The sequence below is a fragment of the Neodiprion virginianus genome, chromosome 4 (assembly GCF_021901495.1).
Source record: "Neodiprion virginianus isolate iyNeoVirg1 chromosome 4, iyNeoVirg1.1, whole genome shotgun sequence".
In the NCBI taxonomy this organism is placed as follows: Eukaryota; Metazoa; Arthropoda; class Insecta; order Hymenoptera; family Diprionidae; genus Neodiprion; species Neodiprion virginianus.
This window is the reverse complement of record NC_060880.1, coordinates 20840155-20980519: the sequence shown is the minus strand read 5'-3', so window position 1 is coordinate 20980519 and position 140365 is coordinate 20840155. Positions and strand designations below refer to the sequence as shown.

Here is a 140365-nt window from a genome sequence, read left to right as displayed (position 1 = left end):
CAGGGGAAGCCATTAACCGGGAGAGCGGTAACCTTTGTGCTAACTTGATAATTCGCCACCTGCTAACCGCGGGTCTCAGATGTGTCGAGGGACTCTGATTCGTTCGTATAGAATATCGCACGGAATCATCGGGGGGTATCGAGTTCAGTAAATGTCGGTATCCAACTTCGGGGATGGAGAAAAAAGAACAATCTAATTCGCTGAAACGCCTATGAATTACATTTGCATACGTGGACCGCATTCGATCGGGTATAAAATGCTCATAGAACACAGGAACGGCGCAACGATTTAGCGTCTACAGGGTGGCCGAGCGCAAACCGATCGCCAACTTGCCCAGCAGCTTGCCCGAGAAATTTCGAAGCGAAACTTATTGAGCGTGAACTTCGAGCGACGCATGATTGCCGAGTTACGTGCGATTCAAGTTTGGCCAATCAGACGGCCGTCACGTGACGCTGAGGGGGTGAGGCCGCGTCGCTGATTGGCGAAACACGATGCTCCGCAACTCGGAAACCAGACGTCGCTCAAATTTCTGGTCAAATAAACATCGCCCTAAATTTTCGCGCAGACTTCGATTCCGAATCGAGTCACCCTCTATACGCGAATGGTATTGTATAGAGTCCCGCCGGTTTCCCAGCTCTCGTGCCGCCTCTCGTTGTCGATTGAGACGTTCGCCTGTGTGTGTTCGTGCGCTGTTTGGGGAGGGCAGGAAGCTCACGCATACCTAGTCGAGCCGAATAAACCGGGCCGCCGAGCCGCGCGGTTCAATCGGAACTCCACAATGATATCAGCGCATAGCCAAACAAAACGAAATATATTTCGTGCCCGCTCGGGCATACAACTTGGCCTCACCGCCGACGATACATTACATTAAATCAACCAATCGCCCGAAGTGCAGTTGGTACTTTCCAGCCCAAAGTTACCCCGGAATGACGGCATAATCAACCCACCCGCAAATCCCCGAATCACACTTGTTTCCACGCGCGGCAATTCTCAGATTTGATTCTTGGTTCTTCGCACAGGTCCTCGTTCTTTGTCCGTTTGCACTCCGGAGTGCTAATTTACTTCAACCCTATTGGATTCGTGATACATCTCCTCTTTTCTCTTCTCCTTTTCTTTCGTTGAGAAAACATTAAAAGGTTCACGTCGAATTGGTCGGAAGAAAAAAAAAAAGGATAAAATCATCGCACTTACAAGTGTTGCAGATTCGCACAAAGAAGAAGGAAAATGAATACAATTTTCGACGTGTGATTGGAATATCAACTTGAACACGTGCGAGGGAAGGGGGAGAAGGAGGTTGATTTTGTTGGTCAAAAGGAAAGCTGGCTAGGAGGTACCAACATCCGCTGGTTATGCTCGAAAGTTTGAATCATGGTACAGACGCCATTAACGAAATTAGAATCCCCTCGCCCCCCGGGCCTCACGAGTTTTGAGCGTAAATTTTCTTATTATCCACCGCGGGTATTCTCGATTTGAGCGTGTATTACATCCCTGTTTACACCGCATCTGGTATACATATATGTGTATGTACAATGTGTAGCCTCGTCTTACAGCTGCCTTTCCGTCCGTGAAAGGAAAGGGCCCTGCGGCACGTTTCAGGCTAATTGACACGCGGATTTCTGACGTGCATATACTTTGTGAAACTCACCCTGACTTGCAGAAAATATACCGACTTAAAAGTATATAATACAACTTTGTGGATGTATAATGTGAATTTTGTATTTATTTATATAGGTACGTATGCGTATAACGTTATAGGAACGTCTCAATATTGGTGAAAAATAAATTAGCATTCGGAAACTTTTTACCGCCGACGACTTACCTCTGAATGCACACAGGCACATACATTTACATATGTGTATATATATATATATATATATATATATATATACAAAATACACACACACACAGACACATATATATATACATACGTAGAGGTGTATATAGACTACTCGGAGATATCTGAGTTACATTTCTCAATTTATTCCTTCTCGAGAAGAAAATTAAGAGTGTACAAGAAATTATCGGAGTTATACTTTTATCTGATATTTCTCTCTTCAACTTTTCGCCGCTCTGTATTCAGAGAAGTTGAAGAAGAAGGGAAGTTATTAAACTTGACAGCGCAGTTCTGAAATTAAGACACGATACATTTGTAACTAATGCTTCTGGTTAATTTTTTAATAACTAGTTTCCGCACCGAGAGTCGACGAGAGCCTGTTGTTTCTCCCTTCTAGGTGCCGACCCTCGTCTAAAGCTTCCTTCCTTTTCCCCCCTAAAGCGAAGCATTAAAAACCGCGTACCAGGGGTGGATTAAACAGTATTTCGTCACACTCTCTGGCGAGTTATTGTGGACTTAGTCCGAATCCTTTCCGTCGCGGAGGGGGTGAGGTAACAAGCAGCCTGGCCCGTCAATGAGCTGGGGGAGGGATGAGAGGAGGGGGAGGGTCGTTAGCGAGGAGCTCGTCAAGTGCCCGGCGTCAGAGTCGCGAGGTATTTAGCAAATCTGGGCTGCAGATCTCCTCTCGTCTCCATCTGCCGCCTCTTCGTCTTCTTCATCCCCATCTACTTCTTCTTCTTCGGCTTCTTCCTGGTATAACCTCGTGAGGAATTCAGCTCTGACCCCGAGAAGCTTGCAGTTCGAATTCCGGGCGCCGGGGGTGGCTCATCCAGTTTTTATACTCGAGTCGACATCTCTCCAGAGGGAAAGTGGGAGGGTAGGAAGAGGGAGGCGACGACGTTCCCCGGTATTATGCCAGGAGACGTCGTTCTTCTCCCCAGCTCTGCGAAGCAGCCGCGGCGCTTCAGCCTACTGCCAGGGACTTAGTAGCTCTCGGCGTGCATTAACCTTAACGACCTTTTAGCCAGTTTTTTTCCACCGATTTTTTTCCCCACGGTTTCCTGAGATTGCCGTGTCGCAAGCTCAGCGCCTCTTAATGTTCGTTTTCGCCCCCTTCCGTCGCTTTTCACGTGTGGCGGAGAGCCAGTCGTCGCCCCAACAGTTTTCGGTGCATCGGGCCCCGTTCGATTCCCTCCCTCAATTCCCGATTTTACGTATTTCTTTTCATTTTTTATCGCCCAATTCTCTGAGAACGGGAATGGCGGCAAATAAGACAGGAAGCCCGAGAATCGTTGGCTGAAACGCGTCGCTTTAAAAATCCACCCCAAACCCTCCGCCGCGTGGCAAGAAGAAGAGAGGATGAAGCGGAGGTGAAGGAAAGAAGAAAACTTTACCGTAGTTGGATTACTTGGCTCAGTTCGCTGGGCTCATTTTCTCTGTTAAAACCTGGGCGAAAGAATTCGCGATTTTCAAAATACGAACGTCATGTTTTTCCGAAAATTAAAAGAAAAAAACAGAAATATTACATTCAAGCCTGAAACGCATCTTACCTTATGAACGAAGAGCAATATGAATAAAAGTGTGGGAAGGGTAGATTCAGATTTCGCAATTAGCAAGTCTCTTGCAGCGGAAATATGCAGAGAAGTGTGAAGAGACGAAGCTGACGGTGTCTTTTATTTCACCGCAGCCGTTCTCCAGCGACGTTTTGAATGCAGATTAGGGCTCTGCGCGTCTTCTTGGATGGGTGAAAATTTAAAAAAGTATGGCCGATTTCTACGCATGTGAACTTTCCTTATACATACGAACCGCAGGTTGGTACGTGCCCAACGGCTGTTTCCCCGTCCCTACCTCAGTTGCAAAGTTTAATAACATTTCTTCGAGTTCCTCGTCTCGTTTCATTCCGCTCTCTTTCTATTCCTCGACCTCTCGCTCCGCGATTTCTCACCTCTTGTTATGCATGGTATAGAGTCCTGCAAGAAGAAAAAGGTAAAAAGAGTAAAATAAAATCGAGAATTTCGCTTATCGCACTTGTGCGAAAATATTGCGCAACGATCAATGCCGCTGTATCTTATGGCTGATTTCTCTTTCGTTGTTTCGCGGGGAAAAAAAAGTGAAAAATAAAAATTCACGATCACCGATCGAGTTTGGCGCGTGCGGATTTACCGTCTCGAGGCGATAAGACACCGAGCAATGAGTAATGGGCTACTTTTTCCCGTGGAATAAGTTCTCATTCTTGGCGAGAAGAAGCAGAAGAAGAAGAAGAAGGAGATGGAGAAGAGTCGAAGGGTGGGTCGAGAGGAGATAATGCGATTAATTTACTTCCAAGAATCGTAAAATTACGATGAAACTTTAAATTGGATATTTTATCCGGCCGAGATCTTTCGGATTATGCAGTAGTGTGTGTGTTTAACGGACAGGCGACCGTGCACAGAGATCATTGATCAAAACTTGAAGATAGGGTTCGATTCCGAGTTGAAATTAACACCGGGAAACGAGTTACGGTAATGCTCAATTTCCTGAAATCGAGAAATGCGGACGATTTGCGATTATTCGACGATTCGTTGAAGTTTTCGAATCACCTTCCAACAGCGTTTTCGTGCAACGTAAACAATTTAATAACACGTTGGCCTACGTAGAAAAACAAATAAACAAATAAATAATTGAAAAGAAAGAAGGAAGCGATAATGACGGGGAAATCCCATCACTTGCAGCGCGAACATATCGCGGGATAGGTTAATTAATCCACGTCTCCTCGGTGGAACCGCGAAAGGGTGGCGCCAAGGCGGCAATAAGGGTGTCAAAGGCGTAAGCTATGGGAGCCTCGAATCCGAGGACGCGGTCAGTGAAGAGGTCCGAGGGTCGAGTGCCAGCCACTTCCGTTTGTAACCGGATCAGCTTCCGCCCCGGCCGATCCCGATCCTGCAGGATCGAGTGTTTCTGCTGCTCGAGGTCCTCGAAATGCCTTTGGCGAAAAGATTCTCTTCAGAACCGCGTTTAATTAGGTATTAATACCTTTCGATTACCCCGTTCGACTTTGTCGATCGCATATATACGTATTGCAAGTGCAGAATTTGCGGATTGCGAAAGTTTTCAATTGATGGATCTCGATTTTTTTGTATTTATTTGATGCGGGGAAGAGACGGGCTTAGGGTTGAATTTAGGAAGAGAAAAAGACGGTTCAACGAATATTCAGCTGCGTTATTGGCGTCAATTGTGGTGGACATTAATGAAACAACATTCGTGGGATCTGATAGAAACGAGTCTGAGGAAATTTGAACGACGAAAGCTGTATAAGATGTCAACAATTTGAAAAAGGTTTCGTAGTTTAAACGTTGAAAATGATTCGACTCTGGTATTTTTTATCCGACTTCAATGTTTAGAAACTTATTTTACTCACTGACGAGTGCTTCGCAAAGTGTCTTTTAAAAAAATTGGAAAAAACAGGATTTTAGTTTAGTCACAGCGTACAAATGTAATTACTAACGAATATATTCTGTCGTACGGTACTAGTAAGAGTCTATTGTTGAAACAGATAACAAAGAGATAACATTGCTGGATATTTTTCAAAACGATTCTTCATTTCCTTTCAAATTTTGATTCATACGAATTATTCGTGCAATGAAATTTAGAACAATGAGCAGCCAGCTGAGTTTCGCAATATTTATTACATTTCGACTGTACTTCTTATTCATCGGACCATTTTTTCCGTTGTACTGTTATAAACGAACCTCCGTGATTAAGTGATTTTAAAATTTGGAAAAACGAGTCGCCCAGCGTTCAGGGAGAAACGAGGTATACTGCTGTGGGTAGAAACGCATGGATGGATTTGAAACTAGGTTGATCCGTGGTCTCTTTTGCGGGTTCGGGTCGTTTGCGTCGTGTCGTACCGTCGTCGACGGCTTTTGTTAGCGCGGCACTTTTTTCGCACGAAGTGGCGAAAGCGGGGCCATCATCATCCCCGCAAAGCGGTGGCGAACCGTCGGAGAAAAAGTGGACCCGTCTCTGTCTCTCTCACTCACTCTCACTCTTTCTCTCTTTCTCTCCTTTTCCCTCTCTAGCGGCGATAATGTGCAGCAGTCAGCCAGGCTCTCCTCTCTTCCTCTCTCCCCCCCAACGATGAATATTATTATAAATTTTACATCTCGTTGAACTCGCGAAACCGTCGCCTGTATATCGCTGGGAATAAATGTATATTCTGTAAGCATCGCGAAAATCGACCGTTATATGCTGAATACAGTATATAATGTATACATGTATATTATAATAGCGCAGACTGCAGCGGTAGGTATAATAATTTTGAATCGGTTCAAAGAGGGAGCGACTCGGGGAAGGGGAGAAGCGAAATTGGCACGGGTCATCGCTTCCGAACCGTTAATAATACAATTATTGTTATTCGATAAGAAATTTTAATTAAAATTCGATTCAAATGAAGGACCCATTATATATCCTATAACGTGGGTCCGGACATATATAAAATAATGTAATTATATATCTGTAATCCGTTTTATTGAATAAATTTTTCGAATAGTAAAAGGAATAATAAGTGTACAATAATTCATATCATGTACCACGTATATTAAAAGTAGCTACATACGTACAATCATGTAGCAATTATTGCTCAGCCATTATTACACGATCCGTTAAAATCTGCTGTGGGGAAATTTTGATCCTCGAAAAATTGCGATATCATATGACGTAATTGCTTTACTTGCATTTGTGTACATGTACAGATAAATTTTGCAGCGTAATTCAAAATTTCAAACACTCTCCAACGTAAAACATTGGTTACGGTATTTTTATCACTGTCATTGTCATGAAAATAAAAATAATAATAATAATAATAATTATTGTTGTTGTTCTTTTTCAACGGAAATGTACTTTGGATGAAAAGAAAAATTTTACTCAGATTCCGCAACTTTTCTAGACTGTAAACTTGAAGATTATAACAAGAACAAAGTTGAGCATCTCGTTTTGATTTTCACCTTCCTTTGGTTATTCTAGTTAATTGTTAATTTAAAAAATTCGAACACCGTCATGGAATTAAATGGGATCGGAATTATTTTTAGCGGTCGAGGTCCTTTGGAATTTCGTTAGACCTCCGAGATGCCAGTAGAATTACTTTCAGATAACCGCAAGAAAATGCGGGTCCTCCACGAATGGCTATCTCTCTCTCTCTCTCTCTCTCTCTCTCTCGCTCGATAGTTTGGTTTCGGGGGATAATTACACCTGGGTATTTGCCCGCTGCATATGGTTATTAGTCAGACCTATTACCTCGGGCTGTGCAAAGTCGAGTCGAGTAGAACAGATGCGGAATCCGAAACCCTCGATCCGAAATCAGAATCGCACGTCCCATACACCCCGATTCGCGAGCCGATATAACTGCCGCCTGCGGCTGAGTGGAAGAAAAAGATGAAGATAATAGGTGAATCATGACAAACATCGTATCCAAGAATTAATCAATATTCCATAACCCCCTTATTTGCGAAAACAAGAATTTTCGACGAGAAGATTTCCGTTTGCGCAAAAAAATAAAAAGATGCGGTTTCGAAATTTATTTTCGATAACCAAAGACGTCGAGATGAAGCGAAAACTATACAAACGTTCAGTTTTCCGGGATATTGTGAAACAACTTTCTTTCTGTCCGAAAATGCAGAGAAACGCGGGAGGTGAGAAAGGGGGTAATAGAGAGAGAAAGAGAAAGAGAGAGAGGGAAGGGAGAAAAACGAAACTGACTGCAGGCCGCGCTGTAATATTCAGTTATTTCGCTCTCTAAATTCCCTCTGGGAATTTGCGCGACCCTTGAGTCGGGCGACCCGGACTACTAGCAACTCCACCTTTGGACTCTCCGATCTTTTGGTGTTGCTGTTGCTGTTGCTACACTCTCTGTGCGGCAAGGCTCCGGACGAGATTAGATTAGAGATTAGAGATCAGGCTAGATTAGAGTAGATTAGGTCAGGTCTGGCCGAGTTATCCCGGGCCATTCGCCTCCCTCTTTTTCTTGCGCGGTTTCCTCTTATTGAAAGCGTCGAAAAAAATCCTCCACACCTCGGCATTGATTAGTCGACAATGCGTCTTCTGCTCTTCTAATCTTATTTCATCGCCGTACTTGCTTATCGCAATTACACCTCGATTCTTCACCGGAATTTCGCTTCGAGCCTTCCGCTTACACTTCTTCAACCTTGTGGGATAGAAAAATGTGTTTGGGGGAAATCGCTTATAGAGTATGCAAGCGTAATTCCAGGGACTTATAGCCCTCTTCAGGGGTTGCGCGAATTATGTATGGCGGTAGTAAGTCCGTGTCTGTGTGTGTAATACATATGTGCATCGTTTTAGGGATAAATCTAAAAACCTTACCCTCCATCACGTGTGAATTCGCATGCAGAGGTGTACATAAAATATGGCGAACCACTGCAGGTGTGTCTGTGTGTAAGCCTGAGCAAACGTCAAACCCTGCACGACCTGGGGGGTGGGGGATTTGATGCGGGTATCGCGGGTAATCGGTTAAAAGTTTTTTTTCCCGTAGGTCACGGCAATTCGAGCAACGCGAGAGTAAACGATACGAAGTAGAAGATACGATAGTGCCAAAAAGACTGGAAAATTTCGGGCGTGCTTACGTGATTGAAAATTTTTAGTTCGATAGACGCTGTTCCCGCATTTCATTGTCACGTAACAGAAATTGCCGATATTTTGCAAGCGGGAAATTATTTAGCAGTTTTTGCCGATGAAAGAAAACGTCCTCTTTTTTTAAATCGGCTTTTAAAAACAGAAGCTCGAGACGAGAAAGAAAGAGGGCGAAATAAATAGGGGGGAAAAAAAAACTAAGAACGGCTGGAAGCTCGCACGAGTTGCCGAAAAATAAATAAGGGAAATAGAAAAGCGTCGAGTCGAGTCGAGTCGAGAGCTAAGGAAAGAAGAGGCGACCCGCCGGAATAAGAATGAGAAAACGGATAAAAATTACAAATCTCGGCCATTTATTTTACCTCGAGTTTGTCTGCCCCTGACTTCTAGCTACCACTCTCGTTATAAGTAGCCACATACGTCACACAGCCCCCGACCGCCTCTCTGCAACCCTACCCAAAATCCCTCGCAGTGTTATACCATCACCGGAAACCTCGACGCGACCCCGATACGCCAATGACTCGACAGTATTTTCGTCTTCTTTGTTTTTACAACTTGTCCCGGCCCTTTTTTCCTCCTTCTCCTTCTTTTTTTTCGAGCGCACGCGAGTGTTTAATTAATATTCCAGACATCGTTCGCAGTGACGATCAAAAATCGTCGATTCATCGAGAAAATACAAAAAAAAAAATTAAATTAAACTCCGCAAGCCTTCACGCTTCGAAAAATATTCCTATGTAATGGCTCTTGCTTTTTCTTTTTGTCGGTCTATGTTATAAACATATTATGCTAATGGAAAAAATGGGGGAAAATTCTTCATTTCAGTATACCAGATAAAAATGTAATAACTAATTTGGAATTATAATTTCATGTTTCCATGTCGACAAGTTGTGTTAATTAATACTAAAGATATCCACACAATGAGTTATATCCCTGAAAATGATGTATTCAAAAGCTGTGATGATTTTTATTTATTTGTTTTATAAATGCACGAGAACAAAAAAACAAGTAATGAAATTACAAGCAAAAGCCAAAGAGGGGCGAGGAAGGGCGAATTGGCGCTGTGTACGGGGGTGAATTTTTCATAAGGGTAAACGCCGAGAAGAGGGAAAAAATCTCTTCCTGCACCCGAAGGCCGGTTAAGTCTGAGACTTATTCTAGGGGTAAAGGATACTATCTCCTGAAGGACTCGAGAATCCGTTCGCGAATTACTGAATGGTTTGGTTCTAGTCCCGTCTCGATTACCTGATTGCAGACGCGCCTCTCGCGTAGAAGTTTATGCGGATTCCTAGGGACCCGGTGGCCTCAGTTTAGCGCCTAAAAACCAGCCCCTAAATATCTAACGAGGGTTGATTTAACCCCGAAGGCAAGGCTCCCCGTTATCTCCAGCGACCTGCAATCCCCTCCCTTGTTTTTCCCGCACACTCGAGAGCCTCGGCTACATCTTTCATGGATCCAGAGATTTTATAACAGATCGACGATGTATCGGGATTAGCTTGATTTTTATATTTCAAGCGTTTATTCAATCAGGAGAATAAGACGTTTTCCAAGATTTCTTTATTTTCTTTTTCGTCTATTTTCTATATCTCACGTTTGTTCGGAACACAAACACGCGAATATGCGATACAAAACAGCCGTCCCTCGGTTGCGAATCAGACACGAGATATTCCGGCGCTGGGGGAGTCTGGATGGCGCCTGCAGGACCCCGACGTCCCAGTCTGGATGGCGCCGGGTGAAACAGGATGCAGACATCACGACGCCCAGACTCGTAACCGTGGCGCCAGAAACTCTCTCGCCTCCCTCGCCATCAGTATACAGTCTTCACCGCATCCCCTTAGCCTCGCCGACGAGGGTCGAACAGATATTTAGAGAGAGAGAGAGAGAGAGAGAGAGAGAGAGGGAGAGAAGGAGCGAAGGATCTCAATCCAACCTCGAGTCACGTCGTGCAATTCGCAATAATTTTTTTATCGGTCATCTTTTTCCGATTTCTTTTTCCCATTGTTATTTAATCTCGTACCACTCGCATTGATTTACGTGCTGGCAGTTTGGCGTCGAACCGGGTAATCGGCTGATCGTTTCAGGCGATTTATGCTAATATCAAAGCACGGTAAAGTTCGCGCAAGCTATCAGGTTTTCATTACATAATGTTAAGTCGATATCGAATAGAATACACGATGAAGAACCACTTTTATAATCAAATGCGATTCACTTTGATACAGGCGAAACATTTGTCGACAGATTCCATCTTGGTTCATCGATGAGATTAAGGTGGCGGTGCAGTGAGCGGAAAATTCGTAAAAGTCGATACCTAGTCTCCACTACTTTTCTTTTTCTCTCGCGAATAAATAGGCTGTAGTTTTAATTTCGTATCGAAATTGCGCCCGTTAGTGTCTTAAATCGTAGGTGGAACGTGGCTGTTACTGTTGTACCGTCCGATTCGAGAGCAATGTCTTAAATTTCGGGCCCACTTTCCCCGTCTTATCAAGGGCCGAGGCATGAGAGGCGCGGAAGGCATTCCGAATTACGTTGCAGGAATGGAGCCAATATAGCATCGTTAAAGCTTTCTTTCTTTTTTTCTTTGTTCGTTTGTTTCTTATATGCCGCGAGGACGGGGCTGAGGAGAGGAAGAAGGACAAGCTCGCTGAGTAGTCAACCGTGAGATAAAATAAGACACAAAAGAAGAAAAAGAAAAAAAAAAAAAAACGGAGAAAACGAAACACGGGAATAAGAAAGAGATTCCTTTCAGTTCTTATTGCGCTGCATGGTAATGTGATCGGAAGATTGACGTGAAATTCTTTTAAACGGTCGTAAAAGTGTTTCAACGTCGGAGAAAGCACTGAAAGGATATTACGAAAAAACTCGCGGAAAATTTCCCGAATCCAGTACCGTGAAAAATAAACGAAAAGCCCGACGAAAATGAGTTAACTCGATTACACTCAACGGTGGTGAAATTAATCGCCGCGGGATTTTTAACATTTTAGCAACTTCATCAGCAGCTGAGAGGAGCGAAGCGTCGGCTGCATCGAGGCGATTTCCGGTTGAAGCTACTTTATTACACTTGACGCGAATCGCTCAAGAGGGGTCGGGGACGTCGCGAGCGTCACGACGCCGCCCGGCCGGAGCTTAACAAGTTCCGTGCCTCTTAGCCACACCACTTTGGGACAAACTGAGCATTTAATTACTGCCTGTACGAGGTGCTTAAGCTCGATCGGTAAAATGGCTCGTGCGCCACCCTCGCGGACTCGAACCGTAATAATTTTTGACGGAGCGAGAACAGGGGAGGAAAAAACTGACTCAGCTGGTCCGCGCAGCAACCCGCGAAATTCATCATCGGGAATGTGTAACATCCCCCGCATGTGCGTCGGGTTTCTCTACAAATTTATGCTCCTTTTTCTTTTACCCAGAGTCGAATCAGCTCTTCGGCGTTGAAAGGAATGAAAAAATAAAACGTACAAACCAGCACTTCATTTACCTTATACAGCACCTGAGCACCCTTCTGTCTCTTCTCCCTTATTTTCGGCAACGGCGAAACGAGGCAGAAGTTTCTTTAGCACACGTGGGGTATGAAGATTGACAAGATTGACAGGGACGAAGCGGCATTTGTCTTGTTCCTCAAGGGCCGCGCCCGCCGGCCTCGCCTCGCTTCGCCTGTCGCGGTTCGGCGCTCGTTCAATGATCGGTTTTCTTCCTTCTTTATTTATCCTTTATTTGACGCGTGACGCCCGCTCAAGTAATAGAATAAGGGATTTTGGACCGGAGAGATACGGTCCCGAGTTTCACCGCCCCTCTTCGCACCTCACTGACACACATTCACATTTATATCGCCATTATTATTATACGTGAGCGCGGATCCGCAGCCGAGCTTTAACCCTTCGAGTACACACCTATTTTTTCGAACATCTCTTACACTCTCGGTCGATCAGACCCTGTTCACTTTTTGATCGCCCATAACTCTACAACTACCGAACCCTTTTACTTACTAAAATTCAGAGGTATACTTTCAAAATCACTCTCAGTAGTCACTCCCAATTACGAACATTTTTCAACCGCTACCCGAAGTGAAAAAATATTGGAGTTATGAATTCGACGTTATTCCGATTGTTGCGAGACGGTAGAACTGGAATCACTGTTCTTGGACCATTGTGAAATGTCCCCCGTCACCGTTCGCGTTTCCGCGGCCATCGAGACGAACACAACGAACTTTGTCCGGTCAACATCGATTGAACGGTTCGTGAGATACAGCGATTTAAAGTATCGCAAGACGCGTGCGACTTGCTACTCGCACGGTTAGCATAGAACTGACTCGCGCCGATAGCGCACCGCTAGCTTATACCGCTCGCGCGCTATCTGTCGAATTAAAACTGCGATATCTCAAGTTCGGCTGATCGGACATGGGCAAAACTGGGCTCGTTGGAACCGTCTGAGAACAGGCTTGAACTTCCGTGCGAAAAGAAGGTTGAATTTCGTAAAAATGTGATCTTCTCGTAATGTTAATATCTGGCAAGAAAGGCGATTGAATCTCTATTCGCAATCCCGGATCTCTCGAGGCGGGCGGAAGGTATCGAGGCGCGAGTAACGGAACGACCTGCCCACCCCTGAAAAAATCTGAATCTCAAGACCGCGGGGGATGAGCGGAAGCGGGACTGGCCACGCGGCGTTTTAATTGCAGGTGGTTATAGCTGGCGTTGTTGAGCGACTGTACGGGGTGTAAAATCCGCTTTGATACCGGCGGGCGGAGTGTCTTGCCCGCGAGTGTAACCGCGAGTTAACAAATCTAATTTCCCAACTTCCCCTCTTATAATTCCGAGGCGAGGTGAGTCGGCGAACGAATATACCTACCTATACAAAACTGGCGCCTATTAACCGAGTGCAAAATTTCCGAGCATTACGTTGGCATTATAAAGAAGCTGGCGATACGCGGGCGAGGTGGAGGCCGTTTGAGGGCGCAAAGACGGCTTCGGGAATAGAAGAAGAAGCGGGCGAAAGAGAGGATTCTAATGATGCGAAAGCCCCCCGGGCGAGTATTCCCGATAACAGGAAAGCTAGACAGTCCTGTTCAGGGGCGGCGGATCGGGGCGCGGGATGCGGTTTCCGCGCCGAACCCGAAGCGGAGAGTCTGAAAAGAATGAAACAGCTACATAATACGGCTTCTACCGTCATTATTATTTCTTTCACGGCTTCGCCACCGCCGCTTCGCCCACACAGACACTCTTATTTCTCATTTCTTCTTGGAATTCTTGTTTGCTTCCGCCTTTTCTCGCCTTACTTTTATTCTTAAACATCGCCGCGCGAGCTTAAAGCCTTTATGTCGGACCGCCGGTGCACGTCGGTGGTGCTCATAGAACTGCACATCGGGAATCAGAGAGCGGATTATCGATTTGCTTGACTAATTTATTATCATCCGATGAGAGGTAGAAGATTCTGCCACCGGATGCACAGTCGTTATTATTTTTCGACGCCCTTCCGCCGTCTGATCATCCCGCAATTCAGATCAGCTTATTCCTTTTCTTCTTTACCCAGACAGCGCGGAAAGCTCAGCGATGAACTCATTCAGGCTTAGAAACTTTTTATAATTCATCAACTGTCTGGTGTAATGTAATGCCAATCGAGCGAGGAGTCGTCCTCGGGAATAAATTCACCGTGACAAGGTTATCTCCATTTTATAATTAACCCGTGACGAAGAAGCAGACGTGCCTCCAGACAGATCTTGACGTAACCTAATACCCCACCTCGAGTCCGACACTGATAGTACATTGTTATTGTTATAATATGATTGCCGAGATCGATTTTACGATTTTGCGCCGGTATCTCTTTCCTTTTACGCTGGATTAAACCCGCACGGGTGATTTGAGGCGTTCACTCCTGGCAAATAGCACCGCGGTACTTCCAAAACGTTGCACAACGGAGGGAAAGAAGGAAGGAAAGAAAGAAATAAAGAGGCTCGCCTAAATTGTAACGTGTGCAACGAACCTGTTCCTGCACTAGCTTCAACCGATGGCAAAACGAGCGGGAGCGACGCGGCCATGAGGGGAATATTCAGTTCGTGAAGTGGATGGATATTTCAGGTTCGAGTGTAGCCGAGTGAGTCTGCTTTTCCGGCGTATTGGTAAGCCTCTGATGTATTACTGGCTGAGCTTGCGGAGTCAGCGGCAACCCAACAAACCGGACAATCCGATTTTTTCCTACCAACCAGCAATGGAGAAGGGAAAAAGAGATACACTCTTCCGCTGGGTATGGCGGGAAGCGCGTGCTATGCATGGAATGTGAATAGGACTTCTAGAAACTGAAATTGTAATCCCTCGACTGGAATTGGATTCGAACAAAATTTTTGCGAATATAAAACGTTGCGCGCTCTGATCCACACACATGCTTTTATCCCTCCGTTCAAGCTATCCTTGCCTCCGCGAAATTCGATGAGTCTGCACTTCGCTTTCAGGGACACGTATAAAGGAAAAATCTACGCAAAATCAGTTCTTTCCAATCCGTTCATCGTAAATCCGATTTAGGAACGTTTTTCATCGTTTAAAATTACGCAATTCAATTCAACAGATTTAGCTACTAACGACTGACACTCCGTTTCGCAATTTCTCATCCAAATTTTGGCACTCTTTTGACTCGACCGTTACACCCGACGTATCCTTAAGCTGTTCTCTTGTTAACGCTATCGAGCCGCTTCTCTTTTGGTTCAAAGTCCACGCGCGCCAAGAGGGCCTGAAAAAACCCTTCTCAGCTCTCAAAGTTTCTTGCGTTTGGTCCAAAAGCTTCAGTCCCATCTGGGATTGAACAAGGGAAGTAGGTGGAGACTTGCTCGGCGGTGGCTAGACGCTGTGGACACAGAGGTCAGAAGCTCGCAAGTAGCAGGACTCATTATGCAGTCAGACCGGAGTCGCCTCAAAGGGCGAATTGCACGTCTGTTCGACTCACTCTTGTTCACAGAGGAAGGAAGAGAGAAACAGAGAGAGAGAGAGAGAGAGCGAGAGAAGGGGGGGGGGGGGGGAGGAGGAGGAGAGGGGTGAACCGGAAACCAGGCTTGTCCGTCTCTCCGGTTATTGTCGGAGGTTCACAGATGAGTTGGCCGCTAGTCTGCTTTCGCGGTATTCTCTCGTGTGCTCGGTGGATCCTCGTGTCCAGTTCACGGAGGAAATTTGCTGAGTGCTGCATCCATGGACGGGAGTTGATCAAACACTGAAGAGGCTCCATATTCTCCAGTATCCGAATTCCGTTCTCCGCCATTCGTTCATTCGCATCTTCTGATAATAATCGTTCACACGACCAGACGGCCAGAGGTCTTCGAGATACACCGAGTCTCACTTTTCCACACGAGCAGAAATTTCTCCTTGCCTGGCCGACTGCTGGCGGGTCCGAATATTTCAAGAAAGGCGACGGAGCGTGTAGAGTTGCCCAGTCGAGCTTTCTCATCCTCGTCGAAATCTGATTCTTCTCCTTGAGCTTCTCGAGCTTCTTTGTGCCGCGAGTCCTTTGCTATATATTTATCAACGTTCTTCCCCAGTTTGTCGAAGGAAAATATTATTCCTATGTATAATGCCTGGCCGTTAAGCGACGGGGGGCGGAAGATGAAAGGCGCTCGGCGATTTTGGCTAATTTAACCATCCTCCAACATTCAGCATAGTGTTACACGCATGCGGTGTAAGTAAGCACACGGCGGCGGGTGCTTAAAAAATGCATAAATTTCCGGCCCGGAGCTTTTCCCGTGCGTTAGCATCATTATGTTGCAGGGTCGGGTGAGCGCGGGGGATTTCCGGCTCTACGGCTAAAATTTTTGAATTATGAACACGCACACGCGTTCCGGGACCAACACAAGCGGCTTCAGCACGCCGATTTGAATTATGAACGAAGAACGCGGCTCGGACCTTGTCTCTGCGGCGGGATCTCTCTCGGATTAGGTGCCCATAGACTACTCGCAGTTCTGTTACCCTTCCCACACTCAGCGCTTTTGTGGATACAGAGAGAGAGAGAGAGGGGGAGGACGAGAGAGGGCTGATCCTGCCTTGAATTACAGGCTTTTTACCTCTCCCGACGCACCCAGGCAAAGACCAAGATTACCAAATTACCCGGACTGTCCGTGGGCAGCGTGACAGTGGAAAAAGTAGCTCGGTTCCTCATCAAAATCGACTACCAAGCACCGGAAGAAGAGAGTCGAGAGTTCGGGACTGCGTCCTCTTTTCTCGCGAATGAAGAGGCCACGGTTTGAATAGAAAAAGGCACCGAGGGCTTGTCGATTCGCGGCGAGGATGGCAAGAGTTACCTGCCTACACGAGTAACGATAAGTGAGAGAAATAAGAGTGCAGGGTGAAGTTAGGTGAGAGCTGTGCTACGCGGGGCTGCGTAGAGGACGTGGTTGTAATAACGACCTATCGATTTTCACTTAGAGAAGTCGGGCTGTTTGCTTTTATATTTTATTCAAGTTATCTTAGTGTCGGGTCTTAGTTTCGGAGGAGCTCCTCCTTCTCCTCCGTCGAGTCCTGGAATCGGCCGCGAAACCGTTGGTCGTTTCCATTTCTCCGCGGTATACACAGCTAGTCTACTATCACCCAGGTCTTATCATCGGGTTATTTACGACTGACAGCCAAACGGCATTAAATTTCCATTACTTAAATATCGGCGTTTAATCGCCAGTGCGTTATTTATCACCATCACCCTTCCCAACCCCCGGCGATAATGACCCCGAGGAGAATCGAATGCGGAGTATTTATACTACAACAAAATATTTACACCTAACAGGGCGCAAAGAGTCTTGACTCCTCCTCCTATTATCAACCGAATCGGAGAGTAAGAGAAAGAAGAATAGAGTCTCATTGTGTTTGTCAATCCAGCCTAAGCTAGCCGACCGACTCTGAAAGCGACTGGAGCTCACTCAGGGTGAAAAGTTACGCTTTGTTGGCTCGGAACATTGGGACGAGTGATAAGCTTCCTGAGATTTCATGGCACGTAACCGCGAAGTCTCAACAAAAATCTCGGCGGTGGAGGGGGGGAGGGAAAGAAAAGTAGTCAGGAAGAGTGTCGGTTACACGATATCATCGATTTCATTCGTATCGCTCGATATGAAAACTGTGCAAAATAGACACTCCGTGCCTTGGCCGTTGCGCTAATAGACGCTCATTTCCATATTCAAGCGTACAATAAAAATAATTTGCATTCGCGAATGCGCGCGTTTGCATTCATTTCATACATCTGCTTATAAGGTAGATGAGATTCTGTTCGGCAGAGAGGCACGGCATAACGTGTGTGCTGTACGGTATGAACTTTTAATGTGCTTACCGTGCGGGGTGATGCGGTGAAGTGGATCGACGAGGTGGATGAGAGCTCATTGTAGGGAGGCGAGAGCGCGAATGTAACGGCTGGAAGAAGCTGGAATATAACTTTTTGATATTCGAGCTTGGGAAAATATTGCCATTCGAAATCGTTTTCATTCATCGTCTACTGGTATACGCAGGGTGCAAACGTGGGAGAGCTGGGGATCGTAATAGCGGTGAATCGGCTCAACGCTCGCACAATACGAAAGAAGCGGCGCCTTTCCAGAACCCCCTGAATCTCCAAACCCTCCACTTCTTCTTTCTCAATTCAAATGAAAATTCAAACGTTTTTATTCACCGGTCAAACTCCGCGGTCAGGTTGGCTTATGGCCTCGGAAAGGTCGTGCGAAGAGTTGAGTTTTCTGCGTTATACGGTAAGTTTAAAATTTTTTTTTTTTTTTTCCACAATGCCGTGTTGCGTCCGTTATGGAGTACCGATGTTGTTTGGGTTCTTTTCCGCTCAAAGTCATATTTTGCCATTCTATTGAGAGTACAATCGTTTGTACAAGGATATCGAATGATTTATTCGCAATTATAAACGAGAGTGAACAAAGGACGAGGACCGTGTCATGAGCGGTTTAGTCGATGAAAGTAGGAATCCAAGTGCGTTACAGACAAAGCGTACGAGTGCACGAAAGGTGCGAGAATCCAGAATACGGAGGAATGGAATTGGCAGAGTAATAGCGATGGAGATAAGAGGACAGGATAGAGTCTACAACGTCACTACAAGAAATGTAGGAGAGTTAGAAAGTATTGTCATTCGGAAGAATATATTAATAAACGAGGTAAAGTCATTCCAGTTTCTTATTTTTCTCCTCCTCTTTGTTGTTTATCTCTACAGACAGAGTCGATGTAACTTCCATATTGCCGATGGGATAAGGTTGGAATTTGGGGAGGAAGTGGGCGGAGGCTTTGATGGTCGTGGGAGCATCCTGAAAATAAGGGGAATCGTCCTTAAAAGTACTTTGACGAAATGTCTCCATTTCACGCATGTCGCGCGTGTATGGCTTGCGGGTTTCGAGTGCTTGCTGAAGGGCTTCCATCAATTCACCGTTTCGAAATTTTAAAGCAATTTTATTTCTCCTTTAGGTGTGCAGAAAGTTCTTCGACGATGTTGAGACCAGTCAATGTCTTCAAATATCAAGGGTTGATAGTTTGAGGCTAGTTTTTAGCCCCTGCACAGTGCATCGTCAGGGAACGAACGTCGGGTATAAATACTCCTCCATTTATATACCACCTATGTACATACATAGATATGTACATATCTATGCGTTACAGTGTTCGACACGAATTCGCCGCCGGTGGCTGTTCGCCGTTAGACAATTTGCATAACTGTGTTAAGGAGAGCATATTCCGTTTCAACAAAAACAAAATAACAACCCTGCAGCCAGGCAGGAAGCCAAAACTGCCGTGCAGGGCCGTGGACACCCTCCGCCCTCATCTAAATAACCAGAAATATTCTAATTCTATTGAATCTAGCCATCCCGAAGTTCGCTCCTAAGGGACCACGTCTCGATTCTGGGAACCCACCCGCTTCCACCCTAGACTTGTGCTCATCATCCTTCGATTCCACCCCTCAAGACGTCACGCACATAGTAAAAACCCCGTTTTTCCAAAACTTTCACCTACTATTTGTCTCATGTGACACTCCAACTGTCAGTTATGCTGACGCGTGGGACGTACAGTCGAGTCAAAGACGCTTTCCAACAGAGGTTTAAAAAGTCGCATCGAGCCTATAGGACTCTCGTCATAACATCTAACCTAAAAAGTCTTCGTGATAGGGGAAACAGATCTTTGATACATCGAATCTTCAAACGACTTCGAAATCCTTCCAATTCATGACAGTGTTTACCCTCCCTGATATCCAGCTCGTATATACCTTCCTGGCAGTTCCATCGCGCGTATTACATACGCAGATCGATTTTCACGGAAGGGAATGAGGTTGCAATTTTTTCGGAGTACCTACCTCTGTCAACCACGTACTTACACGGATACACGCAGACAACGGTAAACGTATCCGATCGTGGCTTCCCGATGCCACCCGAGGGATGGGCGCCATTATAAGCGAGAGATTATAAAGGACCTCGTAATATTTTTATTACCAATCATTCTATCCGATTTCTCTCCCCCCTCCGTCTTCTCCTTCTCATTCTCCTTTGCCTCATCGTCTTCGTCAGCACCGCGTATCTTTTCATAACCTCGTTATACAACCTCGTCCGTTGCACTTGTTGTAATCGGACGAACCGAACCAAACGACGTAGAAGAATCGCCGAGATATTTCACCGACTCCGGGTTACGCGCCAAGTAAACGATGCCATTTCGTGGCTCTCGTATTTAATTTTAAAAGTACTTTTTTCCCGTATTTTTTATTCGCCGTCGGATCTAGCCGACCGTAGAAAAGTCTGGTTGCTTGCACGGCATTCTCCGTCACCCGATAATCGCACAGCTTAACCGAAACGATCAGCTGATTGCTTTTTCGCCGCCATGTTGCTCGAGAGTGAGCGTAATTATATAAATATGCATAAAAATGCATCGAGTCCCGAGTAATTATGCGAGTGCTCGGTTAGACGTATAGCTTAAGTAAACATACGTATATCAAAATTTTTTATCGAGGGACACGAAAGGGTTGTACCGGAATCGAGGAACTCGAGGCTAATTAGCGGGTGGATGGAGGAATTTTTTCGTTCCCACTCGGGTTAGACTCTCCACGGACCGATCAATTTTATTTTTTCCACCTCAAAGTTTTTCCTCGCCTTTTTTTTTCTCTTTCTTCTTCTTCTTCTTCTTCGCCCCGCCATTTTCGGAACTGAGGATCGGCGAGCTTCTGATTCCTGTAATCAATCTTCATCCGACTACTCGAGTGGTCGTCCTCGCCTCTGACGAACAGTATTCGCTGCCCTCGAGAGTCGCTAGTTAAAACCCCGATGTAGCTAACAGCGTTCCGAGTTTCTGATGACATAAGTTTTTGATTGGTTTCGCCGGTATTTCGAAATTTATTGATACGCTATCGATAAACTTATCAGCTCCGCCATACCGGCTGTTGCGTGGTATTAAATCAGCCTGACGATATTTTTACCCCCATAAAAAATCGTCCCGAATCGTTTCTAGTCGCAAGTTTAATAGATACGTCTTCAACTTGTGAATATCTTTTGCATGCAAAAACCTATCTTTATAAATTAATCAGAAATTATCCTTATATAAATAAACTTCCGAAATCTTTTTTCCGCCATATTCTATGCAGTATTTTGAATTCAGGCACCGGAAGGAGGAGGATTTCAATGATCGTCGAAGAGGAGGTTTTCCGAGCTTGCAACATGGCGAAAAAAATAAAAAAAAAAAAATAATGAATAAAGAAAAGAAGAACATGATAAGAAGACCAGCGTCTCTATCAGAGTTTTGTATACGTCTGGGGGTGGAAATCGAGTCCTTGAATTTCCATAGTGAAGTGAAGTAGGAAGCAAAGGAGAGAAGTAGAGGGATGATGAGGGGAGGCAACGCGGCGCGTCGCCGTCTCGTCTGCGAGCTTTGAGCTTCGTAAGCACATATTCCGCCCCCCCCCCCCCCCCCCATTCCTTCTTTCCTAGCATCCCAGAACTCGCCCGCATTTTATCGCCGTACCGTTATAGCCATTACCCGGTCCTGTAATTTTTTTTCTCCTCTCCCACCCTCTTCCGCTTCTCTTTTTCCTTATTCCATCCTGTTTTTCACCCTCCCGTCAAGTTTTCATTACGAATATATTTTCACGGATACACGCGATGTTTATTAAAATTACTCGCGCTTATTACCAGCGGTCGGCGGTTATTGTTATAACAAAAAGTCACACATTCTCGGAGACATGCAGTAGCTATGCATGGCCCGGTAGACTTTCCAAAAATTGTTACCCTCGCTCACTTTCATCGCGCATACTTTTTACCCCCGTCTTGTTTCACATTTACTTACTCCTGTTTTGCCGTATTACGGTCGAGTGCTCAGGCATGTGGATGTGCTCATAATGGATTCTTGATGGAAATTTAAACGCCAGGTACCCCGACCCTCCTCCTCTTCTTATTCCTCCACCCCCGCCCACTTCAAGTCTTGTAACCGGCACTACGGGTCAATACTTGCAAATTAATTACCATACTCGTCTCGTGCGTCGTTGAATAAACTTGAGCACCCGATGATGCAGCCGCGGAACATGAAGACTCGATATTTCCAACCCCCTAGAGGCACCGTCGTCGGATTTTTCGCATCAATCAGAAAGAGGATCAGGTTTACAATTGAGTTGAATTTAACCACGTAAGAAAATGAATAAGTTAATATTACAAAAGCCTTATTTATACCGTACAGTTTTTTGATTCAAAGATAAAATTAGACTCTTCATCTATTTATTTTTTTTTCTCCGAGATCAGGGCTCATTCCGTTTTCAAAAATACTAATGGGTTTAGGGATTGAATAAGTTGAATAAAACGCGCCGCGCATTGGCGAAGTTGGTTACAATATAACATTACGTTTATTATCATCATCGTAATTGTTGTTCGTTAAATCTTATTCGTTCACAATTGTTTTTTCTTCGTTATTATCGATGGTTTCGCGTAGTCCACCTTGTCTTTTTGTTTTCCTCTTTCCGCTTCTCCTTCTACTTCGGCATTTTTCGCACCCTCACGGAAAAAACTTGCCACTTGGTGGTAAATTCGTACCCCCCCAACTTATAGATAACGCTAAATTCCCATAAGAAAAAAGTTTAGGGTCCGAATTGACACCCGAGTTGAGGATCTTTTCCGCGAAGGCATCCCTCTTCCCAATTCCATATCAGAGTTTCATTTTATACAATTTTCTCTATACAAATCTTCCGTTACGCCACATACCCGCGTGGGCAATATACAAGTGTACTAAACCCATGCATATATCATGCATACACCCAAGCGCGTACGTATTTACAAAAGCATTTTAATCCTCGACGCTTATAATATTATATGGCATGCATACAGTGTAACTATGCCGGAGCCCCCGTTTCACCCGAGCTTCCTCCGCATTATCACTATATTATTACATCGTTGATGATAAATTTCTCCCGCATTCTTCGATACACAGCTTTAGTTTGCTGATCCGAATCTCTATCTTCGTTTTTATAATTATACCTATATGCTTAGATAAAATTATACATGCGTTCTCCTCGCGAGGCGTCGATATACATATTTTCCTTTTTTGCGTACATTACGTAAATTGTTAATTTTTCAATTTTTTCCCCCGCATTTTCGCTAGTCCAATATTTTTATTTTTTTTGTCTTCCTTTTTTTTTGGCTACAAAAGTAATTGACAGAAAACACGTCATTGGTAATCATACTTTATGTATATAATATAATATATTTGCATATGTTTATTTATATACCCTATATTTATACGCGTGTCTGTGTGTGTGTGTCTGTATCATCATCATCATCATTATCGAATTTATTACAATATGTATTGTTGTCGTATGTTTTACGTATAACTATTATACACGACACGATCGAAGAACGATGCGAAATTGACGAAGAAAAAAAGAACCGAAAGTATCAATCGACGGTCTAAGAAATGGGGAAGCGAAATAAAGTCGCACAAATAAGAACATTAGTTTACGGCTGCACGTAATTACGCATAAGTCACTTGTTTGGAAAAAATTCGACATGAAAATAGATCAACGAAATATCCTGCGCAAATTACGAGAATAATGCTAACATATTTTTCATCATTCATTCGCTCTCCCATCGCCGAACATGTAAAGCTCTCTCTCGATTGTTAGTTAATTTATCGTTATTACTATTATTACTATTATTAATATTATTATTATCATTATTATTATTATTGTTATTATTACTAGGTATTATTGTGTGTCAAAAAAATTTGTCATTTATGTACCATTCCCCCTACGCCCACTTTTCATCCCTATTTCATATTATATACCAGTATAATATGTGTACAATGTATAAGTATATATTATGTATATCTACATATTACAGTATAAACAATAAATTATACTTTTGTATATAGTAATCAGTTTTAACTTGCAGTGTACGCGAAGGCCCGATTATCTTATCGTGTCTCTCCGTTTGTCGTCTCTGTCGTTCACGTTTTTCTTTTCTTTTTCCATCTCTCGCGACCTTCCTTTTTCCCTAAAGACAGTTTTGTACCATCGTCACGATCCGTGAGAAATAGAAGTTTTTCACAGAAAGAAATGCGAAGGAAAGAAAGGAAATTAATTAAATTAAGATAAGAATAAAGAAATCATGTAATAAGAGAGAAAAAAAAGAAATAGCGCGATATTTGCATATAACGTACAATGTACACGCATTACGCACCATCGCGCGTCACAAATTGCAGTCAACACCATCATTATCGGATTATCGGATAATCGTTATTATAATCATCGTTACGATATCGTAGTATATCTATACGTATATAAAATTACTGTCGTTACACGACGTTGTGCGATAAGGATCCATCGTCCTGCCACTTGTTAGCTGGAAAGAAAAATTCGTCTTATTTTAAAACACTCATAAAAATTACCCGCCCCGATTTCACTTGTGGGTTTCTACGGGGTTCTTTAACGGAGCCCACGGTATCGTTACCTGTGTAATGCATGTCCTTGGCCATCGACGGGCATTTTGCGTCCGGGCGCTGCTGTGCAGAGAAAGTGAGAAAAGAGAGACGGATAAAACGGTCGTCGGTATTAAATTGCGAAAAGTGATTACCGGTATATCGGCGAATTATTATTATACCGTTGGAAACCGAGCTCACCCTGCGAAAGTCGATGTTCGTCCTGATGGTGCGATGGTGGAGTCCCTGCAAAGGCCTCGCGTTGTTCCCCAGGGGAGCTTTCGGGGTGCCGTCGGGTCCCTGCATGAGCTTCCTCAGCACGTAGAGCTTTCAGAGTTGAGAAAGATGCAAGGAATAACGAATCAGGTCATTATTTATTCAAATGTTTGACGGAGGGAGCGGGAGCCGAATATCCTGCCGCTACTGATAAAAGGAGTCGGACGGACCCGGTAGGGGAAGACAAAACGAAATCATCAAAAATAAAGAGGATGCACCCCGGAAAATCGCTCCTTTCGTTCTTACTTATTCACATGTAATCTTTCCCTTAGTTTCCTTTTTTTATTTCATCCTCAATTTTATTATTCTCTGCAAAAAAAATGAATGCGGAGAAATAATAAACGAATAAACGAAAACGTGATTTTGAAACGAAAGAGAGAGAGAGAGAGAGATTGAGAGAAACGTATGACGGGTTGAAAAAGAGTAATGCAATTGCGCCCGTTTTTCGGTTTATTCCGCTGTTCTCTCACCTCCTGCGCCGTTATGTATATCGGCTTGTTGAGAATTAGCCAGACCGTGGTTTCCCAACATCCGGGATGCGTTGTGCTTCCTTCGTACGTCATATAGCCGTTCGTTTTCGGCAGCAATTCCTTCACCGACAAGTGCCTGACCTGCGCCTTGTCGCCTAAAAATTAAGGAGACGAGGACTTTGAGAAGAACCGGTAATTATGATTTAACAATAACAATCGATTCAAGACTGAAGAGACGCAAGTATGAAAGAAACTGATCGAGTGCCAATTTTTCCACCCTCCAAGTCCGTCGACTTTACAAGCATTAACTTTTCATTTTATTTTTCTATGTTCGATTCTATGGATTTTATCACAGATACAATTTTTCATGAAATTTATGTGATGAATTTTTTTTTCGTCGGACTGAGGTTTGCTTGAGACAACAGGATCTTATGATCATTTCTCGATCATCCAAGGATACATTGCATTCCCATAAATAATTTTCATCATTTACTACCGCGATTTGAAATGACCTGTGAAATATTTGGTTCCATGATATTACGATACGTAAGTAATACGAAATAACTAAGTCGATTTTGAACTGTGCTTGATTGATTTTAGTGTTAAAAAATAATCTACCAGTGAAATATGGTGTGCACCATTCATGAAATGCTAAGAAATCGTTAAATTTCATTGCAATTCTTCGAAATATTTGAATTTTTATTAAACATTTTGAGATACCGCTAAATCGTCTAGAGTCAACGAAATATTTGAAAATTCTGTAATTACATTAAATCCCACAAAATGACGAATGCAATTTCATAAAATCGAACAAAGTCATGTAGATTCTTCAAAATTTTAAAACCTCGACAAATCATTCAGAAATTTAATAATCGACTCTTCGAATCAAGAGCGAAGAAAAAAAGCTGCCAAGTGCTGACCACCCGGTTGAAATTGGTGAGTTTTTGAATCCTTTCATAAACCGTGGGGAGCATCTTGGTGGTGAAGACAATGAGGGGGGTGTGAAGAGGGACGGGAGTCGGTGTGCCGCGTGTGTTTCAATCAATAGGTTGTTAACACGGCAGCGGGCAGCGAACATAAATCAAAAGACAATGCAGGGTGCTCCGTTCCTCCGAAGGGCGGGGGGACGGAATGACATCAGGAATCTAAGTGTCCCATTGTCATCGTTGCCTGGAGAGATGCGAATTAATGTAATAGCTCTTCTCGGCGTGTATTCAAACCCGTCCTCCTCCCCCTCCTCCGCCCCTTTGCGCCGATGGCATCTCAAAGTTCTCGAAGCCCTGCCGAGCCCCTGGCGCCAGCTTCCACGAGATTATGTATCGCGGCGATACGAGCTTAGCTAGTTGCCATGCTTCTCGTACATATACACAGACAACAATGTTAACGTAATTTATTAGCTCGCCCCGCTGCAGATCTTTCGGGGGATGATGGAGAACGGATATCGTGGGATTCTCGTCGACCTGCGAAGGGATTTCCCTTCAACAACCTTACTCCCAACGATGGTTCTCGAATTCAACGTGCCGCTATTAATCCGAATGATTCACACTTGATGATTTCAGTGTAACTGCAATACCTACGAAATTAGTCATTTTTCATCTGTTCTTCCAAAGTCAAGTTCCGTCGTCAGGTTTTCCTCGAGACGTTCGGATTTCTTACAAGCTTCATTTTTATATGGTCACCAGTTTTAGTTCCTTGACGTTGTTATGAACTCTACTTCGATCTGTGTTTTGTTCTTTTTCAAAGATTGTAAAAGCTTTGTTTTCACCCATGGTCTCGATATAAAACGAAGCTTTCTGATTAAACTTTTTGTTACATATTTTTTAAGGCTTCTTTTACATGTTATCCATAATCGGTATAGTTGTAGGTTGAAAATGAAAATCCCAAAGGGAGAAATAGTAAATGATCGAATCTAATCTGCTTTTTAATTTATTCTCAACGTTATTAACACCGCGAACGTGAAAAACAGTACAAAACCTAATAGTATGGGAGAAATGTGTTTTTGTTTGCTTCGAAAATTTTTTTTTCACCCTCTTCTTCCACGCCATGGGTTCTGAGAAGAAGAAGAAGAAGAAGAAGAAGAAGAAGAAAAAAGAAGAAAACAACACACGCGGAACGAATAAAAAAAGAAGCAGGTAGAGAATTCGAAAAAGGAAATAGGCAAGGCGCGCGTAACGCGCCGGCGAATGAAAAAACCATTATTCAAGTTCTCCTCTCCTTGGCAAGTCCTGCCACCGAGAAAGAGGGAGAGAAAGAGAGAGAGGATGTGGAGTGAAGAAGAGCAATTTTTCACAACTTGTTTTCGGTACCACTTAGGCAGCGAGCGGCATCAGAGGACGACTAAGGCTTTGCTCTCGAATTTTCTCTCTCTCTCTCTCTTTCTCAGCTGAGATATCTCTCTCCCCATACACACAAGCTAGCCGTGGAATGCGTAGTGTGTTCCTCGTAGCATCCTTTCTTCGTCGCTGCTTTTTTCGCGCATTATATCTCGTCCACGATGCCACGATGCACAGGGTATACATCACCGCGGCGTTTCTTTTATTATTGAGACTGGTTGACATTGTAAAGAACGAGAATGTCGGCCCGTCATCCGTTGGAGCTGGCTGCGCGAAGACGAAGAAGATGAACAAGAAGAGAAGCTCGTGCTTCTGTCGCAAGGTATGAAGAACGAAGAGGACGAAGAAACGTCAAAGAAGAGGGTGGTTTTCCCATCCAGGTCGGGTAAGAGCTGCAGAAAGCACCGGGAGTCCGTTGCATAATGGGGGTAAAGCGTTTTCCTCCCTGTTTCTGCCTCTGCCTCCTCCCCCCCCCCCTCCCGCCCTTTCCTCATCCTTCGCTTCTAATTTCGGGCGGACGAGAAGGTAACGTGAAATGAAAAAAAAATACACAATCTCCGATGCTCTTATATATCGACACGTGGGTTGTACCGATTTCCCCTTGCAAGCTTCGTACACACACACACACACACACACACATATATATATGTATACGATATATGTAATATGTAACGGCGGACATTTCCGGAGACGCCGGTCCGTGAAATGACAAATAATAACGCGGAGGAGGCGAGACAGAAAAATATCAACCGACCTTTCGCCGCCTTGTGTACGATATACAAACAGACACACACCCACAGACGCACACGCGCGAGCGAGCATAAAGGGCGAAAAGAAAATCCGGGGATGCTGAGGCGCGCCCAGGATATGGGTAAAAGACGGTGAAAAAATACGGGCGAATGCACGTCGAGGGGTGATTAATGAACCCGCAAACGCAACCCCCGTTTTACTTATAATAATATCTCAAAGTGTCTCGTCGTGGCGTGTTTGAATTTGAGAGAGAAAACGAAAAGAAAGAAAAAAACAAAAAAAAGAAAAACAAAAAAATAAAAACTATCTTGCCTCGTGGATAAAGAGAAGAATAACGGAAGGAGCGGGGGGGGGGGGGGGGGGGGGGAGAAAGAAAAAGAGAATAGGAAACTTTTGCTTAGCATGCAAAAAATAATACTTGTTCTCAAGGTTAATGACGAATCGTACGATTGTTTGCCGTGACAATCGTCTCGCGGATTCTCAAAAACTTTTTCAAAGTATTTTTTGCGAATAGGGGGGGGGGGAAGACTAAAAGGTATACATTGTAAAACAGGGAGGGAAAAAAAAAAAAAAAAAAAAAACAAGAAGAACTCGCGCAACTATAATTCGTAATTAAAAAATTTCTTATCCGTATTCAAGCGATATGCTTGAAAAAGATGAAGAAGACGAAGCGCGATGATATTAAAAAAAAAAAAAAAACAAAACACAGATGCGAAGAAAATCTCAGCGGATAGTGTTGGGCAGGTATATTCATTTCTCTTTTTCTCAACTCGGTGAGTGTGTTTCGGTCTTCTTTCATCCCCGAGTTCACGGTCCTATTATCCCTGCATCAGGTGTTCCTTAGGTAGGTTATCCCGAAGGCTCGAGACGCCGAGTCACGGTTAGATAACGGCCCGGAGGCGGGGTTATGTCGCGTGTGAGAGTGGCATTCATCGTCTTGCGTAATCCCCCGGTTTTGATGCCCGCTAATTGCACCCCATGCTTTCATACCCCTTTCGCCCCGGTTGCAGCGAACCGAGATACACGCCTCCCTTCCTCCTCCACCTCCACGCCTCCTCCTCCTCCTGGCCACTCGGCTCTTATTTCTCTTCTCTTGCTCCGCTCGAGAATTTAACCCGAAGAAGTTCGTCCGGTGCCGGTTTTGCCAATTGAAACTCTTCCTGGCGCCTTTCATCTCACCATTCCTTACTTTGTTACTTATTTCTTTTTTTTCTTTCTTTTTTTTTAGACACTTACTTATTTATTCTTTCTCCTTCTCCTCGAGCTTTCTCTCCGCATAAAGCTTGCATGCTTCAGTTTCTCACTCACCTTTGTACAGAACCTTGTTGAATGTGCTGGTCAGGATCCTTAATTCTGGATTCGGAGTGTCGCCCAACTGCAACAGATTAAACGAGAATCGTGGGATTAATCAAAGATTTTTTTAAAAAATGATCCCTCACGAGATGTGCGGTGTAAATGGATAGTTTTTTTTTACCTTTCCTATTTTTTTTCTTTTTTTTTTTTCTTATTGAATAATCCGGAAGAAGACGTGCAACTTTGATTGGCAACTGTTTTTGGATTAAAAGAATCTCCCGGTAATTTCTAAAGTTATTTCCTGTGTGGTTTAAGACTACGGAGCAATGACGTCACAAGTGTGAAACAAAAACTAAAGCAACTTTTGTATTTTTGAGTGTTCGATGAGGAGAGATGAAGAAAAAAAAATCGTTATGAAAGTTGCATATTTTATCTGTAATGGGGCATTCCATACCAATCCGATCTGGATCTGACCCTTGACCTCTTAGATTTATGTTTATTTGTATTATTCTTTTGACTCTAAATAGCGATTAGGATTAATTTCAAATTTATTAGGCTGAATCTGAGCACGTAATAAATTTTTGAACTTTTTTTTTTTACACTTCGATGGCCGTGATGGAACAATCTGAAAAAATTCTCAAAAATTCTGTATCAGAAACAGGGAATGTTGAACTCGATTTCATATTGTCTGCGCTTTTGCTTCAGTCTGTTCTTTTAAGTTTTTTTTTGAAGGAAAAATTTTCAAAAGTAGAAGCGGTTATTAATACACCGTGGACTGCTGCTTGATATTTCTAACGATAGAAGAGAATTTTTGAAACTTTTTTCAGATTTCAGACTTTCAGACATTATGAATTTTGGTTAAAAAAATTGTATTTCCAACACAGAATTTTTTCAAATTTTTTCTAAATTTTCCGATCACGATCATAGAGATGTTACAAAAAGAAAAAAAAAACTTAAGAATTCATGACGCGCTGAAATGTAATTAAAAAAATCTGAAAAAATTTTTAACCGCTATTTCGAGACAGAAGAATGATTCAAAAAAATCGCGGATCAGATCTAAGAGGTGGAGGATCAGGCCCAGGTCGAATTGGTATGGAATCCCCCCGTAGGCATTAATTTTGATGGCAAAGCATGGAATGCAGAGAAATATTTTGTGCTCGGTTAAACTCAATGATTCGGTAACTTCAGGGGTACGAGAGGAATGTTCGTTACCGACTGGGCATGTTGAAATTTCGTTTTTTTTTTTCTTTTTCTGCGAGCCACGCGGTGCGGGTAATTCAGACAGATTATGGGCCGCAAGGGAGGCGAAGGTGGTTGCCGTCGTCGTGCCGCGCAAAGTGACAGAGCGATGAGAGAGCGTCTCTCTCTCTCTCCCCCCGATTCCCAACCCCTGAAACCCTCGCTGTTAATATAACCGAGCTTTGGGATTCTCCCAAAACACTTAAACACGCCCCCCCCCCCCCCTCCACCCCGCCCTTCTCCAACTTTCCAGCCGTCACTCCGACCGCACCTGAAAACGCGTTCGCGGCCCTCACGCAAGGAGCTTTTCGGCGACGCAACCCCTGCTCCGAAAGCCCGTCGAGTTCGTCTTATGAATATTAAGGACTCCTACTCCACACCCCTCCCCCCCCCCCCCCCGCCCAGCTTTTCCGCCGACATCCACCCCTCAAGAAACCGACTCTTGGGAACGACTGTGCGGATTAGCAGTCGCTTACCACCTTGACAGTCACCGTCGCCGCCTGTGAGAAACCGATAATTTTTTCGCCCCGTTCTCGATTTTTTATTTTTTGCTTTTTTTTGTTTTTTTTTTTTTTTGGGGGAAGTTTTTTTCGTTGTAAATCTTATCATTCATTTCATTTCTTTCCCCCGACTGAGAAAAACGTCGACAGTCGAGGGGTTGGAAAGAATCGAACGGTCTGAATCAGAATCGCGTCTGTGACAATGAAAATTTCAGAATATCGAATCTGGCAGATAAAATAATTACGCCTGTGTAAACGATTTTGCCGAATTGTTTGTATGAATCCTGAATTATTCGTCGTTTTTTTTCAATTTTTTACCGCTCGAGTTTTTTTTTTTTCGACAACCTTGAACATGAAATTATCTCTGTCGTGAAATCTTGAAATCTTTCATCCCCTTCCAGGAATTGAAGCGCCAATTACTGGTTTTAATTACCAGATTTGAAAATGCCCAGTGTTCCTTAGTTGAAATATTGGTAAAGAAACCTTTTCTAAATTTTGAAAAAATATGAAAAATTTTCAGGGTTGTACATTTTGCCTGCCCCTTCCCTATACATACCTGAATATATAAAATGTTGTATTATACACGATGTAATGATATTCAAAATGTTTAAGATTTCGCATTCGTTCGCGGTTCGCAGTCGGCACATTTTCTCCAGTACTTTTCCTTTTATTTTCGGCGTGAAAATCGCACGACGTAATAACTCAAACAATACCTGAGCGAGAAACGCATTATTCATAAGACTTGAAAAAATGACGCACTCCTGGGTCGAAGGTTTTAAACACACGATGATAGCGTTGTATCAGCGTATTACAAATATTATTCAAATACATAATCTCTCTTCCTTAATTTAATCCCCGTGGCACGGCGGGGACAGCGATATAATAAACGGGGATGAAGGTGATCTGTCATCAAACTTAAATCCTCCAGCGATTCTCGAGCCTCCGCCGAGGCTCCGGGGCTTGATTACGCCAACTTGTAAGTCTCGTTCTTCTCTTCCACCCCCTGCAGGTATGTAAAGGCTACATGCCACCGTGATCTTCATTATATCCTAGCCAATAACCTCGCGCAGGCCGCGCCGTCTCCAAGATTAGGTAAGACTAACAAATCCGATATAAATTTTCCACGTTTTTTCTCCCGCCCAGCTTGGCATATTTTCAAAGTTATAATTAAGTGATAATTTTTTTTTTTCTCCCGTGAAGGGTGGGGGGGGGGGGGGGGGGGGGGAGGATTGTCGGAGAAAGTCGAAGAATCGCTAAAAGTCCGGAGCGAAGAAGAAATTTTTTTTGTTTATAATAAAAATTAGATCAAAAAGAAAAGTTTGATAAGTTCGTTTTTTAATAATTTTCTTTCCTTTCGCTTGTCAACCACGCGATATGTGTGGAGGGATTTCGACAGCGTAGAGAAGGGTGGCTTAAGATGATGCAAAGCAAGAGCGAAGAGAGCCGGCTCGGCGTTAACTGCTGACGTAATTGTCAATTTAGACGTGCCTAGGAGCTGATTAAACCCTGAGGAGGACGGCGTCCCGCAGCTTTCGCGGTTCCCGAGGGTTGTTGGTATTTTGCAGCCCCCAGATTCCCGGGAGACAAGTGCAGAACGACCGCCCAAAAGTGTTAAACTGGTTCAACTAACCGGTTCCGGCGATGCGTCACGTTGGCAAAAAAATAAATAAAATAAAAAACCGAAAGGGATGGTGAGAGAAGAAGACCCGGGGGGTGGTGGATTATTTTTTTTTTTCTCAACTTTATCGAATCATTCACGCCGCTCGCTGGCTCGTTCAGCGCGTATAAGGTAATCTCGTGGCAAATTGCGTTAAAATCTGCTGGCTTTGTCTGGCTGACTTCCTACCGCTTCAAAATCAAATAAATCCAGATCCCCCCTCCATATCCACTCCGCTGTGGGAGAATGACGTGGATATGAAATTAGGACTGCTTGACCTTATCCTATAACCCCTCGAATTCGTTTCCGATTTCACATTTCTTTATTTTTCACGGTTTTTGTAAAGCAAATTGGATCGTATTATGGAAGTGGAAATCGGAGAATCACGTCAACGGAACTTGTCACTCGCAAATGTAGTGCAAGTAAGTTGTTTAGATGATTTGAGGTTGTTACCTGGACCATCAGAGAAACCGCAACCAGTCCCTGGCTTTTGTGCTGCGCCTCGCTCATGTTGTGATAAAGCTCAGCGTTGAAGCCGTAGATTTGGATCTGAAAACATACGAGAAGAAGACAAGTTTAGTGTCGATATTTCTCCGAAAATTGTCACCGTTTACATCGAGAGAGATGTGATGTTACATCGTTTGAAGTCACTTCAAGTCCAACCAAATTCGAATAGCTCAGGTACTCGAAGTTCGTTGAACTCGGTTGAAGTAATCAGAAATAAAAACTCTCGAACAAACTTGTTCAAACGAACTTTAGAAGCCGGTAAAAATTCGGTGAACAGTTCAAAGTCCTTTTGGGGTAATCTAAGAATCGTTCAAAGTTGTTTCAGCCTGTTCAAAGTATATGAGAAAAATACACAGAGACGATTTTTTAATCACTCAAAGTCTGCGTCGGTTGAAGAAAGGAAAGAAAAATTATCTTCAACGTGACAAAGTTAAAGTTCAATGAAATCATACAGAGTCGAATTATGTTCGCGAAATTGCAATTCGTGAATTCAGCCCGATCCCGAGCCGACAGGTGTAAATCAAGGTGATTTTTGTGTGATCTGTGGAAAAGAATAGGCGATTCCGGAATTGGTTCGAGCTTCCGTAAACCGCCCGACGGCTCAGGATAATCTGAGACGGCTTTAATTGCGGGGTAAGTAGGATCGATAGAGTGCGGTTAACCCGTTTCAATGCGGGGTGAGGCGTGCGTGATGCAGTCCGTTTCGAATTGCAGAAATTGACAGAGCTCCGGCGCACGTAGCGGTGTAAATAATTAATCCATTCGCTGCATCGTTAGAGCCGCGTGAGTCTGGTTGGGAGATAGAATTGGGGAAGGAATACTTCCGGTTCCGTTGGGCGACATCTGCAGGCCTCGGAAAACCGAGGGTAACGACTTACTCTCGAGAGGTTTTCGTCCCCCTCTGGATGCGGCTCTCGCACACATACTAAGAGAGGGGGAGAGAGAGAGAACAAGGCGCAAAGCGTTTTGGCGATTATGCAATACCGGAATTATTTAGGTGGAACAATTACATTCCCAGTCGCGAGTCGCGCTCTAATTGCGATGTCCATGCCTCGAGTGCCTCCGGGTTTTCATTACCGACCATTAGCGGAAACCGCCCACCACCTACCTCTCGAAATCCTTTCTCCCGACGATTTCCCATTCCTCCGTTTCCACGCAGTTCGATAATGATCTGCACGGGCCTATCGGGCTGATACGGTATCAGCAAAAAGTGTCGAAACAGGGGGAAACGTATAACGAAACAAAGCTTCCTGAGAAGCTCCGAGTCGAGCCGATTTCTCCCACAATCAAATCCAACTTAATATACTTGGATGGTTTCACTTTTCAAGACCTGATGTAACCTTTATCTCGATTTGGTTAGAGAAAACGCGATAGCAGACAGGTTTCAAAGGTTTCACTGCCAGGACAATTTATACGGTATATATACACTTCGAATTTGACTGGTTATCTCTGTTTGTTCAGAGAGATAGTTGCTCGCGTGACGTGGGATTACTGATTTGTATGTATATTCAAGAGAATTGATGAAACGTGAGAGTAACGATGCTTCTGTATAAGTTATTTAGAAAAGACCGATACATCAGCTATGGACCGAGAGATTAGTTCCAATTGATATTCATAATGTCAATAGATGAATATGATTTTTTTCTAGCAGATAATTTAAAAATAATGACAAAGTGATTGAAAACTATTCTAAACTGTTGCAAACTTATTTCGAATGAATTTAAATTGGTTTTTACCAGTTCTTAACGAGTTATAAATGGTTTCCAACCGATTCCAAGATATTTCCAAGTTGTGAAAAAAATATCCAAGCGGTTCCAAGCGATATCTAATCAATGTGAATCAAAAGTGATCTGCGATTTTTACGAGTCGATATAATCTCTCATCGTTTTCATTAGATTCGACTCGATCGGCTCCAGTATCGTACTCTCAACTCAAGTCTCTCTTTTTCACATTTCTGACCGGACTGTACGTTCCGCAGACTTTAAATCGAGGGAAAAGGCGGCCGTGCATGCGTGCCGGATGTTTCCGGGGGTGTTTTTCGCCTCCATGGGGCGGGAACAGTTGAATGTCGATACACCTCGCGTCGAGGGAGCGTAATCCTATTACCCACCCCCGGCACTTGACCCCCTCGTTCACACTGTCGGACGGAGAAAGAGCGGCCGAGGAGAGACGGACTGTTTTGAGCGAGGCTTGGAAAGTGGAAGCAGGTGAGACGGCGCCGCCTTCACGCCGGAGGAATAAAATAGAAGAAGGCTTCGAGTTCGAACTCGCTTTAAACGACCGTCCCGCGCTTTGAGACTTATTCCTGATGATCCGCTGACGCGGCGCGCGATTATGCAGTACGACTGAAGAGCCTTCCTCGAGGATCGTTCAACTATAAACGACCACTACAATTATCACTCCGTTGAACCAGACGCTGCGAAGGACGAGGGGGGCTGCAGCGTCGCTGATAATTAAGCAAATTTGCATTGCTTCTCGGGAGATCAAGAGATAGATAGATAGAGAGAGAGAGAGAGAGGGAATGGGGGGCTCAATATTTTCCCCGAGTTTTCTCCACCCCATTTTTCGCACGAACATAGACGACGACTAGAAACCAATCTTCGTACAGCTTATTTATTCCAATGCTAATTTACCCCGAGTTCATTGTAGTTCGTCAAAGACGTTAACTCTGAGCACGGAACCCAGGATTACGGTACATATTCGGAACTAGCAGAATCGATCTATGAATCCGAAGTTAAATCGCTGCCTTGATAGGTTCGTATAACGCTTTACACACGGACACAGAAACGCACAGAGGTAGTTACATCGAAGTCGAGTCAAGCACGCATGAAACTCGTGTTGCGTGTCATTCCCGGGAGTTTAAAATAGCCGGCTTGTCGAACGGAACGTGAAATGATTGATTGGCCAATTAGCTTTCAGAGGGAAAAAAGAGAAGGTTAACCGTAAAAGGATAAAAGGATATACTAATTTACGAACACATTTTCCAATAATCGTTGATGTCACACAAGCACAATGTATTTTCAATATCGAGGCATAAATTTGAAGTGAGATCACGACCGGTATGGAATTCTTATTAATTCATGAGACTCTTCGGCGATGCGCTGACGTGTCGAGTGCACGGTGAACAGAAATTGAGCATCTCCAGTTCCCGGTCACAGAGGATCCTGCAGCCCACGTATGCAACCGACGCGTTACCAATACGGCTGCGAATCTGCACTCGGCATACTCAAGACCCGGGACAATACTCCATTCTCGTCTTCGAGTGATAGATAGAGCGACGGGCAAGTCGGATATATATATATCTATGCAGAGTCTCTATGACACAAGCGGAATCTAATACGAGGCACCTTCTTCCGGTTATTCGATTCGCCGTGTCCTCCTTTGCCATTTCCACGATACGCTGAGCTACTCGATGCTCAATTAACTTGGGAAGTGGAGAAGAACATAGACTCTGCAAAGCTAAATTCAGCTGCGAAGAAAATACCATCGGCACTGAAAGAGGGATCGGGAATTGCGAGCTTAGCGTGGATCTCAACGTCACAACGTGGCTCGGATTTTTTGATCGTACAAATTCTCGCTCGGAGGATAAGATCGGTAAATCGTCAAATAGTAAGTGGGAATCGGTCGGTCCGGCGTATCGCTTTGGGACGGATATCTCTTCTCTTTGATCAGAAATTCTGACGAACGAACGAACAGAGAGAGAGGGGGGGGGGGAGAGAGAGAGAGAGGGGGGGGTGGAGAGAGAAGAGAGAGAGAGAAGAGAGAGAGAGAGAAAGAGAGAGAGAGAACATTTGTTTGACTCTGGAGCGATACTCCCTAAGGGCCACAGGCAAATTACAGAGCATACATGTATATCATAAAATAATCATATAAATGTAAAGTATAAATATAAAATGTTAGTATAAAATGTGTCTGTAAGCTATATGCACGATTAAAATAATAAAAAATAACATAAATAAAAATAGTTAAAATTGAATTAAACTTCAAACTACGGTTAAAATTGGGATTAAAAGTAGATTACAGACTGGTAAGTCACCCGGACATCCCAGCCTCACGCTCCTCCTCGGACAGCAGATACTTAATACGAACAAGATGGCGAAAAGTTGAAAGTGTGGAAGCAGAAGTGATTTCTGGCGGCAAGGAGTTCCAGAATTGGATTCCAGCAACCAGAAAAGATCTCTGGAAAGTGGGGACATAAAGCGTGTCGGTCCGGGTCAAGTCACGGCGTCTCACCAGGTCAGACCTAAGTCGAAGCTGGTCACCGAGGAGTCCCGGCTCACCCAGACACAGCGTTCTAAAAAATATACATAGAGAGAGAGAGAGAGAGAAAGAGAGGTGGTGATGCAGTGATGAGGCCCGCATTTCGATCACACTGCACATCGTCTAAAAATTTAACAAGTCGCTCGGCTGGTTTTGATCAGAGCTTTTTCAACCGTCGTGCGATATAGGTGATACCCGGATTCACGATTGTCACGAAGGTATTTTTACCACCTTGTCTGTTTCAGCCCCCATAAAACTGAGCTGTTTGCCAGCTCGTTTGCTTGTCCACACATCGTTGATCGATATCGATTGTCCACATCGGCAATAAGGAGCTTCTCCGTTTACCTCAACGTGACGGTTCCTCCGAACGACAGGATTCCTCAGTTTTTCATTGTTAAACGAATTGACGATAGGTGAATACGGACGGCGGACAGATTTCCGCAATCTCAAGGACACCGTCAAGGTTTATTCTTGCAACATTTCGAGATTCGGATATATAAATACGGACGGTGCATCGGACCATTTCCGTAAAAAGCCGTCAAACACCTACGTCACCGGGCTACTTTCGATACCCAGAGAGAATCACGTAATCCGTCTAGCCTTGAGGTGAACCGGACCGGGTACATAATACGACGGTAAAAAAGAGCGGTTAAAGCGATCTCGAAAAACATTCCTTAAAAATTAAATACCGCGAGGATGATAAAAACAGTCGGCGACGAGAGTGTTTAACACATTGTATAACGAAGATTGCCGAGGTCAACAGGTTGCCGAATATGAAGAAATCTAAAAGCCAATCACCCGGAGCCGACGAGTCGTTCCAACTTTTTCTCCGTCTTCGTTACGCGGAAGCGACTGGTCGATCGGACACTGATGATAACCGTGTTTGACCATTAGTAGCGCGCATATCTGCATGGCCTAGGAATCGGCTCCCGTTTGAGAGGCGGTACTAGCAGGCAGAGCCGAGGTCCTCCGGCGTGATTCGGGCCATTACCAGATCGCGTTTGAGCGACAGTTTCCCCGGTTTGCAAGCCCCTCCATCCACCATGAACCAGCACCAGCACCGCCCGACCCTCGTCCGCACTTATCGACCACGTGATCGAGTGCTGTCCCTCAGTACCCTCACCTAGCCAGCCAAAGCCTCCACTACATCACTCGGCCTCTCTCCGAGCGTCGGGAGCAGTCCCGAACCTCCGGGAACCTGGTCCCTACTGATCCGAAAGCCGGAAGCGTCTGCTGCCAGCTCGTTATCGTAAACACTTCCGGAATTTTAAACCATATTGTTAAGGGAGGATCTGTCCATGCGAGAATTAACATTTGGTCTTCGATAAAGTTTGGCGATTCGGTAGATTTGTGTGATTCAATCACCGGATTAAAATTTATAAACATATATTGGATAGTTGTGGAGGAATCGACGAGAATTGAAGACATCGATTAAATTTGCGATGAAGTGACGTTGAAATTTCGTGGAAATTATTTTTGGCAGTAGAAGCAAGTCTAATAATAATTGATAAAGATATTTTGGAATTATTCACCACTTCCGTCATATTGGACAAAATTATTTAAAATAATGTATATATGTCTGCGGTTGTATCCAGCTGAGCAGGCCGTAACACGCAGTAACGTGGCAACGGCGCATCGCATGCGTAAAACATGAAATTGCTGTATCAGAGTTACTTTTCGGTTATAAATAAAAATATAAATTTTATGCACGACGGATCTTGGAATCTTGGATCTTGTATAAAGTGAATGAACAAAGCTTTGCCGATAACATGACGCGACGTTGCCAAACTCTGAAAAACCCAATACGCTAGTCTAAGCTAAAACTTCCTCAAGTTATTTTTGATCAGAACACGGCAGTGCTGTTAGAAGAATTTTGGCGTAGACACTTCTACAGACCATAATCCAGCGTCCGTTTAACTCTGTCCGATGTTAAATTTCCGTATTGACCGTGATAATTGACCCACAGCATTCCACACCGGCAAACTTATCAACGCTTGCCAGTATCTTCGCCCAAACATTTGCTCATAATTGACACTGATCCGGGTCATTGACTACGCGATTTTTCATGACGGTCAACCGATCTTCTCGCGTGTTTGAATAACAATAATAATATTAACAATGATAATAATCATCCCGAATACCCGTCATACCCGATTTCGAATATCTGAGTGAGCAGTTTGACTTGTACGGGGCAATGGAGGGGATCAATTACTGCCCATCATTATGCGTCTGCGATCGTTTTAATGTGTGTTCAATAAAAACACCAGCATTGGCGCACGGGATAAGGAAAACTTCGTAAAGCTTGCCCAGGTGTAACTTCGTAAGAGCGAGTCTAAGCCTCAGCTTGCCGATTTGGCATCCAAACGACGCGATCCGTCTTACCATTTTTGCGAGTGTCGCTCAGGTCCTTGTCCCCCATCGACGTGCTAAGTTAATTTGAACCCAAGTCCTCCTGTTCCAGAGTTTTAGGTCGCAGCTACGGTCAGTTAATAAACGGTGCTAGTTTATCCGCGAAAACTTGGTCGAAACTGAAACGAGTTTAACGTGAATTCCAATTCGAACGGCATGTGGTTTTTTTTCCCCCTACTTCATACCGAAGAGTGACATTCACGTTTGTTTTTTTTTTCTATTCCTTTTTGTTTTTATTTTTCTTTCGCAGCGAATACCGTCCGTCTTGCTGCAACGTGATACCCACCGGTTTTCATACAGCCGATCAAGTAATGCAAATTCTTCAAAACGTCGCGACGGAGAAATAACGCATGTATTGCAGAAATTCAATATCAACTAATTCTAGGACACGGAGTAAGAGGTAAGAAGTTGAATGTTCGGAGGAAGAGACGGCGCGAGCTGCACGGATATCGCGATTCCAGGGAACCGGAAAGGGGTTCTGCTGAGAAAGCGATCCTACGAAGGTTGATGGAGGACCCTGGAGAAGGAAGGTACAGAGAGGCTTTGATGCGGCTGAGGCTGGTCCGAAACGTTCCTTGGGGGATGAATCCGGGAAAAGGAGAGGGTGCGATTCATCTCCTATCAGGGTACTTCGGAAATTATTGGTTAAATTCATTGGGGTCATCCTCGAATTCGGTGCTCAAAGCTCAAGGCCTTGTACGCTGGTTACGGGTTTGAAAAAAATTCAATTACAATATGGATAAATGCATAGGTTGAAAAATAAGCTCAAATAGCAAAATAAGTTGAATAAACCGAACCGCGGCTTGTTTCTTCAGCGATTGACTTTGATATTAATACACGTGTGCAGAGGAATTCGGTATTGAAAATCGAGAAAAGATATGGTTGAAAAAAAGCAAATGAAACTGAATAAATTTCAAATCCTCGCTTTAAAACATGCAGAATAAAATTCATAGACACGTGAAGCAAGATTGTGTACGAATACTTAGTAAACGTGTTTCTTCGATATTCTATGTATTGCTAAAAAATCGCTTACCTCCGTCTTACTTACGTCACACGGTATTATACGTTAATCGCTACTTAAGCTGGTTCTTTTCCAATTTAATCACCGACTATTAAGCGAATATGAACAATTTGTATTCAATGTAAAAGATTGAATAACGAAAAGAGGGAGAAAAGAAGAATCGAAAGGAAAAAAATTGTTATCACGATCGGAGACGGAGGTAATAATTACGCATCGTTAAAAAAAAGTGTTTCGCTGTTAAGATTCGTTCGTTCGACACGGTCAAGTTGGTTTTTGTTTTTCACCTTTTTCTACGTTTCTTCTTCTTCTCGTTGCTGATCACTGATTAATCGTCCGACTACTTTGTATATTTATTATCTTACGAATTTTTTTTTATTTGATTTTTCAACGAATTGACTTATCGATATAACAATATTAACAATAGCAATTATACGCATCATTCTCACGTTCTGTTGGAATAACAGCTTAACGCCCTTCACATTCCTGTATTTCTCACACGTAAGACGACCACGCGTTGTTAAAAAAACGTCATTCAACAGTACCCAAACTTTTCACCAAATTAAAAAAAAAAAAAAAAAAGAAACATCCATCATCCATGCAATATGTTCACAAATTATAGGTGAATAAAAATGAAGAAAATAATGAATAAAAATAAATTTGCCGACACTTGTGTACACCAAGGTCAACGATCTTACAACTCAGTCACAAAGTTTTTTTTTTTTTTACTACATTCTCCTCTTCTCAAGCTGCGAAAATATAGTTGGATCACAAATATTCGTAATAGGTATAGAAAATAAATTATACAATAGCACCACTACGCGCACTGGTAAATGACAGTTTTCAACAGGGTTGTGAGAGTCTCCTCTTAAGAGCAAAGCATGACAAAATACGAATAACGAAAAAGTTTACAAGGAGAACACCGACGTTTGTCCAATATCGAGAATCGTCCATGCACAATTCGCTCATGATCTTTCTCGGGTAACTAAGGTGACAGTAATCGACACCGGCGGGACAAGGCAGCTTCTCGCGTCCGAAACCGTAAACGGCCACTGTCATACCTTCGAGGGAGTATCGAAGGAAGCTGAGGTAGCTGATGTTGTACATGAAGGCCGACATGTGTTGGAACAGCGGTACGATCCCGGCGAGTGATATCATCACGGCGAGGGTTGCTGCTCCAAAGAAGGTCCCGTTAACGGGGTTGAACAGGGTCCCGAAAAGCAGACCGATCGACTCGGCCGTGAGCGCGGTACAAACGCCGATGAGGTAGAACATCAGGAACCTCATCAGCTCCATGGGCTGACCCGTAAGCACGAAGCTTATACCGCAGTAGATTAGGGAGAGGCCAACCTGGTAGGGTATGCCGACGAAGTTGACCGCGGCAAAGTAGGTTCTGAGGTGATACCAGTTGTTGAAGTGCTCCTTCTGAAGAACCTGCAGCTCGAGCGGGAACCGCAAGACGGCCGGCATGAGCGTCGTGTAGCTGAGAACGACGCAGGAGCATATCATGAACCTGATATTGTCGAAGCTCTTCGAGGCGTTATTACCGGCGTCGCGAAACATGACGCCCAGTACAATGCCGAGTAGAATGCTCAGCCCAATTTTCATCTGAACGTCGCTCCATTGTCTGATAAGCTGAAGAACACACCGTTTCAAGAGTACGATGAACTTGTGAAACTCGAATACGAACAATCTGGTGCGTTCTGCAGCGGCCGGCCGCCGTTCGACCCACGCCGAATCGACCTTGTCGACCGACTCCTCGACGAATTCGGGCTCCTCGATGAACTCGAGCTTGTTGCTTATGACCTCGGTGACGTAGTCGGCGGGGTTGTGATAGAGTGGACAGCATAGTCCGAGTTCCCTGAAGTAGGAAACGGTCTCTCCCGGCGGACCTTGATAGACGCACTTTCCGTCGGCGAGGAAATACACCTTGTCGAAGGCCTCGAAGATGGCAGCGCTTGGCTGATGGATGACACAGACAACGGTTCGCTGGTCGGCCGCTAGGGTCTTCAGGGTGGCGATACACTCGGTGGACAGCAACGAGTCGAGTCCCGTGGTGGGCTCGTCGAGGAAAACGACCCCCGGATTGTCGACGAGTTCCACGGCGATGCAGAGCCGCTTCTGCTGCCCCCCGCTGAGCAGGTCACAACGCACATCCCGCACCCTGGTCATGTTGAAGGTCTTCAGCGTGTCCTCGATTATCCTGCATTTGTCGGCTGCCGAAACGTGTACCCCGAGCTTGAGCTCGGCAGCTATGCGCATCGCCTCGATTACCGTGAAGCTTGGATAGAGTTTGTCCTCCTGCTGGATGTAACGCAGGGCCTTTCGGTACTCCTCGAAGTCGACGGACCCGTCGGTCCCCAGATACCGCACCTCTCCGGTGACGTTGGTGCGGTGAAATCCCGTGAGGATGTGAAAAAGCGAGGTCTTCCCGGCCCCCGAAGGTCCAAGGATCGCGGTGAGCTCACCGGATCGAAAGCGGCCCGAAACTCCCTTCAGGATCTGCTTCATGCCCTGCTTCCGTGACCTGTGAGGCGTCGCGTACGTCAGCTTGACGAACTCGATGTCGATGGGTCGCGGTTTCGCCCAGTTTACGGACATTGCGATTGGGTATCGTACCGAGGAGCCTACCTCTCTTCGTCACGACGTTCGGCGCGACACTGATCACACTGGATCGGTTCTTTCCACTCGGACGGTAAAAACCGTTCTCCAAAAGTCCTCCGCCACAATAACGCGCCGCGATCAAGGTGAGACGATTTTTGTCGATCTTGCGTTACTGCCAGAGGAAAGGGGACAGGAAGTTTGGCCGGATTTGACGAGGCAGTTCACCATTGACTCCACCGTCACTTCACGTATCATACCTATCCCTGTTCTTTCCGTAGTGTGATCGGTCATTTGACCGGGCCTGTTTGTACGACTAGTGTTAACGACTCTTATCTGTTCGAAGATCGGATCTACTGTTTCCGTAACTCATCGACGCCGACAATGGGTCCCCTCTCTTGATCCGGCCACGTGCCTGTGCGGACTGAATGCACGTAGCTGATTCGAGGTTCGACTAATAATACAGCGACTCGACTTACCTCGGCAGGAAAAGCGTAGTTGTTGACGCGATGCTCGGAGCCGTGGTTATTGTCGAGTGCGTAGTGAATATAAATCTCCTCGAATTGATAATGATACGCCAGCGGTCCCCCCGTTATGTTAACTCGGACCTTCGCCTCACGGTCGGCTCTGAACACCAGCGACTGACCCGTGTTGTGCAGATGACCGGAAACCTACGAACAGAAACAATGCGACAAGTCGTTTAACAGTGTTATTAATCCCAACACGTCGTCATCGGTGGCTATTATTTTCCTCACTGTGGAACGACATTCAGGAATTTATTTGGCAAGGAAGGAGAAACTTTTCCTTACTTTACAGATCTAGATGAGAGTCATCGTTCGAAGATGGTGAATGTAGATCGGATCTTCTGTACCTAGTGGATTTTTTTATATTTACCTTCTTTTCATCCAAGGTTAGAATTCTTCCACAGACTTGTTGTGTGAATACGTTAATTTTCTAAACGTTTAATGTGCCATAGCGTTTGGTAATTAAGCTAACAAAAAGTATTAATTACCAATTCACCAAGCTTCTAAAATCTGACCAGTATAATAATACGTGATCAGTGTTCTTTCTTTCTCTCTCTCTCTCTCTCCCCCCCTATTACCGGTACTTTATGACTCCAACAAAAATGATAAAACCCTCTTTTTTCGGACAACATTCTGCAAATCACACGTCACTACTACAACGTATCAACTCCTCGAAATGAGCCAAAAATTACAAAAATAAAAAAATCACGACGATGTAATAACTTAAGATTCGATTAATGCCTTTTTACTATCTGCAAAAAGAAAAAACCGTTTACAGAAGAAGAGTGTGGATAAAAATGGCTAGAGAGAAAAAAAAAGAAAAAAAATAAATAAATGGTGTGTCTATCCGGAGTGACGAGGAAGAAAGAAACAAAGAGCGAGAGATAAAAAAAAAAGAAAATGCCGGTCTTCCAAGATCCGTGTTGTAATAATTCAGCTGTGATAACGAGACGTCGCTAATTTGTCTTACATGACGGGAATTAGGTGACAGTGACGTTGACGTATTCGGAACAATCATCAGGCCCCGATTTACAGAGATGGCGGCAGATGTAAGGTGAGGGGGATTAATTGGCCTGCAAGTGTGACTTGCTTACAGTTAATGACTGTTCACCGTCCAGATCAAATAACGAGTGGTGATCGGTTCCCGGTCGCGCTGATGGAGTGAGAACATTTATATGCTATTCATTTCTACCGGTGAGGCGTGTTAGCTAGTTGGCTTTATTACCGTACCGTGAAAAGATGCAGATGCCAATGATAGACTTCGAATGCCAGAGGTCAGACCATACACGTTTTCATTGAAACTATAATTCGATTCTTTTATTGCAGTTCCGAATCACTTTTCTTTCACTCATGCAATCCTTTTACCATATTTTTACTTGCGTATTATTTTAGTTACACATATTACAGCACAGCGGCTGAATTCCGTTTCGGTAAAATCATGCCGATCGTAAAACTGCACTTCTTTATTACCTTCGCGTTTTCGAACATTGGAATTATTCTGACGGTATTTATTTTTTGTGCAATTCAAGATTTTTTTCCTCTTCTTTATGTTTGTCGTGAAAAATGTGTTCCCTGATTGCTTGGTTACTCCACGAATTAACTCTTTTTTTTTTTTTACCAATATGCACATTGACAAATGGCTTGCAACGAAGGATGAATAAAAACAATAAAATACGAAAGTCTGAAGAGTCAAGATGGAAATATTATCATATACGTATACGTTATACGATTAAGAGTTTCAACTTAACGATGAATTGAAAATCAATAAATAGCAAATGTCAGCAATATATTATGTATATCCGTATGCACGTATAAAAATTATTAGAATTGACTATGACGGTTTGACAGTTATTATCGAATTCAATATTCAAATGGCAAGGCAATGAAATAAAATACGATGTGGTAAGAAAAAAATATATAAATTATACGTATAATATAAACAAACGTCATCCGTTCTCTGGTGATTGAAAATATCGAATGATTATATTGAACTTCGCTTCAAGTACGTAAGATTTATACTGTTTTATATCGGCACAAACTGCAAATCATATCGAGAGTTGGATTTACGTCATATTTTTCTCTGTGTCTGTACTTTTTACACAATACGAATCTGTTATTATTTTTATTTTGTGTATAGAAATTTTTACCTCTTGTAGCGTGTACTAAGATTGAAAAGTTGACCAAGTTTGAATTTTCTAGGACTTACCGTCTGCAAGAAATGCTACATCAAAGTTTATCATTCAACCTAATTGAGGTTTAAACGCAAATTGCTTTCGTATCGTTATCGGCATAAAAAAAATTATGAAAATATAGGTATCTTATGTGAAAAATTCTCACCTATCCGAATATGTTATTCATTTCTGGATAACTGTTCGCAATCCATCTTAAAAACACGTTTTTCGGCAGAAAAAAAACCGGTGTTTTCAGGGGCCACTAAAATTTATCTTACTTTGGATTTTCTCAGCGAGGAACTCAAATTTTCAGAGTGGAATGGCCGTAGAATTTCACGTGAGCTACGTTCAACTGATAAAGGTCTGTAAATAATACATACTCTCTTTTTGGAATTCGCTTTTTTTTTACTTCTTTGAATTCTGGACCATTAGATGCATTTAGCGGCAGTTCACGAGTCGACTGCATATATTCGGAACTGCGCGAACATATTCGGAAAGGTGAGAATTCTTCACACAAAATACCAATATTTTCCTCATTTTTTTTTATCCCGATAACGATACGAAAACAATTCGAGTTTAAACCACAATTAGGTCGAAACGATAGTTTGACACGGCATTTCTCGCGAACGGTAAAACCTAGAAGGTTCAAACTTGGTCAACTTTTCAATCTCAGTACATATTACAGAGGTAAAAATTTCAGACAAATCGATTTTTTCACGTCTCGTTCACGTGTTGATAATTGGTGGACTTATCTACATGCAGTTATCATTCAAGTTTTCTCTTTTTCTACGATGAGTAAGAATCGTAACTTCGGATATTTTCATAATTATATGTATGACATAATGAAATGCTAATCGAGTCGCGATTTTGTCGCCTTGTCTTATCTTATTATTACTATTATTATTGTTGTTATTATTATTACTACATTTTTCTTTAAATGGCTCGTGAATATAGTCTTAAAATTCTTCCCACTTCTGACATTTATATAATCAGAGGTTACATAGTCGACTTCAAGGTGCGCGGTTTAATGATATTATACTCATTAGATATACGGCTAGTCATTCGTATAGATTATACATTATAGATACATGCAAACGTATATACATTTTTATTATACACTCTCTCCGGAATCCCGAAGAATGCAAAGAAAAAAATAAATAAATAAGAAGAAAAAATAATCAAAATATAACAACTATTCGTAGGACCGATGCCGCGACGCCACAATTAACATAAATGAATAAACATGCGACGTTTTTTCTTGGCTGTTTTAATTTTTTTTTTTTCACCCGTGTCTGTTCACCGACAGAAGGTTGAACTGTCGACGCCTTTAACGGTCATTAGAGACGGTCGTATGAATCAAAATATCAATTACAATTAATAGTGTTCGTTGTGACGGAAAAAAGACAAAGAGACTACCGAATGAAAAAAGATCGGGATTATCTTTACGGGCGGCATTTGTCCAGTTCATTTATCAAAACAGTGTTGCGATACTTTTTTTTGCGTTTGCGTTTGTAACAACTTCTGGTGTTTTTTCTTGTTAACTACTCATTTTTTGCTTCAATGGCTTTGTAATTGTTGCGTAAATCGTAAAGCCGCGCGGATCTTGCATAAATTTAACAGAAAAAAAATTTCAGTCATATGATTAATTAATTAAGCATACAAGTCGCGCGTTGTAGGTATAATAATTTCGAATATGCATCATCGACATGAGAAAACGCGGCGAGCGCAAAAGTTCTTATCTTGTTCGATGTAAACTTCGTACATTTTTTACAGTTTTTTGGCTCAGACTTCTTTACCCGGGACAAAGAACAAGATGAAGATTGAAAAAAAAAAAAAAACTTTCTAGTTCACATGCTCCGCGTATGGGGAAAAAAAAGTGCAGAAGAAGAAGAAGGGAAAGAATTGAGAAAAAGAGAGCGACAGAGCGAGAGAGAGAGAGAGAGGGATTAAATTTGTTATGGGTGGCTATGTATACACGGAAATGGCAAAAGTTCTGAAACTACATTGAAGGTAAAAGAAAAAGTGGGGAAAAAATATGAAAAAAAAAAAAAAAATGGCGTGAATATAAAAAGACGAAATAAAAAATTAAATAATGTGCGGATAGACGGAAATGGAACGAAGAAAATCTGCACACGGCTTATGTACAGAGAGTTTGGCACGGATTGCGATGGCTTTATCCCTCCTCCTCTTCCTTCTCCTCCTTCTACTCCAGCCCCAGCTGACATTATAACAGCGTGACATTTTTTCATTCCCGGAACGGGGCTGAATATTATCAGGCGTGGTGCCGCACACGCGACTCCAATTTACGGGCGACAAACGCTGTTCGGATACTCTGGTGTATACATTACATACATACGATACATGTATATACATATATTACACTGTATATTATTGTCAAGTAATCCGTGGTGCGAAAAACATTCAATTTTCATCGATTCTCACTTTACACAAGCGCTGCTGTTCGGCATTATATTGTTCGAATCGAAAAAGGTTATAAAGATTGACGATTAATTTTTAAAATTTCTCAAATTCAGGATTCAATTTTTTAAGAACTGTAATACAGGCAAAGGTTAGATTTTAAATAATTCTTCGAAGAAATCAATCCCGTTTACGAATGTTAGACTTTTGATTTACGTAAATTTTCGGATCACTCTGGGCTTGTGATCGAATTTTTTAAAACTTTTCTAAAGATCGAAAATTGATTTTTCAAATAATCCAGCTCAAAATATACAATCTTCTCAGTTTCTTCCCGCGTCATATGTACGTGAAATAAATTTCAAACAATCTGTGCTCTGTTTAATAATTTTCACACTGCAATTGGCTCAAAATTAATCTTCACGGCAGATAAATCAAATCTTCTTAATCCCCCATTCGCCCGACAAATTTCGAGTTTTCGTATATATATTTCCCTCTAAATTCCTATTCTTTGTCTTTTTCGAAATGTACTCCTCCGCAGGGAGTGAAGAGAACCGGCGGTATATAGAAGGTCGAACAGGAACACGGTTAAAGGGAAAAGGGAAAAGGGAAAAGGGGGCGAGCAGCTCGAGGGGCGAAAGACATACGTTCGACTCGTTCTATTGTTTAATTTAAGTGCCAAAGTTTTCAACCGGGTTAAATGGCGTATAAATTCGCAAAATGATCGGGGGATAAAGCCGAAGGTACTGTATATCCAGAGGGTGGCGTGATGACGTCAGCCTAGACCTCAGAGAGTCCACTCGTAATAACAACCCACCCCCGAAGAAAAAACCAAAAGGAAGCTGAAGAAGAAACGTTTTTTCCTCGCCTTGAAACCAATGATATCACACAAATATTCACACCGGAAATTTCCTTCGAAACTCGCCGTCCGACGCATTTTTAATCGCTGTACGTATTCAGAACGCACCTTCGTTTGCCTGTCTTTTGGCGATGTGTGATGAGTTTCACAGAAAACTCCCGGTATTTAATATCATTACGTACGTTCGATTGGTTAATAGAGGTATGCAACGATTTTAGAAATCAATTGTGTTCGCGTGTGTGTGTCTGTTAAAATTTTCATCCTCTGTATGTATAAGTTTTACATGTATACGTATAAGTTGTATTATTATATTACAATCTTAAAAATCTGTTGCACCCAAGCGGCTTCGACGCGAAGCGGAGCGGCGGAAAGTTCGCTAATTCGATAACGAAGTTATTAATTATGAGACCGCCTATTTAGCGTCTAATGTACATATATACCGTATATATGTACGTCTATATACGCATATATATGTATAATCTATATATACATATACAACTATATATGGGTATATATGTATATACACACACTCTTCGCTGAACACTAATTTTCCATTATGGAAACATTTATTCATCACCTTAAACCGCGTGGCGGGCTGGCTTGCAGCTGACTTCAACCACTTCTTCTTCTTCTTCTTCTTCTTCTTCTTAGCGAAACGTGTATATATACCTTATAAACGGTACAGTTTATATACCTGTATATAAAGTTAAGAACGTGTCCATCTTGAGTGAAGAATTTCCCAGACTGAGAGATCAGAGTTATTTGAACCTGAATTCGATTTTTCCTAATTGCTTTTATTTGTTTTTATTATGTCAATCCTATTTTCTAGATCACAGGGGCAGTTTCGTAAACTAGGCAAGAAAAAAAGAATAAAAGAAGTCGAAGAAACGAGGCTGATGGTGTAATCGACGAATGTATCAGAAATTCCGTGTCAAATATACCATGCTAAGATCAATGTGTGTACCTATGCATATGCGCGTAATGATGTATTTTGTATATTGTTACGTACATGATATGCGTTTGTAGGGAGGAAGGGGGAAAACTTTCTGTTAGGGCAGAGCAAGTTGTAGGTGAATTCGAGAGACCGAAAAGCCTCGTTGAAATTCTATTGTCAACGGTTTATCACCCTGCAACCCCCTGCCGCGAGTTAACAGGGATCCATCCACTCCGCTTCCCCTTCTTCTTCCCATACTCCACCACCAACGACTCTGCATCTTCCCCCATTCAACGTTTACACGTTTAACGTGTTATAATATTATACCTATACGCATTGTTCGTTATCGCCGAAGCAGCAGCAACAACAACATCAATTCCCATCCCAGAAACTCAGGGGAAACTCATCACGTAAAAGTTTTCATAGCTTGTGCTGCAGTGTTTTTTACACGCGAATCACGTATTATCGATCAATGTAAATTTTTACGGCGAGAGTCGTTTTTTTTTTTTTTTCTTTGTCTTTCTCCTCATATTTTCCGTAATTCGGAAAATCATCGAGATTACGGGATAAAAATTACGAATGCAGTATGTTGGGTTGCCTACCACTGAAGGGAACAAATATCGGTAATACAGAGCTACCGAGTTATCGATAGGTTCTTGCGAGTGAGCTGGAACTGCCCATGCTTCTAAGTTGTGTGGATTTGGCCAAGCTGTTGCTACGTTGTTTATAACACGTGCTGAAGAGTTCAGTGATCGCGTCCCGGAGTCACGTTAAAGCGATAAAATGACCTGACTTGACTATGTCTCAGTAGATCTGTTTTACCCATATTTGTTCCCCTTAGGGGTGGGCAATCCAAAATTAGAGCGTTGTATACTTGGAAACACTCGATATACGGGCGTAATTTATTGTTTCTTCCGTTTTGATTTTTTTTTTTTTAAATCAAAATCCGTATAAGTGTCGTTGTATGATAGTGTGTGCGCGCGCGCGCGTGTGCGTGTGTGTGTGTGTGTATTTTTACCCGTACTAGTATACGAAAATCGGCAAAAATTTCGTAGGTGAAATGATTGCGAGAAAAAAAAAACATCATTGTGTACACATGATAACTCCAGTGAATATTTCGATAACATTCGTATACATTTTTTTGTCCTTTTCTTCCAATGCGTAAGTCATCGATCGAGAAAAAATAACAAAAAAAAAAAAAAACGAAAGAGATGTTGTAATTTTCTTTTTTTCGATTGTGTTATGAAAATTCGAATAATGAGCTTCGAAATTATGCATTTTTGTCGAAATTCATCTTTTTTTGTTACAATGGATGTTGGGTTTTCTACAGAACCGAACCGAAAGTAAATGTTCGTAACCATTCGTCGAAAACAAGAGCCAAAAAACCACAAAAAGGAAAAAAACACTAAACCAAATACCGATCCAATTTAAAATTGGCAGGAGGAAGAGGAAGAAGAAGAAAAAAAAGGTAAATTTTCAGCGCGCGCCTCCACTCTTAAAAATGAGAAAGAACGACGAGAGTAGAGAAGAAAAGAAAAAGAGATAGAGAAGAGAAAACGAAGAAATTGACTTGGAAACAAGATGGAAGCAAAACGGCGATGGAAAAGAAGTATAAAAGCGAAGAAGTAACGACGATCGGGGGAAAGATAACAGGGGGTGGACGGGGGGTAGGGGTGGAGGTATAAGGCAGCCGCGAATCTTTCACCCCGAAAGGAGCCTAGGGGTGTATTCGGTCAGGGTTCGAACTAGCTTATATAGCGGCGATCGATTCGCTTTATTTAATCAGGTCCAAAGGGAGGAAGGAAGGAAGAACGGACGGCGGGCAGAAAGGTGGGGGTCGGATTCCGGTGTGGGCTTGCAGATCGATCTAGGAGCGACGTGTCGCACCGCGAGGACGAAGAGAAGGAGAAGGAGGAGGAGAAGGGAGAAGAGGGAGTCGGTCAGGCCAGGACGAAGGATAAATGAAAGGTAGAGCTATAATTTCCGGGCTCACCTTGTGCTTGTCAACGTGCAACGGACGCAGGTGAGGGTCGAACAGCAATTTGTCCGGCTCCACGTTTATCGGGCTCTGCCTTCGCCCTTTGCTGCACAGCGACCATTGCGGGTTTATCAGGCCCCAGAACGACGGACCTGAAACAGTCAAGTGCACCCTTAGCTCAAAGCAGTCCTTTTTACCGGTGGCCGTATACATTTGCGGGGAAAACCGAAAAGTTTGCTTTCAAATCGACAAAATTTATCAACGTACGCTTTTTTTTTTTTAGGAACAATACTGTACAGTATGGAATCAAATTCTTATTCATCTTAAGAAACGTAATATCTTGTTTACACTCTTATTCATAATTTAACATAAATAAATCGGTTTTACCTTTCAATGTTATACATAATATTTACGCCTTATTAACCGTTACATTTTGTATTTTGAAATTAAGTGTTGATTGTTTTGGAGGACAATCTATATGCACGATAGATATCTTCATTAAATCTTGAATATGGTTTTTTTTTTTTGTTTTATTATTCTGATGAAATCTGTGATGAAAATGTTTTTATCAAACGAAAGGAACAGGCTGTTTTTCCTGCGTCGAAAACATTTTCGCTTCAGATTGAACAAAGGGATTCGAAAAAGGTGCATATTACTATTGTAATAAATAAGACATAGTTTTTTCTTGTGAGTGGAAGTTCTTATTTTTGGGGAACAACGTGTCGAGTGACAATATCGAATTCCGTACTCAAAACATTCTCACAAATCATCTACTTGTTCAAGTGGTACTTGACAATTTTGAAATTCAAGAAAATAGAAAAGTCGAAGTAACAAAATGCTATGTAATTATTCTTACGATTCTACACAACGACTTTCGGAATTTTCAAAATCTACGAACTGTATTTTATTGTTTTCGAAAATTCGTGAAAGATGTGTAATAATTCTACTCTTTCACCGCATTTTTTAATTTCTTTTTCCAAAGATACACAATTCACGTTAAGAGGGGAAAAAAAAGAAGAATCGATCGATTGCATTACTGATGCGTAATTTTTTCAATTTCGAAACTTTTCTTTCCTCCCGCTTTCTTTACCATCAAATTGAGAAAATATTCTCTCAATAAAGTTCGATTAGATCAACCTAACTATTATCTTTGCACATTATCAACTCAGCGGTTTCATCTTACCAACTTTTTAATCAATTACATTATCTTCTCTCAATACGCACTTTAACATACTTCATACAAGAACTGGGGCCTGAATATAGAATGCAGAAAATAAAGAAATTGAGGAAAAAAAGTTATGATAATAATCTTTCTGTCGCTCCCCCGATTCTCGGTTCCCGCGGTTTGATTCCCGAAGGAACCGGGCATACACGGGTATGAATAACGGTGGAGAAACTTTTCGAAATGCACATACATACATACATATTATATACATGTATACATATGTGTGCGTATGTATATGTTCGGGATTTGTACAAGGGTATACATCAAATATCAGTTTTGCCCGGCGAAACCGCGGTTGGAATGTGAAATTTTTATAATCCAGCACGCGAGTCGAACTCTCGAAACTCCGGCAAAAATATAAAGGAACCTTGTGGAAAGAAGGAAAGAAGAAAAGAAAGAAATAAGGGAAGAAAAAATACACTTTTCACTTTTCGCGAAGGCTAATTCCCTCCTCGGACACACCTGGGGGACCTGGTTCCCTTTCTTCGGCGTCTAGTTCCCGCTGCCACGGTCTCGTAATGTTTTAATCAGATTTCGGGGGAAGAAAAACATCGAAAGGGCGAGCGGTTGATTCTTCAGTTCAGCCCAGGAAAAGTTCTCTGCATTCACTTCGTTCGCCGAGCAACGCGCGGCATATAAGAACGAGGCTATGGATTATTGCCGAGGCAATCTTCCCGGATCCTTATTCTATAGTATACATATACCCACGGTTATACCCGGTCCGTTCATTTATTCACTCGTTCACTTATTGATAAATATTGTACTTTACACTCGGGAATCGAACCGAATTATGAGAGTGCGGGAAAAAAAAAATAGAACCAAATATAAGAAACAAGGTATATACATACAGAGCGAATTGCTAACGACAGAATGGTCAGTCATCTGCTACAGTTTAATGCGCATGCGCTATAATCCGGGAGCAGTTGTTTGCCAGGGTGACCAACCGTCATAAATTTAGACGACAGTTCGCCGCGATATGTGTAACCTAAAAAATATTGACAGCTGTCTGTGTTGAGCGCAACTGCCAGCGAAAATTGTCAAAATTTTCGAGGTTACGTTCATGACGGTTGGTCACCCTGACAAAACAACTGCTCTTGGATTGTAGCGCGCATGCGCATTTAACTGTAAAGGAAGAGGATCCCCGTTCTATCGTTAGCAATTCATTCTGTATATAATGAGTATGCGCGAAAAATTGGCACGATTTTATACGTCGCTGAGATTTGAAAAGGCTGACATTAATTTGTAGAATATTATATATGACGGAAAAGGGATGCGAAAAGATTGCGCAAGATGGATGTCAGGGGTTAATTTCATTGGAGCTGAGAAGCGAGTTTTCAGACGAGAGTGGGATTTGATTATTTTGCACTACGGGTGGCAGAGAAGGGGGAAAATCTCTTTCCGACTTTTTTCTATTATTTCCCCATCATTTGTCGCTATCAATCGATTAGCCATCCCGAGGCGAATAAGAATCTCGACGTTTTCACCCGGCTCGGCGTCATCAATATCCTCATTCATTATTGTCTTGACAGGGCGGCGAGGGTCCGTCACTCCCGTTTTCACTCTACTCTCTTCTTCTTCTTCTTCTTCTTCTTCTTACTTTTTTTTATTCTTCTTCTACTCTCGGCGTCCCGTTATAAATTTCTCCCTATCGTTGTAAAGATTCACAGGAATTTTCTATAACATATCCGATAAAATGCGTTTTTTTTTTTTTTAACCTTCATATATACATCCTCGAAAATTTGTATGGACACAAAATATCCAAAGAAGAAATGACGATATTCCGGAATTGGGACGCGGAATTTTGTAATGCGTATCGAGCAGAGAAATCAAAAGTGATTGTATGATATCCTTTCTTCTGTTGAATTAAAATTAAAATATTAGACAAAAATACGGCAGGCTTAAAACTACAACAACGTGACCTGATACGTACTTATACATTACAAAACCTTTAAAATTCAATTCCTCGTAACATTTGCATATATCTTTTATGGATGGATCCTCGCAGTCTACGAATGAAACAAATTAATAAACGGCAAGAAGCAATCTTTTCAAATAAAATCACACTGCAAATGTGCTCGCAAATTTCTTCAACACAGTAAAGAGAGAAACACTTGTCCTGCAGAGCTTTCACTCCCATCTTTCGCACCCTCGACTTTCGACTCTCGACTCGAGTCTTCAGTTTACTTCATCTCTGATCCGTGATTAGAATCAGTGCCAACATCACCGTCGTCGTCGTCGTCGTCGTCGACTTTTCTTGCGGTGTTGACGAGACTCGACGAGACTTTGGGGTCGCGATGGGGGCGAGAGAACCGAACAAGGGAGGAAAGAGGAACTCTCGTGGCTTTTACCGCGTCCCAACCAGTTGAGCTAAGTGGCGAAAAGCACCCCCGACGTTTTATCCACCCCGCGACACGCGCCTCTGCTTTTGCTATTGCTTTCGCTTTCGCTTCTCTTCGTCTCCCGGCAAATTACAGCTCCGCATACGGACGGACAGGCAAAAATATATATCCGTAACTGGATATCATGTACACTCAAAATTTTCGTGTCTCCACCTGTACAATGTCGGAGGTTTTGCTTTTACGTTCGCAGTCGACAATTTCACCGTTTTTGGTTTTTGTTTCTCATTAATTGTAGAAAAAAAGATACATCGAAAGGTGTCGCTGATGCTGATTTAACGTTAAACTTAATTAAAAAAGTCTCTGCGCATACTGGAAATTTTTTTAAATACACAGAACTCAAACCCTGAATGACAAATTTCAACGAATTAACAATATCAGAGAAATCACATTATCCCCGATTTTTTTTTTTTTTAACTAAAATATCTTCATTACTTGACCAATTATGATGAACAATGGCTTGTTTAATTTGTAAAGAAATTCCCCGCAAATGATCTAGGTTAAATTCAGTTAAACAATAACAACAGCGATGTTATCTTTTAGAATCGTCAGCTTGTTAGAAATTGTAAATTATTACAACGATTCCAAACACTCGGATCCGATTTTTATTTAAAAACATGACAAGCTAAAAATAAAAAAATGTATCTGAGAGAAGATTAGTAGGAAATTTATTCGCGTTCGGAACAAGCAGTTTTTCACTAAAATCTTAAGAATGTTAGGAATTTTTCGGTAAAAAAAAAAAAAAAAAAAATAGTAAAACGTGTTCAAGTACGGTTGAAAAGTAGCATTTTAAAATTGTTTTCCTGTAACACGGATATATTTTTGATTCGATACCTTAATCCGATTAGTTTCAGCTCCGTTTAGTGAACTTATAAATTGTCTAATATTTACGCTGGCCTAGTTTCGCGAAAATCATCTTTCGGTCATTTTAGTTTTCTCAGTAATAATAATTTGTCTTTCACCCCGAGACTTACTAATCCAGAAAGTTGGTTCAGACATATCATTTATTTTTTCTACGCCTGATAATTAATTATTGGTTGCGGAAATGTCTCGTAAACTTTGGTAGAAAAATGTGACACGCGTTATCTTGACTTCTCAGAGACACGCTGGCCGGAAATTTTCCACCCCTAGGCGTGTAGCCATCCTATGCACGTGCCCGCAAAATGTATTAATGTATGCATATGAATTCCGAACGGCGAACGCGACGAAAGAAAGAAGGTATACATAAATATAGAGGGGATGCTTTTAAACTGGAGAAAACCCGGCGCACGAACCTCGGTGAAAAACATCTTAATTGGACTGAGCGCCCTGCGGTTCTCCCTCAGAGTGAACGAAGCTCGCTACCCTTGAGCTTTCGTCATTAGAACCGAGTCTATTCGCATCGAATGGCGCCTCGGTCGCCAAAAAATGTTCCACGTGATGCAGATGCAAGTGCAGATAATGCTTCAGGGCGAACAACGGATTGCAACAATTATCAACAAAAAACACAGCGAGTATCTCTTTTTCACATTTGCTTGCCCGTATGCGAGGGGTGAATTTTCCAGCTTCCGTATGCACGAATGCTCCGCGCGACTCGTGTAATCGAGATAGAAGTATGAAGAGTGGGGGATTTTCATTACGAATCGGAAACTGCACAATAGGGATCAGATTCTCATTTCAGGTGGGTTTAGAATTTTCCAAGTTCGAAACACTCGATTCGGTTCGAATAAACGGAAGGACTACGTATAACTATGTGCACAAATTTCTCCAGGCTAATTAGTAAATTGTCGGTAAGTATTTGAGACATGTCGAAGATTAATGAGAGATACACAGAGAGAGAGAGAGAGAGAGAGAGAGACGAGGCGGAGAAACAGGGATAAGTTGGGATCTCGAGGTGTGAAATAGGTAATAATCAGACCGTCTTCGGTCGTACGGAGGATATGTAGAACAGAGAGATCGCGATGATGGTTGGCAGAGTAATTGAAGCAGGTGTCGAATGAACTTTGCAGCGAGGAAGGAACGGGCGGAGAGGGAGGAAAGGTAGAAAAGGGGAGGGTAAGGTTTGGCGAGGAGCTTGTTAGCCTTAGCCTCCCGCCGCACTTAATCACTTTTGCTAATTGCAGAATGATTGCTCGCGGGGCTTGAAGTTTCAATAATAGGGTTGTTTCCTTCCTTCCACCGCACCGACAACTTGCCGGAGGTTTGGCCTCCGCCTCCCGCCTCCAGCTGCAAGCTCGGGCACGTGATAAATGTGATAATGGTCTTCCTCTCCCTGCCGTGATAAGAAAGTAATCACTACTCCTCCGCGTGGTATCCAATTCCCAACCCCTCGACACTCCCGATAACCTCGCCTCGCTCCTTCAAACTCACATCGCGGGGTCGCCGTCCAAGTATTAATCCGATTTTTTCATTATAATACAGAAAAGTCAAAAAGTGGTCGGACTTTAACTTTTTTCTGACGTAGGTACTTTTGGTCTTGCGAGATTTGGGAAAAATCAATGTTTATATCGATGGTTTGGGCTTCCTAACCTAACCTAACCCAACCTAACCTACCCATAATAAGTATCGTGACCTGAGTTCGTTCAACCTGAGTCATCCTGACCCAAGTTCGCCTGACTCAAGTTCGTCTAACCTAAGTTATCTTAATCCACCAGTAGGTTTTTGATCAGTTCAGAATCATCCAACACGTCTAAATAACTTGTCTCTGGAGATCCGATTTTTAGGAAAAATTCACGGTGATTTGCATGAGACACCGATAACAAATAAAAGCAAGGCATTGGTGAATAGGTGAGTCCATTTTGAAGCGAAATCAGTCACTTGTTTTGGGGATTTTCGAAGCACCTTTGGTCTGATTAAAATTTTTTGGCAGTCATTTTGTTGAGAAGGCTTGCATTTTGTTATTTGTCATTAAGATATCATGCGAATCACAGGTTATGAAACTCAAACCATCGTCAACAATCATGCATTTTTACAAATCTCTAAGACTAAGAGTTTGCTGGAAAAAAATAAGAATCTGAACAGTATTTAATTTTTCTGGATTATTGGAAGTCTAGTTGTACCGAGGTTCTTCATTTCTTAATTTGTCAAAAATTGACACTTTTCATAGATTTTATTACGAGATGATTGCACGTTGTGTATTCGTCAAACCGTTATAAGTTCTTCAGCCAATAAAATCCTTCTAAAATTATAAAAATAGAAAGTACTGGAATTTTGCACAAAGGCTTGAATTTCAATGCATCGATTGAAATCGTCTCCGTGTTGTCAAGAATTTCGTAAATTAGTTCGATTTCATTTTACGATAACTTGTTAGTTTTCAGTAAAAAGTTTTCTGTACAAAGCCACTGAAACAGATGCCCTTTCCGTTGTAGAACATTTAATTCAATGTTGCTATCAAACATTCTTGCAATGTTGTGCAAGATATTCTTCGATGCCATTATGACGAAAATAAAGTGTCCCAAAGAATTTGTAGACAATAGCATTCTGAGTAAAACCAGGCAATGTAGAATGAAATCAAACGAATTTCAATTCATTTGAATCAAAGCATCGATAATTAATTTTTTGTTTTTGACCCCCGTATTTTACATTTTAGTATTTCCAAAGAGATCTTGATAGTTTGGAATCATAATCTGACGAACAATCAATTCAGGACTATTTCATAATAAAATTAATAAAAAGCGTCGATTTTTGGCCAACCAACCTCTCAAAAATACCAAAAAAAAAAAAAAAAAAAACGAGAACTCAATAAATGATGAGTCGAAGCTTCAAAAGTTTTTGCGCCATTTACAAAACTCTAGAAAATATCCCGCTTCAATAATCGCCAATAACGAAAGCTCTGGATTACGAAAAAAACATCTACATGTGAGCGTAAAAAATCCTCATTACGAACAATTCCAGTTGAGTTTTGACGATCGAGAGATATTTTCTCGCGGATAATGCTTTCGGCACGATATACCTTTAATAAAAAGCTCGTCTTTCATACAACGTTCGCATGACCGACTGACTGACCCTAATTACACCCGCAAACACCGGCAGGCACTCTCCAAAGTTTGACAAAATATCACGGCACACACCCGGAACGGCAGTGGTTCGAATAATCGTTAGCCCCGTCAGAATGGAATTTAGATTCCTCTGTGTTTTACCCTTCTGACTTTCCTGCCCCCATTTTAGGGCCACAATTATTTGGGAGTCAACGTATCCGGGTCTAAAAATCGTGGACTAATATCCACGTTATACACTTTTTTGATCTTCTTTTTCAAAAATTTTCATTAATACAAATCAGCATTATATTTTCTCATATTCGAAATCAGTTTTGATTTGACCGTGAAAAAAAAAAGCCATCCACATTCATGTAAAATTATTTGTTTATTAAAATCCAGGTATTATTTTTATATAGTTCTGTCGCAGTTCGGTAAACTTTTACGAACGGAACGAAAGGATTGTAAAAAAAAAAACAGAAAATAATTTATGCTGAAAAATGGTAGACGGGGTGAAATTAATACCACATATGCAGAAATAGTAATCTGGAGAACACGAGACGACGGTTTTTGCCTAGCTCATGCTGAGGGTGAAATTTGCACCCCTGTTAAGTTCATTTATCTCGGTCTGCCGCAGCTATATGTTATACACAATATATATATATATATATATATATATATATATATATTGTATAGATGTACAACGCGAGTAGGTGTAGATGCTCGTTCTATTCGCGAACCACCCCTGCGTGTTGACCGTACGAATTGAAATAAATGAGATTATTTAAATGGCGTAATTTAACGGTGCAGAGGATGACTGTGCATCGCATATATACATATATATATATATTACATATACATGACCAGATAGAAGATATGTACAGAAGAAAAGGAAATGTATAAAAGAATAAAGATACGCCAAAAATTAATGTACAATTTATTTTAAAAGAGAAGAAGAAAAGAAAAGTGTCATACCCTCGATGCCCGATGTCCCTGAATATTAGACTTATTTTGCATCATCTGCTACATTTCATGGATTGATATATCGTTTAGCGACTCTTTTTATGTACGTATAAGTATTTAACAAAGGTTATAATTCCATTTCAATTCGTTCTTATATTTCACTCCAAATATTTTATTATCTCTTATCCGTTTTTGGGAAACGCTCATTCTTGTTTACGTCAACCCTATAATCGAATAATATCAAGGGAAGACTTAACCCAAACAGGTTTACGTGCACGTGCCTACCAGAAGGACCACACCATAGAACGAGTGGTACACGGAGAGACAAATTGTTTCCAGAAAGTCCTATAATTGCTGACATCTTAGGGACATATCGACATTTCTCGCAATATTTCTTACGGTATAAAGAAAAGTCGTTATTTGAATACTACGTTTTATTAGTTCACCAGAGCAAAAAGTAATAAATGCGCATCGCTGGTTATAATCCGCAAGTAGGAAAAATGAAAGTAGTGAAGGCTACTAAAGAAATAGGAATAACGAACTAGCGAATTAATATTTCTTCCATCAAAATACTGATGTAAGTTCCCCATAACGAACAGCAGTGTAAGGTGGATGCGATACATCTTGGGCTAACTGTATCGAAATACAACACAAGTCGAGAAATTGTGTTAAAAAGATTCCCAGCGGGAATAGTAAATTCATCGACGAAAATTTTCGACTAAATTCGATACTCACCGAGCTTCGTAGTTTAAATTCCATGCTGACCATTGATTTTTCACGAGATTTGAGTTTGGCAGGGTTAACTTCGCCTGCGCTCATTATTATATATGGCTACACACAGATACGTAGATTCTCGCTAGCGCTGCAAATTATCATCAGGTAGTGTATAACGAACCGCGTTTATAACATGAATATGTAACTGGAATTCGTCCGGACTACCGAGCGTATAGCTAAGAGTAACAAGCAAGGTATTCCAGGTCGATATTTCCGATTTGATTTCTTTCGTAATATGTTACAGTAGACTGAAAACCAAGTGACACGAATTTTTTTTTTTATCTGCCATTAAACACTTTAAGGGGGTAAAACTACCCTCCAAAGTGAGGCATGTCAAGGGGCGATTTAGCGGTTTCACCCGCAAGAACATAATATTTTTCAACCGATCCAACTGGAAAAGTTTTCTCATAACGAGAAATGAAAAATGTAATTTTCTCAATAAGAATAAAAAAAAAATAAAAAATAAAAAAACCCGCCAAATCGCTCCTTGACATGCTTACCTTACTTTCGAGGGTTGTTTCACCCCTTTAAAGTGTTTAATGGTAGGTAAAAAATACCTGTCGCTCAGTTTTTGGTCTACTATAACATATTGTTACAAAAGAAATGAAATCGGAGATATCGACCTGGGATACTTTCCTTGTAAGATAGGTTAGATCGAAGCTAAGTTAAGGTTAAGCTTAGATAGACGAAGAAGTAAATACGTAATACTAATTGTCACATTCAATGTAAATATAATATCTGCCGTCCATTCCCCATATGTATACCATACATACGGTTAGTAAAAAATGGATTCAGTAAATTGATGCGACTAGCAGACGCTCTAAAATCTCTTTGAATTAATGCTGTACAATTCTTCCAAGATTTACTGGTAAAACTTGCAAAAATAACGTCACATTTTCCAAGGCACGATGACAAATCGCTTGGCGCTGCGATTTTCCCATAGCAACTTGGAGTCACCACTGCTAATTGTCACATGTTTTACCATCGTTTTTATTGTTCTTAACTTCTCACAAGAAGTTTGTACCGTTGTCTACGACTGAATAGTTATAAAGGGGTTTCTGATTTCAACATGCTTGCCTAGGCAGCTCCTACACACTCTGGAAGTATGTCCAGATTTAATATAAATGTATACAAGGCAAGTACCGAAATTCTTACCCGCATCCGTGGGAAAGGTGGATGCAACGAACCTGACACGCTAGTCCCAGAGGACAGGGGTAGTTCAGGGTGAATAAGAAGGCCCAGAATATTATCTCTACATATGTGAGAATCTTCCGTATTGGTTCAACTTCCATAAAAATGGAAGGAACCAATTAGGAAGCACGTTAGAAAACAACACGCTGACGAACGAATTTCTTAAAAGCGTTCCGTTGATTAGAATCAGGGCAGTTCGAAAGCGTCATCTGATTATAGCGGTTCTTCGAAAACCTTCGATCAGAGCAGTTCGTAAAATATCCTAAATCAAGGCAAGTCCTCTAAAATAAGCCTGATGAAATTTCGTACTTGTCTCCTTATCGAATAATACCATTTTCACAATAATATTCAATAATTGTGACTTTGATTCAGTTGGATTTGAATAAACCTCGTCATTGTGTTTAATTTACATTGTGAATGAACCTAATTAATTACCTTCAACGTGAATAAACCAGACTTGCAAACCTATTAAACTGTCTCCGTACCAATTTTTTATTATATCCACTGGCGCCCTATTTGGCATTGGTGAATTATACTTTTTTCTTTTGAAACCTCTCCATAAATCCACACTGTAAATAACAGGTTGAAAGTGTGGAAATAAACACAATTATTAGAAGAAATTTCATTCATTTAGCCAGAGACAATAATTCAGCTATCGCAGCCAGAGCAATCGTGCGTAAATTTTGTCAGACGATTTATTTAAACTCCGTACTTTTAGAAAAAGTACGAACAACGTAGCAGTTTATACCATATCCAGTCACCGCCGGACACGCAGAGCCGCCCGCAGCGCGAATTATCAAGATCAACGAAACGTAAATGGCACTTTTTTCATCCAGCAGCTGATTCCCTCTCAACACAAGAGCATCACCAAGAGAGAAAAACTCATCGTTCATTTCAGGCGAATCATATTTAAAAACCTTGTCTTAAAACGAGTGTTAAATTATTGTGGTGATTTGATTCTTCCGTGAACAAACAATAATCAAACTCAACCGGTCACAAAAGAAACCTGTGAGACGGAAGAAAAAAAATTTCTGTCAAACGAAAATTCTTCAAAATGCATTTATACTATGAGACGGACAATGTTTTAAGATTCTGCGATACGTCCATTTTGTATCCTTCCTCCGTTTCCATTCAATTTTAATAGTTCTCAGAAAAGACAAATTCGTATTAATACAAATCTAAACGGAAAAAAAAGTCTAGATAGCGAAATTTCTTTCCATCATACAGTGATTGGGTACGTATAATAATGCTTCGAAAAATTTATTCGCTCGTGGCTATTTCAAAATTATTATAATGTTTGGAGGTGAGAAAGATAGAAAGAAAACCGAACCATCGTTTATATTCCGTATCAGCCTTCGCTTGACGCCATGTATACATCTGTGTGTCTATACGTACACCTACGTATGCATGTAACGTAGTTACGCGACAGGGTGGATGGCAGGTGTTGAACGGTGGTCACCGTCTCTCCTTCTACCTCCTCCTCGTTTTGGTATGCATGTATGCATGGAATATGTTCTCTCTCTCTCTCTCTCTCTCTCTCTCTCTGTCTTTCTCTCTTTCCCCCTCTCTTCGTCTTTTCATCCCCCTCTACATGTATATCCAGGGATGCGAACGAATCTCCCCCTTCCGTTCCCCGGAATCCGCCCCGCAAACACGTTGGACGGGAATTCCCGTCCGCAAGTTTAGGGGTACACCACATCGGCATCGATATGCTGCGAATTTCCTTCCCCTTCCTCGCCGTTCTTACCACCAAAATCGACACTTGGACATCCCCGCGTGCCGATCGTATACTGCAGTGACCACCGGACAAATCCGCCTACTGCACCACCGGCTGAAGCTCCGATTCCACGTACCCTTTAACACCCCCAAATCCGACCGCGAATATCGCATTGCCCGAATTCGACCCCTGGCGAATTATGGTGAGGCGGGGAGGGAGGGTGAAAGCAGAAGTCACGATATATCGCGACGGGGTATAAGCGCGTCTGAACATAAAAATCGGACGCGTCGTTATTTTTGAATTCGTCGAAATTCGACCGGGACATTCTCCAGATTGGTTCCAAATAAACGAAAGAAATCTCTCCGAAATCATGCAATTTTTCAATGTCAAATTTCACAGCGATTCCTTGTTGACACTCGTCGTAGTCGGACGTGCTTACGCCCGTTTTATGCCGGTCACTTTTTACACGGTAAATGACTTCACGGCGACATCCGTATGCGGTGGCTAAGTAGAACCAAGCAGTTACAACGGGACTAATAACCAAATAAAACCAAACATTAACGAGACAAGATCACGCGCTGGTGACGATGGCCAGAAAACTACCATTCGCGATGCAAACATTCCCCAGCTGCGATCGCAAAACCCACTAAAAACAATACACTTAACAACAACGCAAGCAGAAGATGAGAGACAAGGCGAGAAATATTCAACGAGCCAGTTCAACAACAACAATGTTGCGAACACCGCAGCACCGCCTACACAGTGGAATAACAACAGTGAGTCCCAAAAGGTGACTAACACCAAGAAGCGACTCGGAAGCCCAAAGGATGACAACGGAAAACTCCAACAACCAAGGGTGAACGCGACTACTATGGCTGAGTAATACTACTGTCGAAACAAATAATAGCTTACTTTCAAAATCCACCCCATGTAGACGACATTGAAACCGATTGGCAGAACGAAAACGAGCCAAAACCATCCCCGATTAATGTAACGGGTGTAACAGAACTACTAGATCAAATAGCTAAAGACGACTGCACGCTAAAAGCCATGAACGGGGAACAGGTCAAGATCCAAGCAAAGGTAAAAAAAAAAAAAAAATGACCTATGATCTGCATGGATCTAGAACCCCGAGAAAACAACAAAGAAATTTATAACATCAAACTACTTATGCACACCGTGGTAGTGATCGAATTACCCCGAGTCAAGAGGGAAATCCCACAATGCACAAAACGTCAAAGGTATGGGCTTACCAAAAATTACTGTAACCAGACACCAAAATGCATCGAGTGTGCGGGAAGCCAACGTACCGAAAAATGCTTCCTTTCGACATTTTTATAATGATACCGAAAGTCGATATTTTTGTTTTTAAATTTTGTATGTATTTAAAATAGTCTGAGAGTTTTCGATTTTAAAAAATAATTTGTTTCTTTTTTTTTTTTAAATAGTCAAGAAGAAAGATGTGCTATCGACTTGAATTTCAATGTCATGTCATTTTCAATTCTTGTTTACTGAAATCCTTCGATATCTGTATTACAGTGCAGTGAAAAAGTAATAGTTTGAAAGAAATAATGTATAGTTCTTTGCTTCGTATTCTTCTATCTTTCTGTATATTAAACTAGTTGTGAAAATGTATATTATATTATTATTATTATAATACCTATTAGGTACGTGCACCTTGAATTAATTTTTTATTCATCAACCTTTGAATAAGATGTTGCGAATAATTCATTTCCTCAGCTTCACACCCAATGTTTATAACAGCATACAGATAAGCATTATACGCAAGTAGAAATAAAGACGAATAAATAAAAGCTGGGTATCATAATGTATAGTAAAATACGGGAAATATAAGTGTCACGTTATCGAATTTGCGTGCATGCGAAACATTTGCTTTACAGACTTTTTGGAATGCAGAAAATTGAGACGTTACAGAAAAGAATTCTGCTATACTCTTATTCATTAAATTCCGACGAATATATCAGCTTTCAGCTTTTCCATTTCTAAATTTTCTGCACATAAAAATACACCTATAAATTTTTAACAGTTTCGGCTTTTTTCAAAATTCCATATTCCCACTCTTGGATTTTCTGAACTTTCGATATTTTTACCACCACCCTTATTTAAAAAAAAGAGTCAAACAAAATTTACCGAAATGTAGACAAGCTTCGTTAATCCTTTGATCGGACTCGAAGTCAGTTCGTAACCGTTGCTGCGGCTAAAACCGGCAAACCTTTCTCTCTGCCCGTCGAGTCGCGTCGCGTCGGTTGTAACAGCGTGTTTATACTGTCCGGGATTGGGTGTATTACGAGCAACACGAGCAATTATCTTAGTTAATTAACAAATTTACAACCATGAAGTTGTTGTAGGTACCCGCGCAACGGTTGCCGCAGCCTCCCTCCACTCCGTTTTCTCCTAACTGGGGCTAGTTCGCACCGCAATTTTCTAAAAGTACCGCAACTACGGTCTGACGGTTCAATTATTCTCTATTTCGTCTATTTCATTTATTTTACCATCCTTTTTTCTTTCTATCCCCCTTTACTTCTATACAAAGTGAATTCCTAACGACTGCGCGGTCCGTCGTCTGCTAAAATTTAATGCGCACGCGCTACAATCCGAGAGCGGCTGTTTACCAGGGCAACCAACCGTCGTCAACGTAACCTCAAAAATTTTGATACAGTTCGCGCTGGGAGTTTTGCTCGACACGATCGACTGTAAAAATTTTTCAGCTCAAATTCATGACGGTTAGTCATTGGTCATCCTGGCAAACAGCCAGGATTGGGAATGGTCATAGTGGTGGAGCTGGAAAAGCATGGCTGAATATTACGTGCACCGAAATGTTCATCAGTTTATTTACAATCAGTGCTCACTTGTTTAACTTCCATGGTATTGAGAAGAAATTTTATCTGCCTTTCCATTTTATTTAAATGACTTTTGGGCTTTAATAATTTATTTAAATTCTAACTAAAACTGGTTTCTTTTTCGGCCACCAGATGTCACAATCAAAGTGATCAGTTGGCAATTATGTATGTGCATATAGGTATGTATGTACGCATGTGTTTGATTAATTTTTTTGTCCGACGATATCTTGAGAGCGAGTTTTCGAATTTCAATAATTTCAGCCTCAGCCGTCGCGAATTTTTTAAACTTGGAACTGATTGGATTTTGGCTTTGACCTGTTCAATACTATTCAAATTATTTACATAACAAAATTCCAAAAAATAAAAGAAACTTAATAAATTCTAGAGAACAGATGAATGAATTCGGATAAAAATTGGTACAGTTAAATTTTTTGGGTCGCTAATCACGAATCTAAAGTTAGATTTGAGAAATTTAAATTCGACGTATTCAATATACTGAAAAAGCTGAAAACATTTGAATTTTGATGAAAAATTCTTACTCGAAAGTTTGATAAACGGCCGATCACGAATCTAAGATCAGATTTGCGAAATTCAATATGGTGGAAAATAAATTTGAAATTATTCGAATTTTGGCATAAATTAGTAGGTGGAGGTTTTTTGGGTCACCGATGGCAATTCCAAGGTCAGACTTGCAAAATTTGTAAAGATGGATCCGTAATAGTAATTGAATATAGAAAAAATCATCATATTTTCATGTAATATGGTACGTGAGGGCTTTTAAATCGTTAATCACGAATCTAAATTTGTAGTTCGAAATTCGAATTTGATATTCAGGTTTTTTTTCTTCGAACTCGGAGGTCACGGCCAGCCTAAAGCCGCTTGTTTCTTATATTTCTCGCAAACCGGGCATATAATATTTTCAAATCTATTTATTAGAAAATATTGGAAACTCATTTCTTCCGTTTCTCTTAATATTCTTTTGCCCACCCTCTGAAAATCTCGAAAGTCTGTTTTCCGACGGATTAAATTCAGCCAATCCCCGCATGAACTAACAACAATAGTTATATTATTATAGTTGTAGCGACGATGCGTGCGCCGCGTTCATGGCACGTATAATAATTCGCGAGACTTCGTGATTCGAGGAAAGTCAAGAAGTCAAGTGGCTCTGTACGGTAAGGCTTAATATGTACCTACATAAGGTAATATAAAGGCAGCCGACGAGGCCAGGCCGAATATAAACATGCAAATGCGTCGAACCGTGCAGCCCTCGGTTTCTCTAACTGTGCACTTTTATGCCATGAAAGCTAGAGGCGGTGTAACCTCTGATCTCCAGCCTAGAGGGCATCCGACATTGCAAGCAACGTCAAACAAGAAACAGCAAAAATACTAGCAACGAAAAAATCACATTACCGTTACTGCTGTTCAATTAACAAAGAAAAGAAAATTGAACCAAAAAGTCTTCGTCGTTCCATTTTCAACGAGGAAGTGAAAAATCAAAGATCAAAAACGGTTAACGATTAATTACGATAAATAAATATTCCCAAAGTCAAATTTTTGTTTCAATTTTTTCTTTCATCAAGGATGGTTTTCGTACGTTTGCTTCATTTCGCAAAAAAATCCCGTATCGCAGCAATTTTCTTACGATTATACGAATGTATGCGTGTAAAAAAAGTTTTAAAAAATAGCAAAAAAAAAAAACTCGTCCGTACGACGCGTGACGACGAATCACTTTCAGCTCACGCGCGACCCCGTTGCATAAGGCAACGCGAATATATCAATCTGCTTCCCGGTTCTGCAGACCTTTGAGTAACTCGCAATGAATACGATTATCTACATATAACTTTGCGCGTGTGCGTGAATATGTAGACATATGTTACATATTTCAAGATATATCCGGTTCGATTCTAAGGAAATCAGTTCCACAAAGCAAATGTTCTAGAGAATAATATTTTCTGTATTATAGACTCGTTTCTACAGAAAATTTTTTTTTTGCACAAAGGAATTCGAGATTCACATCAGAATAATTCTGCATGATTTATTATACACGAGAATTGTTCTGCAGGAAGATTGTCCTACAAAATATTTTTCTATATAAATTTTTCTGAACAATATTTTCCTACAGGTTGTGTACAACAACACACATGAAGAGCAATCATCGAATTGTTAAAATCATAAAATCTAAAGCTCGCTCGGGATCGGATGCCCAGTGTAGCTGGATTTTGTGCTCGTGCGCTCGCTGACTCGTTATCAGTGTTTTACCAGATGATACGAGATTAATGAGACACCCTTACAACCTCGCTGCTCACAAAAAAAAGAAAAAAAAAAAAATTAAAATTCGAAGAAGAAAAGAATGCGCAAACCGGGATTTATATACCCAGTGAATTTTGTTTGCCCTCGCTTCTGACACACACTATACGTGTAGGTACATGCATTAATTATTTCTTCAACACACAATTCTTCGCCATTTTTTCCCCTTCTCCTAAATACCTGTCACATAACGATACTTGTACAATAATACAATTGCTTTATACATATGTGTCTTATGGAAAAAATAATAAATATAAAAAAAAAAAAAAAACTGAGGGGCCGATCAGTTGCAATGGCGAGGTAAAACTTTGTGGCATATAAAGCTACAACGGCAGTGAGAAAGTAGAAGGAAAAAATCAATGACACGTGAGATTGTAACGTGTTTTGGACCATAAGAAGAATCGAGTAGCATAATAACGTTGCACAAACATACGACATGTACGCGTACGCACGTATACATGTGTATTACACTTGCTTGAGTATACGGGGCATTTCACGCGAAATCGACCAGGATCTGACCCTCGACCTTTTGGATTTGTTAGCCAATTTTTTATATCGTTGTTCCAGCTCAAACAGTACGGAAATATTTTTCCAACTTTTTCAAGTAAATTTGTTTTACCGAAAACCAACACGTCTTTGGACGTAATTCAAAAATATGAAAAAAAATTCTGAAAAATCTTGTGGCAGTTATCAAAATTTTAAACCTGTACCCATAATCAGCTAGCATTCGCTTCTACTTTTTTTGAGCTTTTGAATGTAGAAAAAAATGAAATAAAAAAATTAGATTAATTAGGTTGCCGTTCAAACATATTCATACTTAGCCCAAGGTTTGAAGTCATTTCTATTTGCGTGTTGTTTTCAATCGTTTTTCCTTAAAAAGCTGGAAAAAAAAGAGCTGAAGCGAACGCCGGCCCACTCTGGGTCCAAGTTTAAAAATTTCGATGACTGAAACAAGATTTTTGATTTCCTTATCGATTTCCAAATCACGTCCAAAGACGCGTTGACGTTTCTAAAATCCCAAGTGAAACAAGAAATAAACTCAAGAAAATTGTGGAAAAAAAAAAAATCCAGTACTTTTTAGAGTTGCGATAAAAATATAAAAAATCACTGTCAAAATCCACGAGGTCGAGGATCAGACGCTGGTCGATTCCTCGTGGAATGCCCCGTACGAATACAAGCAGGAAAGACATAACGTTGAACGCATAATAAGTTACGACCGATCCGCGGCGATCGGGCTCGGGGTGAAAAAGGCGGGAGAGCGGCGGTAGTTTTCCGCAACCTTCCGTGTAGGTATTTTTTACGACGTAGTCAGGAGGGCGGAGGGTGGCAGGGCAGGGAGTTTGGCCTGGGTGAACCGAAACTGACTGCGGAGCTGATATATATATGTATATGTATATATATATATATATATATTTATATATACATATGTATATATGTATACACAGCGACCAGCCGGCCGACACAACTTCTGCTTTTTAAGGTTACGAGGTACGTATAGTAGGTACGTAGGTAGGTAGGTACGTGCATGTATATTGCACATACACGCCGCATATCATGTATAATCCGCGCCGGCGGAAGAGAACGAGTGCAGGCGGCGCCAGCCGTTACACCCCCCTAACTCAAAATTCACCCCCGACGATCCGCTGCCTACTTCTTCCCGAAGGAACGCGTTTCGCGCCTGACGAGGCAGGGTTCCACACCCCACCCTCCTCCCAGTTTTAATAAACCAAGGGAGAAAAATGAGGGAGCCGCGGAGAGGAGGGGACGATCGGGTAAGATGGTCAAAATATATCTATACGTACATGCGAATGTGTATATACATATAGGTATGCATGTATACGGAAGGAAGGAAGAAGCGGAAAAAAGAAGAAGAAGAAGAAGAAGAAGAAGAAGGTAGAAACAAAAGAAAAGAAAACACCGAGAGAGAGAGAAAGGAACATTTGTACATGACGGAGATTAAAAAATTCTCCGGTACATGTGTATGTATATGTATATGTATATATTATATATGTACAATATACGAGTAGGACGATGTGGGGGAGGATCGTAAGTTTAAATTAAGAAAATTAAGAAATTTTCGACGGAAAAATGTTGCCCCTCTCCTCCCCCTTTCTATTCTTTTCACTTTTTCCTCATTCGGCAATGTAATAAACGCGCGTGGTAATGTAATAGTACTTTGTGTATATGTATCATGTATACACGTGTATACATATACAGCCACCCTTTGCAGGGTTGAAAAATTCTTTCTTTCAATTTCAGTTGTTGCTTTTTATTTGGGTTGCTCGCATTTTTTTTTTTTTCTTTTGAATGATATTGTTCGCGTTTCCGTTCCGGTTTTTTTTTTTTGTTTCTTTTTTATTGTTCTACCATGACATACCTGATATTCCGTCGTAGGTCCACCATTCTTCCCAGCTGGCTTGGGACTCTGAAATCAGATAAATATGTGATTCTCATTAGTGAATGTCGCGTGAAATTGTAAAAATCTCATAAATGTAGTTAGAAAATTTGTTCTTTATATTCATATATATACCATTGCTTTATATTTCGAACAATAGTAGATATTACGGTTTACTGCGGTTAAAATAATTTATTTAACACTATACCGGTCACTCAAAACTAATCAAAGTATTGTAACTTTTTTTTTTCGACTCACGATGTGAAATTTTTACTTTTTTTACATACTGCACAACTGACGATATACCGAAGGAATTGAAAAACAAGAAAATTTCGTTTGAATATGAATCTAAATTACTTGGCTTAAGCAAGAAAATTTTCTTTCAATCCGATAAATTTTTGTTTCGAGCTGGGAAAACATTCCAACACGTTCATATATTGAAATTATAAAAGACATTTTTTCTGGTTGTATTAGCGTGATTTTTTGCACACCGTTTTAATAGTTGAGAAGAAGAAAAAAGAAAATCTGCAATCGATATGAGGGTATAAAACGAAAAGCGAAAATGGTGCGGCGAAAAAAGTGGATGAACCGATAGGAGCGTATACCTATGAAGCACCATGGGCGCATAATTTAAGTTTTCATCTTGGCTCAAGAAGAGCAGCAGCAGTCGGAGCTGCAGGAAAAACATGCGATTTAAGCTGAATTATCAATTTCTTTTTCACCCTATACCTAGATATAAAACCGGCCGTCTCGCTGGCTGCGCGATAATACAATTTTACAAGAATACAGCTGAGGGAAAAATGGTTGAAACGATAAAGAAGAAGAGGCGAAATACCTCCGGAGCTACGGGAATGAGGAGGAAAACAGGGCGAGGAAAAGGAGGGGAGGGATAGTATAATGAGAGTTAAGGCGATAAATAAACAGCTTTTAATAATTCAACTGCGATACATAATTCAGCCAGCCCTATCGTCGAGGGGGATGGTTGGAGGAAAAAAGAGGGGCTGAAAGAGAAAGAGAGAAAGAGAGAGAGGGAGAGAAAGCAGGCTGCTCTCGGTCTCGCTGGAAAATTACAATATTTTTATGGCCTTCAATCTGTTACGACCACTGGCTGCCGAGAAGACGAGGAGGAGAAAACCTGCGGTAAGAAAATGAGAATGGGAACGAGAACGAGGAATAAGAAGCCGGCTGAACAGGGCCGCATTATGCGAACGCATAGAGCGGAGAAAGGGGTGGGCGGAAGATCGAGAGAGAGAGAGAGAGAGAGAGAGAGAGAGAGAGAGAGAGAGAGAGAGAGGAAAAAATTGATATATTGATATATGATGATATGTTTCATTTTGTGAGTGGGGGTAAATATATAGAAGGATCAGTTGGTTAGTAAAAGAGTCACAGTGTCGAATTTTAAAAGACGCGAAAATATATGCAACAGAATTTTTTCAATGTCGAAAAGTCCAAGTGTAGAAAAATCAATATGCAGAAAGATGAATTATATAAAACCAGAATATAAAATGGTTGAAATTCGGATATATTTTTACATTCATTCTGACAATTTTTTATTTTGGTCTTTCTACGTCCTGACTTTTCGATTTTGCGGCCTTTCCATACTTGAAAAATTGTATAAAATATAATTTCACATTTCTAAAAATCGATATTGTGAAAATATTTTTTCTCATTTCTCGGTATCTTCACCAAAATCCTTTTTTTTTGCTATCCTGTGAAAAAGCTCTCGACAAGTTTCAAGCCTGGCTAAAGAACAATAACACCGCCGCAGGGTTTTTGATGAGATAACGTAAGTAATAAAAAAATTGTTTTTTCTTTCGTTCTGTTTTCTCCTTCGTTAATGAGGAGGAGAAATTTGAGGTGGAAAAAATAAAACGTTTTATAAAGGAAGCGGAGGTTGCGGTGCGGCCCGTCCCTGCGGCATGCGGATAGCGGAAAGCTCTGCCCTCGTTCGCTGAATAAATTTACGTACGTTTTATGAAAATTACCGCCGTTGTACAACCGCGCAATACCTGACGTATTGAGAGAGACGAAAAAACGAGAACGCGGGGAGAGAGAGAGAGAGAAAGAGATACGTATACGGTTACCAATCACGCCACACGAGGTGATAATTTCTGGCTAACATAAGTGCCGTAGTTGGCGCGTTTTTTTTTTCTTTTATTATTGTTTCAAGATTTCGTACATTTTGAAATTTTCTCGAATATTTTCCAAGTCTTCAAAAACCGGAATTACACGTGTATATTTAATTTAACAAGTTATACATAACTCGATTAATTGATTTCCATGTATAATATACATATATATTTACAGAAATCAATTGATCACATTCGATATGAGTTTATTTCAAGTATGAAAAAATCAAATCCATTATACAATTTCTAACCGATTTTCAAGCGAATGAAACGAAAAAATAAAATAGTACTACACTAAAAACACATCATTGAAAAAACTAGACTTTTCTTACTCTGCTGTAGCAAGAAAACGAATTATCTTATCGCGCGCAATTTATAAAGTCCATACATAATTTTCAGAATTCAACAATGTTCACCTCTGCCGAAAACCTGAATTTATATTTTAAATTATTCTAACGGTTCGGAAAGTTAGAAAATCGTGAAAGACTTGGTAGAGGAGAAGACAGTTTTTTTTTTCTTTCTAAACACATCATGTCAGTTTATTCAAGTTGTTAAATTTTTTTGAACCTATATAACATGATCACCGACTTGAAAAATGGTGACAATGTATTTTTAAAAAGTGTTTTAAATATTTTTTTTTAATTCACGAATTGTTTTAATCAGAATAAATAATTATCTATATCAGTAAAAAATGGTGACAATAGTTTCTTGACAGCGCTTCAATTGTTCTAGATCCGTTTTTCTCATAGTCAGTAATCGTTCGTCTTAATTAAGGTGAAAAAAAAACATAAAATAAAAAAACACAACAACAATTGGTTAAAATTGCTTTTTTCACAGCGTTTCGATTGTTTCCAAATTTTGTTTCCCATTTTCATAGTTGCGTTAATCATTGATCCGAAGAAATCTCATGTCAACGCCAATTTGAGAAAGAGAGAGACAGATAGAGTGAGAGAAATCTCCGGAGGAAATGATTACACATGGTAAATAATACCGTGCATGGAAATGTGAGTATAACTATATCATGTGTGATTGGAGGGTGCAGTGGATATGGATATATTCGTTTGGAGCAGGGTTCGCGGGTAAATGGGCGAGGTGAAAGGAAACGGTTTTCCGCCCCACTCGACGCCCGCGTATAACGCGACCTTACCCTCGACCCTCGAGTGCGGCCTACCTGCCCTAAGCACGCGTAACACGTGTGTTACACGCGTGCAACGCGGACACGGCTACGCAAGCTTAAGTGGCCGAGTGTCGTCAAGTGCTGCACAACGAGTTCCTAGCACTCTCGAAACTCTCTGTTTACACTACATTGGAATATATTATACGCTGATATACGCGGATAAACATGCGTGAAAATAAAAAGATAAATCGAAAAAACTTTAGGCCACAACCGATGCTTCCAAATACCAAAAATCAAAAATCATCGGGGATGAAAGCTCGATCAAGTTGATTAATCGTCAGTTTCTTTGAACGGAAGCTAAACTTTGCCGTGAGACTTGCTCGAGCGGACATTCGAATTTTTATTTTTGGAAGAAAAAAAAATAGAAAAAAAAATAAAGGTAAAACGTTAAGGGGTTACACCACCCTGAAAATTTCTAGAAATCGATTTTTTTTTATCAAAGTTTGAACCCTGAGGACAATTTTCTGCTGAATGCGAAGTCTGTGCGTATGAGAATATTAACGAAGATGTTAATTTTTTTTCTACCGCACTGTGCGGCGCTCGCTCGCTGCAGGTGTTAAATACTGTAATTATGTGGGTGACGGGTTGTTTAAAACCTTCAGGGCAGTAATGGACTTCAAACCGTGTGGTAACGATTTGGAACTAAAAAAAAAAAAAGGGGAAAAGACTCCGCAAGGTGAAAAAAGATAATAATACACTAAATAGGCGGTAGAGGTAAACTTACAGGAAAGTTAATAGACGAATTGAGCGTTTACTGTAGATTTTCGATAAGAAGCAATTGTAATTCCGTAGAAGATATGAGAAACGCGATCTGGTCGACGTTTTATCCTAAATCTTCGACCAACGAACAACCTGAACGCGAATTTTGTCTGCCCGGTGAAACGAGTTGGCGTACTTGGCGAAAAGCGGAAGTACAAGCAAACTTTCACTAATATCAGCATAAATCTGGGCTTCGTAAAGATGTACAAAAAGCAATTCGCCCTGTTTACGAAACTCTCACTGACACAGAGCATCTGCTCGTACGGTGTTTAGGACAATATAATAAAAACTGTAACGAAAGCATATAAACGGTGCGATATGAAAAATCGTACGGAAAATAAATGTCAACATCATGTGCGAAAGTAGTTGAAATAGCTGCTTACATCGCTACTTGTATTTACAATGATTGCTATAGTAATATTTTATTAATATTATACGTATTAAACACAACCATCGGAGCAATTGTTATGATTGTAATGCTGTGCATTTAACCTAAGTTAACAAAATATTTTCATTCTTTTATGTTTCGAGCGAACCGTGAGGCCGTTAAGAATTCCGTAGATTGGCGACGGAAAAAAAATTGATGCGCACGGAGGTGTGTATAAATATTTTTAAATTAAAAAAAATACATTTAAGAAGCTGAAAACCTCTACTAAAAATGTGTAAAGATGGAAATAAAAAATATGCATTAGTTAAGCTACAAAATATTCATGAATACCGAATCTCATTTCAGCCTCTCAGGATGATGCAACCCCTTAAGTGATTGCAATTGTTAGACCAGAATTTTCATTTTCGTTAAATGTTGAATCGACGAAACGACGATAATCAGTGTCTACGACAGGGTGAAATTTTTTTTTTAGCAACAAAGTGATAAATTTCAATTTTAAAAATGTACCGCACGATGTTATTATACACCTGAGTCAGAGCCACGAGGGTTGCAGGTTTAAATACACTTTTCGCGTGTTTTTCATTTCATCCGAATATATGTAAGAGGGAGAGAAGAGGAGGAGTTTCGACCCCTCGCGTGCGTTCCCGTAATCAGTTAATTCTTCATTGGATCGTTATAATTTAAATTTATTCCCTCGAACCATTACCAAGAAAAAATATCCTCCTTCTCTTCGTCTTCTTCTTATCCTTCTTATTTTCTGCAATATTCCAATGACGCGGCTGGAGCTCAGAAAACAAAAATTCGTAACAATATTTTCAACTTCTTCCCTCAGTTCGTAATAATTCCTAACCCACTCTTGGAAATTCAAATGAATGAAACAATCGTGTTGCGTAGGATACTTGTACTATATTTGACCATCAATTGATCCAATTTGTGGCCACACTCATTGCATGTATAAATAAAGGCCTGATCACGAATCTCATAAGAGTATTCGATCGGCTTTGACCGTCGTAAAAAAGAATTATGAAAAGAATTTATCGGTCTAAAGTTGCACCGATATTTACTTGAAAGATGGCTTCAGTGAATAAATCAACAATCGAATGGGTTTCCAGTACCAGAAACAACGGAACCGCCTTTTATGTCTGACCAAAAATGGCTGCCTGGTCTGCACAATGTACAAACGTCGTTTCTAGCCTCAAGATAATTTACACCTGCAGAGGGTGTAAGAAAGGTTCGATTTACCCCCGAATATATTGCATGTTCCGTCATATTGCTCCGTTTCTTTTCATTCGCTTTCCTCGGAGCAATTCGCAGCAGAGATTTGACGAAAGAAGGGTGGAAGGGATTAAGAACTACCCCTGACCACTGCGCAGTTCTAGACAGAGTGGGATTTTCTCTGGATGAGAAACGTGGAGAAGAGGGAGGCGGAATCCTGCAACGACGTCGAGGTGAATAAGGGAAAATTAGAGAACAGAGAGAGAGAGAGAGAGAGAAAGAGAACAAGGAAGAAGAAGAAGAAGAAGAAGAAGAAGAAGAAGAAGAAGAAGAAGTGGTTCACCGAAGTCAAATAAGACGGCGACTCTACATGCGGGCGGAATTGTAAACCGACCGTGGAAACTTTTCCGAGGTGGTTGGCAGCCCTGGTGGGGATGGAATGGGAGAATAAAGTAGTAGAAAAGAAAAAGCGAGAGCCCGCCGGTTCTTCTTTAAATTACATTTGGCCACTCGTTGGCGACCCTGCCACGTCAGAGTGACAACTCGTTTACCCAAGCCGGTGACCCTATTTTCGGTCCCACGTTAATTTTAAACGCACGTTCCTCAACGTATCCACGCCGCCGCTCCGATCTTTTCGTCCCACCGCTGTCACCTTTTTTTCTCTTACGGCTGATGCAAGCCGGTTCGGTGCCTCAAAATTCGCTTCCAAACAGCCAAAACCTGTGCTTTGATTGTCGTGTTTTTTGACATTTGAGAGACGATTGATCACGAAACAAACTGACGAATGAAAAAAAAAATAAATGAATAAAAAAACTGTCCGTAAATTTAACGACGTATGTAAATCAACAAACGATTAATTTCAATCGATTTCGTAATTTTTCTCCTCATCTTCTTTATCCCTATTAAATTCACTGTAAAGAAAGTGACGAATAAAAAATGGGTTAGTCGTTTGAATTTTTAGAAATCAAAGTTTTCGTTGGTTCTTTCAAGCTTCGTGATGTGATTTTTTTTTTTTTTTCTTTTTAAGTACATTTTCACAATTGTATCCGCGGAACAGATAGAAGAGGATCAAGATCCTGCTTTGGGAGGAAGTTTTTGATTCCCCGCAAAATTGTCGTGGAGTCAAATTTCTGAGAGAAACCTTTTTGTCGATATATTATAAGTGAGCACGTTTTTTCTCCTGTTCTTCTTTACCTTCTTATTCCACGTTTCGCGTCTCTTTCTCTTTCAATCTCTAACTCTCTCTGTCTCTCTCTCAACGTGTTCGTCTTTTTCTCCCTCTCGAGGTCTCAATCATCCCCTAATTCTCTCTCCTGCAGGCTACCGAGGGGTGAAAAACGAGGTATTGCAGCGGCGGGGATTCCCGGGCGTCGAGCGAACCCTCAAGTAAACAAGGGGAATAGGGTAAATAAAAAGCAACCACACGGGGCTCGCGAGGAGAAAGGGGTCGAAGGGGGATGAAGGGGGGTGACGGTATGGGGGTTTGCTCGCCTCCCGAGGCAGTAATCCGAGCCACCGGCTTTATAGTTTTGTTTATTTCAAACTACTCGCTCAAGTTCCTTCCTTCGCGGCTAATTCACCCCCGAATGAAGAATCCCTTTTTGATCCCTTATCGCGTTGTTCTTTCTCTTTGTGTCTGGAGATTTTATAATTTTCCATTGTTTTCGTAAGAATCAAAAATAACCAAGAAATGTGAAGGTAAGTAAAATTGAGAAGAATTTTCCCTGTCGGGACGAATTGGTTTGTAGACCGTTCAAATCGAAAGTTTGAAAATGACGAAAAATCGTTCAAAAGCATCCCCCGCGATGTTATTTGCGCTGGTCACAGTGAACATCGAGAAAAAACATCGCTTCTGTATCCAATTCAAATGAATCTAAGCAAATTCGAATAACTCGAGCTGAAATGTCAAAAGTTAGAAAAAAAAGGTGAACTTCGGTGTTCAAAATAATTAGTCTCTGGTGTTCTTGATCCGATTTTCATGTTTTTGGGGTCATTTTACTCGTTAATCAGATGCCTACGAAGTATCACCAAATATTTATACCAACGTACTTATTGTTAGACAAATCTGTTTTCAGTAACTCTGGACAAAACTGTAAATAAAAAAAATAAATTAAAATTTCAAAGGATCTTTGGAATTCTCTTCATCACTTTAAACTTTCTCATTATGTAAAATATTTTTCCAAAATCTCGATATCTTAAACTTGAATTATTGGAATTTGCTTACAAATAGTTTTATTTCTGTCTAGTATTAGGCAGAATTGTATCATTTGTCTTCACTATCACAGGCGTAAAAAAAGTTGCACACTTACTTTTTTCCATCTTCTTTTCACAACTTTTGATTCGTGCCGATTCATCCTCAACCGCATCAAGATGTAAAAATTCTTATGAATATCTTTTTATTCTCATCTGTTTCAACAATATAATTCCCCTGCTTTATCCCCCTCCCTTTCATTTCCTTCCGTGAATTTGAACAAAAACGGGCAATTAATTTGTCAGGTCAAGGTTAATCACCCCTCTCGGAGCAATTCATCAGCAGCGGCAAGAACAACGACACAACAACAACAACAACAACAACAACACCCAATGACGAGGTGGTTAGATAAAATCGGCACGGTGGTCGGGCTTTTTTTTTTTATTTCTTTTTTTGTTCCTTTTATATTCTCACTCGGAGAGTGTAAAGAAGGTAGACAAGAAGGTAGGGAATGAATTTTTGAGTCGGCTCTCCAAGGCTCGAAGCCTGGGATTCAGGATTCGCCGGACTCCGCAGGACTTTTAATTGGATCGCAATCTCATTTTGGCCGAGCAGACCTTTTTATCTCTCCACGGCGCGGATGCATCCTTCCATCCGTCGTAAGTCCTTAAGTCCTTTCCTTCTTTATTTCCTACCGCCTCCAAAGTCTTGGGAAGGGATTTTCTGCACGCGCCTGATCAACGAGCTAATCAAGACTCGGACTGATTACTCATTATCAACACGAGAAATACGATTTTCCGGATCAGTAAAGAAGAAGAAGAAGAAGAAGAAGAAGAAAGTTGAGAAAGAATAATTCATTTCATGCCGATAAAATTTAATCGCAGATCATCCCAACTTGTAACTCAAACATCTTTGAACAGAATAACAATCAATCCTTCGATCACGTAATAATCGTTGCGACAAAACTCGGTTGAGTAGATCAAAATAAAAAAAAAAAAAAAAACAGAGAGAGAAAGCAGAAATTTACCGCACTGTTGATTAAAATTTCCCATTTCGATTGGTATAACGTTTCGTAATTTGCAAAAGCAAGAATTACGTCCGAAAACGGTTCAATGGAAGAAAAAGAAAAAAAAAAAGAAAAAGAAAAACCTTCGATATAATTTCCTGCGTCATAAAGGCAGTTATAAACTCTGCAGACGCTTGAATAAATTATTTTACATTCGCGTATATTCAGGAGCGAAAATAAAAAGAAAACTGTTGGGTGGAAAAAAAATTGCAGTAAAAATCGGAATTCCTTAAATACCGGATATCCCCCTTCGTTGAAACATTATATACAAAGTTACATGCCTAGTTTATGGTAACGTGCATATACGTATGCGTGTAAACGGTGTATTATATCCCGCATCCGACCAAACGTGGAGTGTAAAAACGGAGTTGAGGTCAGGCTAGGAATCTTTGGAATACGCGGTTTAAAATGCAAAACCGTGAAGCAGCAGCAGCGGTGCGGAGTGGCGAGTTATTACACAGGCTACAGCGGATAAAACTGCGGTTATTTCAGAACGTCGCATTTTTTTTTTTCTTTTTTCTTTTTTTTCTTTTTTAATTTCTATAAATTCGCGGTAGAACGAACGTTTGGTGCACGCGTATAACCATTCGCAGTGGATACAAAACGAAAGGTGGAAGAGAAACGCGAAACAAAAACGAAATCGGAAAAAAAACGAAAATCTGTTTTCCGTAATTTTTGTTTTAGTTAAACCCGCCCCCACATTTTTTTATTTTATGTCAAAAAAATGTTTCCTCTGTTTACTATACTCGCCCTTTTTTCCCCTCCTCTCCGGCGTATTTCATGTCCGTACGTGTTGTAACAACGCAACGCTGCGCGTATAACATACTGGAAAAGGAAATATGAATGATAGATATTTTTCACTCAACATATGATGCATGATGTTGTTTTAACACGCTCGCACGAATCTTCTCTCTACCTTTTTCGATAGAGTTTTGTGCATATATTATGTGTAATAATTACACGTATTATAATATACATATATTATATATATATATTAGGAAGGTTCAGAAATGAATTTTTATTTAGATTTCCCTCTCCGCCGAGATTCTGGCAATCTTTCACTAAAAAATAACTCACGCGAAAGGGTTGAGCGGAAAAAAAAATTTTTTCCTCTGCTCAAAAACTTTGAAATTTCGAAAAAAGACTGTTTTCGGGAATTTTCAAATCCTTTGGTGGGTATATTTTGTACCACGAAACAAAAGTTTTTGTCAAATTTTCGAGGCGTGCGATTTTTTTTTTAGTACGGAAAAATGTATGTTGAAATTCATGAAACTAAGTTTTTCAACTTTCGAATATTAACATTTGAATAAGTTGAATAATATTAGATTAAAAAAATTTATGTTGAAATCCGTAATAGTGATTTTTTTAACTTTTAAATATTAATATTTGTCGAAACGACTCGCTCGCCACTTATTGTAAAATGGTTGTACTAATTCAGCAAGCTTCGCGGGTATGCGCACAACAATTCACCAACGTTTCGTCGCGATCGGACGATTTGTATATTATATAGAAAGGCGTATGGAACGAACAAACGAACAAACAAAGAAACATTCAAATTTCAATATTATACATACACCTATTGTAACGCGATTTTAACAGTCTGTTCTGCCGTTGGGTGGTTACGATGCCAGGGGAAAATACAGGCCGAAAATTGTTGGCAAAACTATTTTGGAATGTTTAGGAAACTATGTCACACGTAACGACGCGACGACAAGGAGAATTTAAGGAGAAGGAGAAGGAGGAGGAGGAGAAACAGGGCTGCTTCGTAACCTCGGGGAGAAATAGGGGATGGTTGGGTAAGCGTACGGCTACAGGGTGCGGAAGGTGCTCTCTCTCTCTCTCTCTCTCTTTCTATTCCCCTCCCTCCTTCTCCCGCTACTCGATCCGTAATGAGCGGCTAATTATCAGAACCACCTGAAAACTAATTTCAACCATGCCGCACATGCAACATCTAGAGGGATAAATTTCCTCGATAGAATAATTATAATATAACCGCTGCACGAGTCACGTTTGAATACATAATTTTCGGTGTATTCTTTTTTCTATACTCACTCTATCAATCTTCTATTCTCGATATTATTTTGATCATATATGTATTTAATAAAAATTCGGAAGAACTTGGAATATAGAAGGTTTGCGGTAGAGAAATTTCAAAATTGCGAATTTACGATTTCTAGAATTATATGATGTATGTATACTGTAGATAGTTGGTATGTTAAAATATACAGAACATTTGGAAGATTCCGTATTTTCATTTCATTCTACATCTCGGAATTCTGTATGTAAAATAAATTTTCGCGTATTCGAAAATTCGACACCGTTACATCCTTTTATTTTTTAATCATCCCACGTTTTTGCTTTGACGATGTATGAAATAAGAATATACCTACAAAGAATTTCATTCGGAATAATTCTTTTCTCTCTGAAATAAAATTAAAATCTTTCGATTCGACAATTTCTTTATAACATTGCGCAACTTTATCCACATTTTCACGAATGTATAAAACACCAACTTCCGAATTTGTTCGTATAACAAAAGAATACGATTATTTTTCAACAACGACTTCGAATCAAACGATAAAACTCTGTTTGATTCGATGAAAATTAATTCCAATCCGTTAAATTTTCATTTCATGCCACAAGATTAGAACTAAAAAAAAAAAAAAAAAATCCGCGTCTGAAAAAATCTTTTTTCTGAGCGAAGGATCAAAGTCGAAGCGAAATCCGGTGTTTTCGGTGGCCAGACCGAGGATGTGGATCCCGGTATCCTGCAGGAGCAGCAGCAGCAGCGACCAAAGTCGGCCAGAAGCGTGCTGTTTGAGTATTTATGCGACGCATCAGCATATTAAATTGCTTCGCGTTAAAACCGACTCCTCGATCCCCCGCCTCGCCGGCGGCATCAGTGCATGCAGAGAAGGCTACTTCTAAAACGGCGGAAAGCTTTTACACAATATTAAATTTTCGGCCCGCGCAGGAAGAGAACCCCCGGCAACCCCGGCAACCCCGGCAACCCCACCTGATACACCCTTCGACCCCCGCCCCGGGACTTTTCAGACATGCACATGACAGACAGAGGCCGCATGTCACTGTTCGGATTTTCGGACAAGATTTTAAGGGTGGAGTCCCATATTTGGCTTCCGAGACTACAATTCCTTGGGGATTTAAATGAAATTAAACTGTGCGGTCAATAACTTCCGAATCCGGGTATATTTATTGACAATTTAGGTGTTGAAAAAAAAAAATAAATGAATAAAAATAACCAGAATTTATTGAACGATAGCTACATGCGTACGAACTGAAATGTTGTTGTTCTTTTTTTTTTATTTTTCAGGCTACCAAAAGTGAAGTGAAGAAATTCTTGATACCAGTGGTTACGCTCAGGCCGAATTTTTCATAAAGATAATTGCATTTTTAAAAATTTTTTTTTCTTAATACCTAATTTGTACACAACAATAAATATACGCTAAAAATTTGGAGGTAATTAATTAGTCGTTTTCGTTTTTTTTTTTTAAGTCCCAATCAAACTCTCGTTTCAACGGACAAATATGGGACTCCGCTTTTAAGAGGGAATTTTTTATGTTAATTGTTTTTTTTTTTTGTTTTTGCCTAGAAGCTCACTTATCGAAAGGAACGTTCTTTTCTTTTTTTTTTTTGAAACAAATTGAAATAAAACTTTTGGCCAAGAACAGAAATACTCTTTTTAAAAGGCAGATTGGAATTAAAAGAAAAAGAAAAACATAAAGCAAATCATTAATCCAGTTTTTAAATTTTGTTCCATTGCGCGTTTATACTTCTCGCATTTCGTCTTGTGTGTACAATTGATGAAAGTTCAAGAAACGTTGATGAAAAAAAATTTTTAGAATTTGTCACGTTCACGAATGACTTATAAACGGACTGCGGAATAATTTTTCCAAGGAAGGACAACGGTTGTTATATTGTATCAGTTTTTTTTCAGTTTTATTTTATCATAAGAAATTTTATCCCCAGCTTTAGTCTAGAATTTCCAAAGAATACCCACAATTTTTCAACCTTAACTATCCTAGAAAAAAATGTAAAAAATGTAAAACTGAAACAACAACCAAACCCCAATGTAACATCAGCGTTACGTATAAGGTTTAAGAATTGTAAAATCGAACAAGCCGTTAAGAACCATGAAAATTGCAAATAGAAGCTTAACATTAAACTTCGGGACTGATTATATCGCCTATTCCCTCCCCATCCGAATAAAAAGAAATTCGTTAAGGAAGTCGAAAATCCAGATAATATGAGCGATTTTTTCAATCCTTTCTCAAACCGCATCGCCGACGATTCAGTGATAAATCAGCGGTTGGGTATCTCGCCTTAATCATGCAAGGGAATGGCGTATAAAAGGACAGTGAAAGCGCAGCACGTGAGGCATTCCCGGCAATGGCACTGAATTTAATTAGTCACCCTTACGTGTCCCGTGGTATTTCGTTATATATTTCGTATACGGTTATAGTGTAAGGAGGGAAGAGGGGCGGAGGGATCGAGGGGTGGAAGGATGTAAGGATGGGATATAATATCCCGTGCGGGTTGTCGCAGCGTCACGAGGAGGAGCCGGGGGCATGGAATATTATTAAATTGTCAAATGGTGCTCAGGGTGTTGTTCCTCGCATGTTTTGGCCTCAAACACAAGCTAGTCTCTCGCCTATGGATTACGCACACACACACACACATATATATATAAATATACACATGTATGTATACATATGTCACGTAAATGCAACACCTAGTCGTCGTGCCTAGTTATAGGCACAGTTCGCCACCGTTATATATACGACCAGACTTGTAATTAGGTCGGTCATTCGCAAAACTTTCGTTATACGTGCGTGCGGGGGCTTATACGGTGTAACACAAATACGCGCAATGTTAACCCGAATTTGAAATTAATTAACATGTAATCAAAGCTCGCTTCTCCGCTCTTTTTTTGTTTCTTTTTCCTTTTTTTTTTTATATACGTCGTTTAATCTGACGAATTTTTTTTATCTCTCAATCTCTCGCCGTTATCTCATCGATATATCACTTGTTAAACGTCAACGTTAAATTTTCATAGATTTGATTTCATCGCTGTATGTTGTGTAGTTGACAATGATAGTTATCGGAAAACTGTACCAAACCTTTTGTTTTTTCTTCGTTTTCTTGGCAGAGTATTGTAACGTAAACGAGTCTGAAATGAAGCAAATTCCACAAATGCACAAACACGTACAATGAAAAAGAGATGATAAATAGTGTAGGAATTAATTTTGTTTGTGTTTTAATCTTCTATCGTATTAATTTTATCAAATTAATTAAAATTAATGACGGTATTTTTTTTTTTTTTTTTTTGCAGAATATCGTGAGACGAATAAGGACGGAACGGAAAGAAAAAGAAAGAAAAAAACAAGAAACATTTCAACTTTCGTGAGCTATTCCCATTTTTTGTAAATTTTTTTTTCGTTACCGACTTCTCTCCGTTTGCCGTTTCGTTTACCTTCGCTCCTTGATTTTTTCTTCTTCGTCTTCTTATTTATCACCCCCTCCCCTCTTCCCCAAACATACCAAAGTACGAAATCTTCCTGACTCGTAGTCGCTGTCGCCGCATGCGCAGCATCCGAATGTTTTAATCTGCTAAGTGAATCGTGAGACCGCAAAAGAAAACATAAAATAAATTCATTTATACGGTCACTGCGGTATGTATAAACTTATATATACACATAAAACACCCTCGCAGTTGTCCGTCATCTGAAGCACAAATTTTTGAACCTATGAGTATGAGACGAAAAATGAATACAAGTGTTTAAGTAAACAACAATAAAACTGATTGAGAAAATTTGAATGAAGAATATCGAGAGCCATTATTTACGTTTATTGCAACGTCTAACTTTTTCAACAATATCCACGTGACTTCTCGCTGCCCGTCATTTTCCGTTCCAACTTTTCTGCACCGAGATTTTTTTGTCGCGAAATTCAAGCGTCGGGGATCGAAGGTTTCCGGTTTTTCGAGAGGGGGAATTAGTTTACCGCGATAATAGTAGTAGCGTAACATCGGTGGTTGGTGAAATTAAGTAACGGTCGTACGTATACGTATAGTCGCACCGAAAATCCTCGCAAGTGTAACAACAGTGAAGAACTAAGTAAAGCGGAGCGAATGTAGAAGAACGTAAAAGGACAAAGTGAAAGAAAAAGAGGAAGGAGAATTGAAAGGAAGAACGGAAGCTGAGAAATAACAGAGTGGAAAGAAAGAATAAAAAGTATCCCGATCCATCTGCGGTGATTTTGTAGAGAAATAAAGCTTCGTCGAATTTATCGTCACGCCCGTTGCCTTTTTATTTCAAGAACTTCCTTTTGTCCCCGATTATCGTGCGTATAATATCAATGAAATGCCGGTGAAACGTAGGCGTCGTCATCGTCGTCACGATGGTTAATTTTCGACTTCCCGAAAGTGAAAATTTTACACCCTCTGCAATGAATCGCAGGTCTGCGAAGAATTGGAGATGAAATTGAAAGTGTGAAGAATGCGAGGGAAAGAAAAAAAATGGGGGAACGGAAGGAGGGGAGAATTTTATATTCTATGAAAATTATTAGGATCCAAAATTCTCCGGCTTCTTAAAACTCCGTTCGGTAATTTCGTTTTTTTTTTTTTATTCAATCCGCTTCGTCGAGATTAACCTGTTGATTTAAAAACTTACAAGTTATCGAACATTGCGTGCATATGTATAATATGTTCTTTTTAATCACGCCAAAATATTTTATTTCTTAATAAAAAAATAAAATGAATACATGGGATTCATATAACACGCGCCGTCAGGAAATTCCTTCTTCTTTCTTATTTTGACAAAGGCAACAGCCGCTGTGGTTAGCGAGGCATAACAACCGGGGTCAAGGATGTATCAGATGTACAGTCAGGTGAAAAAAATATCGGAATAGAAAAATTGTGATGCAAAAGCGACGAATGAGTGGCTGGATAGAAAAGTACCCCCTTGGCAGGGTAAAAAAAAAAAATGTTACATCTACGAATTTTTATCGAAACAGTTGATCAATCGAGATGAAGTACGTTATGTGTATGTGATCTGTGTTTATTTTACGTAAATTGTTTATCCCGTGATTATAACTGACGAGCTGATTAAAAATTCACCTTCGGGCAATGTCTGTAAATAATTCATTTACAAGATGAGGGGGAAAAAAAAAATTACCTTACGATTTATAGAAATCGATTAAGCGGTACGGTGTGTTTTTTTTCATCATTCGAAAAATTCAGAGTTCAAAAGGAAATACCGTTCTTGTTTTGTCGTGTTTTTTTCTCATTGTATCGTTCAAATCAAATTAGTTTTTAGCTTTCCGAGCTGCCAAATTTTCGAGTGCAAATAAATGCGATTATCACGTACGCGTAGGAAAATATAATTTTTTCCGGGGGTTGTTTTCCGCCTCGACTGTATGCCTGATAGATCCTTAACAAATTGACGTGGATAGTTTACGAGGCTGTTTGATTTGATTGAGCGGGTCGACAAGGAAGAGACAACCATACATAGCATCGCAGCCTTCACACGTACACGGATCGGTATATATCCTATCTATTTAATGTTACAGGGCGCAGAATAAGGGGCACGGCGGCGATGACGCAATCCGGCTCGTTTATATTCCTTAAAATACCGTTGGGGGTGGGGGGCGAGGGTTGAGATTACGGGCATACGCTGCTCGAAGCCCAGGGGTCGAGGGAATTTTTGATTCCCAACGCCGGAAGTTTCAGACCCGGAAACAGGAAGCCAAACGAATGATTCAAAGCTCCTGATTTATATTCGTTACACCTGCTGTTTCCTCCTTTCAACCCCCAAAACCTTCCGAATTTATCATCAGCCTCAAGCTCCCGCGTTTTCCTTTGATCTGCGCGTATATTTTTGAAGCACAGATTTTCATGTATTATATATATATATATATACATGTATGCATATTAGGGTGTTTCAAAAAAAGACGGATTTTTTTTTTTTCTTATGGTGTCCAAAAATTGATAGTATATCTAAAAACAAAAATTTTGGCGCCAATATGAGCTCTTAATATCAATAAGAAGGTTTGCCTCTATCCATTTCTTTATTTTCCATTTAAATAACGTAGGAAATTTTTTTTTCATTTTTGAATTCTTATTACTTTGGAACGGTTCCTTGTAACAACAATCTGGAAAAAGAGGTTCGTAGGAAATTTCACGCTCTACAAAAAACGTCTGAAGATCAAAGTTCCTCAGATCAATCGTTTCAAAGATATCAGCGATCAAAAATAACACTAATCAAAAATTTCAAATATTTTCCAATAAAACTATGTGAGTTAAGTATTGAATTAATTACTTTGTGAGTTAAGTATTGAATTAATTGGCACAAAAAAAGTTTACAGTCTCAGGTTAACAGAATTAAAGTAATTTTACACAAAAAATAATATAAATATGGCATATGATATTTTTTGTACCTTTTGATGACATGATTTTATGGTGATTAAAATGCTTCACAGCTTCACAAAAGTAAACCACAATATTTTGTGATAAGTCTGGTATTTTCGCTAATATATAATCTCGAAAAAAGTGACTTATTACATGATTTTAACTTTAACCTTGAATCCGATCTTTTCATCTTCTTTCCTTCTTCAAACCTTTTGACTAAAACATTTTTCACTCGCACTTTTGATTTTCGAGATATTCGACTGGATTGTTTAAAATAAGACACCCTGTACATATATTACTGTATATATAAATGTATAGTGGAATGGAATTACTACTTCGGACACATGATGAATAATGTGTTGACCGATCGGCGGATATATATATATATATATATACATACGTATGTGTATATGTAACAGCCTGAAATAGATTTCAGCCAATAAAGGGCAAAAAGCGAACGCGACTGCAAAGGACAATTCTTTTCGCTGGGGTTGTGCAATTTTCATTGCGTAACACACTCGGCAAGAGGCTTTACCGTAAATAATACAGATATACGTTATACGTACGTATAACTGTATAGTATATAAAACGTGATAAACAATTTGGGCGGTAACGGTTTGCTCCCACGCATATCGCGTATGCATTATATGTGCGGCATGCATGGTACATGCGACTCTAATTACGGCGGCTAACCGTCGGCGAGAGAGTGAGAGAGAGAAGCGGATAAAATAGAAGTTCGGAGTAGAAGCAGACAAAGAAAAAAAAAAAAAAAAAAAACCGGCTTCGAAAAAAGTAAGTAATCAAACAAACAAGCAAACAAACAAACAAACAAACAACAGATCATGATCGTTAAGGCAAAAAGCGAGGCGGGTGAGTAAAAAATTACTATGCATTAACAATACGCGTGTGTTTCTAGGAATATATATATACATCCGTATCTACATGATAACCGTATGCATGGATTGTAAATATGCGTGTATGTAAATGAGCGAGGAGTTAATATCGTCGGGTGATAGCACGGAGTGGAAAATCGATCCATCAATTTCGATAATGCAGCTCAAGTATCTAATTCCGATAATACAATACCATACAATATACCATGTATATAATTTGATGTACGTATATGCGTGTGCGTTTGTGGGCGAAGAATGAACGCACGTAAGGTCTTCTACATAGGCATAAATGTATGTAACTGTATTATAAACGCACGCGTAATGGACATTATATATATATATATGTGTATATAATACATTACATAATACATTACATAATACGGAAGAGCCGTTCGCTTAGGGCGTGTCTGGATTTGAAATATGAATGTTGGTTTTTCTCTTTTTTTATACCATTTTTCTTTTTCTTTTTATTTCCCACGTTTTCGTTACTCCCTTTTGGCATGTCCAAAAGTCTTTACATGCACGTTGTACGCGTATATAACATGTAAACACGCAGGAATAAAAACTACTTTCTTCTTAATGTAATTAGGCCGGTAAACGAGAAGTGAGAGAAATAGTTAAAAACAAAAAAGAAAAATGACCGAACCGACGAAAGAAAGATAGGAAAAAACCTCAACAATAATTATCGTTATTATATATCTAACAAAAAATTGATAGAATAAAATTGAGATGAATCGTTTCGGACCGCTCAGTTATTACAATAATATTCGAGTGTACAGAATCCAAAATTTTTTATTCACCAGTTTACTCGTCCATGTTTCTTTTTCTTAAAATGATAGAGAAGAGAATTAAAAAAAAAAAAAAAAACAATCTAAAAACAAAAGAAACGAATAAAGAAACGTAAGAAATTAAGAAAGAAATTGAATATTGAAATAAATCGACACGTGCAAAATTTTCAGCAAAGGGTGTTTCAAAGCGTACGTGCAATTAATTTCGCCGGAACGTGAAGGCTTGAAATTTATTGTCCAATTATAAACAGCTCGGACCTGTATAGGTACATATAAAACACGTATGGGTTATACGAACGAAAGGGTTTTTCCTGAAACAATTCTCAGGGCGTCGTTACGTAGGAACGTCCGTACGAACGAGTTTAAAGGGAAAATTGGGGATGAATTTCCGCAGGGTTTTCGAGGTTTCCGTTTCGGTTCGGATCACCGGCTGTGACACTCGCGGCGGTTCGCCGGATCCTTGTTTCAACCCCCCGCAAACGACGGATATATATATATATACATGCATGCCATCCATACGAAAGGGTTGATCACTGAGCGAACAAGCTAACGTCAAATTGGCGAGAAAAAAACCCCAAACGATGATAATTCAATTGTCTTCATATTCATTACCAAGACCATATTCAACGATAATTGAAAGCTCGAACAGATTGGTCGGAACTCGTTGAAATATTTCAAAATGTAATCAAAATTAACGCGGCCAAGTTTGAACCAAGTGGCGAATTTATCTGTTTCTTTTTTTTGTTTTTACGAAACAATTTTTCGGCATGCGATGTATACGATTCATTACATAAGACATCGGCATAATGTATTGAAATATTTCTACGCAGTTTCATTTATTCATTTATTTCTTTCTTCTTCCGTTCACTAAACAATGTTTTTATTAAATAATTTGCGTGGTAATGTATATGTATGATTCACACCCGTTGAACCCCTATTCGCATAAATAAATAACCGCGATTATTATGTATATGTATATGTATAAATTTTGTATACATATATAGTTAATTAACTACAGGCTCGAGTGATACGTTAATTAAAGTCGGCCTCCGAGTTTCAACGAGCACGAATTTCCGGAAATAACAACAGGGCCCTGGATCTCCTAGATTCATTTCCAAACTGCAATTAAAACCGACAGTTGAGTACATAGTAAAGTGTGTGTATATATATATACACGTATATAATGCACACGCGTATGTTTATGTAACGAAAACGGTGCTTTAGCTTCGACGCGGACGAAATTTATATTTTTTCGCCTGCACTGTTATTTGTCTCCGTTCGTATGACTGAGTTTTTTTTTTTTTTTTTTTGTTTAGCACGCACTACGATACAATATTTTTTTTTCATTACAACAAAGAAGCAGAGAAGAGGACAAAAGTGTCAGTCAAGGAGACAGACTAGTAATTGAAAATTCACAAAAAAAAAAAAAAAATTACTTGCCATTAACACCCACAGTTTTTGTTTAACCGGTTATGTACATTTTATCAATTTCTAAATTTTATCTTACAATGCCGTTCAAACGAGCTGCAACAGATTACAACGATCAAAATATATATAGTCGGTGAATAATTTGATAAATTTAAAAGATTGCCCGAATAGTTGCATCGATTTTTTGTTTTTTTTTTTTTATTCTTCTAAATTTCCAAATCCTTTCACTGTGCTCCAAATCGCAAAAATCTCCGTTACGATCAGAGTTGTGGATTAATTTTTGCGCGTGCGTACAGGCGACGAAAAAATTTCCTCCGGACGGTGTAGAAACGACGATGTTAGGCAAGCAATATCGCGGATGTTCGACGGGGTGTGATAAGGGTGGAACAGTCGAGATTAGGGCGGTAAGGTGGGCGAACAACGAGGGGTGTATATAACGACGCGTTTATACATACGTACATCCATAAAATACACAAAATACAAGAGAGAACTACGCGTGTGCAGATCGCGCTCGTCTCTTTAAGGGGATGATGAAAACGCGATAAAGGGATAAATTGCAAGAGGAATCACCATATCTCTCTCTCTCTCTCTCTCTCTCTCCCGCTCTCTCGAGCCATTCTCGTGGGGAGAGCGATGAACAATCTTTCGCCCTCGTCACAGCGGATAGTGATTTTCCATTAACCCATTCAGTGCCAGCCAAACACCTTCAGCCCCCCTTAGGCAGCCACGTTACACCAACGAGAGACCCTCTCTCATACCTCGGTTGCTGTCACTTTTCTTCTCTCGAGGTGTGCCATTTTTTTTTTCCTCTCTTTGCTTTCCCCGTCTTCACACGCTTTCTTTTCACTCCACGCTGCACGCGTCAATGTCAACGGCTTGATGTTTTTCAGCATAATAGCGAGATATTTTTAATCCGAACAATTGAAACTATTCGCTCTGTTGGTGGATTGATATATTTAACACTGTATAAATGTGTAGGTATATTGAAGGTTTTTTCAATACAGGATGAGATTGTATTTTCTTGTTAGTAATGATAGAAGTAGGAACAATGGTGGAAATAGTTCAAGGAATAGTGGCAATAGTAGAAATAGTGAGTGGAGCGGTGATCGAGGGAATGACGGCAATAGTGGGAATAATGCAAGAAATGATAGCAATGGTGGAAATAGTGCAAGGAATAGTGGGAATAGTAAGAACAGCGGTACACGAATAAATTCACTATATATTGATATCCGATTGGATTCCATCCAATTTATATTCATGCCTACGAGAGCTGATCGCGATTTTCGTATGAAAATTAAACCTTACAGAGAAAACTCTAAAACGTCACGAAGAAAATTATCTGTATTATATCTAACCTATAAAAAAAAAAAAAATAAATAAAACTAGAAAAAGCAAGAAGGCAAACAATTTGCACGAATTCTACCGACGACGCAGATTTTTGGACAACGTGCGAAAACACCTAGAGGGACAGAGAGGGCGGCATGAAGGAGAATCGAGGGAGAGACCGAGAGACAGAAGGAGGGTGGAAGGGAGAAAAATGAGGAAAAATGTATACGGCCTCTGACTCCTGACTCCGCTAAGCCCCAGACGCTCGGTTCGTGTGTCAAGCCGGCGCCCGAAGCAACAAGTGAGGGTTATGGAGTAAAGAAATTTCAAACGAGCCAACCCCCGATCATCGCCGCCGCGTTCTCTCGAGTGAAAGCGACGTTTCTTGTGTACTCGGTGTTTGTTTATTCTCTTATTTTATTACTTGTTTTTTTTTTTATTTAATTTTTTTTTTTATTTATTTTTCTTCTTCACTTTTCAACTGTCATCTGAGCCAAGGTGGGAAATTTTCTCATTCCTCACAATCTCATTTTTCTTTATTTCTATTTCATTTTATACAAAGATGTGATTCAAGTTTCGTGATCCCATTTTTCGTTCGAAATTGTTCTACCTAAATATGGTTTTAATTTTTTTTCTTTTATTTCACTTCGCGTCTTTTGATGAGTAATTTGTTTGTTTTTTTTTTTTCACTCTCATTTTACAGGAATAGATATAATTCTTCAAAATCTTGATCATTACCTCGCTGCTTCGGATATTCCGTAGGAGGCGATAATCCCGGATATTAGCCGGATGTTATAAAGTGTATTTTGGAGTGGAATCGCGACGATTTCGAAGCTAGAGCATTAGATATATATATATATATATATATATGTGTGTGTGTATTTAAGGGTGCAATGTAATAATTGCTGAGCCTTGTTCCCAAATTGTCCAAGTAAGAATGATCCCACGGGAATTAGGAAAATTCGGCAAACTCCCGTTAAAGTGCTTTAACGTGGTGTGGGATGGCTGCTTCAACATCGTTCATAATCTCCACCATTTTTATTGGCAAAAAGAGCACATAACAAATGAAAATTTCTGTAGCACAACAGCAAGAGAAGAGAAAAGAAATACTTGTCAGTTTACTTTCGGTTCGACAACGAAGATGAAGAGAAAAGTTGACACACCTGCTCGGGGATCGAGAGAACACGTATTATTCAACCGGAATTATAATCTGTTTATCCAACTTTTCCGCATCATGCAAAGCGAGTTATACGTATTCATGTACAACAACGTACATCTATAACATGATATGTGTAATACCAGGACTTTGTATAACTGCACGTATACACCTAGAAATATACCTATCAGAGGGCGAATTGTTTTCCGATATATGGACATTACGTGTGTATGATGTGTAAATATGTGTGTATGTATACGGGGTATTCCACGACAATTCGTGGATTTGGTCCGAGATTTTTTAAATCGCTGTTCCGACCCTAAATATCATTAAGATCTTTATTTCAAATTTTTACAACTTTTACCACGACGTACACAGAGCACCTTGAATGATGGTGGAATGATATTTTGACAGTGATTGCGACATTTTTGAAAATTATGAAGAAATTGCATAAATTCTGTGGCCAAAACCGAAAATATTGCAATCAAAATTGAAGTGGATAGGTAAAACGGTAATTTTTTACACGTTTTTCAACTAATCAATAATTTTTTTTCAGTCATTTTGGTTTTTTTTTTATATTTAGGGTTCAATATATCTTCTCCAAGAGACGTGCTTTCTCGGTGTCGAAGGTCAATAAATACAGCGTCAATGCCTCGGAACTCAAATTTATTATACATAAGAATGCACGTTACAAAAGTATTGCATTGACTTAAAAAAAAATCCATCTTCTCCAATACAACAACAATCGCTAAATTTCAATTGAAATTCAAAGAAAAGTTCAAAATTAAAAATCATTCTTGCAAATTACTTTGATCTTTTCGTTTTGAATTTCAATAAAAATTTTACAGATTGTTGTTGTATCAGGGCAACTATATCGAACCCTGGAGATTATAACAACAAATCTGAGCACTATAAAAATTATTTATTGGTTAAGAATTTATAAAAAAATCACTGTTTTGCCTGCCCACTTCAATTGGAATTGGAATATTTTTAGTTTTGGTCACAGAGTTCATGTAATTATTGATCATAATTTTAAAAAATGTGACAATCACCGTCAAAACATTATTATTGAAGTTGAATCAAGAAGATAAGGGTCGGACCCTAGTCGAATTGAAGTGGAATGCCCCATACAGACATCATCGCACGAGGAACGTCGGTGTCGGCGTCGAAAACAGTTGCACCGAGAACTCAGACGGCATTAGCGACTAGCGAAGGATTTGCGTGGTTCAAAAATAAAAAGCGGGAAACCGGCAAATCCGATGAATTAAAAAAAACACTTACGGATCTCAAAATCATCTTACCGTTGTTATTTCAATTACCAGAGTACAATGTAATTTTAATCCTTACTTGAGTTTCCTTGAAAAGAATTTTTACCAAGCCCAATTTCTTCCTTTCGTATACCACCAGGGAATTAGAAAGACGTGAGAAAAAAAATAATAATAATTGTCCGGTTGTTAATAACCATCTCAAACCAAAGCATAACTTCAAAATAACCTTTCTGCGTTGGTTCATAGCCGTCGCTTGTGACACTCGCTGCAGGTTGGATAGTATGGCTTACGGTTTCTCTCTCTCTCTCTCTCTCTCTCTCTCTCTCTCTCTCACACACACACACCAGTAAAGGGGCCAGCTATTTAGGAGCTTATCACCTCGAGAGTGGTCGAGAGTTGGTGGAGGGAGGATGGAAGGGAGGGTGGCGTTAGGCGTTAGGCGTTAGGCGCTGCAACCACTGTGTCACCTTTATCACCTTTATCACCTGCTGCAAATTGGCCCCATTTGAATGCTAAGCCCTGTTCTCTCGGTCCCGTTGAACGCTTGCTGTTTGCGCCCCGCGATCCGTCGGGAGTGGGAAAATGGGGGGGTTGAAAAGGGGGGGCGACGCGACGTCCAGAGGCGTAAATGGATTATCAGACAATTTTAGCTAACGGGTCACACCGGCCACTTCTCCACATCCGAATGAGCAGTAGCAGCATGCAGTGGTTCAGCGACTTGCATTGTTCAACTACCGCCATTGTTATTACGATTTTCCAGCTTGCGCAGTGAGAGCTTCTTTGAAACAAGGTTCAGGCTCGGGATTGGGATCAGTCAAGCACTGGTTCTCTGGCTCAAAGTGAAAAAAACCTCTCTTCGCTTTCTCCGGCAATTTTTTGATGTTCCAATTTTTCTTTTTTTTTTAGTTGTACCTTCTGATACCGACAATGCGAGGTAAGAAAGGAGAATAATTCACTTTGAGGGTTTAAGAAAGAAAATGAGACAACGAGGAGAAGGTACTGTATGTCATATTATAACTGTTTGGATTTTAAGTTTCAGACGAGAAAGGATTCGAGACATCGAAAACAAACGAGAAATTTTCAACGATCGGTTGTCGAGGTAATTAACAAACCTTGGATAACAATGTTGATACGGGATGCTGTTTAGAAAAACGAACAAGTTTGGATTTTGTTTCGAGTTCATAAAATATGAACAAGTAAGATCCTGTGTTTGTTTTTGATTTTGCTGTCCGAATAATGCGAAAAACACCCGATTAATAAACATCAACTTTGTCCTTCGATAAATACCCATTCAAACACCAGCGAGAAAATCAACCAGTGCAACACGATCAAACCGATCCAATAGATCGATTTTTTCAAAAAAAAGAGAGAGAGAGAGAGAGAGAGAAAAGGTGCATCGAAGGATGTCTCCTGCATCACGTGGATTTAGGTGGCAGGAAGAGGTTCCAGCGAGAGAAGTTGATGGTCTCTACTTCCGGCTGGAAGGCGATATAACTCACATAGTGAATTTCCGGAAGTGGGTGCTATTTGCTCGTGAGAAGTCGAAAAGAGCTGGGTTTCAGCAGAAATAAACTGCACGACGACGTTTCGTTCTTCCGACAAAAGTCTCTCCGTAGTCTCAACGCGATCCCCAGCAGCTTTTACGAAACCCGCAAAGAGGATCATCGCTTTGAGTATCAGGCCTCAAGTGAGGTTCGTTCATTCGTCACCGAAGAAGAACAAGGAGGTAAAAAGCCGGGCGAACTTGTCACCAAGCCGACGTTTCGAGTGGTGCGCAGGATGGACGATTTTCGCAGGATCATCGCGCGACGAGAAACGAGGGTTCGATATTCAACGGGCATCATGAATTGAAAGGGAAATAAAGGGGGAACCTTCGCCAAGAGCGATGCGCGGCTTGATCGTTACGACAATGATGAATGAAAGTCAACTGCTGTCGTTTGACTTTCCAGTCTTTTCTCACTAAGTAAAGTGCCCGAGTTGCTTCTCGCCGATTTTTCTCATATCACGATACCTTGTAGCACATGAAAAAAAACATTGAACACGCACCTTTTGTCACGTGTCAATTCCGTCGCTCTGGAGATAAAAACAACCCCCGTATTTCAAGGGATGCAACCCCTCAGGGTGAAAACACTGTGCGTATTATCGTCTACCGATATCGAACAAACTCGATCTATTTTTTAGAAAAAATTTACATCATTATCGAGAAACTCTAACAATAATTGAATTTTTCAGGGTAAACTTTGAGACCAGTTTTTACCCCTTAATCAACCGAATTGGCATGTAAAAAAAAAAATACGTGTCAAATGTTTTTTCACGTACTAGATTTCGGGTACTTTCGCTTGTCAGCTACTCGCTTCGGAGATTAATAATGGCAATGAAGTTGTCGCTCCTATAAACTTTCTTTTCAATTTTGAAACTATTCGCTCGGCGGTTTTCCCCAGGAATCTTTCACCCTCTGGCCGATTGTCCCGCTCTACGAAGAGCTCCTAAGCCGCTCCTGTAAGGGCACTTTCACCACCCTCTGGGGGATTTTAACTGCCCTGCATAACAGGGCGGGTCGGACCGCGTTTGTGGTTAGGGCTAAAGCCAGGCCCGGGATTAGGCCGAGGGTCCAAACTCGACCCAAAAATTTTCAAATTACGCAATCCGATCCCCCGCCATTCGGCTATATCCCGTTCTACCTGACGCTACTCGTGACGGTATCCGGATGAACCGAAGTTGAGGAAATCGGAAGGCCGAGGATCGACGAGACAAATTTCTAGTCGAGTCATCTTTACCGTAAATTCCTTAACTATTTTCATTTTTTCCGGGTACAAAATAAAAAAGAGATTTTTTGCGCCGAACGTAAAATCTGTAGTACGAGATACTACATTTTTTTCGATCACGGTCATTTGTAGGTACTACACTTTCTTCTAAGTATTGCGATAGTTGAACGCCTCATTTAATAGAGAATTATATAGTAATGAGAACAATAAATTTATACTAAATATGATTACTTGCGTGACAAGTTTTTTTTTTGTAATTCGAATAACATTTGAAAAACGAAAACGATAGGAAAATAGAAATTGAATCAGTGAAGATATAACTTCTCTTCGTTAAACGCATTTTGTGATTCAATTGTATATTACCGTTGATAAAAATACCGGGATAGTAGCGCGTTGCGATATCAGTCCTGAAACGCGAAGATTATGCGGTGTATAATATACATACATATATCTACATCAGATCTGTACCTGCGCGAGAATAATAAATATGAAATAAATCGTTTTACACAAATTCCGAGATAAACGGGCAGGGAGCCCATTGTGCGGATTCAGCACAGCGAGAATTTTACATGTGGGCGTCGTATGTATAATACAAAGCTTCGATTTCAATCTGCGCTTACTCTCGGCATTGTCAGTTTGACGTATGCGTATGTGTGTATATATATACAATATATACATATATATATATATCGTCGTTGCGTGTACCTGGTAAAGGGTATAAAAACAGTGGGAGAATCTGGCGGAGAGACGAGAGAAGAGAAGCCAAACAACAAATAGAAGAAAGAACAAGAGGGGATGAATAAAACAATGGCAGACAAGAGTGAAAAGAAGAAAGGCGAGGTATAGATAAACAAACAAAATGACAAGACAAAAAGACAAACGTAAAGAAAAAAAAAAAAAAAAAAAAAGAAGTGGGCAGCTTTGTACGGGGTTTTAAACAATTTGGCGTCGGTGATGCGGGCGGTGAAAAGGGGGCGAAAGGGGGGGGGGGCGAAAGCGGGTGGTCCGAATTGTCAACGCTGCATGCAGTGGGAAAACGGATAACGAGAGCTAACTCTCGCGTGAATGCTTTCACCGCATTTACTTGCTGCCTCAGAGACTCGGATTGATCATGATCGTCGCGCGTTGCGGAAGGCGGAGGAAATGAGTGAAAGAGTCGAAAAAGAATGAAAAACGAAAACAAAGAGCGGTGGTTTCGATCAGAAAAGGCAGCAAAAAAAAAAAATCCGAAAACAAAGAATTATTTGCATGCGTGTGATAACGACGTTACATGATCGGTTGAATGCGAATTTTTTGCAAGGCTTGAAAGTTTTGAAAATATGAAAGAAAAAAAAAAAATAAACACTTTTCAATTACGAACGACCGATTATCCGAAATACATAATTATAACAATATTAATGATAATCCTTGTCAAAGTCGGGTTTTCGGAAATCACTGGGAAATTTTCCTTACACGTGAATTCTCGCAATTTTTCGTATCGCAATGCTTACAAATCTTACGTACATATCGCAACGCCAACGAATGAAAGAATGATGAAAATAGTATAATAAAACAGGGAACGGAAATTAAATACTGGCGGGTTCTTCTGCATTCGTTGTGTGTGAGTGGGTGTGCACACTATGTATCTATGTGTACATGTACGTGTATGTATACGTATATGTATATACCTACATGAGAGCGGCGGCACGGCGCCGAGCAGAGCCACCCCTCCAGTCGAGTGACACTTTCGGGTTGGAGGGTGAATTAGCAAATGTACCGCGGAATAAAGTGTATTTTTCAACAAACTCCGTAAATCAAGTACCAACTCGGCCAAGAGAGAGAGAGAGAGAGAGAGAGAGATAAAAGAGAGGGGAGAAAGAGCAGCCCGCCACCTTCGCCCAAACAAGATATTCCAATTACATTTCCATCCCCCAGTAGAATTTTTCCTACACAAACACAGCGGAAAACCAAGTTGCGTTTACAATAATCCGCGAGTCATAATAGGAGAATAAAGAGTGAAAAAAAAAATTTCTCATAGGTACAATTTTCCGTTTTTAGGATTCCGTAGCTCGAAAAAAAAAATTAAAAAAAATAAATAAACAATGGAACTCTTACAGGATCACTTCGCTGTCCGTCCGTCTGTCAAGAACCTTTTTCTCAGGAACGGGTAGAGCCATCAAGTTCAAATTAACGTCAAATACTAAGGTCTAAGGTTCTTTGAAGGTGTAAAAAATTCAAGCTTCTAAGTCAATGCAATAAAAAGATACGGCCATTTATGTCAATTGTCAAAATCTATAGGTCACTATTCGCATAAACTAGACTAAAATCATGAAATTCAGAGATAAGCAAGCAGGGTCTCACAGCACAATTAAAGGACAAAGTCTGAAAATAGTAAATTTGTATAATACGACATGAAAAAAAAAAAAAAAAATTAAGTTTGTAGGGAATTCTCAGGGTGCGAGTCAGGACTCGTGGTTGTTGCGGTTTGTTTTTTTTTATTAGCGTCTCGTTGATTTTTTTTTATCCACTTTCTGTCTCGTCTCTACTTAAAAAGTTGCGAAGAATAAGTGTGTTTTGACGACAGAGGAGTCCGCTTAGTAAAAACGAAAAGCTATGTCAGAAAACAATACGAAAACAGACAAAGAAAATGCAGTGACAAGTCGGATCGAATTGTACAGTATTGCGAATAAAAGCATTTTTTTTCACACCAGCCTTCGCTTCTGCAAGGCTCAAGTTTCGGAATCTGGTGGCGGAGTTGTGCAGACAAAACAGGTACGAGAGACGGGCTTTAGTGACGGACCGAAAGTAAAAACGATAAGAAAAAAAAAAAAATACCCAAATAAAATACAAAATAACTATTACCTCTCGAGAGATAGACGATCCGTTTGCAAAAAAGAAAGATCGTATTTCAGTTACGACTGATATTTGGAAAAGAAAAACAATGCTGGAAAGGAGACGAAAACAACATTGAAAAAAAATTAACTGATATCATCTTCTTTTGGAGAACAAAAAAAATAAATAAATAAAGAAGGAAACAAAACCTCAATTTGGGGTAATTCAAGTGATAATTTTGTGTACCAAGTTAAGCGCGAGTGTAATCGACTCAAAGATTAATTAGTCCTTAAAATAAAAAAAAAAAATAAAAATTGCGTAAAGGGAACAAAAAAAATCGGATTCATTTTTATCGTATTGCAGGGATGTTATTCATTATATTCTTCTCAGCTCTAATCTATGGGTTAAATAAAATTGTCGGAGATGTTCCGCGGATGCTTTACTTTTTTTTTTTCTTCATTCTTTTCTCCCAACTTTTGGTTCGGTCGCGTTTTATCCAGTTCTTAATTCTCGAACCTGACTTCTGGTAAATATTTGACCAACTTTTGAGCTTATTTTCTTTTTCTCTTCTTTCTTCGACTTTCGAGCGTCGAAGGAGGACGACAACCCCTCGGGTGGCAATCACGACTCCCGTATAGACGAATATAACCTGCACCCGACATACCTGCACGCTTCTCCTTCTCCACATTTTCGTGGTTTGGAGGGAGGCGAAGAGCGAACGTAGCCAATCCAAAGTTTGGCAAAAGCAATTCGGCCAGTTTCAAACGCCTAATTCAGCTCACGTATCCCCCACACTCAACTCGATCCCGCAACCCTCCTCCTCCTCATCCTCGTCCTCATCCTCCACCACCGCCACCCTCTCCGCAGAGCCGATGGCTCGTTACTTCGATATTCCCGGGTCATTATCACCGCAGTACACGTCACTATTGAACCGGGGTGTAGAGTCGGGTGTTCGCGTCGCTCGATTTCATTCCGAAGATTAAGGATGGATCGGGTGTACAGTCCGATGAAAAAACTGTCCAAGCCGATGGATTGAGATGCAGAAACTCGGGGTTAATTAATTACTGATTCGAGTTGCGGTGGGTATTTGTGTAAAAGAGTACAGACTTGGGGTATAAGTGTAGAAGGATTGGAAAATTCATGGGTTGCAATATCGACTTCTGATTCAAAGAACTCTCGAAACGTTTAAACGTCAGCGTACAGAAATTCACCGTACAGATTCGTCGATACGAATTATAATATAGCAGAATTACGACGATTCTACACTGTAGTATTCTATGCTTTATCCTTCTACAGTCGAAAAATTCTGTGAGACAGATATTCGTATTCCAGAAAGTTCGACGTCGTGATCCTTAAATACATTTTTTTACCCAAAACCAACCCAAAGTAATAAATGATTGAAAAACCACGAATTTTGATCGAGGTAATTTTAGAAATAACGACCTAAGACTGGTTCCATGAATTCGTCTAGTTTCTCCAATTTCAATCGATTAATCATAGCTCATTTCATTACCAAGAATTAAGTGTTCTGAAAAAAACATTAGTTTATTCGATGCAACTTGCAATGTATTGATTTTACATTATTCGTCTTTTGAGTTTGCACAGTTCGAGTTTCAAGTAAAAAATCCGACTTCGGGTGACTCGTAGATAATTGTTCAATCACAAACTAAATTCATTACGATTTGTCAAAATTGTATATACATACGGTGAAGGTTTTTTTAATAGTAAATAGTGTCTATAAATAATTGTCGTTTCACGGAGATTTTTGGTACAAATCGGTTGATTCTATCTCGCCTTTCTGATTCCTCCACATTCTGCTAATTGAATTAAACTTGTGATCCAGTCTTTGTTTTGTAATTACTTAATTAAGAGATAATTTTCGACAGGACTGTACACCTGACAGATGGGTCTTTACAACTCAGACGTATTGGAAATGGAGTGGTAGAACAATGAGAAAAATGAGAAAAAAAAAAAAAACAACTAATCGCCGATCTTATTTACACGAATAGCGAATCACGCTTATAATGATCATCGCGTCATTCTCTCACAGCCTACCACTGACATCGACGGGAAGTGAAATACGACCTCGTTTCCTCTGATAATTCAACACCCATTCATACCTTCCTTCCTTCCTGCCATCGTTCATTCATTCATTCATTAATTCATCCATTCATTCATTTTCCAACCCTGCGCCTCACGGTGTACAGAAAGGAACAAAAAGAGTCAGACAGCCTCCGCCGCTAGCATTGACTTTGGATGAAAATTTTGTTTCAGGATATAATAATAACACGTGCACAATGAAAAGTTTCACCTTATCACTGATACTTTACACAAGCTCTCTCCCTATTTTGCTCTTTCTGTTTCTCTCTGAGTGCGTAGATGAATTTCGCGTCATGGACGCGGTATTGAATTTTGGAGAATATCGAGAGAGAGAGAGTGAGAGAGAGAGAGAGAAGGAAAAAACGAGAAGAAGGTGGAAGGGGGCGATGTGTACAGGTATTTAAGGACCTTGTTATTTAAAGAACTCCTGCGCTCTCCCTCGGGCGAAGCATCTTCTTCTTATCATCTATCGTCTCCCTCCTGTCTTCTCCTTCTCCTTCTTTTTCTCTTTCGGCTGCCGCGGAAAACACACCGAGCGTCGATATCAACAACCCCTAAGAAGAGCCAGACGCAGACACCACCCCCCTATATCGGCTAGCCCCCTTATCTACACACACACACACATATATATGCACGCCTACCCACGCCCATCGAGTTTGTAGTGCCAAGACTTTTCTCCAAACTCTTACACTTGTACTTCTTTCTCTTATTCTTAACCCTTATTCTCCTTTCTGCATTTCCCCCCAGCATATAAAATCAAACCGATGTCTCTATAACCTCAATTATCTGATCGACGAGGATTGTTTGAGGACGTAAAGGCTGTACAGTCAGATTGAAAATGTGTTGAAACCAAAACATGATTAAACAGAGCTTTACACAGTCTTACAGAAGCTAATCCAGTTATATTCAGCTACAAAAGTTCGTCAGATGAAAAAGAAAATGTTTAAACACTGGAGTACAATTACAAACACCTCGTTCTCCCAACTGCGCCGTAGAAGTTTCAGTATTCTTCTATTTTTTTTTTACCGACAGATCCGTATTACTTGTCCGATTCTAATGAGCGATAGCTGATTTCATTTGTAAACGAATTTTTCATAGTTCGTCCAAGTCGAATTGTGACAGACAACAACGTATTCCTTGTTGGATCACAAGTTTGAAATGTGATAATTATTACGGTTGCACTCATCGGACTCTTCATTTGCCAACTGACGAACTCAAGAAAGATTCTGATTCATACAATTTGTAGGGGATTATTTTATACACATGATGAGCTATTTTTCAACACAGTCAAACGATCCATACGGATTTTTGGGTGAAAAAGTTGTGGAATAATATGATGTCTCTGACGTTGTTGATGACAAGGTGCTTATAATTGAAATTCAGTGTTCAAACATTATCATCTGAATCACAGAGATTTTTTTTTACACATTTTTGACATGACTATACACCTCGTACATCTTTAATAAGCGCGACAAAATTTGTTTTGTTTTCTATTTTGTATACAGCAAAAAACATCCTAAGAATGTATAATATTCTACACCATTTTTTTCTGCCACCTGATAAATCATTCTTATTATTATTATCATAATTTATATTTTACGTTTCTTGTTTATTCGTGTTTAAGAAATCGAATTACGGGACGAAGGAAAGATGCATCATTTTTTTCCACCCCTCGCGGCGAATTGCAACAAAAGTACACCATCATTTTTGTTCATTTCTCGTTTCATTCGAGTTCTTCAGTTTTTCTACACACGTATATTTCAGTTAATTTTATTTCCTTTTTTTTTCATGCTTCTCCCTTACCGTCGCAGGGTAAAATCTTAGAATAAGTTTAAATTATTACTACGGCGTATAATGAAGGAGTGAACGGATGCGAGTTAGACGGGCCACTGTGTGCAGCAGCAGCAGCAGCAGCAGGTGTATGTATCATACGTATATATATATGTGTGTGTGTGTGTGTGTATAAACGGCATGATGCTGCCACGCTGCTGAGAAAGTTCCTCGTTATAACATCGAGGTTCCTTGCGTCTTTTGTAGAATATTATGCTATTATACGAGAAGCAAACTCGCTCACCCCTCGACTTTCAGTTCCACTTCCACTTCCATCCCCGTGTCGTCTTGGACAGACCGTTACTGACGCCTGGCGTGGTGAAAAAGAAGGAAGGAAGAGAGGAGGGGGAAAAAAGTAAACTGAAATTAGAAGGAGAATGCCGGATCATGACGGAGAGGAGAGAGGAGAGGTGAGAGTGAGAGATGGACAGAAAGTAAAACGGAAGAACGCGCGCTTCTGTAATTATAGTGATAAGCAGGAAGGTGAAATGAAAAGATATTAAATTCATTTCGCATGAAATAAGCGACATATTATTAATTTAATTGGACTTCATACCCTGGCATTTCATAATAATAAATACTTCGTCACGTATCGTTCTGCAGTGATTATTAATTTTAGCGTCATGTAATAACGCTACTGATTGTCGATCGATAGAATTGAGATTTGAAAAATAAAAAAAAAAATAAAAAAATACTCGACTTTTCACTTGCTTTCTTCTATTTCACACGCAAAATACTTTTTCCTTCATGGACATCGCAAGGTTTGTGTACCGAACTTAAATCTGAATCAAGCATCGAATCGAAGATCTCTCACAGCATTCTTCCTAGAACGTAACAGGCGCATGCGTAAGCTTTCACAACTGCAGAAGGTTAAAAGTTCTTGTCGCCACACACTCTGGCTATATTAGCCGAACTGAATGATTTTTTTTTACACATTCGACGACAGTTTTAGCCTGCAACTTTTTCTACCATGTGTATGTCACAAACATTTAAGTAGGCATATGAATCTGGTTTGTCTTAGGATAGATGAGGGAAATAAGTTAGATAAGGTAGTAAGAAACGAGTACAATCGAGACTGATTAACCCCTCGATGCTGGTTCTGAATACAGGTTCCCATACCGCCATTTACTGTCACTTATCCAAGATACAAACCTTTCTCTACAACGTTCGAGACGGTGGGGGATATCCTTTTGATTGGTTTGAATTTTCGAAAAAGGTTTGTGTCTTGGCTAAATGTTAGTAAATGTCGGTAAGGAAATCTGTATCGAGAATCAGCCTGATGAATGTATTCATTTGGCTGAGGAAATAATTGACTCATGCATCGTAACCAAATTCAGGAATTTCTCTCGGCAGATTAATTCAGTTAATTTTCGAATAAACCTTGAATAAAAAAATTCTTTCAGATCCTATTCTCGCCGATGATTTTATAGAAATACGGCATCCGGATGAAAGAGGGTGTTTGAAGTACCTCGGCGCGGGTGATAATGTTATTCAAGCATCCGGTATTAACGAGTGAAAAGCTCCAGACTTAGAGACCCGATTTTCATTTCCGGCGCCCCTCGACATCTCGCTCGCTGCAGCGGTGTCAACACGGCAGTATTCTTCTTTATCGACTGAGTCGAGTTCTCCCTTCCCACTATCAACCAACTCCACAAAGGCACTCCGAAGTTACTTGAAGAGTAATTTTCAATTCTTTTTGTCACCGAAGACAACCCCAACATTTCATTTTCTCCCTACCTCGAACTTGAAAACCCTGCTTCTCACCCTTAAGTAACTCGAAATTCACTCGTGTATACGGAGACTTTGGGTAACTTTTGAAATGACCGGGAATTAGGTACCCTAAGTGAATTGAAACAATACGATGGTTGAAAGTGATTTCGAATGATTTTCCGTAGCTCAAATTTCGTCACTTTAAAATTAACTCAAGTGGGTGTTCAAGAGACTATTCTCATTCTCAGACTACAGTCGTCGGGTGTATGCTGCGTAAGATTTTGAGTATTACTAACTCCTCATTGTATTTTTACTCTTATTTTTTTATTCTGGTTTTTCAAGTATCTATGTACCGTTACTTATGGAATGTCAGAATAAATAAATTATCACGTAAATACTACAAAAGCGAAACTGAGGTTAATCAATTTAAATTTGGTTCAACTACGCGAGTTTGACATTTATAAAACGTGCTATATAATTTAACGAGTCTCGAACTATCAATCACTCAATTATTTTGATAAATATTTACTGTTTGGAATCACTGATTCTTTATGCTATGGAAATAGTTTTCTTCTAAAATCCACATTAAATCGTAATTCAGTCATTCATTTTACGCCTTTGTTTATCAATTATTGTCCGTCTTTATTTCGGTAATTCGGCTGTGTCCTAATTTTAGGATTCCGAATAAACTGATAGAATTCAAAACTAAAAAATCAGCCGCATTTGTATCCTGCAGTGATTAGCGTAGCAATCTGTGCACCTTGAGACAACGGAATGATAATTAATTTCACAGTTGATTAACATATAAAAACTCGGTTAACTGATTCCTTTGGATATTTTCTAACAGTCTGAACCAGTTGTTGATAGTTTATGAATTCAAACGAATATTGAAAAGAGATTCGTTCCCCTCGTTTGTACTTCACCCCCAGGTAATTATAACCTGTAATTTGAAAACGAGGCTGCAGCAGAAGAGAGACACTGTATATATTTATATCTCCGATAGCCTTGACCCTCGATAATGACTTTTAATTAAGGTGGATATCAGTTATCGGTCGGTCGATGTATTATCGAAAAAAAAGGTAAGATTAAGCGGGGATTAAAGGCTCACCGCGGTTCTTGGTGAGGGAAGAAATTCGATATCCGGTTTATCACTCGAGTTTCCCATTGGTCATTCCCCCTCTAGCCAAGAATACTTCAGACCGAGGAGTTCGGCTGTAATCCTCGGATATTTTCATACAGCCGCGAAGTGATCGTTTAATCTTTACGTCAAAACCGCCACGACGAGACGTGATCATTAAACGATATTGATGAGAAATTGGGGATCGAAAATCTCCCTCTGAACCAATTCGAGACTTCGGATGCGACTTTATCTCTCCACCCTCAGTTTCGGGGCACAAAGTAATTCGACAAATCTGATTTCACTGTAATTCTTCTAATTTAGAATTTACGAGTAGGCGAGAAAGTTTTTACAACTCAATAAACACATTTTTGGATTATACATAGGTATAATGGAATTTGTATATACATAGTAATTGAATTTCTTCGCCGGAATAATTTCTGACAATTACAAATAAAATTTACTCATCAATTGAAAAGTAATTCACAATCATTATGTTTATGTAAAATATAAATATCGTTGTCTGAATTGTTTCTTTCGGACAAATGTTCGTATAATGCATTTATTAAATAAGCGGATAGAGAAAAAGGATAGATGATCCTTACATGGGTATGAAAAAGGATAATACAATGGACAATATTTTTTCCTCTTCCTTTCATTGCAGACTGTGAAAATAGAACTGAAAACAGATTTTAAAAATACGCGAGTCTCTTTTTTTCTTGTTTTTGCAAAAACCGAGGAAAATACCCTCTCTTAACAAATCGCGGTGAAGATCGCGTACATTATAATCTTCTTCGGGTAAAAATGGAACGAAACGAAACCAACCAGCAGCCTTTATCGTGCATCCAAAAGCTGGAGAAGCTTCGGAAGATGAGCAGAAACGCTCGGCGCCTTTTCAACGAGAAACTACCAGCACCCTTCACAGCAATATTTAAAAATCCACCTTAATATCTCGCTCGTTTTATTACCTAGACTCGATTTCTTTGTTCGCGAATTTTATTTTTCTTCTCTTTCTTTCGTTCAAAGAACTCGTAAAACTATACAATAAGAGATAAAATCACTGGGGCAAGAAGCTCAAAGCGCTGGGGAAAAAAAACAGGGTCAAAAATATAAAACAAATCGATAAATAAAAAATAAAGTCTCTCCAAAGTCTTTTGTCTTCTACATTGCATTGGTAAATGTATAGTATAATAAATAACAATATATAATAACGTGAAATGAAATGATTTAAAATTTGATAGCGAAAACTGAAAAGAGGGGGGATGGGAGAAGTTGATTTCCTGCCGATCAGGACCAAGCTGTTTTATTTTATTTGTTTATTTATTTTTTTAAATAATTTCTCCACTTTTTCGTAGTTCTTTTTATTTTCTCCATGTTTCCCTCTACCTGTCTATTTTTCTCTCGTTCTCCAATTCCGCGCAACGTGGGACTCTATCAAATCAGGCATCGCGTACCTACCCTCCCTCTCTCCCTTCCGCCCTCCCATCCCGGCTACGTCAGCACGTTTTGTCGGGTTTCTATCACGAATTTGTGAGCTCGAAGCGAGAACGAATTCGTCCCACATTCACACGTTACTCATGAACGCTGAAACCATACGTATCTGTGCTCATGTATACACGTATATAATTTAGGGTATTTCAAAAAAAGACGATTTTTTTTTTCTTATAGTGTTCAAAAATTGATAGTATACCTAAAAACAAAATTTTTGGCGCTAATACGAGCTCGTAATATCAATAGTACGGTTTGCCTCTATCCATTTCTTTATTTTCCATTTAAATAACACGGGAAAATTTTTTTTTTATTTTTGAATTTTTATTACTTTGGAACGGTTCATCGTAACAACAATCTGTAAAAGGGATTTGTAGGAAATTTCACGCTCTACAAAAAACGTCTCAAGATCAAAGTTCCTCAGATCAACCGTTTCAAAGATACCAGCGATCAAAAATAAGACTAATCAAAAATTTCAAATATTTTCAAATAAAACTACAAAAAAATATCATATGCCATATTTATATAATTTTTTATGTAAAATTACTTTAATTCTGTTAACCTGAGATTGTGAACTTTTTTTTTGCTAATTAATTCAATACTTAACTCACAAAAAGCACTAATACATAAATATAAAGGTTAAAAATATCACATAAATGATTTTTGGGTCTCTTTTATAACAAATCAATTTTTTTTTTCACTAAATACTAAGGAATTTTATTGAACAATTAATTCTTTACAACAAAAAACAATATTAACAACTTGTTATAAAAATATTTCAACTGTCAAAAATAAAAAACAAATTTTTCTGTGTTATTTAAATGGAAAATAAAGAAATGGATAGGGGTAAACCTTCTCATTGATATTAAGAGCTCATATTGGCGGCAAAATTTTTATTTTTATGTATACTATCAATTGTTGGACAGCATAAGAAAAAAAAAAATTCGTCTTCTTTTGAAACACCCTAGCTATATATATATGTATATTCTAACCTTCATATTGTATACTATAATCATGTACATGAAATATCAAACAATATTATCTATTTCATTCAAAAATCGTACCTTGAAAATTGGAGCAAAATACAACGACAAAAAAAGAAAGTAAAAAATTCTGCAGCAAATACGTCCCTCAATTTTTCAATACCACAAATTAAAGAGTTTTGGATTAACTTGTTTCAATTCGTTATATATTAAGTTTGTTTTTCTTTCTAATTTTCAATTAATTTTGTGTACGCGTGTGAAATACTAGACGTCGGTAGGTATTTTTTTTTTAATTATTTTGAAGAAAATAATTTTCGGAACCAACTTACCCCATGACTAATTCTTGCCTATGCACACGTGTGTATATATGTATATAGAAATTGCAAATTCGAATATTTCAGGTGACTCGAAAAATTAACGACGGAGCCAGGAATATGTATATATGTATATAGGTATATACCTATGTATAGGTAAAATTATGTAACGCGTGCAGTTGTAATAAGGCATGCGTGCCAAAGAAGAAGGGCTGTAAAATATGAGTATAAGATAGGGTTCTTTTAACGGGTGTGGCTCAATTTTCTTACGTATACACTATACGTTTACGTGCACACACACACACACGCACATATATATATAAATTGGTGCATATGCATAGGTACACGCCTAAATTTGCCGTTCCATTTTCCTGGTTAATTTATATAGCTTCATTCGCTATGATTAGATATAGGCTTGGGTACGATAATAATAATAATAATAATAATAATAATAATAATAATAATAATAATAATAATAATAGTCACAATAATAATATACATTATACCGCATCATCGAAGAAAGTGGAAGAAATTTGAGAACGATAAGATAATAGGGATGAAAAAATAGGTCGAGGTAAAATATCAAACCAGAATACGGTATTATTACTATTATTAACATGATTTTTATCATTACCGTCGGATTTGTTCACGATAATTATCGATAATGTAATGTAGGTATAATAAACTTCACTCACCGATAATAACGCTGGCAAAAACGCTGAGGAGACAGAAAAACCGCCTGCACCGCAGATGTAACATTTTCGTACGATATTAGAAGTGATTATATTATACTCGGGACTAATTAATTTTCTTTTTTTTTATATTTCTAATAATGTCCGTCCATGTATTAATTGCATTTGTGATTATTTTATAAATTTCCACCACCTTCGTTTCCTTCACTACGTTCACTTTCACACGTTTTGACTATTATCTTCTCTGATCTTCATTCACGATATTTAAAAAGAATTTATCCTCGTTTTAGTTTTGTATTTTCTTTAACCCTCGAGAATTTTCGTTGACGATCTATCAGCGCTCAATGCCGATATTCAAATCCATGGATCTGCGATCGTAGTTTCAACGACGCATTTATATAATGCTACGATGTTAGATTTTTCGTTTCTTTTTCTCGTCCTTGTTTCGCTATCGCTATCATTCCGTATAGCTAACAGCTACGCTTTATTGATCATTGTTTTTCTCATCTTTGTTCTTGAAACTGTGTTTATCGTTCCTGAGCTGCGTTAAAAATTTTCATATTACGCATCGTACCCTCAGTTATATTTACTGCATCTGCTTGCGCAACTCGATACCGTAGGGTTATCTCATCTTAAACAATTTATTTACTTCGGTATATATATATATATATATATATATATATTATGTATATTATATATTTTTTATAAATATATGATGAAATATCATATCACGAGGATGAACTGTGCATTCATCACGATTTTCATATTACGCGTAAACTTGGTTATTTATTGGGAGTTGAAAAATTATCTCTCGTTGGATCAATCTTGGAGATCATTTTTTTTTCTTCGTACCTTTTTGGTATTCCCGTATTCCAAAGGATCTCACATCATTTATAGACAGTCGCGAAGAACATTGAAATCAAAGAGCGAGAGAGAGAGAGAGAGAGAGAGAGAGAGAGAGAGAGAGAGAGAGAGAGAGAGAGAGAGAGAGAGAGAGAGAGAAATGAAGATGACGAATGAACGAGAGAGAAATCACCAACCAAGGATAACGAAGAATAAATTAAAAGTAAAAGTTTCAAAAAAAGTTTCTTGAAATTTGATTTCGTCGTTCGTTTGATCGGTTCGACCGACAATGACGACGATAGTAATAATAATAATAATTATTATAACAACAACAACAACGAGGATAGCACTGCATAACGTTTTAAAAATACTTCAACGATAAACCGTTGTTACAAAAAAACCGACGATCATATCATGGAAAAAGTTTCTCTTTCATCTCGAGATGAGAAGTTCGACTAAAAATCATCGTCTCGTTTGTATTAATTTTTGTAAGATGTGAAGTAATAAAATAAATGAACAAACAAAACACGGTATTAGTCGAAAAAGTAAATTATAGAAATATAATTTGAGTATTCCAATCGATAACCGCGCGAGTTTTATTCCTGGGTAAAAACTCAATTATTTCGCAAATTATATTTGCGTCAGTCTTTCGACAATTCTCGTCTTTTCCAGAGTATGAATCGGGCCTTCGGACGCGAGGCGACCGTCTCTCCCGGAGTTTTCGACGGGCACTGACAGCCGGCGGGCGTCGCGACGCTCTCGACCACGTTTCGTGCCCCCACCACCGTGAAACAAACGCGTCGTCGTATCGCCACCACTTTGGGGAACATGCGCGTGACGGCGAAGCCGGGCGTCGCGGCGCCGTTTTCGGCATTCGCCGGGATTCCGGCGTCGCGACGCCTCGCTGATCCCGAATTAAACTAATGCGGCTGCTGCAGGTGCACTCGGAAATTGTTCGAGCTGAGAGATGGTCGATGCAATGAATTATTTCGTCGGCCAAGTGACAGGCGAGAGCGGACGATTTGCTTTTTCGGAATTACGTTAGGCCTGAGATACTTTTTAACCTCCCGTTTCTTTATCTTCATAGGGTGAGGAAGTTATCGTAATCGTCCCGAAAATGAAAAGTTGAGCTTCCGCTAGATATCGACGTTTCAAAATTAGATCTGAAGAATCAATTGTGTGTGTGATGAATTTTTTTGTCCGACTATATCTCGAAAACGCGAGTTACCGGATTTCGATGATCTTGGTATCAATCGAGACGGCATTTTCAAATTTCTAACCGATTAGATTTTGGCTTTGATCGGTGCAGTACTTTATCAACTATTTAAGTAACGAAATTTCAAAAAATCAAATGAAAATTATGATATCTTGAGAATGGACGAATGGATTTGAATGAAATTTGATAACGTGAGGTTTTTGAGTCGTTAATCACGAATCTGAGGTCGGATGTGCAAAATTTAAATTTGGCGCATTCAATAAGCCGAAAATAAAAACATTTGGATTTTGATGAAAACTGATACTCGTCGATCTTTTGGGTGACCGATCACGAATCTGAGGCCAAACTTTTGAAATCCAAAATGACGAATCCAATGTGGTAGAAAATACTCCAATAATAGTAGATATTCCAACTTTAACAGAGATTAGTAAGCGGAGACTTTTTGGGTCATCGATAACGAATCCAAGCTCAGACTTCCAAAATTTGTAACGGTGACTTTTGACCCTACGTCAACTAATTCTGCTATAAAATCCCGTAGAGCACTACGTTCTGAAGCGTATTCTGAACCGAAATACTTTCAGTAACGAAAAAATCCAGACGCAGGAAAATTACGCCATCCGTATTTCCGCAAGTCCACCTTGAAAAGCCCTCTCTACTGAAAGTTATCAACACGAAAGATTTCAAACCATACATCGACTCATTTTTGCTCTAGTGTTTGCCGTTATCGAATCCTGAATTGCTTCGGATAATGAATTATAATATCATGTATACCTCTCGTATATGAAATTAGTGAAATATTTCACAAATACTGGTTTTTGATTCTGATGATTTTGCTGTAGGAAATAGTGAATGAAAACCTCATATTCGATTGGGAATGATTAATTATTTTCACAAGACGTTCTCACAAACATATGTCAATTAACGTGTTCAATGAAATTGAACAAAACTGAGAAATTTCAATCAAAGCATCCAAAAAACTGGCCAAAAGTTGAGACAAAGAAATTTTCATCCAGAGACTTTTGACTATTGGAATAGTTGTACTGGTACATTCAGTATGTATTGCGATTATTAACTTCGAATACACGTAGAATAGTAAAGAGTTGACCGATTTTGATTTAGAAAATGGATTCGTGTGTTAAATATCAACAATATTTCAAATGGTAAATTAATCACGAAGGTGGTCGTATTTTTTTTTTGTTCCCGTTCTAAAAAGTCAACAAGAAATTACAAGAGTTACAAGAAATTGTAGAATTAAATAAAAATAAATTTTCACTATCATTTTAATAGTGATTAATTACTTCATTTCAATCCTCATCTTCCCCGATCCTCGTATCTAAAACATTATGAAATTTTTCAGGTAATTTATTCATAATCACCATTTTGAAACGCATTATACTGTAATTTGGCTTCATATTCATCATCAGCATCTAGCAACCGTGAAAAATCCTAAACACTGAATTCCGTGCCAATCCAATGAACTTTTCACAAAGTAATCGTCTATGAGTTCGCTGTTTTGTTTCTGAAAATATTTTTTTGATTCGTAATCAGCGACCTCGGAAATATCCATGCAGAAAATTTAAAAAAATGTACACGATTATTCATTATGCTAGAACCATTTTTGTGCCATTTTAGAGCTGTTGTTTTGTTTTTTCTAAATCTGACTTTGGATTCCTAAACAGTGATCTCGAAAATCTATATTTATGGATTTGTATAAACATTAATGAACGCTTGCTACTTTTGATCGCGTTTTCGGGATTTGGGTCCTTAGTGAGAAGAACCAAACGGAACAGTTGAAAGACCGAATCAGAGATTCGTGTGAAAATCGTTCGATCAACTTTCAGTAGTAATTTGGTGTACACAAGTCCGCCAGAGTTTTCTTACCGTTACCATTGTCCTTCTTTATTTTTCTCCACCTTTGTATAATGATACCAGGACCAAACGATCCAAAAACAATAACCCAGATAAAAATGGTCGCACGTCTATTGAACTCGAGAGAAAATAACTTGGACAAAATAATCTCAAAAAGATAGCTCGCAACACAAATATCCCAGTCCGAAGTAACTCTGAGGGCACAGACATCGGCAGCGTAGTTCGTACCTCTTGTGTGCGTTGTTATTCCGGATAAAAAGATGTAACAAAGACGAACTTAACGAAAGCGACATCTCATTGAGTTCCAAATGTATACAACACGTAGATGTTGAGTATTAACGTCGCACTTTCACGACGTCGGGCGCTCACTCAATTTAATCAAGAACAAGATCACATTGTATTAAATACGCACGAGTTAGTTCACGCTGGGATATTTGTGTTCGAGTTATTTTGTCACGAGTCGAACAGACGTGTCACCACAAAAATAACACATCTGAAGTTCAATTTAATTTGATGTAATTTAATGTTTTATCTGTTCTTCGTCATTAAATATTTTCAACTTGGGTTATATTTGTGCGGATTATTTTTGTGTGCGTTATTTTTATCTTGGTTTATTTATAATTGGTCGTGACTTTTTTTTTTCTCCATTATGATTCATTCTTGCCTTGGGTTATTTTTTTGTCAATTATTTTCGTCTTGGGTTATATTTGTGCAGGTTATTTTTGGCTTGGTTATTTTTTTTTTCTGTGGTCAATTTTCTGTCACTTGTATTTGTCGTGGCTTATTTTTCTGTGGTTTTTATCATCGTGTGTTATTTTGTGTTCTGGGTTATATTAGTCATGAGTTATTTTCACGCGAGTTATTTTTGTCTTCGATTACTTTTTGCTAGGCTATTTTTCTCCCTCTAGGTTAATTTCGTGTCAGTTTTGTTATTTATTTGTTTATTTTCGTTTGGATTATTTACGACACGTTATTTTTGTTTCCGGTAATTTTTACACGGGTTATTAAATTCTTTCACCCCGTACAGTAACGCCGGCATATAATTTCGATTTTCGTCACTTGTCGTTAATTTAGCCTCATGTGAGGTAAATTTCCCCATCCCCCTTTTTTCACCCTTCCTCTTTCCCGTCCTCGCGTAATACAATTTCGCATCGCAATATAACGAATAAGGTGATAAGAGAACTCCGCACCCCTAATTTGAATATCTGCAGCCGTAAGAGCGCGACGTCTGAATCAGGGAAGTTGGTTTGGGGGATGAAAACAGAGTCGGAGAGAAGAGTTTTACTTCCGTTCGCGAACGAGTCCCTTCCTCCCTACCAACCGACGATTATGACCCTTTCAATAGTAGCTTTGAATAATCCTGCACAGCGGTGATAGAGATGCAGCGGAGTGCCTAAGTATTCGCGAAATGCTCGCCCTGAGCGCCATCATCGTTTGCCCGCCGATATAACGCTAAGGGAAAACGCTGAAGCGCCTCTCGATTCGCTCAACTTTGCTTCAGCAGGATCGGTTTTGTGCCGAGATGATCGTCCTTTGCAGGAGTATAATATACAAGCATGGAAGCGTAATTTGAGAGCGGTGGGTAAATGGTAACAACTTTATCCTCGTTCCTGGAACTCCGAAAACGAGCGAAATTCAACCGCGCTTTTTTGCTTTCTCGTGCTTTTTCTTTCTTTTTCACAATCCTCGTTTTACTCTTCTGATCGACTTCCTTCCGCGTCAACGCTTTGAATTCTCACCCCATGTTCATCTGCTGCCTTTCGCATGTGTATGTACCAAAATTTTTGCACAATTTTATAGGAGAATATTTTTTACTCGACTTATGATTGCCGTGAAATATAGCAGAATTCGGCCAGTAATTTGTTTCATGTTTTGGATTTATGAAATTAAAATAATATCGTTTGATCTTTCTTTCGTTCTTCATATTTTCCACATTGCGACAATTAGTAGTCGGAGAAAAGCTCGATGAATCAAAACAAAATTTACTCGAATGATTCAAATTTTTATCAGTGTAATATGGTTTAGCAAAATCTCATTTAATTTGAGACAATGCCTAGTTCGGTTATTTTTATTTACTACATGTAAATCGGTTTTTTGGCTAAGCAAAACGTCTTACCAAACCATATTACGCAAAAAGTTGTTCTTCGAATCAACCAAGATACTTTTTTTTTTAAAAACAACAAGAACTGTTTTACCGCATTTTGTTGGGTCAAATAGAACTCTGTTAACTTTCATAAAAAAAACGCGTTACCTCCAGATCGAACAAAGGGATGATAAAAAAAAAAAAAACTTTTTTTTTTTTATTACCAAGTGTAGCTGTTTATCTAAAAATTTCCCGCCCATATTCGTCGTCGTTTACGCAGTTCCTCCCGCGGGTTATCGCGTCTCGGAATGGGGAAAGGGGGCGGGAATCTGTTCCCAGAGATGGGGTGAAATTCGAGAATAAACCGCAGGCTCGGAGGGGGCGGCGCCATAAAGGTGCCTAATCTCTGCGCGGACACAGGAGGAGCAGCAGCAGCCGGAGTGCCGCCAAAAAGACGTGTGCACGCGTGTATCACGCGTCACGTACACACAAGCACGCAACGGGATCCGCGATTCTACCGCTTACACGCAGCCAAACGGCCCCGATAAGGAACCCATAGATTTATGGCCAAGGGTGCGGACGCAACCCGAATCCGCGCCTCTCCCGCCTCAAATGGTTCCAAAATTGTCAAAAAGCCCGATAGCGCGAAGCGATTTACTAGCCGCGCTCTCGAAATCGGTTATAATTTCGATCCTGCACTTTCCGCCCTTCGTTAAGGCTCGAATTTCGGTAAAATTTTCACGGGCACGATGTTTTTCTTCTTCGAAATTGCCGAACAAGATTGTGAAAAAAAAGTTCTTCTCGCAAAATTGGTCGTTTCTTTTTTTTTTTTTGCATAAAAACGACCGAAAATATTTGACTTTCGCATGAATGAGCCATAATTTTTCCCTAATCAAAATTCGAACCAACAACATTTTCAATTCAATAGTGGGAAAAATTTCATTTGTTATAGTAACTAGAAAAATTCAGTCAAACAGGTATCGTTAAAAAAAAAACTGTTTGAATATTGTTGGTATTACGAAAAATGAGATACGCGTTACTATTTTGCACTATTGTCGATCCTTTTTTGGTAATCGCAACGCAAAATCAGTTAGTGAGGTTTACTCTACTTTTTCAGTTAAATAAGGCTTCAACGTCAATTCATTGTTGCACGAGCATTAAATTTTCGCAACAGTTACAAGAAAATCTAGTCACAGTGATCGTAATGAGAAAGAATAGTAACGGATACTAGACTTTCCGGTAACAGCTGGAAAACTAATTTTCATTTTGTACCTAGAACTATATTTTTCGATTGTGGTAAAAAATGAAAATAGTTAAGGACTGAGCGGTAACCGGAACTAAAAATTTCTCTCAGTGATATATCTAATATAAGTAACAAATCTCCGAATCAATAGGTATTTAAAAACACGGTTACGATCTATCAAAATCTATTCAGTTTCTTTGAACGGTGTTAAAAATTTTAACCATATCAGTAACAGTTTCGTACAAAACAAATGTCTTTCAGCCTGTTTGGATTGATTGTTTAATTTACGAAGTATTAAGATTCGAATTTTCCACACTTGTACATGAACCTAATCAAAAAATTTCAGTCCTACGCCGTACAAACAATCAAAACTAATTTATATGTGAATCTTTTTCATTCCACTGCACAAATTGACGAGTAAAAATTTTTCCAACCAGAATTATCTTGTTATTACGTACCTTCACGCAAATTGGGGGATCATGTAGGTATACACGTCTGAAATCAAATCGCTACGACAGTATGTAATTTTTTTATGTACGTATTGTAAGGTACTAGAACCAAAAAACCCACAAATAATATACTACCCCCCCCCCCCCCCCCCCCCCAAAAAAAACAACGTGAAATTCAATTCATTTTAGTATAATTCAATTTTTAGTCAATTCTTTGTCATGGGTTGGTATTGTTTAGATTATTTATGACAGGTTATTTTTTGATGGGTTATTTTCAGATAGGTCACCGTCACACCGTAATGCGAATAAATTTCATCTAATTCTGAAAAAAAAAAATTGACGTTTCTATTGTTTTCTCGAGCCCTCCGAATTTCCCGTCAACCCTCGAGACAGCTTCACCCCGAAATGACGTTTCCCTGTTTATAATTGCCCGCAGAGGCATGGCATGGCGCAAGCACACAAGTAGGTTATATAACTCGCGATTAGGTTCGTTCTCTCGGTTCGTTGCAGCCGTTCTGAAGCCGGTCGAGAGGTCCGGCGAACGAGAGGAAATTCGAGGCGAAAGGAGACTCGTTCTCTCATTCGAGCCGGCATGGCATGGCCTGGCACGACTCTCTTTCGGTTCGCAGCGTTGATTTTGGCTAAACGAAATTAGGCGGGTATTTCAGGCAGGCATACAACTCGGGCAGAATTTACGGCGGGGCTAAATTATGAATGAAATTCAACCCCGGCCTCGACGACGTCGCTCTTAATTGGACGGTTGTAGTGCGGTTGAAAATCGATTGTAATTATTTGCCGATATTTTTCCCCCTTCATTCTTCTTCTTCTTCTTCTTCAAAAATATAGTGAAATTATGATCAACAGTTGTTTTTTATATCAATTTTTTGTTTCAATCTGGTTGATCGATATAATTCGTTTGGAAAACTGTTCGTTATATGTATAAAAAAAAAAAAAAAGGAAATAAACTGCACCGCAAGATAATATCTTTCTCTCTCAATAGTCAATTCGTTACTGCTACGATAATATATTTCTTTATAAAAATCGATAAGGCTGTGCAATCTTGAAGAATTAGAATTCTAACCATGCAAAAGTTATAACAAAAATAATATGTATATTTTTCTTCATTGTCCGAGTGATATTACAGAGAATGGTCTTTTGAATACAAGCAAATCGTGGCAGAGTGAAATCGAATAAATATATCAGGGATTTTTCTGACCGTTTTTAAGCGTTTCGATGTGAAAAATCGTCACCCGTGTTTTTGTTCAGGATTTTTTTTTAGTTGTTTTATTTTTGTATACTCATGAGAATCATCGAATCATATTATGAAACAGTTAATTTGATAAACACTCGACGTACGGTCGTATCGCAATAAGATGATCAAAAAGTGTTGACGTTGAATTGATAGACTTGCCTAATCACGCGGATTTTTTGTATTTCGTACAATTGTCTATGTCAAAAATGTGCTCAAAGTATAAAGAATCTCTTTTCCCTTAGTGCATGCAATTGAAGTAAAGAAAAAGATCCAATAATACAGTTTTTTTTTTTTTTTTTAATAAAAACTTCGACACATCGATCAAATTCTAAAAAAATTAATCTTACAGGTGCAAAGTAACTCGCCGATTTATAACACATAATTCTGTGTAACGAACGACGATTCCACACTTAAAAAAGGACCAAACTTCCTTTAGATTTGCTTGAAACAAGAGGATTTTATTTAAACACGATTCAGCCACTTGGGTAATTCGAAATTTACAAACTCGATAGACTTTACTTATCGTGCGAGCAAATTTTCTTTTTTCTAGATACAGAATTAATTATTTCGCGAGTACAATTCACTCTGTAAAATACTTGTGACACTGTCCCGATCTGAAACAGTTTAATTCTAATCTACGTATCCCGACGATTTACTATCAAGGAAATTCCGCGTGACTCTTCTTCCGCAAATGTGAGCGTCATAGCATTTCGTACTTATACCTTGAGACGCATAATCCTGGAATTAGCGGGTGTATAATATGCGAGTCGCGTGCGCAATTATCTCCGTCGGGTCGGAGGCTTGGCACGGAAGCTGTGGGGGGTGAAAGAAATGCCGCGCAGAGGGGGTGAAAAAGTGGTTATTCCTCGATTCGAAGGAAATAATTGAATGCCAACCAATGTCCCGGGTTTCGTTCTTGTTATCGGTATTTCATTCATTCTGCAGGAGACTTGACGATCCGGATAAAAAAGAGGAAACGAGGAGAAGAATCGCTTGGCGAAGTGCGAATCGTGAAGGAGAAGGAAAAAAGAATCTGATTTTTCAGAAAATGGAACGATATGTCTATCGAACTTTTGATTTACAATTCGTAATCATATTTGTAGATTTGATTACCTACACCGAGGGAAAAATTTTTTTTATCCGTTGCTGTCGTACAGTCCTTGACTGTTTTCGTTTTTTCACCATAAGCAAAAAAAAATTATCACAGTTTTGGGTTCAAAATGAAAATCAGTCTTGCAGCTGCGATTCGAGCGACTTTCAAAAAAATTACACATTGTCCAAAATTGATTTCTGTCTTGACCGAATTACGTTTGCACACGAAAAAAAAAATCAAAACAGGAGACTTTATCGTTATTTTTTTTCAGACAAATAATCCTCGTCGTGTGAATTTTAACAAAATTATTTGCAAATTGAATTTATTTTTTGTTGTTTGTAAAAAAAAAAAAAAAACGTAACTACACACGTGATTTTTGTTTTCACATTCCTACGTTCACAAGGTCAGGACCAATTCAGGGGAGGGTATAAGAGACCGAAAGAATGAATTAAATCAACGACGTGAAAAAATACCCTCGAAGAAAAGTGGAAAAATAACGAAAATCGAACATCAAAGAAAAAAGAATGAACGTTAATTTTTCAATTAGGATTTCTCTACTGGTTTCCTCAAAGTGTAAAGTACATTTGAAACGTTTTCTACAATTTAGGGGTCGATGAAAAAAAAAATAAAAAATCGTTACACATCTATTGATACAAGCTGTCGTTTACTGTTCTTCCTGCATTTCATACCAATACGAAATTAGGATGATCTTCAAAATTGATTTGCAAAATGTTCTCAACCCACGCCTGTAATGCAAACGCGTGATCGAGTGACCAAAAAACGTCTAAATTCTTACCTCTCTTCCTCGCCTTCGCAATTTCGGAAATAAGGAGAATGCAGCAAGGCTCGAGTAACCCGATCCTCGGCGTCTTCGGCTCCCCTACACATAGAAACATCACTGTTATACACACGCTATCCGATCCTGGGTGGAAGTCGGCGGTACTTAGCCAGCCCCGTTAAACTCGGGGTGGGGGTTGAGGGTTGGGGGTTGGGGGTTGGGGGTCGTGTATAGGGTTTCGTCCACGTCCTACCCGCGCGGTTGGACGTGGGTGCAAACAAACTTTTCACTTAGCCCCCCGACTCACCCCCGAAAAAAAAGGAGGGAAAAGAAAAGGAGAAACAATCTCCCCCGCCACGAACGCAATTCGACGAGTTACGCTATTCTTACAACGACACGCCTTAATTTCGCGTTTTTATTATCACGCACGCTGATGTAGGGACAAATTTCATTTGTTGTACCGAGTGAATTCTTAACAAGCGAACACTCCGTCGTACGATGGAATTCAAGCCATTGGGATAAGGATTTGATTCAAAAAAATACCTCGATTTTCAACATTTTTTTTTTCTACCAGAGTATTAGAAGGACTAGGTTGGATTTTTACACGTAATTGGTATAAGGTTTCGTGAAGTTTCGGTTTGTTTTTTTTTTTTATTTCTCTCATATCAAAAACTAAGTCTGGATTCCCATACACTTTTTTCTTTTGCTTTTTTTTTTCCTCGAAACTATGTTTTTTTCAAAATCTTTTCCACCGACTGACCTGAGATTTGACAAGATCCTTGATTATTTGATTACAACATTTTCTATTCAAATTTCCGATGGTTGGTCACCCTCACGAACAACCGATCTCCGCTGATAACGCATAAATCGCGTAAAAAATACCTTTATTTCATGCCAAGATTTTCTGTTACCATAAAAAAAAATTTTTTGTTCTTTTTTTTTTTTTACACCCAAATAACAGAACCGCGTACTAAATAACAGATTCGACATAAATTCTATACATACAGATTTTTCAATATTTCAAACATTCGGGGGATCGGTAAGAATAAAAATCCTGGTAATAGTAACAATGCGATAACGAGATTAAAAACCGCAAACGGATTAAGAAGCGCAGCCCGATACGTATATTTACGTTTTGCGGTAGTCGAGTCGATTTGCATTCAACTTTACAATATTCCACCCCTTCGAGTGTTTCGCTTTTTTAATTTACTCTTCCCATTTGAAAAAAAAAAACAAAAAAAAAAAAAAGTAAATTTATTTTGTTTCCGTTTTATTTTCAAATCCTTTTATTCTTGTTCTACTTGTCCATTCTCCGTTATTACCTTCGTTAGTTTAACTACGTGGGTACTATAGAGGATTATTTTGATTGGTCACCGCAGGGCGCAGGTGGAAAATGAGGGGGGGGGGGGGAGGGTAGTCGAGTCGCTCAAGTGCTCGAGTCGTTTTAATTGTTCGTCCGTTGAATCGACGTCGTTGTCGACGTCGATCGACCCGCACGACACTTGGAAAAGTAACGCCGCGATATTCGTATTGTTTGCACGGCATCGTTATACACATCGGATGTATGTACTTGAGTGTACAATACGCGTACTTGTATCTACACATGTAGGTAATATGCGTATAAATTTACTGCAATTACACCGACGAAAATTTTTTTTTCTTGTTTGTAACGTTTTTTATACACGTGTATTCAGAAATAATAATTGATCTCAAAAAAAAAAAAAATACAATTTCGATTTTCCAAAATGGCATCTTTTGAAAAGTTTGTTTAGGTTGAAAAAAAAGTTCTAAGAAAAGATGAGCGTTCTACGTTACGTGAAAAATCGTCCTCGTTTGATTTCTTACTTTCCTCAGCGTTTTATCGAATCCATGAATCAGAGGCATATTGTAGCACCTCAATTATTATTGCCTTCCTGAAATTTACATTCAACAGAAAGATCACCGATTTGTAACACGAAGATATATCGAACGGGAATCTTATTTTCCTAAACTAAAAGTTCATGTTAAATTAGAATTTTTTTACGCGATCGAATGAATAATGAAAAATATCAAACAGAGAATTAGAATTAACGTCACAAGTGTGGGTCTTCTTTACGATGTAAGACGATATTTAGATCGATGTAAGCGATAAAAAAATTATGTTTTCGTTATTCTTCGTAAACTGAAAAAAAAAAAAAAAAATGTAAGAAGTGAAAACTCAAATGAGGACGATCTTCCACGTATCGTACAACGCTCGTATTTCCCCAAAATCTTTCTTCTAACCTAAACAAACTTTTGAGGGTGTGCCACGTGGTAAAATCGCAAATTATTTCTTTCCGAAACACCGTAGTATATATATATATATATATATATATATATGTATATACACACACACCATATAATATACCTCATATCCCGTTTGTTTTCGGCATATTTCATTGTGAATTTTTTTTTTTTCTTCAGTTTCCTTTCTTTGTTTTTTCCGTTTCACCGCTCGCAGAGCTTTCACATCTCAGTTACGTGCGTACATGTGTATATATAATACACGTTGTATATAAATCCGTCCTTGTTAAAATATTCTGTATTAGGACGATACATACAATATACATGTATATACGAGTATGTACATCCATAGTATAAGGTAGGGGCGAGCTGCTGAACGAGACGAAACGAAACGAAACGGAAGGAGAAAGAAGCCAGACAGAGAAAGAGATAGAGATAGAGAGAGAGAGAGAGAGAGAGAGAGAGAGAGAAAGAGAGAGAGAGAGAGAAGGAGAGTCCAAAGAAGGATATGAAAGATCCGGTGGCAGGAAAATGGCTCGAGATAGGTAGTCGTTCGCGGCTTATACCCACCCACGTGTATATATGAAGGTGTAGGTGTAGGTGCACGTGTAGGAGGTACACACACTATAAACCCCCTTGGCAAAAGATTTAGGAGATTATATTCGTTGCAGGATGGTTCTGCAGATAAGGAAGGCGAGATGAGCCTTCCCCATTCCCACTCCCTCTCTCTCTCTCTATCCTCTTTCATTTTTTATTACTTATACCCTGCACAGGATCTCCGCAAGAGTGTGAAAAAAAAAAAAACTTTCAAAAAGGCAATACGATACTTCCTCAATTTTTTTTTTTTATATACAACAAATCTTTTCGATCATCGTACTTGTAGGAATTTGAAAAAAGAATTTGATAGGAAAAATTGAACGCCATGGGGTAGAAAATCTTACACGACGATAGACGATAGAAAGAATTAGAAAGATTTTGTTTCATGGTCGTTTTTGCAATTATAACGTTTTGGTTCGACTAATTTTGTTCGTTTATGTATACATTAAGATTTTATACAATTAGCCAAATGGAAAATTTTTAATATTCAATTCGTAATAAAACAATTTCGAAATTAGGTTCGAATTTACATATATATCGTAACGTAAAAATTGTGCGATGGCAAATGATTTTCAAAAAATATTTTCATTATCATCTTTTCGAAAGTATATACATATATACATATATATATTTTATATGTATATATAATCATTGCGTTTCGGAAAAAAATAAATTTTGATTTTTACTAAATTTATGATGCATAAATTCTGAATAATCTAGTATATTATATACATAAGAATGCCAAGGGAGGGAGAGAGAAGAAAAAAGGAAAAATAGTGGAATAAAAGTACGAAAAACAAAAACCGTGAAAACAGATTAATAGAAAAAAATAAAGTGAGAAAAATCATGTGAAATACTTTCGTCGCAACGAGTCGAAGGAGAATTCAGTAGCTCGCACGTCCGAGACGAGATCTAAAAGTTTTGATTAGAAAGAATAAGGAAAGCCGAACGGGTTGCAGATGTGCCAGTGTGGGAAATAAATAAGAGATAAGCAAAAGTATGCGAATGACTCATCGATCTTAAATCTCTGTCTCTGTCTCTATATTGAGAAAGTCTCGGAGAGGGGGCTAAAAAAAATATGTTAATAGTCAGGGTGTCAGGTGTAATAAGGTATGATAGATATATCATAAGTACCAAAAAAAATTCTTTCCCCAATTTTTTAAGTTTTATCGATATATTTTTATTTTTTATTTACATGTCACGTCTCGTTTTTTAATTACGTTTCTCAATATTTGTTTTTTCTTGTGCCAACCAATTCCTCCATCACCGTGAAAGGTCATTTTTTTTTTCACAGAAATGTTGTAATCATCCTTAAGTATTTTGGTTCTATATAAAAGAAAAAAACCTGATCTTTCGTTTATTCTAATTATTATTACGATCCTCGTCATTTGCTGTAGGGGACGTCGAATGAAGCGCGTGTGCAACTGCACGCAATGATACACTACTCTATATGTATGAACATATCGCGTGATACACAGAGATACCTACGTATGTATTTTAAATGTGGATGATTCGTGGGAAAATCCGCTGATCAACGCGGCGGCAGCATCGGAATATCAAAGGATTAATCACTGCGCATTTTTAATTACCGAGTACCTAATATAAGTTCTATATGGGTATAGAAGTTGATTGGACGACGATTATCTAAACGAATGAAAAACGAGTATTTATAGTTGCAGATGTATATAATTACGTATATATATTTATATATATATATATATATTGGGCCGGAATTAAGAGGAAAAAATTTTCTTCGTCTTACGTACCCTTCGCAAAGTCAGTTTTTTTGCATCAAACGAGAGGCCTCGCGAAACCGGAACTCGGCAGTAAAATTCTGAAAGGTGATACATCGGGTTTCAATTTTTCAAACACTCTAACCGAAACATCTTGAAAACTACACAATTTGGGAAGCTGCTTTTGGTTTCATTTTGTAGATAATCAAAATTTCTACAAAAACGGTCGAGACTGCTGTACATGTCGATGATGATTAGTAAAAAGAAGAAAAAAAGAAAGTTAAAAAAACCGCCCTAATATACGTATATATATAATACGTATACATACTAACTATAGGCATAACGAAACGTGGATTTATTTTGTCACTTTTCAGTGAAATATTCATCAAAATTTTCGAATGAAAGAAAAAAAGTAATTGACAAGTCTAGCACATCCTTTTCGCTGGGTTTGAAAATTTACCGATGATAATAATTACCCTATCAATAATTGTATCTGTTTTATAATCGAAAATTTCGTTGAGAAAACCGATATTTGCGACAAATCTGATGAAAGTAAAAAAATTCGATACAGCGTGGTAGAAAATTGTAAAAATGAAGCGCGGCTAGCTGAGAAGAAAACGAATGAAAAGCAAACTTTCCGATCATAATTTAAAAGTATCTAAAAAAAAAAAAAAAAAAATAGGGCACGAAGTGTAAAAACACGAGGGTTCATTATGAACGTATATAAAAATGAAAAACCTTTTTCCAACATTAATTACTTACGCGGAACACGTGTTTAAAACGCGTCGCTCCGTAGCTGTATACCTGTATTATGCACATGTGTATAAATGTGCAGAATGCGGGCCGGTGGCATGAGCCAAAGAGGCACATCCGGGGAGGGGGCTAAATTGAAAAAGTAGTAGTCAACAATGTTATAACGAATGAATGTATTGTACTGTTGAAGTGTTTTATAATGAAAGAAAAAGTATTATTGTGAAGAAAAGCAAAAATATAAATAGAGCAGTGAGCGACGAAGAAAAAGTTCATTATCCCGACAGGAAATAATTGAGTCAAATGATTCGGGTTAGTGACTTCTGAGATATCGATTTCAGAGCAATTTCGCCAAATCCCCGGCGTTTTCCACTTTCAACAATATACGAATTATACGTAAAAGTTACCGTTCGTTAAGTGACTGCGAGAAGAAGTAATCGAGTAAGTGAAACGATTACAATTAATCCGAGAGGGAAATAACTTGAATCGGCGTGTTAATGGCATGTGAATTATTGTAAATTAATACGAATTAACATCGATTGAATAGAATTGAATCGCATAAGGTAAATTGATTAATTCGAATTGATTGGAATTAGAAAAAATTATTTGATATTGACGGAATCAGTCCGAAATAATTTAAATTAAGCAGAATTTACGGAAATTTCTGTACGAATCAATCTAAATTAACCTGGATTTGTGTAGCAAAAAAAAAAAAATACTGTTCATTTTAGAAGCAATTCCTGCATCAATTTCATTTGACATGTTTCGATTAATACTTTGTCTGCTAACTGATTTACGAGAATGCATAAATTGACGTGTGACGATGAAGGGGGCGGTGATAATAAGGCGGTTCATGGCGTCCCTGTGCCATTAGAGCCGGTGCTGTAAATGCGTACTATACATGTTGAATTTCAATGATTAAATACACGTGCCTGTGTATTACAGGATCCTATTAAACGCATGTGTGTAATAAACGTTTTGCTGTGTATAAGGAAGAACGGCGATGAACCCGCGCCGGTTTCGCACACCTGAGGGATCATCGGTATTATTACGAGCCTTGCTTCTACGCATGCACGTGTATTATACATACACGTGAATTATGAGTACATATGTAAATTCTCTATCCGGATCTCTGCTGCGGGACGCGGTCTTTCTCTCTCTCTCTTTCACTAACCCTTGCGCGTTAATTATTACATATCGAAAACTGGATTCTCCCTCCTGAGGGTGCGAATGAGAGAGTGAGAGAGGAAGAGAGAGAGAGACTCGTTGTCCGGTCCGGTCGAAAGGTTCTTCATTGAAAAATTAAAACATTTCTACCAAAATTTTGCCCTCGCTGACATTTTCGAGGCACCGGGCAGTGAGGACACAACAAACCGAAAACTGGAAGTACAACCGGATATGCCCACGTTTCGACCCAACAACGACCGATTTTCAAATTCTACGTGGCTATTTCACGGCGGTTGTTTTTTTTTTAATTTTTCTTCCACTCTACAATTCTTTTATAAAACACCTTGAACTTTTGACTTATTATTATACGTACACTGATTCGATCAACAAGTGCAATTTCAACAAAGTGAGAACTTCAAAGAATAATATTTAAACAAATATATCGTTTTTAATGGATGAAAAACAGAAATCCAATCAAACCTCTGCGATTTTTTCTTTTATCATTTTTTTACCTTTCTCTATCACGGTATAATAAACAAATGTAACGCGGTAAAGAATCGTCGATTTTCAACTCACCAGCCGTCTAAAAGACAGAGAAACTAAAAACAAAAAAATGAAACAACAAACACAATACCATCCTCTGAACTTTATTTCACCCTTACCAACAAAATTATATCAATCTTATGTAACAACAACTGCAAAAAAAGAACTATATTTTCCGCCTTGACGAGCAACAACAATAATAATAACCTACAGGGTTTCTGATATCGAGTTGATAATGATAATAATTATTCAAGGTACGCGCGTGTCAGTCTGTATAAGGTAATACGTATTTAGTATACATATATATATTCGTATCAAACCCAAGTAAAAAGCGCAGCTTGGCGGTAGCATCGTCGGTTTTTGCTCGAAAATAATTTGTCGAACAATTTTGTATACCCGTATAATCATTTGTATGCTCGATCATTCTGCGACGATACATATGTAATGATTCTGTATAAGTATACATATGTATAATGTATAATAGCCGGTACCCGAACGGTACATATTGCATATCCTTCGTCAATTTTTTACAACTTGCCAACTTCACCGTGAATCGAGATAAAATCGCCACGACTTCAGAGAAAGAAGACCAAAGGAAGAAGAGAAAGAGATTAAAAATCGAATAGACGTCGTTTTGTTTCCTACATTTTGCGACGTTTCTTCAACGAGAGATCAAACAATTTTTGACAATACAACGAGAAACTAATTTCACGCGTATAATGACAATGTACAGAAGGACTGCAGAGAGAGAAGAGAGACAAATGTCATAACTGAAACTAGAAACGAGGGGAAAAAAATTAATTCCTTACTCTCGACTGGCTTAAAAATTAGAAAAACGGGATGAAAATGTGATTTGACGAAATGAAAATTAAGAAAAATCGAAATAAAAATGGAGCTATTATACGTCTTTACGTCTAACTAGACAGGAAAAGAACGAAGAAAATTAGCAAGTGCTGATGAGGAATTTGAAATAAATTATCATAAGTTTAAAACCCTTTCACGATTTTCCCTCACTTTGTCGAGGGATAATCTCTAGTGAATTGGCGACTATTTCCCCGAAGTCTCGAGCCCCTCTCGTTTTCTGAATGCAGCAGCAGCAGCAGCGGCAGCTTCTCCGTCTATCCAAGGTACGTATAACGACGATACATATGTATGCATATACATAGGAAGTGTATATATGTATACATTACAGCAAAGAGAGAGAGAGAGAGAGGGGTGGGGGGGGGGGGGGAGAAAAAAAAGACAGGAAGAGAGAAAGAGAGATGGCTGGTTTCGAGGCGCGGATAGCTATTGCGCGTTAAAACAAAGTTAAAGTCTACTTTGCATAAAATTATTTTAAAACTCCTTACCCTTCCTTTTTCCCCGCCACTCCGTTTCCTCATCCAAAATTTCCAGCTGTTACTGACGGTAACTTATTCCAAATTATTTCATTCATGGTCTGACGGTAAATGCGTGCGGGCATTTTTTTCCTGGATATTTTTTTTTTTTCCTTCTCTTTATTGTGAAAAAAATTACACGCTTCACAGTAATTCGGTTTATCAAAAGTGATGAAAAAAATTAACGGATTTCAAGGGTAATTGTGTCGCGGAATTATTCTACATTTTTGTCAATTTCATTTTTTTTTATTAATGTATTGTACAATAAAAGTCAAAGAAACATCGAAACTGACTGCAAAACTGCTTATTAAAAATGATCGTTAAAAAGCAGGCTGGAAAGTAAACGACAAAAGATCCGTAACATCGCGACAAACTTTTCAAGGCACACGTATGTACGTTAGGGTGATTCAAAGTTCAAAAAAATTTCGAATTTCCTACCGGCGTGTACGAAAAACGCTAGTCTAAAAAGAAGTCTCATAAACTGAGCGCTGTATCACCAGTTTTAGGGTCTGCGAAAATGATTTTTCTAAACAATAAAATAAGTATAATATTGATATAAGCATCCCTTTAATATGTATCGTCATTTTTATATTTCATGAATAATATGCATCAGAGTTGGAAAAAGATTATTTCTGATCTATAAAATAAAAATCCGAATCTCAGAAATCTGAGAGCAGTGATCCCCTGCCCAAAGTATACAACCCGTTTGGTTTTTCCTCTCTGTGAAAATCTCACGAACGTAGATTACATATTGCGGATTAATTTACAGGGCACGGTCTCACGTTTGTTGACAAAGGAGAAAAGTCGCTTCGGCATTTTAATAACGGGTTTTTGTACCGCGCAAAACGAAACAGTAATTTGAATTTGGACGAGGTTCGTTCATCGGAGTTTTTCTAAGGCTTCCCGGTGAAAAGTAGCTTTTATATAACGCAAGCGTGTTCCACGCGTTTTTCCATGCATGATTTACGTGCGCAAAGTACCTGTTTACATGACCGTAAAATGAGTCTGCGAATGCGCATGCGCGGAGTACGGAAAATATCACTTCGAAGTCCTAGGAATTCTCTAGTCGAAAATTATATTCATCGAAGAAAAACGAAAGATTTGTTTACCTCGTTTATGTAAGTATGTAACAACGCAGATTACAGATCTGCTATTACGCAGAGTTCGATATGCACGATCGAAATTTCTTAATGTTTTCGAATTAATCGAGTCGGAATTTAAATTTAAGATTGCAATTTTTAATACCACCATTTTCTTTTTCTAATCTTTGGAGGAAGTCTTCGCTTTTCCAAATCCATAATTTCCACCAGATTCTAGAGTGGCTGCCATCTTCAGCTGCCATTTTGAATTTGTGTAGGAATTTGTTTTTGTCAGATAACTCTGCCATTACCAACTTTTGACTAAAAATGGTCGTAACCAAATCTGTATCAAATTCAATTCCCTACAATTTTGACGCCTAACAATTTTTTGTCTACCAACGATATATTCCAACTGAAACTATAAATTCAAGACGGTAATCGAAGCTGCTGCAGAATCTGGTCGAAATTGTTTGTCATTCGATTTAAAAAAATACTTTGTGCAATTTCGAACCCAACGAGTTTATATTGTAAAGTATATATATTTTATAATTCCGTTAGTTTTAAATATACATATATTATTGATTCGAATTGAATTATGATTATCAAATATCTGAAATATAGCAATAAAATACCGTCTTTCAATTCTCTGGCCAATTTCGCCGTAAAAAATCCATCGATAACAATATTTCAGCCTGTAAATTTTGACTAACTTTCGACGTGCGATTGCTTTAAAAAATCGTACCGAGTAAATAACGCGCTGTAAAAACGGGAGAAGGGGGGTGGGGGGAAGAAAGTAAATAAAATAAACGAACGGACCGATACGAAAATGACTTCCAAAAAGAAGGGTGAAGCAAAAGTATGAGTCACCGGAAGTGATCGTTCCTCTTGATCGTACGTGCGCATCGTGCATCCGCCACTTCCGGCGAAGTAAGGTGAAGGGTGAGGCGGAAATGCGTCGGGGCGAGGAGCTGACTAAACATATTTCTTGTTCGCCCCGGCGTTTTTCCTTCTGACCAAGCGCTCCCTCAACCCCCGGCGAATATCATCCCGCCCTTATACAGCCAGGGATAAAACTACCCCCCGCAGATCTATGGATGTTACACCCCGCTTATGAATGATAACCGCGGAATGATCTTCTATCTTTAATCCGTACGTGTGCACGGCTCTCTCCCTCTCTCCCTCCCTCTCTCTCTCTCTCTCTCTCTTTTTGTGTGTGTGCGCCACGTGCCCCTATGCTCGGTATTAATATCCGCCCCTGCGCCTTCGCCCCTGGCTAGTCGTATAACGGGTGGCTTCGGATTGCCCGATTTTCTACACGCAGACCGAATTTTCGGTTCAATAATCGTTCGGATAAATACAAATTCACGTATTTTTACACTTGCGAATCTTATCCGAATCGCAAGGTTATGTATATAGTTTATTTATAACCACTGGAAAGCTCTCGGTCTTTATTTAATCAAAATTTGTTCAAACGAATCAATTCTACTTTCAAGAAAACGAATTTTCCGATAGCATTTTTTTTTTTTATATCTTCTAATTTTATTCGTTCTGTAGATGTATGAAGAATGTCGAAACATAATCGCGTAAAAACAGATGTAAAAATTTTGTGGTACATGCTAATTAATGCTCACGGATAATGTTTGTTTGATTTCAATACATGGTAATTGTAATTAAACATATAAACTATCAATCGATTCAAATATATTATTCGTTGTATAACTTACATATATATATATATATATAGGGGTAGGGGGGGCAAAACGGGGTATTTGAGGAAATACTAAAATTTTACGAACGTAAATTTGTTAAATTTTCTTTTTTTTTAGTTGCAAACAACGTAAATAATGTCAATTTTCGATTTTCAGTAGGAAAAAAATTTTTACGCAATCTTTGGGGTACCCCATTTTGCCCCCCCCCCCCCTTCCTATACATAATATATACACATAGTATACTACTATGAAATATTTTCTCAACAATTGCTTCCACAAGATAAATGAAAATTCTACGATTAATTAATACCTGTGGAAAGCATGATAAATAAACAAGGAGCTGAAATTTGTAAATTAGAAAAATTCTTTCTTCAACGTATAATAACGAGTTTAAATTTATTCTCTTTGTTTTTTTTTTTTTTTTTTTGATTCGTTACCACTATTTATACATCGAACAATTTTTGCAACGGTTCGAATCGTTACCGACGTTTTTTTCCTTTCTATCGCCGATATTGCAACCGCGAAAATCACCACCCGTTGTGTTATTTGCCCAGGTTCGAGTCCCTCTAGCACACGCGCCTTTACGAGGGAGAACAAAAAATTTATAACCTCGAGATGGTATTGAATTCTTGGTAGGCGCCGACCGAATACTGATTATCACCACTGCGTAGGTATGACCCGCATTATAGTCTATGCACTGTACGTATAAACATATATATACTATATATGTCTATATATATATACATATAGAAAATATATATATATATATATATATATATGTATGCGTTTGCAATTTTACATTAAGGAATTTTGGCGGAGAATCGGAACTTGGCGAATTCGTGTTTAGAAATGCAAAAATACAGACACGATTATATATATAAGATAGTCGTTACCAAGCTAACTTATTGAAAAAAATTGACATTTTCGAATCAGTTGAAACTTGGCTATCTTTTTGCATTCTGTGAGAAAAAGATTCCATGATTTTTTCAAATTTTTGCGTCGAACCGTTCATGAGATATGAATTTTTGAAAATGTTGATATTTTTTTATCTTTCAAATGCTTGAAACTAGACGAAAAAACAATAAATTTAAAATTTTATTTTCCAAATTGTTTTTGCGTATATTTTTAAAAAATGCGATGCAATAAAATATCGAAGGCTTCTTTACTGACATTTTTTTTTTCTATTTCAAGATTAAACCTTTTTCTTGTAAACTTGAATATATCGATCGATTGTGTTTGGTTAGGAACAGATTTTCCCTATTTCACAGAATGTAAAAAAGATAGTCCAGTATCAGCCAAATCAAAAATGTCAATTTTCGCAGTAGGTTGGCTTGGCACGGACTGCTTCATACATGTAATTAATTTGTACAAAATGGGACGAGAGAGAAATTTCGGAATAAAAAAAAATCAAACAAAAAATCAATAAATGTTAATCTTCCAGATGCCGAATGGATGGATAAATAATTTGGCGAATTTGATTGATCCACCTCGTTACATTCAGCAGCTATTATGTTACAACACATGGACGTTGATACCATGTATCGAACGAACCCTTTTTAATGCGTGAATAATTACTCGTCACGCATTTATTATTATCATCCGTGAAATTAAACTCTCCGCAATCACAGAGGACGGAGAGGGATTGCAATGTCATAAAAAACAGCTGTCTTATGAATTATTTCAATCAGTTGTTCGTTTATATGTATATACACATTTTAAATTATTTTGAACCTAATAAATAAAAAAACTGTTGCAAGTTTTTTGAATTTCCAAAATACAACAACAACAATAATGGTAATAAATTGTACGCAAATTCAAATACATTATTAATACATGTTTTCTCGTTATTATACTATATGTATGAAATTCAAAATACTAGACTCTAGTTCACTACGATAAAAAACATAATTTGACAAACTGCAGCTGTATTCTAAATGATTTTAATTCGTTGTTTGAAACTGTTTAAATTCTGTAAAAAATCATATTGAAACTGATGAGAATATTTTACAAATTGCTCAATGCGTAATTGAATGCTTGAAGTAACTATCACTGAACAGCGTGTAGAAAAAAAAACTCCTTCTTTCGTTTCGCCAGTGTAACTCTCAGTGAATAATGTACGTCGTATAACAATCGAGAAATGAGATTTGTGCGATGAATTTCATATCGCACGAGTATATATGATAGCTGTCAAAAGGGGGCCGAGGAGGGTTGTCGTATGTGTGTGCCTGCGTGTGTGTGTGTATGCATGTATACGTATACATGGTATATCGGATTTTCACTGAACAAGAATCACAGCTGGGTGTACAAGGTGAGGGTGCAGAAACGAGAACCGACATTATCATCCTTACAATACAATATTCAAATATAATTCCTTACAATATTTCCAAAATGACGCTTCGCCTCTGTAGAAGCTTGACGTGCTTACTTATTTATTAGATACCTTGTGCATATAAGTATTATATGCATCGTACACATGCAACGAAACGCGCGTCTTTCTACGCATACGCAGCAATTTGCGTATTATCACGGCTATCTTGTTGCTAATTTGTCCTTTAAATCTGAGACGCAATTATTTTCGACAATGTTAATCCAATTTCGTACGTGGAATTATAAAAACTCGCGTCTGTCGGCTGCACGAAAGAGCCGAAGGGGCGAGTTAACTAAATCGCGTTAATTTCAAGCCGGCCAATCCCATCTGTTTCAACCAAACAACGCGTTTTTTCCCTCTTGAATGTTGATGCGCACCGTTCACGTACCAACTTTATGCAACGTTTTTTTTCTCTCTGCCTCTTTTACAGACATTTTTCATCTTATCAGATTCTTTCTGTTCAGGGAATTTCGCGCATTGTATACATTGCGTATACTCGTCGCTGCGATAATATAACGAGCTTCGCAAAAAGTAGTAAGAAAGCAAGAAAAAATCCAGACGACCGGACTGGTTTTTATACAGATATTTCAATAGTGTTTGGAAAAAAAATCTTTTCATATAAAAGATCAGTGCTGACGGTTGACAGAAAAAAAAAAATCAATTGCCTTGACAAGAACTGATATTCTACAGTCAGGCTTATATTACCATTACATCAAATAATAAAACAGTATTTTGTAATGAGAAATTTTCAAATTACCATACACAAAAGTAATACGTGACTAAATTCATTTCAATTATACACATCACAAGATTAAGATTAATTGGTGATAACGAGTTTTGCGTGATGAAAATTGAAATATGTGTCGTTGGTATTTACGCTTGTTTTACATACGAATAAAAAAAAATTGTTCACTCACACGCGGTGTATAAAATTTGATATGTAGTCAAAAACTCACGACACTGGTTATATTATATCAACAAAAGAATGCTTCGACGCGATCAATGACTCGTTCGTTTCTGAATAACCTGTAAGGCGCGAAGAATGAACATAAAAATTAACGCAAATGTCGTAGGAAAAGTTAATCCGATTTTTCATCGACGATTTATAATCAATCGTCGTTCAAGAAAAACCTTATCGAAAAAAAACAACCCTTGATTCATAATCACGAGAATGCATGGTGGGACAAAAAATTGATAAAAAAAAAAAACTGAGAATCGTCGAGGGTGCGGTAAATTCTCTATTATTGCACGCATACTTGTAGAAAAACATCGATGCCGAGATAATTGGCGCAAAAGCAAAAACGCACTAACCGTAATGACAATAACAACACGGGGCAAGGGCACGTCTCGTTATTTGACAATTTGCAGCGTTGCGTTGCAGCAAAACGTGAAGCAAAGCGCGGGAAAATGGCATGGCAGGGCGAATAAGGGGCTGGCCGCAAAGTTTGAGTTAAGGGGGGTCGCAAAGTGAGTAAGTAACCCCGACCGAGTAAACTTGTCAGGGTATCTCGACCCAGTTATGCCAACGAAGGAAGAGGAAGGAACGAACCGGGATCTTCCTCCGCCTCCTTCCCGCCCCTCGCCGCATCGCGGACTAACTTTTCCCATAGTTTTACCCACCGAAATGCCTTTGAATTACTCGCAAAGGGACGAAAAGTTTGCACCTGCAGGGCTTCGCGGTCGAGCCGTTCGTCCTTCAGGATCATCCTTATTATCCTTCGGCATGCGACGCGACAATCAGCAACGATCACACTCGGTGAAAAGTATGATTTATTTTTTCACAAAGGATCATATTGTACAAGATTTTCTCGTTGGAGAACGATATTTTTTTTGCAAATATCAAAATTCGTTAAATAAGTTTTACGGAATGGCGGAAAATTTTTCTAGAATAAAGTAGAATTATAAACAGGAAATGTTGATTTTAAATTTATATTAAACAAATTTAACGAAATAATACGTACTTCGTGGTATTGTCAAAATATCGAAACACACTTTGATAGATTCAAATAAATTGTTTTATACAGTTTACAGTTCTAATAAAAAAAAAAAAGAAAAAAAAAGAAAAAACCAATTTCAAAATCAGTTATTCGAGTAATCGAAGTGTTTCGTTAGCTTATTCTTCGATCTTTCTTATCTCCTTCTTTTTCCCTTCTATTGACAACCAAAAACACGTTGTCTTTTCATTTCGTTCCTTCCTCCTCTCGACATTTTCTGCTCATCTGCATTCCTTAAATTTCGTTCCAAGGATATCCAGCCTCAATTATGCAAATTGTAATATACCCAAAGCTTCGTCGAAACTTTGTACATCGTATTAGGTACATAACAATAATACGTGTGAGCCTAAATACGTGTATAAATTTGAGTGTAATTGATCGTATCAAAGGGGTCGACACACAGTCGGGGGTGAGGAAAAGGAGGGCGAATCGGGGGAGGGGGGTGGGAGGATTTTGTAATCACTTGAGCCATGAGGCAGCGATCTAATTACCAATTAGGTAATGAACGAAAGTGACTTATATTAATTAATCCCCCCTCCCCTCCCCGCCCCTTTTTTCCGCCACTCGGGTAAAATGTAAGGGTGGTCGGGGAGGGGGTGAAGCGCTTGTTAGACTTAATAGCCACGCGGTGGCCATCTCTTCTTCGTCCTCCCCCCCCCCGCCCCTCGGTACGACCACCAGCCGAAATATATTACTTCATTAAATTTAACCGCGAGATAATATCGCCGATTTTACCTATCCCACGTATTCATCGACGTCTCTTGCTGCGTGCCGTGGCGATTTTGGCTTGGCCTCGCTTCGCCAACGGTTAAACGCTGTACGCGGGGTGAGTTACAGCCGAGTTACCAATTACACCTATCTATAACCGATATCGTGGCATCCCCCGAAACCGTAAAAAGCTCGACCCATCCACCCGCGGGATATGATTCTCTCTCGCGGTTCTACGGTTCGTGTGGAGGGATCGAGTCTGCACGTATATTCTATGGATTTGTGTGGTTGTAATGTATGTACGTGGATTCATCTACGGTACCGTCGATCAAAAAACGTGGAATGCTGCTTATCTTGAGCGAGAATCGATTTAGCCAGGGATTCGGGATCATCTACGTTTTTTTCCGAACTGCGAAAACGAAAACAAAACACGCGGTTCACGATACAGAAATGGATGTACGATTTTTCGTCCTTTTTTTTTTGCGGTATTCAAAATTTTTTTTTAGTCAAATCAGAGAATGCGATGTTTCAGAAAATTGCGAAGCCTCATTTTCACTCTCGTCACGCAAGCATGAAAATAGTTTTTTCGTTTACGTGATTTAAAAGATTTTCAATCGACAATTTAGGTAATGATATTTATTTAAACTTAGTTGTCAACAAGTTTTCGATGCATCGTACCACGATTCTGCATTTTTTTGGTGAAAATAAAATTACGTACCGTATTATATATCCAATTTTCATTTTGTTTGTGAATCGATTATCTTGAAATTGCACGAAATTGCATAGAATCAATACACGCAGCACAGGTTGATTTAATTAACGCTCTGTTTCGAAATATGTTCGTTGTCGTCAAAAATCCGTGACAGGTGATTTGCGTACAATTCATTCATCGACAAAATAAGCCAACAATCATTGAAATCGGACAAAGAATTGAATACGA

General features: G+C 39.5%; 2 protein-coding genes across 7 annotated transcripts; both read right to left on the bottom strand.

The window, feature by feature from the left end:
* Nucleotides 1–22233: 22233 nt before the first annotated feature.
* LOC124303059 (carbonic anhydrase-related protein 10) lies at nt 22234–113881 on the bottom strand. 6 transcript variants are annotated; one of them, XM_046759801.1, is made up of 11 exons: nt 113771–113881; nt 112317–112854; nt 72277–72324; nt 52528–52664; nt 44111–44302; nt 33290–33385; nt 29456–29522; nt 25065–25219; nt 24520–24645; nt 24351–24402; nt 22234–24260 (listed from the first exon to the last, which is right to left on the bottom strand). In XM_046759801.1, the coding sequence occupies exons 2-11, from the start codon at nt 112378–112380 to the stop codon at nt 24196–24198; spliced, it is 1002 nt and encodes a 333-aa protein (XP_046615757.1). In that variant the 5' UTR covers nt 112381–112854; nt 113771–113881; the 3' UTR covers nt 22234–24195. The 6 variants fall into 6 exon arrangements, with proteins under 6 accessions (XP_046615757.1, XP_046615756.1, XP_046615759.1 ...); XM_046759800.1 differs by having other exon boundaries at nt 113166–113863; XM_046759803.1 differs by having other exon boundaries at nt 22234–24242; nt 112317–113863.
* On the bottom strand, nt 41344–43947 carry LOC124303049 (ATP-binding cassette sub-family G member 1-like). Its single transcript, XM_046759777.1, has one exon. The coding sequence runs from the start codon at nt 43629–43631 to the stop codon at nt 41874–41876; it is 1758 nt and encodes a 585-aa protein (XP_046615733.1). The 5' UTR covers nt 43632–43947; the 3' UTR covers nt 41344–41873.
* Nucleotides 113882–140365: the final 26484 nt, after the last annotated feature.

Coding starts and splice junctions, on each gene's coding strand:
- LOC124303049 (XM_046759777.1), bottom strand. CDS start 43,631: ATGTCCGTAAACTGGGCGAAACCGCGACCCATCGACATCGAGTTCGTC.
- LOC124303059 (XM_046759801.1), bottom strand. CDS start 112,380: ATGTTACATCTGCGGTGCAGGCGGTTTTTCTGTCTCCTCAGCGTTTTT. Junction 52,665..72,276: donor GACCTACGACGGAATATCAG/GTATGTCATGGT, acceptor TGACTGTTTCAG/GTCCGTCGTTCTGGGGCCTG. Junction 44,303..52,527: donor TGCACGTTGACAAGCACAAG/GTGAGCCCGGAA, acceptor TTCTGTTCGTAG/GTTTCCGGTCATCTGCACAA.